The sequence below is a fragment of the Chionomys nivalis genome, chromosome 9, assembly GCF_950005125.1.
Source record: "Chionomys nivalis chromosome 9, mChiNiv1.1, whole genome shotgun sequence".
In the NCBI taxonomy this organism is placed as follows: Eukaryota; Metazoa; Chordata; class Mammalia; order Rodentia; family Cricetidae; genus Chionomys; species Chionomys nivalis.
The window spans coordinates 10,285,920-10,427,774 of record NC_080094.1 but is presented as its reverse complement, the minus strand read 5'-3'; the positions used below and the strand labels follow the sequence as shown (position 1 = coordinate 10,427,774).

At 48.1% G+C, this 141,855-nt stretch overlaps 5 protein-coding genes across 9 annotated transcripts; 1 reads left to right on the top strand and 4 right to left on the bottom strand.

Moving 5' to 3' along the window:
* Positions 1–21,805: 21,805 nt before the first annotated feature.
* Adnp (activity dependent neuroprotector homeobox) lies at positions 21,806–48,490 on the bottom strand. Of its 2 annotated transcripts, XM_057781180.1 has the most exons (5): positions 47,948–48,490; positions 45,978–46,152; positions 30,573–30,685; positions 28,917–29,009; positions 21,806–26,419 (listed from the first exon to the last, which is right to left on the bottom strand). In XM_057781180.1, the coding sequence occupies exons 3-5, from the start codon at positions 30,678–30,680 to the stop codon at positions 23,309–23,311; spliced, it is 3,312 nt and encodes a 1,103-aa protein (XP_057637163.1). In that variant the 5' UTR covers positions 30,681–30,685; positions 45,978–46,152; positions 47,948–48,490; the 3' UTR covers positions 21,806–23,308. The 2 variants fall into 2 exon arrangements, with proteins under 2 accessions (XP_057637163.1, XP_057637162.1); XM_057781179.1 differs by lacking the exon at positions 45,978–46,152 and having other exon boundaries at positions 21,807–26,419.
* A 3,001-nt stretch (positions 48,491–51,491) lies between these two features.
* Dpm1 (dolichyl-phosphate mannosyltransferase subunit 1, catalytic) lies at positions 51,492–71,333 on the bottom strand. 4 transcript variants are annotated; one of them, XM_057780537.1, is made up of 9 exons: positions 70,697–71,318; positions 67,313–67,412; positions 64,510–64,543; positions 61,491–61,567; positions 61,245–61,270; positions 58,030–58,125; positions 54,439–54,507; positions 52,382–52,496; positions 51,492–51,655 (listed from the first exon to the last, which is right to left on the bottom strand). In XM_057780537.1, exons 1-9 carry the CDS (start codon positions 71,221–71,223, stop codon positions 51,551–51,553), a joined length of 1,149 nt encoding a protein of 382 aa, XP_057636520.1. In that variant the 5' UTR covers positions 71,224–71,318; the 3' UTR covers positions 51,492–51,550. The 4 variants fall into 4 exon arrangements, 3 of the variants coding, with proteins under 3 accessions (XP_057636520.1, XP_057636522.1, XP_057636523.1); XM_057780539.1 differs by having other exon boundaries at positions 70,879–71,123; XM_057780540.1 differs by lacking the exon at positions 70,697–71,318 and adding an exon at positions 70,593–70,690.
* Mocs3 (molybdenum cofactor synthesis 3) lies at positions 71,190–73,871 on the top strand. Its single transcript, XM_057780536.1, has one exon. It carries the CDS (start codon positions 71,323–71,325, stop codon positions 72,697–72,699), a length of 1,377 nt encoding a protein of 458 aa, XP_057636519.1. The 5' UTR covers positions 71,190–71,322; the 3' UTR covers positions 72,700–73,871.
* Positions 73,872–96,073: 22,202 nt separating this feature from the next.
* On the bottom strand, positions 96,074–116,207 carry Kcng1 (potassium voltage-gated channel modifier subfamily G member 1). Its single transcript, XM_057780808.1, has 3 exons — positions 115,987–116,207; positions 101,322–102,121; positions 96,074–99,301 (listed from the first exon to the last, which is right to left on the bottom strand). Exons 2-3 carry the CDS (start codon positions 102,093–102,095, stop codon positions 98,531–98,533), a joined length of 1,545 nt encoding a protein of 514 aa, XP_057636791.1. The 5' UTR covers positions 102,096–102,121; positions 115,987–116,207; the 3' UTR covers positions 96,074–98,530.
* LOC130882105 (40S ribosomal protein S26-like) lies at positions 102,473–102,784 on the bottom strand. The gene has a single exon (XM_057782030.1). The coding sequence runs from the start codon at positions 102,782–102,784 to the stop codon at positions 102,473–102,475; it is 312 nt and encodes a 103-aa protein (XP_057638013.1).
* Positions 116,208–141,855: the final 25,648 nt, after the last annotated feature.

Sequence of the window (141,855 nt, the reverse complement as noted above, 5' to 3'; positions counted from 1 at the left end):
GGACTTGGGCCTGGGCCGAGCACCGCAGCTCCCCAGCCTCCATTCCGTCCCTTCCATGTCCATGTCTGGCTATCCTTTGCCAGTGTGCACCCTGCTGCAGAGGCCCTGAGCAGCACATCCCTTGGGTGTATTCTGGGGACTTTCAGGAGGAGCCCTGGTGGCAGTGGTCCGTCTGTGCTTCAGGAGAAAGGGAGGCCACAGGGAAGAAGGAGGTTGCTGGTATGTTCCTGGCATGACTCTGCCCAGGTGGCCTGCTGCTGCTCCCGGTGTCTGGTCAGCACCTCCTGTGAGTGAGGCCTTCCTACTGACAGAGCCAAGCCTCTTAACAGCTGAGAAATGTCCCAGAGCGGTTCCTCCTGAGGCGCCTTGTAAATTACAGCTTGAAGCCTGCCCAAACCAAACCCTGCAACTGTGATTCCGTCTAAGTGTTCTCATTCATTTTAATTCTAAAAACGCGACAACATAAAACTACACACCTGTCCTGTTCACGAGCTAATGATGGCGTTTAAACCGAGCATGAGCTCTGGGGCTGTAACAGTAATGAAATTAGCAGCATTCTCTGAGTGCTGCCTTCTAAGCACCTTGCGGTTGAGTGGGGATCATACTCCGTGAGGCAGGTGCCTTCGGCAGCCCTGGCTGAGAACAGAGACGGAGGTTGGTAACTGGGCCAGAGTCACACAGCTAGAGAGAGGGCCACTGGGCTGGTGAGATGGTTAAGTGGGTAAAGGTGCTTGTCACCATGTCTGCGTGCCACCATGTCTGTCTGCTCGCTGTTTGATCCCGGTGGGGCCACATGGCGAACACAAGAACTGACTGAAATTGTTCCCTGAACACACACACACTCACCAAACACACACATACACAAACACCACACACACACCCCACCCACATACACTCCCCACACCCCACACACATTCACATCCCCCCACACACACCATGCACACCACACACACACACGAAGGAGACAGCTACTACGTGGGGATCTTGGTAGTGGGACACCGTTCACTGAGGTGGATGAAGAGACCCCACTCGTGGTGCTAACCGCTCCGTGGGCGGGTGCCAGAGTGCAGATCTGAAGTCCTTTGCGCCTGGAGTCTTCATTCCCGCCCTCATTCCGTGAGCCACACAGAATGGTTTGGGGGGATGGTGGGTGCCTCTGAGGCAGCCCCAGCAACATCCTCTACACACCAGCTCCCCATCTCAGCTTCTAATGACAGCATCCATAGTGGAAGGTGGCTACCCTCTCTGCCACACACCCTGAGTTCTACAATTCCCTCAGTCCTGCCTTCCCCAGCCGCTGGGCCAAGCTTAACTTTTTCATTCCCAGATATTCATTCATCCATTCGTTCACAAGCCAGGGGAATTTTTTCAGTCCTTGTGGTGCAGGGTGGGGGTGGCCTTTGCTAAGACAGCTGCCGGCCCAGAGTCAGGAGTTTTGTGCTGGGGGGGGTGGGGGGGGGCAAGAACCATGGAGAGGGACAAAGGTCTGGAGGCAGAGTGGTGTCTGGGAGACAGGTCCTCGGGAAGAGTCAAAGAAGGGACAGGGGCTCTGGGAAAGAGAAAGGAGCTGGCTTTGGTAACTGTGAGACCCTGTCCTAAGGGTGTCCGAGGTGAGAGGAGGAGGAGGTTTGAGCTAGGTGGACTGGGAACATGAAGGTGGCCTGGATACAGCTGCAGAAAGTTTTGGATTTGCATGCAGTTTGTAGGGGGGCTGGGAACCCGAGTGAAGTAACTAATGGATGAATCCCATCCAGCTCTCAGAAGGCTGATGCAGGAAGATTACAAGTTCAAGGCTAGCCTGGGCTAAGTAGTGGGTTGTAGGTCAGCTTGATTTAACTAGCAAACCTGATCCCTGCAGCAAATGCAGCGCACCAGGCTGTCCTTACCCTGCATGCTCATCGAATCCGCCAGTCCTTTTACTTACTTATTTATTTATTTATTTATTTATTTGTTTATTTATTTATTTATTTATTTATTTATGAGTGCCTCTGGCCTTGACCTCTGCCTCCACCTCCCACCCATGGGTCAACCCCCAGGTAGTCTGCTTCGTGTCTCCAGTAGCTGTACCAGGTTTTGGTCTTTCAAGACAGGGCCTCATGTAGCCCAGACTAGCCTTAGGTTCCCTGTGCCCTTGAGAATGACCTTAAAGTCTTACCTTCGTGCCTCCACCTCCCTAGCGCTGGGATCCCACGCCGCCCTATTTGGTTCGCTTTTTAACCACCCTAGTCAAGATGCTCAGAGGGAACCCCAAGACAACCTTCTAGACTCCCCTTGCCTTCCTCCACTCTTTGCAACACCCATCGGCCCTCCATTTGCAGAATGTCACCATTTCAAACTGTTCTATAAATGGATCCCACAGCCTGGCATCTGCTGGGACCGGCTTTTTGTCTCGGCCGATCTCCCTGGAGATTCTCCCAAGATGCTGTGCGAGTTCAGTCGGGTGGACGTTTGCAGGCAGAGTAAACAAGACTGACTGGGGGCAGGCGCTGTCAGGTGGGGTTCTGAAGGTGGAACGCTGGGCCCTCCTGTAGGCCACGGAGAGGGTGGATGACATCACCATTTACCTCCCAAGTGCAGGGAATGAGAGAGGATCAGAGCATGACTGCTGAGGCCTTGCAGACGGCCTTCTCACTGGGGACAAAGCCATGAGGTGGTGGAGACAAACCAGGGCTTGTAGTGGGAGGGGCTGGGTGCCTGGGGAGTCAAGGGGACTTGGAGTATTTCCTGAACCTCTTTTCTTTCTTAATTTATTTGTATTCTATGTGCATTGGTGTTTTGCCTGCATTTATGTCTGTGTGGTGTGAGGGTGTCAGATCTTGGAGTTACAGACAGTTGCCATATAGGGGCTGGAATTTTTTTTTTTTCCGACACAATGTTTCTCTGTAGCTTTGGTGCCTGTCCTGGAACTAGCCCTTGTAGGCCAGGCTGGCCTCAAACTCACAGAAAGCTGCCTGTCTCTGCCTCCTGAGTGCTGGGATTAAAGGTGTGCGCCACCACTGCCCGGCAGGTGCTGGAAATTGAACCCAGGCCTGGATATAGTGGGGAGGGCCTTGGTCGTTCCTCAGAGCAATGTGCCCTCTCTGGGGATTGATGGGGGGGTAGAGTTGGGGTAAAGTTGGAGGGAATGGGAGGAGGGGAGGAAATGGGAACTGGGATTGACATGTAAAATGAAAAAAAAGATAGTTTTCTTTTTTAAAAAAATAAAATAAATTAAAAGAAAAAAGAAAAGCAGCCAGTGCTCTGAACCGCTGAGCCATCTCTCCAGCCCCATGGACCCTTTTTCTCGATTCTTCCTCTCTTTGCAGTCACAGAACACTGGGGCCCAGGACTTGTCTCCAGGTGGAAGAAGGGACGGGAAGCCAGGACCTTGTGCATCCCGGCCAGCCTCACCTTCCAGAACAGGCACGGCAGACTCCTGTCTCTCAATCTACCAGACTAATAAAGCAACAGACCTTAGAGAAATGGAAACCTCATGCTGAGAGAAGAAAAAAGCCTGCCACAAGAGAGATGTGTCTCTCGGAAAGAGATTTCACACAGGTTCAGGGAATGATGGGGCTGAAACCCAGACACCAACAGGCCAGTGGAGGATGGGCCACAGCTGGGCTGAGAGCCCACCTCCGCTCAGACTGCCTAGCTATGCGAATCCCTGACTTCTCTTCAAACTTTGATCTTACTTCAGAAACAGTGGATTTATTTGGGGGCCTTTGCTGGATCTCTTTGTCCCTCTTCCCAGCGTGGCCACATTAAATAAATCTTTTCTACTTTCCATTTTAAATACGGTTCTTTAAATTGGCTTAGTGAGGCCGGGCGGTGGCACACACCTTTAATTCCAGGGAGGCAGAGGCAGGTGGGTCTCTGAGTTCGAGGCCAGCCTGGTCTACAAGAGCCAGTTCCAGGACAGCTAGGATTGTTACACAGAGAAACCCTGTCTAGAAAAACAAATTGTCTTAGTGAGGACAGGTAGCTGGACCTGACTTAGGGCACAAGTTGTGATCCCCAAGTTGAATTTCACACTGCTAAGCCACAGGAGTCTTGATACCTGGCTGTCCCTGTGCCCAGGGTGTGGTGGCCAGTGTTCTGAAGATCTTCAGGGTGTCTAGGAACTTTCCAGAACTTCCTGATGAGATGGTACCTTCTGTGCAGGCTGCTGGGGTCAGTGCTTAGGGAACCTCAGTGGCCTTCCTGTGGCTGCAGGGCAAGAGTGTTCCCAGGCAGGCTCTGAGGTTCATGATGAATAGGAAGGGACCTGCCTAGAGCCGTCACGGAGTTTAGAAAGTTTGGCGGGCCAGTCAGAGACACCAGTGCTCCAAGCCAGACAGCCGGGTGTGGTCCCAAAGGAAGGACAGGCCCAGAGCACAGAAAAACCCAATTTTTGTTGTTGTTTGGTTTCATTTGTTGCTGTTGTTGTTTCTCCCCCCCCCCCCAAGATCTCTTTATGTGCCCTGGCTGTCCTATGTCAACCACCATCCTGGAAAAGAGATCTGCCTGCCTCTGCTTCCTGAGTGCTGGAATTAAAGGTAAATGCCACCATGAAGGAAGGGCCCAGGAAGAGGCCAGTTTGAATTCCAGCCCAGCCGTGTGGTCCCAGCTTTCCCAAGCTGTCTCACTTATTAAAAGCATGTCTGTGTTGCAGTTCCTAGTTCCGGGACACTGTGTACCTATAGCAGACACCATGGGATGTGACTGCAGTCGCTTCCCACACCCTTGGGGCTCAGGGCAGGTACTAGGAGCATACAGTACCGCACCGGCCTCCAGCCAGCAAACTCAACAGCCTCAGGGAATAGCCATGGCCACCTCAAGACCCACAGGCTCCACAGAGCCTGCAGACAAGCTAGTCAGGTAGAGAGACTGAGGCATGCTGGATAGACAGACATACTGAACAGAGTTGCTGATCTGCTCCCTGCACCCCACAGGAGTACAGGCCTGGTGTGCTCTCTCAGGTAGCTGAGATCTGGACCTCTGTTTTGTCTTCCTGTATGACCTGGCGCTAGCCTTGAACTTACTATGTAGCCAGCTCACACTGATTTGAAACTTTCTCCTGCTTCTGAGTGTGAGGACGACAGGCATGTGGCACCTAAGTGCTGGTATGACAGGCATGTGGCACCGTGTTCTCTCAGCTTGAGCTTCTGAATGGAGATTGGCACTGGATTATTATCTGTTATGTCGCTAAAAATGACTTTGAACTCCTGATCTTCCTGCCTCCACTTTGAGTGCAGGGACCACAGGGGGTATCGCACGATGCAGACCAGAGGCTGTGAGGGCATAGTCTCCAAGTGCCGAGGGGACCTCTGGGCCCTTGAGAGAGTTCATCCCAACCCCATGGGGCTGCTCCAGGGCTGCCCCGACACTACGGCCAGGCGGGGCTGGAATCAGATGCCAGCTCCACCAGTTGAGTCAGTGCGGTTCTGGCCCAGAGATGCCCCCAGGCCTCGTGTTCCTCTGTTGCAGAGGGAGATGAAGCTTGCCCGTCTCTCCCACAACTGATATTTCTCCCCACCCACACCAGACCAGAATGGCATCACCCTGCAATGGGCTGAGCCCTCCCCCATCAATCACTAATTAACAGAATGCCCCACAGATTTTCATACGGCTGGATCTTATGAAGGTGTTTCCTCAATCAAGGTACCCTCCTCTCAGAGGACGCTAGCTTGTGTCACGTTGACATAAAACTAGCCCACATAGCCGGGCAGTGGTGACACATGCCTTTAATCCCAGCACTTGGGAGGCAGAGGCAGATGGATCTCTGGGAGTTTGAGGTCAACCTGGTCTACAGAGTGAGTTCCAGGACAGGCTCCAAAGTTACACAGAGAAACCCTGTCTTGAAAAAGCAAAACACACAAAAAACCAAAAAACAAAACAAAAAAACCCAAGTCAGCACACCTATTTTTTCTAAAGATTTCTTTTACTTTATGTGTATGAATGTGTTGCCTGCATGTATTGCATGTATGTATGCACACTGTGTGTGCCTGATACTTGAGGAGAAGAGGCTGTCGCATCCCTTAGACCTGGAGTTACAGGTGATTGTGAGCCACCATGCAGGTGCTGAGAACCCAACTGGGTCCTCTGCAAGAGCAGTAACTGCTCCAACCCTCCAACCCATCTCTCCAGCCTGTTTTTTTTTTTTGTTTTTGTTTTTGTTTTTTTTTTTAAATAAATTTTTAGAATTAAAGCATTTTTTTTGCTATGGCCACGCTGTGTTCCATGGGCTGTCACTGACTCCCCTATTAACTGTAGTACCTACTGTCAGTTAGGGTGTTGTTATCCAGGAACCCTCGGTGGGAGCAGCCCCCCACAGTGAAGGGAGGTGGATGGGTATTGCTGCCTTCCCTGGGGCCACTTCTGCTCCAGGACACCACATTGCTGTCCAGCATTAGTTAATTGTGTTAGAAACAAAACAGGTCTTTGCCTCCTCCGGCTTCTGGTGGCGTCGTCGTCTCTGAACTTGGCTGGAGCTCGCCACTGTGCGGAGGAGTGGAGCTTGCAAGTTTTGTACAGTGCTCCTTCAGGACTTCTCTGGCCTTTTCCTCCTGGCTAGATAAGGAAGGCGGAAGAGAAAGGTGCCCTGGCCCTGATCACAGTCAGGGACTTGTTCCCGTGGGTGGTGGGTGGCTGAGGAGCTGTTTTCTGGGTTATCCTTCCCACCACCTTTCTCTCTCTGCTTCGCAGAAGCCAGTCTCTGAGTGCTTGAAGAAGCAGGACAGTCAGGCGTTGGGAACTGTTGGACTCTTGAATGTTTGTTTTGTTTTGGGAATGAAACTTAGGGCCCTGTGTATGCATAGTTCTCTACCACTGAGCCGTACCTCCAGCCCTGGCTTTCAGGGCATGGGATCTCTGTAGCTCAGGCTGCTTCTAAACCTGTGATCCTCCTGCCTCTGCCCCCTGAGAGCTGAGATTTGTTATTGGGTCTTTGGGATTTTTGTTTTGTTTTGTTTTCCCAGACAAGGTTTCTCTATATAACATTCCTGGCTGTCCTGGAACTAGCTCTTGTAGATCTCTCGAACTCACAGAGATCTGCTTGTCTCTGCCTCCTGAGTGCTGGGATTAAAGGTGTGCACCACTGCCCAGCAAATCTTTTGAGTTTTGAGATTAATTTTTATTCACACACATGGTGTGTGTGTGTGTGCACCCGAGCATGCACACATTGTGTCCATGTGCAACACAGTGCTTGTGTGGAGGTCAGAGGACAATTTCAAGGAGTCCGTTCTCATTTTTCTGCCTTTCTGTGGGTTCTAGGGACCAGGCTCAGGTCATCAGGGTTGCCCGGCCAATGCATTACCTATTGAGTTGTTTTGCAGGTCCAGAAGAGTCTCACTGCTGGAGGCCAAGTGCCCTGCCTGTGCCGTGACACCTGTGTGGCCTTGGTGACTCATTACGACAAGAGTCCTGGCAGTAATCCAGTCAGACTGGACAGAACCCCACTAAGTGGCTCAACCAGCTATGTTTTGTTTTTCCACCTGTAGCAAAAAGGCCTGAAGTGGCCAGTTGAGTTGTTTGGGTTTCTTAAGGAAACAGCCAGGGACATATACTCCTGGTTGTTCTGTTCTCTGTAGTGTGTGATGTTTGTCCTCTTGGTCTCAAGGTGGCTGCAGCACCTCCAATATCACTACCGTACTCCAAAGCAGACTTGTTAAGTTCGATGGTACTACCCTCATCTCCTCATCTGCACAGGATGAAATTGAGGCTTGCAGGCTGTGAGCCTCTATCTGAAGGAGGGCTCGGAGGCTGAGGTATAATGTATCCAATTTGGAGTCAGTATAGTTATTGTCTGATAGTGGGGTGGGCTTCTCTCAGGCTCCCTGGTTCAGGGTGCCTGGCGACCTGGGGGGCAATGAGATTGGATCCTGGTGTTTGGCACTCCAGCTCTTGTGAGTGGAACTCAACTCCTGGGAATTGATCCAGGGGCTGTGGGTAGGAGGCTAGGCCCAGGGACTGACCCTGTGATCTCAGAGCCAGGCCAATGAGAGGGTTTCAAGGTTGAGGATGCTGGCATTGACCTGGGCTTCCTGCCTCATCTCGCTGAGTCAGAATACATGGGACCGCAATGGCTAAGCTAGGGCCTCTGAGCAGATTACATTCAGGCCCAAGACCAGTTGGCAAGACAGCCTACCCCTCATGTCTGGCAGCGGTGCCTGGTACCCACAATGCAATGCTCTCTTGTCTGGAAGCTGGGTGAGGGTGTGGCCATCTGTTCAGGAGGGCAAAACTCTGGGACCAAGTCTGGCCCAGAACTGTTCTTGTAAATAAAGTTTTATAGGGACACTGCCATGCCTTTTAGAGACAGGACCTCACTATGTAGCCCAGGTTGGCCTCAAATTCATAATCCTCAGGTTCTTGAGTGCTAGGATTACAGGCATATGCTCTCATGCCGGCTCCAGCTGGGCCTGTGTTTATGGATTGACTAAGGCAGCTTTGGGATCACAAGGGCAGAGTTCAGTGGTTGGGACGGCAACCACATTGCCCACAAGGCTTAGCATACGGACCGTCTGGCCCTTTGCAGACAGAGCTGCTGGCCCCGGCCTGCACAGAAAGCAGCTGTGATCAGGATTGTGGGCGGGGCTTCTCAAGAGTGAGCTGGGCTAGAAGAGCTGGGGAAGATTTGGGGGGGGGGAAGCAAAGGCCCTGTGGTCCGGGCTTGATCTATTAGTACAGGTTCAGAAACTCCTATCCCTTCAGTGTCTGAGGCTGGCTTGTCACACCGTCGGACAGCCATTTGGGGGCCTTTGTGAGAAAAGGAGCTGCTTGGTGGTACAGTCCTCAGAAGCCAGGGGGCGGGGGAATGTGGGGAGGTGAGGGTGGGGTGGGGAATGTTGGGGGTGCTTCTGAACCTCTGTCAGAGGGCAACTGCCTCAGATAGGCCTTTTTGGGTCTGTGGCCCTAGCAGATCAGATCATATGATTTTCTAAGAGAAGCCAACTTGCAGTTGGGTTTCTGGGAAATCTGGTTTTTATCCATTGGCAATTAATTGCATTTTTATGAAGTCACGGAGGGAGCAGACAAAGAAATGCCTGGTTTGCAGGCTTCTGGAGGTAGGGAACTTGGGGGTGGGGTGGGGTGGAGAAAGAATGGCGTATAGGCCAGGGCTGAGCCCCCCGGGTGCAGCAACAGCAGGCTGGCCAAGGCCCCAGTGCTGGGCAGGATGGTGTCAGGTTTCTAGTCTTGACCTAGCCCACCCCTGAGGAGTGGAGCAATTCTGCCTGGGAGTCTGGGGTGGGGGTGGGGAGCCAGAGCCCAAAGCCTTCCGCAGTCAACCTGTAGTCCCCTCTGGGGAACTCAGGGCTCGAGGTGTGGCTTTGTGACTCTGTCCTCCAGGAGCCTGACAGGTGGGTGACAGGCAGGAGCTCAACACCAGACTCGTGGTTAGGGCTTCCCTCGGTGAGGTCGCACTTGCCAGGCCTGAAGAGGGTGATTGCACCCCGACGGTGGCTGAGGCAATTTGTAGCGTCCTGGACCTGTCTGCTTCTCCTGCGGAGCTGGCTTTTACGTAAGCTTTCGCATCCAGGGGGATTTCCTACAGCCTCAGGCGGGAGTCTGAGACTCAAGTGACAGCAGATTCAGGGCAACTTGGCTGAAGCAAAGACATTCCGTGGCTCCCAAACAGGAAAACTTCCAACGCGGGGCAGAATTGGGTCTTGAACTCCAAAAGCGATACCTGGCCACTGTCTTGCCCATGGCCTCACTCTGTGTCCCTGGGTGCTGCGTTCGTGGCCAGGCCCTGGGTGGCGACACTCCTGCAAACTCTGGGAGAGTAACTCAGTGACCAGCTGAGTAACCAAAGGTAGCTTCTCATTGGACCTGACTGGTCACGTGCTCATCTGACCCAGTAGCTGTGGGCGAGGGAAGGCTCTGCTGCTGGAGAGTTTGGGATGCCATCCCGGAAGCGGAAGTGTACAGACCATGACAACTCTCGGCCTGCATCTTCTGCAGGAGGGCGTTTGGGGCCGAAGAGGACATGGCAAAGACCTTTGGTTGCTCCAATGCAGCTTCTCCAACTACTTAGAATGGAGATCACTCTAGTATGATCCCCAAGATGGTGCCGGGGCGCTGCTTCCGGTGGAATGGAGCTACATCAGCCTCCACAGCCTTTTTTAGTGTCCAGGGTGGAGACCCTTTTGGAAAAAGAAAGCCAGCCTGGTTGGAGGGACTTGTTTCTGGGGAGATCCTCCTTCTTAAACTCACAAGCTCCAGAGTGTAGCATTTGGTGGTGATGAAGCGCCCCTCCCCCAATCCTTCTTTTCCTGCCTTCCTGAAGCCAGCGATGGCGTTGCTTCCCATTACCAGGAAAAGCCTGATGCCACCCTGCCGAACCAGCTCATAAGACCTGGAGCAGGACCCTGGCACGAGCTACCAGGGCCTCCCATGGCTGCTTCTGAGGTCCAGCCAAGTTAGGTCCAACTCCCTTTTCTCTTGGAAGTCTGTCTCCCTGTTGGTGGAACCATTTCTGGAGGGAACAAGGGACCCAGGAGTAGTGGCTGGTGGTACTGGCCTATTGCCAGTGTCCGGGAGTGGGAGACTGGAGCGTCAGCATTTCAAAGCCAGCTTCAGCTAGGGAGTCCAGACCAGCCCTGGATACATGAGACCGTTTCAGCCCACCCCAGCCCTTAAAGGGATCAAGGTGTTCCCCGTACAGGTCCTCTGGAACTGGGACACTGACTCTGGCCTGGCCCTGGCACTCATATTCTGCTGGAGACCACCAACCAGCCAGGCAAGAGGTGCCTGGTGGGAAATCTCCCTTCCCGAAGTTACAGTCAGCTAAGGCCGAAACTGGCTGTGTGGGACTTCAGGGGTTCCAGTTTTGAAAAGCACGAGGGTGGCAGTCTTGAGCACAGTAGGTCCCTGGGCACAGACGCTGTAAACACCACTGGCCATCATGCACATGGATGCGAGTGTATGCACACACACCGAGGTCTTCAGGCCTGGCCTGGAATGCAAGCAGCAGCAGGAGACTCACATTGTCTCTCCAGGTCCTTCTCAGTCAGACTTGGGGTACTGGTCCTGACCAACACCTTCAGAGTCTTTTGCTGTGGTATGGTCCCCACGTTGGTGGCCTCAGCTCTGGATGTGTTGGCGAATGGCTCTGGATCCTGGAACACACTGAGATTCTCCGGTGGTGGTGGTGGTGGTGGTGGTGGTGGTGGTGGTGGTGGTGGTGGTGGTGGTGGTGGTGGTGGTGGTGGTGGAGTAACTCCTGGCACCGGAGCAAGTGGATCCCAATTGTGACATGACATCTTGGCTTTTGTCATTCCAGGAGCCAGCAGGACCAGCACCCCTGACTTGTGGGCTGCCCCAGCCATACAGGACAAAAGGCTATTTTCCTTTGGGTGCCTGGGAGGCAAAGCCTGAAGTCCCCTGACTGTTAGCACTCAGGGTAGGGTGTGAAGTAATTGCATAGGAGTTGCTGGGTTCTCTTCTCTGCATGCTTGCTCCTCGAGGGCTAGGAAGCAGCCATGGGACCTGACAGAGAAACAAGGCATGAATTAGCCTGCAAAGGCCTTTTCTGTCAGTCACCAGGGCCTGGAGTGAGGGCTGTTACAGGCAGACCTCTGCCTGACCCTGTCCCTTGAGTCACCCCAATAAAGGTGTCAAGATGTCCCTTGGGATCCAGATGGCAACCGTGCAGGCAAAACTTTCCTTTTTCCTGTATTAGTGTTTCTCGGAGGCCACCCATCCTGGCCAGGGCAGACTGGGTCTTCACGGACCTCTGTCCCAAGGTTCTGGCCTCTCTTCTGCAGATGGGCTTCTAGTTCTTACCCTTGCCCTCCAGGTTCCCCTACAAAGCTTCCACCTGGGCTAGACACCTGGAAATGCACTTAGAGGTCCGAATGCTCACACATCTGCCGTGTCATGAGACAGGGTCTTACTGGGTAGCTCTGGCTGACCTGGAACTCACTGTGTAGACCAGCCTGGCTTCAAACTTATAGATGCCTGCCTGCCTGCAGTAGGCCTTTGTGCTGTAACTAAAGGTGTGCACCTCCGTGTCTGACTGATGCTTCATTTTCTTTATGGGTGTTTTGCCTGTAATTCTGTGCATCATGCACTTGCTTGGTGTCCATGGAGGCCAAAAAATGTCACCAGATCCCCTGGGACTAGAGTAGCAAACAGTTATGAGCCTCCATATGGGCAGGGAATCGAACCCAAGGCTTCTGGAGGAGTAGCCAGTGCTGCTAACCACTCAGCCACCTCTCCAGTCTGTGTGTACATTCTTTTTTCTTTCTGTGTATGGGTGCTTTACTTACATGTATGTCTGTGCACTATGTGTGTGCCTGGTGCCAGAAGAGGTCAGAAAAGGGCACTGGTGGTGCAACCTTTAATCCCAGCACTCGGGAGGCAGAGACAGGCAGATCTTTGTGAGTTCAAGACCAGCCTGGTCTATAGAGCTAGTTCTAGAACAGGCTCCTAAAAAGCTACAGAGAAACCCTGTTTTGTTAAGGTCTTTTTTTTTTTTTTTGTTTTGTTTTTTGTTTTTTCGAGACAGGGTTTCTCTGTGGCTTTGGAGCCTGTCCTGGAACTAGCTCTTGTAGACCAGGCTGGCCTCGAACTCCCAGAGATCCGCCTGCCTCTGCCTCCCGAGTGCTGGGATTAAAGGCGTGCGCCACCACCGCCCGGCGAGAAACCCTGTTTTGAAAAACAAAACAAAAACAACATGCAGGAAGCTGGAGAGATGGCTCAGAGGTTAAGAGCACTGATTGCTCTTCCAGAGGACCCGGGTTCAATTCCTAGCACCCACATGTATAGCTCACAACACCACCCCTACCAGACATACATATAGGCAAAACATCAATGTACGTAAGATATAAAATTAATTTTAAAAAAATGCACATGCAGACCAAGTGGTGGCACACAACTTTAACCCCAGCACTCAGGAGACAGAGGCAGCATATCTATAAATTCGAGGCTAGCCTGTTCTACAAAGACAGAAAGTTCTCTGTGAGTTCAAGGCCACCTTGGATTACACAAAATTGATCCAGTCTCAAGGAGAATCATAGCTCACACAAAGATGATCCCAGCTCTTGGGATCCCATGCCTTTAATCTCAGGTCTAGGGAGGTGAGGACAGGAGCGAGATGGCTGAGTGGAGAGAGGAATATTATAAGGTGGGAAGAGACAGTAGCTCAGTTCAGTCTGAGGAAAGGATCAACCTTTCGGTCTGAGCATTGGTAGAGATAAGAACTCTAGTGGCTGGCTGCTCTGCTTCTCTGATCTTTCAGGTTTTGCCACTAATATCTGACTCTGAGTTTTTATTATTAAGAACAATTAGAATTCGTGATACACTTGGTTCTTAATTATACTGTTCTGTTCCTGTTCCTATTGTTTTGGAGATAGGTTCTTATTCTGTAGACCAGGCTACCTAGAAGTCACAGAGATCAACCCGCCTATTTCTCCTGAGAGCTGGGAGATTAAAGACACGTGCCAACCATGCAGGGCCTAAATTGTACTGTAAATGTTGGGAGCTGGAAAGTTGGCCCAGCTGTGTTTTTATCTTTTTATTTATTCATCTATTTTATGTATATAAGTGCTCGATCTTCATGCACACCAGAAGAATGAATTTAACTCCTTTACAGAAGGTTGTAAGCCACCATGTGGTTGCTGGGAATTGAACTTAGAACCTCTGGAAGAAGAGTTCAGTATTCTTAGCTGAGCCATCTCTCCAGCCCTCAGCTGTTGTTCTTGCATGCAGAAGATGTGGGTTCCATTTACAGAATTCACGATTGCTCACAACTATCTGTAACTTCTTTCAGGAGACCCTACACCCTCTTCTGACCTCTGTGGGCACCAGACACACTCATGGTGCACAGATATACATGCAGGCAAAACACTCATAAACACAAAATCAGATTCAACCCCTCCCTCTTTTAGACAAAGTTTCTCTGTGTAGGTCTGGCTGTCCCAGAACTTGCTCTATAGACTAGGCTGGCCTTGAACTCAAGAGATGCGCCTGCTTCTGCCTCCTAAGTGCTGGGATTAAAGGTGTGCACCACCGAGTGGCTAAATATTTTTAAAAGTAATAAACTTGAAATAGTGCTGATTTTGGCTATCAGGAGCCTGGCAGATGGGACTCTTGAGTTTGAGATGTTTGGTCTATACATTAAGATTTAGGCCAGTTAGGGCTACACAGTGAGTCTATCTCAAAATAAATAAATAAATGAAAGGTTACTGGCAGGAGAGATGGTTCAGCAGTTAGGCGTTTCCACTTGCCACTGCTCTTACAGGGACCTTAGTTTGATTCCCAGCACCCATGTCCTGTAGCTCCCAGCTGTTTGAAGCTTCATGGGATCCAATGCCATGTTGTTACAGACTTTTCCTGGGGAGATCCAATACACATCTACTCACCCCAGAAAGGGAGCCCTCCACAGACCAAAGGAACAGTTCCACCAATGCCTGATTGTTGAACCAATGACTTTTATTGGGGGTAATAGGGTTATTTACAGGAGCAGAAATGACAGAGACAGCCACATCACCAAGGTCCACCCCAGCACAGGTGACAGCTTATGAGGGGGAACCTGGAGCACACTGCACAGCCCACAGGCAGTGCCACAAGTTGCAGAGTGTCCTTTCCAGGTGCCTCAGTTGGTCTGATCATCCTCTTTCAGGTAGGTGGGCTGGTCTCAAGAATTTTCACTGTAGCTTGGCTGGTCGGAGAGTGACTCTCAGCAGTCTTTATTGCTTGCTTCTGGGAGGGACCGCCTACTGAATCTGGTCAGTTTCAGGTACTTCCTAAAGCTATTGAGCTGTTTTGTCTACTGCACAAAATGTCCCAATCTGGGAAGAAACTGCTACATATCACACTTGACATAGTTTTAAAAAATAAACCTTTATTTTTACTTTCATTTGCTATTATATTGTGTGTGCATGTGTGCCATAGCTTGAGTAGAGAGGGAAGAGGAGCATTTGTGCTAGTCAATCCTCTCCTTCTACCAGAGGCTCTGGAGAGTGAACTTAGATGGTCAGGTCTGTGGCAAACACTGTTACCTGCTTGAGTCATCTCTCTGACCCCCAAAAAATGTTAATCATATTCAACACTAATGTTAGAAAGGTTTAACTGAATATGTAAACAGCATTTTACATAAAAAATTAGAAAAATGGACAAAGGATATAAGCAGGCATTCCACAGAAGTAGACACTAATTAAGGGACTTGACCATAGTGACTCTAAGAAGCCTCTCCATTTTGATCCTTTGTTCCTCAGTGAGAGTGTGGGTGTGCATGTGCCATGGAGCATGTGGTGGTCCGAGGACAACCCTGGGTGTGAGCCCTCACCTTCTGCCTTGTCTAAAACAGGGGCTTTCATTGCTGCTGTTTGCCAGGGTATGTGGACCATGAACCGGATTCTCCGGCTTCCACTTCCCCTCTCACTTAGGAGCCCTAAGTTTATGATGTGTACTATGACACCTGGCATTACATGATCCAGGGGAGTCCTCACTCTACCCATGGAGCCATCCTTAGTCGTCCTGGTTTTCTGATTTTTTTTTTTTTTTTTAGGTTGGGTCTCACTATGTACCTCTAGCTGGCCTGGAACTCATGTAGTCCTGACTGACTTGAACTCAGAAATCTGCCTGCCTGCCTGAAATCACTGATGGACCAGGAATGCTCAGTGGTTGGGCACTTGCCTCTAACTTCTGTCAATAGCTTTTAGGTTGAGATGATTAAATTGTCTGATGGCCTTGCTGATGAATTTTGGTCAGTCACATCCTGTTCCCTGAAGACACCATTTTTTAAAAAAGTTTATTTATTTTTTTTGATTTTTCAAGACAGGGTTTCTCTGTCTAACAGTTCTGTCTTGGAACTAGATCTTGTAGACCAGGTTGTCCCTGAACTCATAGCCATCTGCCTTCCTCTGTGCTGAGTGCTGGGATTAAAGGCATGCAACACTACCACTTGGTGATGGACACCATTCTTGTGGACAACTGGCAGTGTCTGTCAGAATGAGGACTGTGTGGAATTCCACCTCTAGGAACCCAGCTCACAGATGTTACAAAGAAATGCCAGTTGAGTATGGTTACTCCTACCTGATCCCAGCTACTTGAGGGGCTGAGGCAGGATGATTTTGATTTTAAAGCCAGCTACACAGTGAATTCTAGGCCAGACCTGGCTGCACAGTAAGACCTTAAAACAGGAACAAAAGATAGCCTGGGCTACACAGTGCAACTGTCTCAGTAAAGTCAAAGGCAGTGGAAGAGCACTTGACTAGTCTGTTCTGTTCAAGGCTCTGGATTTATCTTTAGAATTCAAGCATCATAGTAAAGATTTTCCATTGTGCATTAAATAGCAAAAGCAAGACAGAACCCAAATGTTTTTTTCTGAGACAGCTTCATGTAGGCCTGGTTGGCCTCAGACTCACTATATAGCAAAGAATGGCCTTGGGATATCTGACCCTTCCTCCTCCTCTTGACTGCCAGGATGACATCCAGTTCACTTGGTGTTGGGGATGGAACAGAGCTTCCTGCATGCCTAGAAAGTGCCCTACCGGCTGAGCCACATCCAAGTGTTCCCCAAGGGGAATGTTCCTGTCCTGGTCCACAGGGTTAGGTGCTATAGAGTGGAGAAGATAGATCAGGAGTCCTTATGAGCTGATACAAAAATATTTTCAAGATATGAAAAGGTAGCCGGGCGGTGGTGGCGCACGCCTTTAATCCCAGCACTCGGGAGGCAGAGGCAGGCGGATCTCTGTGAGTTTGAGACCAGCCTGGTCTACAAAGAGCTAGTTCCAGGACAGGCTCCAAAGCCACAGAGAAAACCTGTCTCGAAAAAACCAAAAAAAAAAAAAAAAAATCAAAAAAAAAAAAAAAAAGATATGAAAAGGTAGTATATAGGCAAACTGAGCAAGCATAGGAAGGAGAGGCTCTCAGGATAAAACTCAGTAGTTCTGTAGAGTTCTTTTCATTACTTTCTCCTTCCCTTTTTGATATTTTGCTGTGTTTTCCTATTCAAAAACCAATTTCACTCACCTAATCAAAAGTTCCTATTCAAAGATATCTGCCTGCAGATCAGTGGTGGCACAAGTCTTTAATCTCAGTACTTGGGAGGCAGAGGCGGGCAGATCTCTGTCAGTTCAAAGTCAGCCTGCTCTATAGAGGGAGTTCCAGGACAGCCAGGGCAACACAGATAAACCACATCTCAAAAAAACAAAAAAACATAAGAATCTGCCAACAACCCCACCCCCCACCAGGATAGCCCACATAACATGCGTGTCTATAGGGCTGGGGAGATGGCTCAGCAGCTGAATGCTTGTTGTTCTTCCAGAGGACAAGGGTCCCTTCCCAGCACCCACACTGGTCAACTCACACCTACCTCTAACTCCAGCTCCAGGGTATCTGGGACTCTAATGACTTGATTTCTGTGGGCACCTGCACAGGGGGCACATTCATATTAAGAAACAGAATATCTACACTCCAGGTACTTGGCAGTTATTAAGCATGCATATGTGGGTGCTGGGAATTGAACTCTGGTCCTCTGGAAGAGCAGCAAGCACTCTTACAGTGCTGAGCCATCTCTAAAACCCTATGTGTGTTTAGAAGGACAACTGTTGCCGGGCGGTGGTGGCGCACGCCTTTAATCCCAGCACTCGGGAGGCAGAGGCAGGCGGATCTCTGGGAGTTCGAGGCCAGTCTGGTCTACAAGAGCTAGTTCCGGGACAGGCACCAAAGCTACAGAGAAACCCTGTCTCGAAAAAACAAAAAACATGCCGGGCGGTGGTGGCGCACGCCTTTAATCCCAGCACTCGGGAGGCAGAGGCAGGCGGATCTCTGTGAGTTCGAGACCAGCCTGGTCTACAGAGCTAGTTCCAGGACAGGCTCCAAAGCCACAGAGAAACCCTGTCTCGAAAAACAAAAAAAAAAAAAAAAAAACAAAAACAAAAAAAAAAAAAAAAAACAAAAAAAAAAAGGACAACTGTCCAGATCCTCCAGTCTTCCTGCACCTGCCTGACCCCAGTGGGTGCAGGATTTGGCATCCTTACCACTAAGGCGTTTACTCCAAGAAAACTGGTGAAGAGACACTTGGGCAGTCTCTGGTGTGGGATCTGCATACATGCACTCTCCAATTCTAGCTGTTGGCACTCTGGCTGGCACCTGTTGCACTCCAACCTATCCCAGTGCGGAGGGACCTAGAGCAGCCACAAGGTTGCCCAGCATGTGCCGCTCAGGAGACCTACTTCCAGCTGGCAAGGGACTACAGAAGACACAAGACTATAGAGTATAGCATCCCCATCATCTCTTATATCTTTGACGGAGCTGGCTCAAACTTGTTTCTGATTTGAATCAACAGATTCCACCTCAGCCCCAGGGTAGGGACCTAACAAATGGCAGTCAGGATGTTCTGTCCACTGTGCTTACTGGTAGTGGCTCTTGGCTTCTAGGCTAACTCATTCCACCAGGCAATGAGTCAATTCAGGTATTTTGCTCAATACTTGCCCCTTCTTAGGATAGTGCTGGAGATGCACCTAACAAACAGGCGTCTGCCTAGAATGAAGGCAGGGCACTTAAGACCCTGAGCTATTGGTGATGGCAGTCCCCCGACACAGTCAACTGCTGTCTCCTTGAGCATGAGCTGAGCTAGTTCCCTGTAGGGAGGGTCCTGGGTATCTCAGAGATCTAGGGGTCAGAAAGATGGCTGTGGGTAAAGGCACTTGCTGAGTAAGCCTAGTGACCTGAGTTTGATCCCTGGAGTCCAGGAAAAGAACTGACACCAGTCATCCTCTGACCTCAAGTATGTCAATGAGGTAACCTGGGTCACCACTGCTAAGGAAGCCAACTTAATAGGAAAGGGGCTGGAGCATTAGAGCCCTTCACCTTGCAATTCGTCTCTAGTGCCACCTACCACACCAGAGTTCAACTGCTAAGTAGAATCAAGGAGAAAAACTTCAAATGGGACTATAAGCCCTAGACCCTACTTTGATTTTCCTTTATAGCATTTTTCCCCCTCAAATGAGATTAAGTCTGGGTATCCCTGGGCTTCAACTTAAGAGACCTACCTCTACCTTCTCTGTGCTCAGAGCCAGTACACACTGGGGAGATGGCGCAGCAAGCATAGTACTTGCCTAGCATGCAGAAATGCTGGGCTCCATCTCCAGAAATCTGCATGGTGGTTGGTGCATGTTTGTCATTCTAGCATCTGGGAAGTGCAGGCAAAGGATCAGAAGTTGAAGATCATCCTCAGTTACAAAGCAAGGTAAAGGCCAGGGTGTAGTGTTAAGACATTTTCTCTTGCCGGGCAGTGGTGGCGCACGCCTTTAATCCCAGCACTCGGGAGGCAGAGGCAGGCGGATCTCTGTGAGTTCGAGACCAGCCTGGTCTAGAAGAGCTAGTTCCAGGACAGGCTCCAAAGCCACAGAGAAACCCTGTCTCGAAAAACCAAAAAAAAAAAAAAAAAAAAAAAAAAGACCTTGACTCTTTCCTAAAAAAAGGCATGGATATTGGGGACAACTGAGGAGCTTGTCTTCTATGACTGAACCCTAGGTTTAGTCCTTGCCCCCAAACCAGAAAAGGGGTGTGGCTTCAAACAGGAGGCAGGAAGTTCAGAGAGAGGGAGTCCCAGCCAGGGAAACCTTTCTTCAGGCAAGCCCAAGGCTGCAGGGTGTGGCTGAGATTAGGAGTCTTGGGGATTTGTGGGTTGTTTTCCCTTGTCTGAACCTTGCCATAAAGCCCTGGCCTGGCCTCCCTTCCGAGGAGTATTATTCTCTTTTTGTCAGGAGGAGCAGAGTGGGCTAGCCTTGGGGGGTGCTCCCCAAACTTCCAGCTTTTAGGACTCCACCCCACCCCTGCTCACTACTGGAGGCAGTCAGGGTGGACCTTCTCCAGAAACTGACACGGGATGCCAGCCTGCAGCTGGATGTGCAGCCAGAGCAGCAGGCACATCTTGGAGGCTGCCCCAAGGACACGGCTGTCACACTGGGCTTAGCAGCCAGAACACTGGAAATGCCCTTTATTTCCAGCTACTTTATTAGGTCCCAAAAGGAAACCAGTCTACTGGGGCATACATTTTTTTTCCCTCCTAAGACCTAAGGGTACACAAGATAGTAAACTGTAAACTTGTATAAATGGTCTCACACCTGAAGGTCCGGATGCTGCACTGGAGAGGGGGAAGGTCGTATGAAGGCAATATCCAAATGGTGATGGTGTCTTTTTCTGTCTTTGCTTGAAGAACTTTGGAAGTGCAACCTAAGGATTCCCAGGGGGAGTACTCTGACCACCTTTACTTCCGGTCATTCCCAACAGAGCCCTGAAACCACACTACAGTAAACTTGAGTCAAGTAGTCAGATGCTTAGTGGCAAATCTTGAGGATAGAACTGGGTAACATTTGAAGCCAGATTCCCTGCAGCCATGGAGAGATGCTGTTAGATGCAGGGCCAATTGCTAGCTGCCATGCTGGAATGTTGTCTCAGGCAATCTTCACCCATTATGTCATCTTTGGGGTTTTCCAGATCTTTCACACCTTGTATTAAACCAGGCTTCCAGGTGGTACTAGCTCTGAACAGCAGGTTAGAAAGTCACAATGGATGGAACCAAACACTGCTCAATATGATCCTCTGTGAAGTTCAGTCAACATTAAGAAGAGATTTTTCATCATCTCACGCTAAGGGCAGAGAGCCACTTGGAGATTTTTGGGCCCCATTTTGGCAGTGAGGTAGAAGCAGAGGAAGGACTTGTGAGAGTGATCACTTGATGAGTAGCCAGAATACTCAATTCTTCAAATGGTTCAGCTGGTGAATTCCCCATCTTTACATACTTGACTCTCACCATGCCAACAGTAAGCACTGAGATCAAATGACCATACTTAGGCAAGTGACCCTGACCCCTTCTACTTGTATTTCAGATTAACAGTTGCGACGAACTGATAGGAGATGCAGAGAGGGAGAGAAACAGCGGTCTCCTGCAACTGTGAACTAATACTTACAGTCACAGAATTACATGCGCAAAAAGGCAAGGACCCCTGGGACTAAAATTTCTTAGAAAAATCTATAGAATCTTTAAGCTTAGAGTTCTAGGTGGTTTCTAAAGTGCAAAGTGGCAGCCTGTGTGGTGAAGGTGAGTGACTGTCAGATTCCACCGAAAGCAAGGAGTGATGGGGTTCTTTCAAAATGGCTTTTATTGAGACACATTCAGAGCTTCGGCACCATTTCCATCTGGGAACCCATTTCCATTGCGATGGCTAAACCCTTTTTGGTGCTGGAGGTCTCACACCCATCCATCCACTTGGCAAGGCAGCACCAGAACTCAGCTATGATGTCCAGACAGGACAAGCCCGACCTCACTTCCATGCTACTTGCAACCATCTCATTAGTGTTCGTTGCACATTTTAGGCTAAATTTCCAGAAGTGGGAGGTGGCTTAAATACCAGCTGATGTTTCTGATTGGGTGTCTGTAGCATGTAGTGATGAAGATAATACTCCCTGAACCATAGTCGTTGCACACATTCATAATGTATCCTGGCAAGACTGATTTCAGAAAGCTCGTGCTAGAATTGTACATTTCCTCTACTAAAAGCTTTTCTTGGAAAGAGGTTCAGGAGTCCTGGAAGGTAGCCTGAGTTCTCTAAGGCAATGTTGCTGAGAGATGGCTGACCTACCCCAGTATGGAGAAAAGTTCTACCCTAAATGCTAGGCCACTTCTGCCTCCTTACTGCATTCTGAATTTAGCCTGTTCTTGGAATTCCCTTCAGTGCCAGTGCCCCCAAATGTGTGCTCTCCAGTCTTTTTTGTTTTGTTTTTTTCGAGACAGGGTTTCTCTGTGGTTTTGGAGCCTGTCTTGGAACTAGCTCTTGTAGACCAGGCTGGTCTCGAACTCACAGAGATCTGCCTGCCTCTGCCTCCCAAGTGCTGGGATTAAAGGCGTGCGCCACCACAGCCCGGCTTTCCAGTCTTTCTTTTCAGGGTAAAATGGCCAAAGGACTCCAGAGGCAAAGCAGTTGTCTGTTTGGTACAACTGTTGCCTAAGGCCGGAATGAATGGTATGCAGGGAAGAAAGACCACCAGAGGCCAACATATTTATATCTGTCACCATCGACATTTACATAGCCCCAAGTTTTGCTCCTTATCAAAGGGGAACAGAAAACCTCAAGGATGTTTACCTTTCCAGCAAAAGGAAACATACACACGCATGAAAACAATTTGTAGCTGGTACCTGGAGAGAAAGCATGCTTTAGGCAAATGACAGATCATGGTTTCCCACAAGTTTTCTTCGTAAGCGTGGCTTCCATCTCTACTCAGGGTGCTGGGGCATCAAACAGCGTAAGATGTAATGGACACACAGGGCTGTCTTGTGTAATAAAAGCAAATATTTACATTAAGCACAATACAGCAATTTATTTAGATGCTTAAAATGAATACAAAGGGAAATAAAGACCACAAAATCATACATACTACAACAGTGTGTCATATATTAGATGGCATAAATGAATACACCCAGAGGTGCTCAACTAAAGAGGAAACTAAATATCCCAAATGTAGCACTCAACCGTGCTTGCTGCTCTGACACAACACTCTTACAGATCTAAAAGGTGTCAAAATTAGTAGCTGTAAAATCAATTCTTGCATGTTATTTTAGCTTAAAAGGTCTCAGAAAGAGATCTGAAATACCAGTTTTGACAACTGTAATGTCAAGGATACTCAGAACAAGAAAAAAAATCCTATAATACAGGAGAGTCCAGATATATATCTTATGTGGCTGGCCTCTGTTGCAAGATTGTACAAGGTTATGTGCAAAAACTATGTCTGTCCAAAGATCCATACTATCGCAGGGTCAAGCTTCTGCTAGGTAAACTAGATATAGCATTTATCACACAGCAAGGGCAACACTAAAAACCAATCTATGACGGGCACACAGTAACAGTGTCATAAGCATCACTTGAGGTCTAAAAGACTGTACAAATATACATTTCAACTATTCAGAATGAATACATGAAAAAAGGTCCATGTTCCTACTAGACACACTGGACTGGTAGCATGTATGCCCGCCCTGCACTACTATGTGATCAGGGTAAGGCCTTCCCAGGATATCCAACCAAACATCTTACCAAGGGAAAGAAATGCTGGAAAAGCAAACAATGAACTGCTTTTCCCCGTGAGCATTCATGAGCCGCCAGCTTATTGGTTTTTCACACTTCATTACTGAATCTACCAGAGAAGGGTCTGAAGCAAGATCAACCAATCACATGTCATAGACATAGAAATAACCACTGGGACTGTAGTGGTCATATGTCCCCAACAGCCTGACCGACCAGTCCTTGCAAGGCAGTGCCAGTTAAAAGACAACTCTGCAATCAGAACAGAGGTCCAAGATGCAACATGGCCCATGTGCTGGGGTGTGCCAGGCCCCTCAGGCTTGCTGGCTGCTCAGTTTTACTCCAGTTAAGCTGCCATGCATGGGATCAGCAACTCCGTCAGTCATGCTGTCAAACTGCTCCCCATCCTCACTGTCAATTGTGCTATTCTGCCACTCAATCTGTGGGTTTGGTAAGCGCTCTGCATTCTCAGATGCATTTTCCCACTGTGACTGGTCCTTGGACCAAAACCCTTCAACTTTTCCATAGGAACTATTCTTCCATTTCAACTGCTCTGTGTCATCTTGCACCGTAGCCTTTTTTTTGGCAGCTGGCTTACTGCTCCTTGCATCTTCACTCTGGGAAGACTCATCAGACCAGGTTCCTGGTTTCATCTCACATGTGTTATCCTCAAAGTCAGAGATCTGTTGGGAACCAGGCCCACTCTCGGATGGTGAAGCACCATCTTTCCACTCAACTACATCATCTTGGTCTACCTCACTGTCAGAGGCATCATGCATTAGTTTGGTTGGTTCCTCAGTCAAATGGATAGTTTCATATTTTGAACCATCCTCCTCCTCTTTTTGGTCTAGCTTCTCAGATTCCAAAGCATCCTCAGGAATGACCTTCGGTACATGCTCCTCTGGATTATCACTAGGAATTTTAGGCTCAACTTCAAAGACAGGGTCAAAAGGGCTGTGGCTTCCATTGGATTCTTCTTCTAAATGCTCAAAACTATCTGAGAAGCTGTCGTCTTCCTTCCCAAGGCTGAGCTTTTTGTCAGCAGTCTTACTAGCATTGACTCTTGAGTCCTTCTCGTCATGATTTTCAAACAGCCACTCAGCATCAAAGTCCATCTCGTGTTTGACTTTATTTAATTCTTTCATGTTAAATCCCAGCAGCACACCGGGCTTGTACTTCTCACAGTCACGAACACACTTCTTTCTCTTGTTACTGAAATGGGAAGCAATGTCACTCTTCCACAGCCACAGACTGGCGGCTAACTTCTCAATTTCTCTCCTGGTGGGATAGGGCTGTTTGTTGAAGTATTTTGTGAGGAAGCTTTTCCTAGCTTCGTAAGAATCATCTTCATGACCCTTGGGGTCTAAAGCTAAAACAACAGGCTCTTCAGGCTTCTCTTCAAAGCAGCTGGGAGAATCACTGTCATCCTCCAGCTTTCGCTTTTTTAGCAGAGGAAACTCCACCTGTTCATAGGTGCGCTTCACAGGAGCCAGGCCTGGAGATTGATTGAGCCGAGAAGGTGCGTTTGTTTTGTCCTGGCCATTCTGGGTTTTTCCAACACCCCTGCAGTGGACTAGATGCAGGGTGATGGTTGAGGCTGTCATGTTGCTAGTATACACACCAAGGCAATGGATACATTTATAGGTTAGCTTTTTCTCAACTGGATGAACTGTCTGAATAACTTGGTGTCTTTCTCGTAAATGATGTGCAAGTGCATCCGATATTGGTCCTTTTAGGATTGAAAAGCAAAGAGGGCAAAGGGTTTTCCCAACATCTTTTTTATAGGGCACTGCAGCTTGAGGTGAACTTTTAACAGGGACGTCTGCTTTTTCCTGAACTTTTGGCTGTGGCTTTGGAGGAACTGGGGCATTATTTTGGGCATGGTAAGCAACTGATTCGGCTGGGGCATCCCTCAGGTTGTATGTGGTCACCAGAAGATGGATGTTGGTGTGACTCCCCTGTTGCAATGTCAAATCAAAGCTCAAAGTAGAATCGGTTTTAGGTCCCATCTCTTCATCAATGTGAACCATTCGCATGTGTGCTGCCATCTTTTCCACATCATTGAAGGTTGAGCGGCAATACGGACAAGACAGACCATGAATTAACATATGGTTGAGCAGGGTATCTGTGGGCAAATAGCGATTACAGTAGAGGCATTTGCTAGTAAAATTGTGTATTTTCATAATATAGTTAGCTACTGCTGGGACTTTCTCAGCTTTATGCTCCTTTTCAAAGTGAACACTATATACATTCTCAGGGAAAAGCTCGTTACAGATTGTACATATTTTCCACTTCTGAGTAGCACAATGGTTGCTTGGAGGAGGGCCTGTGGCTGCTGGTGGAGGTTTAGAACCGGATTGACCTAATACTCTAGAAGCCTGTGACTGAGACACAGAAGGAGACTTCACCTGGCCCGGGGGTAGAGAGGTGGTACTGGCAGTCTGCAAGGAGTACCTGGCCGCTGCTGGGGGCCTCTGCTCAGCACCAAGCCCATACGACCTCCCATTTCCACTTGGAAGTAGCTGTTTCACAGACTGAGACTGCTGAGGGATGGAAACTGGAGCATTGCCACCTAGACCCAGTCTCACTGACTGGCCAACACCATAGCTCTGGCCTACAGATTTGACTCCATAGTTGTTTTGCTGCAGGTGAACATTGGACATCATATTGACTCCTGCTGAGTTTAAGTTAGGCTTTGGTATTGACAATCGATTCACCATCTGCTGTGATGGCAAAGACCGGACATTTCCAGAAGCAAGGGAACTGATTCTTGGTGGCAGTCCCATGCCCTTTTTCTCTTGAGGTTTGGGAGCAATCAGCATCAAGGGTTTGGCCCGGGGAACTACAACATTTGTGTGCCCAATCATGGCAGTGACCTGATAGCCTATCCGTTCATGGTCCTCAATGACATGCTGTACCAAAGCTTCGTAGGACTTGGGCATGAAAAGGCATCGCTTGCAGTGGATGTTACACTCTTCTCGGGCATTTGCACCCAGGGGGACAGCACCATTGAGTGATTTTTCTCCTGCCTTTGCTATGTACGGTGCTGCTACATGCTGAAAATGTTCCCTGTAGATGTGCTTCCTGACAATCTCATATAGAGGGTCTCGGTAAGTGCACTTCTTGCAGTAATACACGGCTTGCTCTACACTGTCAGCCTGCTTGGGTTTAAGGCCATCGTTTTTGTTTTTATCTTTGAAAGTGCTGAGGCTGCTACTCGGTGCGCTGGAGTTTGGAGCATGAAATATTTTAATGTGTGTTTCCAAAGTCTTTTTATCTGCATTGAAGGTACAGTAAGGGCAATTAAGGAGAATCCTATTTTCAAAGTCTTCACTATGAACATTCCGGAAATGACTTTTGTAGGCAGAGAAGAATTTTGAGGAAAACGGACAAGCACTGCAGCAAAAAGGTTTTGTCCGATAGTCCTAAAAAATAAACGAAACAAAACAAAATAGAAACCAGAATGAGAAGGCCACTTGAGGCAGGTATTTATAAGTTTTAGGCACCTCCCCCTAGGCATTCCCAGAAATTCTTCAAGGCAATGATTTTTAGAGGTTTCTCCTGCCAGAAAACTAGAAAGAGAAACTCAAAAACTCAGGTGCATTTTGAACCAAATACCTTTATTTGTGTCCCTGTGTAAATTAAAACTCAGTGCTAAGTTCTTGTCAATCCTCTAAAAATGGCTAGTCATATTTGCTGGCTGGTTTTGGAGAGATGTCAAAGGCAATAAAAAAACAAAACAAAACAGGTTTCAAGAAAAAATATTTTATAGCTAAAAACAACCAGTATAAAAACCACGTAAACCCCTCATTTTGTGGTCCAGTAATCTGCTCAGGCTTCAGACATGGGAACTCATAGGTCCATATACCTTTATAAGCAACACAGGTATACTTTTCTCTTTCCCACCATCCAACAATTTTCATTAAAAACAAAACAAAAAAACCAACAAAAAATCTCTACAGTTTCTTCTCCAATCTAAAGCACAGTGAATTTAGACTTCAGTGTGGATCAAAAGGCTCCAGACTGGAAACACTGGCCTCTTTCTACTTCTTCTCTGGCAGAGCAGCTTCAAAAAGGCCAATAAGGGCTGGAGAGACAGTTCAGTGGTTAAGAGCACTGGTTGCTTTCACAGGGGATCTGGGCTTGATTCCCAGCAACTACAAGGTGGTTCATGCAGTTTCATGGTGTTCTCTTCTGATCCCTGAGGGCAGCAGGCATGTACACAACACACAAATACACATTAAAGAAGACACACACCAAAACTTTTTTTCCCTTCAAAAATGCCAATGAAAAAAATCAGATTATGGTGGTATATGCTTTTCATACCAGCACTGGAGAGGCAGAGAGACAAGTAGATCTTTGAGTTCGAGGCCAGCCTGGTCAGGACAGTGCCAGGACAGCCAGGGATACAAAGAGAAAACTCTCTATTAAAAAAACACCAATCAACCAACAAATAAATGGCCAATGAATTAATTAGCAGCTGCTTTAATTCAGCTAAGAAGTTATCTGGAGACTGTCTTATAGACAGACGGCAGAGTGTTCAGAAGCCATGGTGTACTACAGAGCACACTGACATTAGGGATCAGTTTTCAGAATTAAGACGTCAAATAGGTAAATATATACATGATAAGCAGTCATCTTTTCTTGTGTGTGTGTCATGAACTGTTTTGAACCAAAAGGAGTTTCTCTGCGCTCTTTCAAAGCTCCTCAGCTGATGTAGTGGTGTATGTCTTTAATCCCAGTCCTAAAGGCAGAGACAGTATAGCCCAGGTTAGAGAGACCCTGCCCTCAAAACCAAACATCATCTAGGAAGGCCTTCTCTTAAGAATGCTTCTCAGCAGCTCTCTGTAGGGCATTAAGTAGAGTTCAAAAGCACAATGTACAGAACTAGAAAGGGAATTCACATCCACTTTTCTCCATGGACAGAAGTACCATTTACAATACATATTTTCTTTCTTTCTTTCTTTCTTTCTTTCTTTCTTTCTTTCTTTCTTTCTTTCTTTCTTTTTTTTTTTTTTTTTTTTGAGACAGGGTTTCTCTGTGGTTTTTGGAGCCTGTCCTGGAACTAGCTCTTGTAGACCAGGCTGGTCTCGAACTCACAGAGATCCGCCTGTCTCTGCCTCCCGAGTGCTGGGATTAAAGGCGTGCGCCACCACCGCCCGGCTCTTTCTTTCTTTTTTTTGTTTGAAACAGGGTTTCTCTGTATAACAGTTCTGTCTGTCCTGGAGCTCACTCTGTATACCAAGCCAAGCTCACAGAGAACTGCCTGCCTCTGCCTCCTGAGTGCTGGGATTAAAGTTGTGTGCCATCTCCGCCTGCCCTATTATCACATCTTAATTATGGACACACCGGCATCAGTAACTATCCTGAATGCAAAGGTACAAAAAATATCCTGTCACTGCCATTCTAGGGGATCACCCACTACACCATCTTCTAAAGGTTAGGTGTCATCAGAGGGATAAGTGTAAACAGAAGGCTGAGTGTAACCCAGCGGCACTGCCAAATGCTTCTAATCCTAGTACTCAGGAGGCAGAGGCAGGCGGCTATCTAAATCAGAGGCCAGCCTAGTCTACAGAGTGAGTTCCAGGGCAGTTAGGGCTACAAAGAAAAGTTGTCTCAAACAACAATGAAACAAACAAAAACATTGATCTTGACTTTTCTCTAGGAAGCAAGGGCAGCAACAGAGACAGGATAGCAGGGAATGCTCCAACTACTGAGCTCCAGCCTTGGTTCCAACTTTAGAAATTTAAGAAACAAATTTCTGTTCATTCTTTTAGCTTGAAGTTTCTGTCCAGCAACAAGTGATGCCTCAGGGGCCTCATACTCAGGAAAATGGGATGCCCACACTACTATTCATTTTCTAGGGTAGGCCACTGCCCGGTCAGAGCTCAAGTGGGAAATGGACAGTCCTAGGTGACTTACCTGATTTTTTGTAAGTGAAGGGTCCCACAGTCCTACATCCTCCCATGTAGTGTTTTTCAAATAAAAGTCATTAGGTTCAAACTGTTTAAAATCCTAGAAAAACAGTGAGAGAAATTTAAAAAAAAAAACATAGTGGTATCAAGCCCAACCTGACTTGACACCTAAATTCTACCTCTTTAACCAGGCACAGGAGGGTCAACCACTGAGAACTAATGCAGGGGGGCTCAGGCTCAGCAAATGCGAAAGGCACATGGCCAGGATTCCAGAGGAACTGCCCAAGTGCAGATGGGAAGGCTCTAGCCCTACAGCAGCTCCATTAACCACAAAACTCACCAGCCACAACACTGGGTGGAGGAGGGGCGTGTGCTAATAGCTCTGGAAGAGCAAGAGTCTAGCTTGGCAACACAAACAAACAAGCAAATCAATAAATAAATAAATGGAAGGAAGGGTGGATCTAGAAGAAAATTCAGATTTTTAAACCAAGAAAGTAAGCAACATGCCGTTCAATTTACACTCTAATGTGAAATCTCCCCATGACTAAGAAGAAAGCAGCGTGAATGGTTCACAGCTGTTGGTAGAAAGTTAAACACGTGCAAACTTCAGAGTACCAATTAGCTCTAGTGGGAGGAGCAAACCCGGTACAGGATAGGAAAGATACTTGACTATTTGCATATTTATTTGGAAAGGTTTCACCCACCCCCAAGTACAGGTCCATGTGCCTCTGAAGAGTTACTTCCACCCTGGAACAAATCACTAGAAGCCCATTTTTGAAAAGCTTTGGTTTCCAGGATACACCCCTGACTACTCTGAGTGGGATTCAGGAGAAGAGACCTTGTTCATGAATGAAATGTCTATTAATTCTACCCGACCCGTGTCCTTAGCAGTTGTTCCATGCCAAGCATTGTGCTGGGCAGTGGGATAAATGGCTAAGCAAGGCCACTTTAGTCTGGCCAGTAGAAACCTAAACTGTGGGGGGAAATTGCTTTAAACGTTTCAGTTGGAGGTTGGGTCCAACTACCTGTAAGATCTGTAGCAAGGTGATCTGGACAAGGAGGAGACGACTCTGTCTATCCCATAGGGCTTGAAAAAAAGCTCAGAATAAAAAGGCTAGGGAACAGTCTGTAAAGGCCAAACTGCTACACAAGGGCAAGATAAGTCTTTGATGGGCCAGAAGGCTGACAAACGCCAAATCCTAAGGAAAGAGATGACAAAACACCTAGACAACCGTGCCTCAACAGTCAGGTCAATGGAAACAACCCAGGCTTATGAGAAGGAAAACAGGCTCTGCAGTCCCCAATGCCTCTTCCCTAACTATGAGCCTGAAATCACTGCTTCCAATCCCCATTTCATAGACTGGAGATAAGAATTCCTAGAGTCCCCCGAGGTTATTTCAAGGACCAAGTTCATATATAGTTTTAAAGCACCTCTTGCACTGTCTGTGTTTATTTCCCACGCTGTAACTGTTTTTGCCTCAGGATGCAAAGATGAACACACTTTCAGGAAAGGGAGTAAGCTCTACTAAATAAGAAGGTTTTGGTGAAGCTGAAAGTGCAGTTAGATTCACCCTCACACCTAACAGTGAACATCTTGCCCATGGACACAGTAACGGATCAGAAGCTGAGTCACATTAAAATTTAAAAATGGCATGCTACTTACTTCTATATGTTCTTTACAGTATTCCAACCCAATGTCACTAAGTATTTTTTTCACAGTTTTCCGGGCTTTTCTTAAACTGCCAAGATTGTTGACAGGAAGTTGGAACATAGTTTCTATTGGAAAAAAAAATTTAAGTCAAAGTCAAAACATGAACAACTTGTCAAAGTTACTAATTCCACTGATGACAGGATCCCAAACCCTGGCTCTTCAGGTGAGAAGCTGTACTCATCTAGTTTATGGAGCACTTAAAGCAGGCAGGCAGGCAAAAGTGAGTGCTTGTCAGCCTTTCCTATCTTGTTAGAGGACATTTTTACCACGAATCTAGGCGCACAAGTCTGATTAGGTTTTAACAACCCTTTAAGAGATGAATTTGAAGTTGGAGAATTAAACAGCATCAGTTAGCTATCTCAAGTCAAATCAAGTGTTTCTCCTTGTGATGTTGGACCTACAAACCTAGAAAGCCACTCAGAACACCACAGCGTCACAGTACTGCACAGCGCTGAAGGGAAGATTTTGCTTTCTGAAACGTCAAGGTAACAACACTCTCACAAAAGCAACATGACATTCAATGACTCTATCTCCTCAAATCGAAGTTCCAAATGATGCTGTGATCTGCTCCTTAAGTGTCAACACACCTGGGCAAAGGGCTCACATGGGCCATGGCCGAGATATTAGATGGGGGAAGCCATGCTGCGGCTTCAGAGCACATGGTGACTGCTGTAGGCTTTCTGGAATCTCTTAAAAAACAAAATGCTTGTTGAGTGAGTGTCTGTGTGTGAAGCATGTAAGGAAATCAAAAAGTTGCTCGACTGTTCTAAACACAAAAGCAGAAAGAAATGGAGATTCATTTTCCAAGTTTCTTAAAAACAAAAAGTACTTGTGTTTTAGAAAACTGAATTAGTACAATTTGAGGTGAGATTTTTATAAGTCTCTGAGAATATGATCTTAACTGTTTAAATAGTCTAAATTCAACATAATTTTTCAGAATAAAGTAGCTTTAAGACCAAAGTCAGCAAAAAAACAAACAAACAACAACAACAAAAAACAAAACCACACCAAAGCACCAGTGGTTGGGATTTCACAAATCTCAGTTTTCTAACTATAACCATCACCTTTACCGGCCGCAACCCTGAACCCGGGGATGTTCGCGTAAACAAGTCCCAGACACTCTAGTATAAAGTACCAAAGCTTGCTGGGTCTCCCAACATTAAAACAGTCACTGAAAAGCAGCATCCCCAGCCTCATCATTCTCCAGATGAACTCCTGTAAGTTGAAGACCAGGACTAGAGTGAGCAGTCCTTCCCCAGAAGGGCACCAATTACCATTTGTTTCTCCTTCACACTCCCTAAGCCTTATACCAACTCAAGGATCAAGGTTTCAAAGAAAATACTAGTCCATGTGAATTACTACACATGACATGAAAAAAGACTCAAAGTTCCCCTATGTTTTTTCCTCAGGCCACTATCTTTAAGTACTTAAGGGTCAGGCTGGGCTAGGCGATAACACATTGGCAACCCCAATTCCAGCACTGAGATGGATAAGGCTTGAGGACCATGAAGTAGAAACCACCTATACCCTAAATGAAACAAGTCGGGCATAGTGACACCTTGACCAAAAATAAAAACAAAATAGTAACAAAAAAAGGAATAAGTTCAAATCAGTAGTTGGCTCCAGAATTTATTCATGCTACCCATCTTTTTGTTTAAAAATGTGTAAGAAGGACACCCCAAGTCTCAACACCTTTTTGAACTAGAAACCTCAACAAGGAGACTGCATTTTGAAAACAGAGAAAAAACAAAATCCCTACAGTACATACAGAGGGGCAGAGTGGTGGTATACTCTCTCCCAATCCATCAATGGCCCCCAAGCCCTGCTCAGCCTTTCGGTATGTTATGCTGGCAGGGTCTAACAGGTCCTTACCAAGGAGACCCTTCTTTCAGCACAAGGCACTAAAAGGGCAAATTGTCCAACCTAATAGAACTGCACTCTTGTTCATCTATCACTTCCAGGACACCTCAACTTTGCAGGTCATGCTGCTGGGAGCACACAGTAGACCCTCAGGCAGCAGGTTTTACACAATGCTTTGTTGTTCAGCCTCAGTTGGAACAACTCCTGCCACAAATAATGTCTTGTCAGTCAGGACTCAGGTGAGCAACATCTCTGCAGTACACAAAGCTGTTAATGTGCTCAAAAACTGGGTGTGCTGGAAAGCAGAGAGGGAAATGCCTGAGGCAGCAGTCTCCTCACTGTGCCCACATCTCTTTCTAGACATATGAGCAAATATGCTTAAGCTTTGTTGCCACCCAAGTCTTTGCAGAATCAACAGGCAGTGGAACACAGAAAAGAAGTGAATTAATCAAAGGAAAAATGGGATTGATGAGAACTTTGTCAAAACATCCAGTAATGTCCCGACAACCCAAATTAAAACACTATATAAATTTAATTGCTAAATTCTATAATAATTTTGGGGGCAGACCAGTTACTTCAGTTGGTTAGAACATGGTGCTAATAAAGTAATTTTGGGAATGCTCAATGCGAGTCTTAGTCACAGCCATGTACTAACCGGAAGAGATGCACTGAATAGGCTGACCTCCAGCTCACAGACCCTGCTTGCCTCTGGGGTGCTGAACTAAAGGCATGTGCCACCTTTCTCAGCTCACATCAATTTCTGAGAATGACTTAAATTTATTTTGAATGAATGAGTCACACCCCTTTCTCAATCTCACCTACACCTGAAGAGGAGGGCAGGAACACCACAGTTTAGCCCAGGTCAAACTCCTACTTTTTTTGTTTTATTAGAAAGCAAGAGTCTAATGGCTGCAATGAAAATCTGAGATTCACCTTGGCCCTAAGGCTATATATAATTAAAACCATGTAAATAATATAGTATGCCTGATCTTCTCTGCCCTCCCCCCCTCCCAGATTATCAAAAGCAATTACTTCAAACGCCAAGAGGGTAAAGAAAAGACAGCCCAGCTGTAGACCAACCCTGTACAGGGACAAAGACCATAATCCATTATCTGTACTGGGCAATAGCAGGACCTATGAACTGAGAGACTAATTAATTACAGCTTCTACCTGGAGAAGGACCCAACAACAGTGGCAGTTTAGCTCAAGGAAAGGTCTGCAGACCCAAGTGGAATGAGAAGCACTAGTAGGGACTGTCTAAATCAGGGTCCCTGCAGAGCCACCAAGTCAGGATGGCACCAATGACCCTTATTTTTAGAACTACAGAAGATCAAACAACAAAAACAAAATGACAGAATATAGACAGGCTGGCAACTCTAGAGTAAAGCAGCTGTACAGTGTCCAGGAAGCCAAGGATTTAATTCCCTGCATAACAAAAAACCAACCCACAAACAACTCCATCAAGTAAAACAAACAGAAAGAAGGAACTTTTACAACCAGGTGGAAACATTTTGACCCTCAATCAACCAGTCCAGGTTACACCGAAGCTACTGGGTGGATGCGAAAAGTGTGCCCTTAAAGCCATCTTGTTTCAATATGCAGTTAAAAAAAAATGTACTTCTGTATATGGGTGGTTTTGTCTGCATGTACATTTACATACCAAAAGAGAGAACTGAATCCCAAGGGACTACCATGTGGGTGCTGGGAATTGAACTCAGGACCTCTGGAAACAGGGCTTTTAAGCGCTGAGCCTTCCCTCCAACCCCCTCAATACGCACTCTTACTTGATGTTTCTAGACCTCTGAGTATCCAGGCTAACTGAACACACTCCAGTTCCAACAGTAAATATAACAGCCAACTAACCATTCCCCACTGTAGTCTCTCTCTCACTCACCTTCCTATCTTAGTCATAGGGACCTAACACTTCTCTATATAATAATTTACTCCACAATTGGTGGCGAGGCATATTCATAATCCCAGCACTTGGAGCAAGCATTCAAGGCTAGCTTAAGCTAAATACATCAAGCGAGAGGTTATGAGAGAGGCAATCTCAAAACAAAAACAACAATAACAAAAAACATGGTCACATGGGTGAGATGGTTCACTTGCTGTGCAAGCCTGTGGACCCAAGTTTGATCCCTAGAACCAATGAGAGAACCCACTCCTGAGATCTGTACTCTAATTTTCACAGATATACTTCACTTACACTAAAGAAAATACTAAAACTATTCTAGGATCTGCATCTGAAGCAATGAACACATACCCTATTTTTTTTTTCAAGATTTATGTGTTTTGCATGCATGCATGTCTGTTTGAGGATGTTGGATTCCCTGGAGGCAGAGTTACAGGTAGTCTGTAAGCTGCCACCTGGGTTTTGGGAACAGAACTCATGTCCTCTGGAAGAACAGCCAGTGCTCTTAATTGCTGAGCCATCACTCCAGTCCCCATACTTTACTTCCTACTATTCTTACGTTTGAATTAAAATACCAGTAAGGCTCATATATTTGCACTTACCTTGTTTTTTTTTTTTTTTTTTTTTTTTTTTTTTTTGGTTTTTCGAGACAGGGTTTCTCTGTGGTTTGGAGCCTGTCCTGGAACTAGCTCTTGTAGACCAGGCTGGTCTCGAACTCACAGAGATCTGCCTGCCTCTGCCTCCCAAGTGCTGGGATTAAAGGCGTGCACCACCACCGCCCGGCTCTGCACTTACCTTGTATAGGGTCCTTCTTCATAGTCCTGGCTGTCCTTGAACTCAAGAGACCCACCTGCCTCTGCCTCCCCAGTGCCAGGTTAAAAGGCATGTGCCATTATACTGTATTTGTATCTTTTTTTTTCTTTGTAAATAAACCTTTGCTAGAGTATTTCACATCTAGCAAGCCACCCTATCAAAAGGCTCCTTTCAGTCTGGAAGCGATCACCTACCACTGGGAAGCAGTTCACCCTTTCCTGTCAGCATGGAGAGAGCCCTTCAGGCGCTCCCACAGAAGCTGCTCTAACATCTTTCCCTCTTATCCTCCCTCTCTACAACAACCACTAGTGACTGATTCTGGCCACCCAGGGGCAGAATGTTCTTTATTAGATAAAACTGCAACAAGACAGATTAAATAGAGTTCAGGAGCTAGAGAGACGGCTCAAGGTTGCTTTCAAAGAGAACCCAGGTGGGGTTACCAACACCCACACAGCAGTTCACAACTGTTTGTAACCCCAGTTCTAGGGGATCTGATGCCCTTTTAGGGTTTCTGAGGCCACCAGGTACAATATAGTGCAGATACGCAAGCAAAATGTTCACAAACACAAATTAAAAAATGTGAAGGCCGGGCGGTGGTGGCGCACGCCTTTAATCCCAGCACTCGGGAGGCAGAGGCAGGCGGATCTCTGTGAGTTCGAGGCCAGCCTGGTCTACAAGAGCTAGTTCCAGGACAGGCACCAAAGCTACAGAGAAACCCTGTCTCGAAAAACCAAAAAAAAAAAAAAAAAAAAAAAAAAAAAAGTGAAGAAAAATTTAGGTCTAGGGCTAGCCAGTTTAAAAAAAATACTTGCATGGCAATTTGAGTTCAATCCTTGGAACCCACATGATGGAAAAAGACAGAACTCACTCTTACAGTCAATTCTCTGACCTCCACACATGCGTCATGGCACCCCCCAATAAACAAATGTATTTAAGCCTGTGATGACATAAATGTACCGTTTTCAGAACCACTGTTAGACATGAAACTTTCAAATAAAAGACATTTCCTTCTTCTTACCTCTCCCACCTAACTGATCAACCTTGTCACCTCCTCAGTCTTCAAGTCATTCCTCAATAGATTCGTCGATTCCCCTGGTTGGCCCCATGTGAATTGCTTACTCTGGATGTAACAAATGCAGGTGACAGAGAGTGACACTAATTCTAGACATTACTTTAAATTAATGCTCCTAAAATAGCTATGTTTGGCAAAAGCCACTTCTCACATTTACAGGTAAATAGGAGAGAAAATACCACACCTGAGGTGCTGTGCCAGAAACACCACTGCCACAGCTGCACCAGTCCTAAACCCAGGAGTTCAATCAAGAATTTGCACACATCTAAGGTCAGCTAGATGATCCCATAACATCCAAAAGAGAACAAGCACACACCTGAGGACAAGGCATGCTCTCACATCAGCTAGGATGCTAATGGCTACTAAGTAAATGACACTGAAGGTTCTTTTCCTTAAAAAAAAAAAAAAAAAAGTTAACTTGTGTATGTAGGACACACATGGGCAGGTCAGAGAATGGCTTTTAAGAGTGGGTCTCAGGAATGAGCCATCTTGAAGAAATCTTTCTATTCAATTCATAACGCTATTGTTTCAGAAACAGAAAATGGTATCCCTGACAGCTTTTCTTTTCTTCAGTGCTAGCTGAAATCCAGTGACTTACACTCTACCACTGAGCGTTACACCCTCTCCCCAAGCACGTGACAACTTTTCAAAAACCAAGTGCCTTCTATCACTCTAAACTACTGAACTGTATGCTATAACTGAGAAAGCTGTTACCAAAGCAAAACCCCAAAATATAAAGTAAAATTCTTACATCATTCAAAGGCATGACAACACAATATAGAATCTTTTAGATTTTTGTGCACATTAATTAAATTTTCCTTAATCCCAGCACTCGGGAGGCAGAGACAGGCGGATCTCTTGTGAGTTCGAGGCCAGCCTGGTCTACAAGAGCTAGTTCCAGGACAGGCTCCAAAGCCACAGAGAAACCCTGTCTCGAAAAACCAAAAACAACAAAAAAATTAAAATTTCCTTTTTGTGTTAAGAGACTAGACCCATATTATTGCATAGGCTACCCCAATAATGTTTTCCCTTTTATAATCTATTTGGGAGAGCATGCCTGTAATCCTAGCACTTGAAGAGTAAAGGCAAGAATTTCAGTTCAAGTCCATCCTGGACTACATCTGACCTGGTCTCAAAAGACAAGAAATAATCTAGTACCAGAAATGGGTCAGCAGTTAACTATACTTGCTGTTCTTGCAGAAGACAAGGCTTCAGTTTCTAGCACCCACACTGAGTGGCTCACAATCACCTGTAATTCTACTTCCACAGGCAACTGGACAACTTCTAGTGGCTTCCCTGGACATTACTGCACGCATGTGGCACACATACAAACACATTAAAAAAAAAAAGGCTGGCATTGAGATGGTCAGTGGTAAAGAGGTAACGGCTGCTTTTCCAGAGGTTCCAGAGTTCAATTCCCAGCAGCTACAAGGTGGCTCACAAGCATCTATAATAGGATCTGATGCCCTCTTCGGTCACACAGGCATACATGCAAATAGAGCACTCACTCATATACTTAAAATACATAAACATTTAAAAGCAAAACAATTCAAGGCCAACATCAACAACAACATATGTATGCATAGCCCCGGCTGGCTTCCTATGCACAGAGATCTACCTTCTTTTGCCTTCCGAGTGCTGGGATTAGAAACTTGTGCCAACACACAAAGCCTGAAGGAGATAATTTTTTTTTTTTTTTTAAGATAGGGATTCTCTGTGTAGCTCAGGTTGTCCTGCAATTCACCCTGTAGACCAGGGAGATAATTTTAAACAGTAGTCGGTGTTCAAAAACCAGGGGAATCACTGACGGCTCTTAGTCAAAAAAAGGTGATTACTGTACACCGGTTAGGATTTTCTGGAATAGGATGAGTCTCTAGAGCAAGATCCTGGATACAATCTAGAAGGGAGATCTTGGCATGTATACAGAGCACTCTAGACACTGTTAGTGAGTTATTTTGCGGAAATAAAGCAAATGGAATCTGTCTGGATGGCCCCAAAACTTTTAAATACAAATTGGCTCCACTTTTAGACACCAAGAGCAATGCAGAGTATCATCAATGAAGGTCTTAATGCCCTCTGCCTCAGAAGACAGATTACAAGTTTGATCATGCTTTTGTTTGGCAAAATTGAGCATGTGAATTCACACAGACAACCCTCAGAAATATCCCATGTGTTGAATTTAAATTTCACTCTTCATTTCTTTCTAGTAGTTTCAGGAGTTTAACTTCAATAGAAGGGAAAAGTGAAACGGGAGCATTCTCAAGTGCACAAACCCTCACAACTGCTGCATACCAAGAAACTACCCAATGATAAACTACTTAGCGATAACCTGCTCCTCACATCAACAGCTATCAAAATTACAATGACACTGTTTTAGCAGTTTTCATTTTAGATGATCACCATGGGTGATTTTAAACATTCAATTTTTTCGTTGTTACTTCCTAATTATAATTTTGCTACTGTTATGAATTGTAAGGTAAATATCTGGTATGTGACCCCTTATGGGGTTGAGACCCACAGGTTGAGAACAGCTACCTAAGATATAAGACACCATTTTCTTATTCAAGACAAATACCATCCATTAAAAGACATTCTTGACATCCCTGCCACCTATTATTAGTGGCTGCTACAAAGCAGGAGCTCAAGAAACGGACCAAATGAACAAGGCCTTGCCCGCTCAAGGCTCACAGACAGGACACCCACAAACACCAACAGCAAAAGAAGTGCTAGTCAGAAACATCTTCACAAGTAGCAGCTGCTGATGGAGCCTGCCTCCAAGCTAGTGAGCATGGCCATGGTGCCAGAGGCAGGGAAGCCAAGTCCTAGCAAGTCCTACACTGAGTTTGAATGACCACCCTGCAAAGGCAAAGTTGGAAAAGTGGGTTGATGATTAGATAGGGACCATGAATGTGAGGTTACAGTCTGGTGCCAGGTCTACTTACAGGAAAGAGAAAGCCACACACACCAACACACTAACATGGGTTTTTGTGTAATTAAACCTAGACAAGTCAGGCAAGGACGAAGTTATATTCCCGATACTCAAGAAGTGACATTTTAAAGGCACTTTAATATTTTCAGTCTGGTTGTCTGTGATACCAGAATTAGATGACTTGAGAACCACTCAAGGCATTGTTAAGACCATTGGACTCACTCGTCTCTCAAAGGTCTGTGAAGTTACCAGTGTATTAAGTGTGAGGTAAGACAGTGAGGGCGCAGCAAAAGAAGGGCACAGAACTATTTCAGGTGCAACTTATAGCAAAATTTTTTTGTCTCTTTTGGTGGAACAGTTGTGTTCACAGACCAAAACATACCTGGTTTGATATATAGACGTCATTGTCAAACTTCTTGAGAGATAGGGTTGTTAATAAAGCTGCTATTTGCTAGAAAAGATGGTAAAATGCAGAGAGTGACTGAAAATCTACTCAGGAGCCAAACAGATCTGTGTGTTGAGTCCCTTGCTCTGTCACATACTAGCCCTGTGACTCTAAAAATGCCACTTAGCCTTTAGAAGTCTATTTCCTAAAGTGATATGACAGGGCTGGATAGAGTGATCTAAGCTCTTGCAGGACTCAAATTTGGTTCCCAGTACTTATGGAACCAGATGTGGTTTTCTAGACTCTACAGGCACCCACAGAAATGTAGCACATGCTCACAGATATACAGACAAACACATTAAAAGTAAATCTAAATCTTTGCCCAGTGTGGTGGTGTACAGCTTCATTCCAGCAGTTAGGAGAAAGAGGCAAGTGGATCTTTGAGTTTGAAGCCAGCCAAGACTATACAGTTGAGACCCAGCATCAAAAGAAAAACACACACAATCCCACTGTTCAAATGTCAGGATTAAGCCAGGCCAAAACAGGTCTCATTATTTCCTCAAGTGAGATCAGATACTTTGAAAATTTTAATAACCTTGTAGAAAGCCTAGGCTATTGTATTCCTGAGAATCAGCTGTAGTTGCCACAGTAACTTCTCTCCGTAGACAGTATAATATGCACCTGTACTCACAGACACACTTCAGTATTTTTTGGCAATAATTTAGGCAGACTTATTTGAATCATTCATGTTAGCACATTCTTTTTTTTTTTAAAAAAATATTTATTTATTCTGTATACAATATTCTGTCTGCATGTATTCCTGCAGGCCAGAAGAGGGCACCAGACCTCATTACAGATGGCTGTGAGCCACCATGTGGTTGCCGGGAATTGAACTCAGGACCTTTGGAAGAGCAGGTGATGCTCTTAACCACTGAGCCATCTCTCCAGCCCTAGCACATTCTTAATATCCAGTGGTACTTCAAATGCTTATCTAACGGAACTTTTGCACACACTTCACACCTAAATAAGTACTTTTAAGATTCATATTCCCAAGGAACAAAGTGAAACAGAGACAATGTGAAAGGTGAGAAACAAGGTCTTCCCTTAGCCCCTCATCAATTTAAGAACTATTATTTTATTTGAAAAGATGACATCTAAGTGAAATCATCTTTAAAAAGAAAACCTGGATGAGGACGCACATTAAGAGATGTGCCTAGATTTAGTGCATGATAGGGAAGGTGCCCCAACCCATCTCATTATAAACATGACTGTACAAGGCAGGGACATATCAAGAGTAGTCAGATGCTTGTGAAGAGCTCCACAGGCTTAGAGGCACTTCCTTGTCAGTATAGTGACAATCTGCTTTAAGAGGAACCTGAAAAAGAACAATCTGAAAACCTCAGTTGACCTATGCACAGCAAGTGTCAGGAGAGTAAAGCATCCTTGTATCTCAATGCTGTGTGACTAAGTTATTTTAATACTCTTAGTTTATCTATCAAAACCACTCAAGGAATAACTTTTCACAGCAATGAGAAATTATTTTCTGTCATGCTATCAAGCTGCTTTTCTAAACCACCCCTCAGAGTCAAGGCATGTTTTTGAGACAGGATTTTGCACTTGTCAGGCTGGTCTTTAACTTCTCATGTAGCTGAAGACTAGTAACTTCCCATCCTCCTGCCCCTACTTCCTGGGTATCAAGAGTACAGGAAAGCCATGTATTACACACAGGGATTCTGCAGTGCTAGCAATACAAGGCAGTCCCCCCCCCCCCAAAAAAAAAACCTATTGGAATGTAGCAGTTCTTACCACTTGCTGGGGCAACCAGAGGCTTTTCATTTGCCTTTTGCGCCTGCTGTTTTTAATGATTTGGGACACTTTTTGCACCACAGCATAGCTCACCTTTCACAGGAGTAAGAACTCTACCTACTCAGAATTCACAACTGCAATTTAAAATTTAAATAGAAGCTGAACAGCACCACATGTAAGGTTTTCCTGGTTTATTGTTTCAAGAGACCAATCACAAAGCTCTCCAGTCAGCAGCTCCTACCAAAGAGAACATTACAGACTCCCACAGGAAGCACAGGCTCAGTAGAGTTTGGAAGGAAAGGACAAAAGCTGCGATTCTAAGCAAAGTCGCTCAGCAGAGTGAAAGCAGGAACCAGACAACCCAAAGAGTTGGGGGGAAGCAGCAGGACCTAAGCAAGCTCCCCTTTCAGACCTTGGCCAGGTTAACTCCAGAAGCACTACTGCTACCCACACACCTCACACCCAGATTCTCGCCAGGATGTGACCTGGTTAATCAGAACCCATGCAGGCCCATGGGTGTAAGTAGACAGCAGCCAACAAGCCAACAGCTTACAGAAGCATCTAGTGTCCCAAGCACTGGCTGGAAAGATGGCTCAGAGTTATGGCTCCTCTAGGACCCAAGTTGAATCCCCACCACCCACAGTTCACAACTACCTGTAACTCCAGCTTTAGGGGATCCAACATCCTCCTTCCAACTTCCACAGGCATCAGGCATATACACACACGGTTCAGACATGTACAGACAAAACACTCAGACACATAAAATAAAATAAAAAAATCCAATAAATAAATAGCCTTAAAGTGTTCCAAGCACAGACCTGGACATCTGACAGAGCCCGTGGCCCACTATATTGCTGCACATAGTAGAACTTTGATTCTCTACTTAAAAAACAAAGTGTTCAAAGAATGGTTTTTTAAACACTAGAAATCCAAACTGATAAAACACTTACATTCCACTTTTCTTTTTACTTATTTTTAATTGTGTATTCATGTGTATCTGTGTGGGGGTGAGGGCATAAACCGATGGAGACCAGAAGGTGGATACTCCGGAGCTGGAGTTACAGGTGGTTCTGAGGCCCATGACAAGGGTGCTGAGAACTCTGGTTCTCTATAGGAGGACATATCCTTAACCACTGAACCATCTCTCCAGCCCTAATCTTACTTATACTCTAAAATTGAGTAATGGGTCCCTATCCCTACCAAAGGCTACCAGCCATGTCACATGAGAATTGACACTTAACTCCCACCAGGAGTCAATTACAAATCTATACCCTAGCCTAAAGAGAAAGTATCATGATGTATAGAGATTCAGCCTTCCTTCAAAAGCTATTTTCCGAAGTCTTATGCACTCTTCTTATTTCCCAAACACAGTTCTGGGTCATTGTGATCTTCCCAAGTTCCGGGATTGCTCTACCAACTAACTGTCTTGGAAGGGAAAGATGAGCAACACTAAGGAAACATGGGAGTGAGTACCTCTCAAATGGCAAAGGACTATGATCACACGTGGAGACGAAGGAACCTGAATAGTAAAGTACTCATCTTACACTTTTCACTGACAAGATGACGACTGTGGCTCACATTCTGTCTGAGTCCACCCTTCCCACCCCACACATCCTCTGCACAATCAAGTTGATGCAGCCACCACTAATTTTAGGAAGCAGGCTAATACATTAGAATCTTTCCTTACAATGGGAGAGAATATAGTCTCACTAAACTGGAAGATAGAAAGGCAGGTAGGTCGTGAAAAGGGCAGGTGGGAGGAGCACTAAAACACTCAAAACCAACAATGCCAACCCTCTATCTGAACAAGATAAGTAAACAAAAGCCCATGGCCACAAAGCCTGAGCAAGATTTGGATGGCTTATTTAAGTGGGAGTTTCCACAAAAAGATAGGAAATGCCAATTTGCAAACAAGTCAATAACCCTACTGAAGTATCCATTTGGTTAGCTAGCATTAGCTTATACTAACTTCATAAACCACACTTCCATACTGACAACATGAAAAACAATACAAACATCAGCGAGGGATGTGACATTAGCTGCAGGGGCAACAGCACAAGTCCTTACAAAACCTAGGGAAAAGTCTTCCAAGTTTATGTAATAGCAACAAAATGTCAAATTCTTTCAGTCTCACTAAAATTATCCACATTAGGGAGCAACTTTCCTCCTACATGTCTTCTGGGCAAGCCAAAGTCTTATTGAAAAGTATTTTAGCTTCCAAAAAGTACAAGAGGCTTTATGACATGCATGTTTTGACTTGAACAAGTAGCTTACTGTAAAACAGTCAAGGACACTATGGGGAAAACAACAAATGAGCTTCTAGTATTAAAAAATTAAAGTTTCAATTTTTCTTTATGTCATGTTAAGAATTACCAGAAACCACATTTCTAATACTTAAATATACTTTATTTGTATTGAGCACGACAATCATTCTCAACTCTTAAAAAAATTCCAACTGTTTTTTTAGCTGGGTAAGAACACATTCATATACACCCAATTAATGAACTCAAAATGCTAGGGCTTCAACTACAATAACGCAAAAAAGACACACCAAAAAGACATCACTTAAATTTGTCAAGTTTTTCATTCTTTTAACTACCAAATAGTAGCTTCTACTTTTTCATTTAAAATAGACCAGCTATTTCTCAAGTTATAACTTCTCACAACTGAATTTGTATTGTAGACATCAACATTTAGATAATCAGCCACCATAATTCTCAATATTTTTGTGTTTTAAAGACTGAATACTTTTTAACAGTTATTTAAGAGATTTGCTACAAAGAAGTTAACAAGTTTCATCTGTGGTATACTGTATACATCTACACTTTCAGTAATTAAACTTACTGGTCAATTACTTTTAAGCTTTTGTGGAAACAAAATCTGTTCAACATTGTCAATTTTTTTTTTCTGACTTTGGTTTAAGGAGAAAAAGGAATCTAAACAAAAATGAGCCCATGTGGGTGTTTTATAAAATCAACCAATGACTTCAACAACCCTACTGACTGCATTTCCTATGCAAGGTCTTGAGAAACAAGATTTAAAATCTGGTTATTTTCAACACCTAACAGAAAAAAATCAAGATAAGAGAGTTCAACAGAATCCTCACTTTCCCTTTCCTACTCTAGTCAACAGAAGCTGTTCAGAACATCCTTAGTTCATAGACTATAAATCTCAGCTTTCACTGGGCTAGAGATGGCTCAGCTCTTAAGCGCACTGCTGCTGTTAGAGGACCAAGTTCAATTCCCAGCACCCACACAGCAGCTTACAACCATCAGTAACTCCAGTTCCAGGGGAATCCACTGCTCTCTTCTGGTCTCCACAGGCACTGCATGCACACAATGCACATAAATACAAAACACACACCTAAAAACAAATTTCCACTTTCAAACTCAAACAGTGCCAGCCCTCCCCCCTTTTCATGTCAAACCCAGTTAACTGCTCAAACTGAAGAGCACACACATTCTCACAGCTCACAAGGTTCTCTGAAGGAAAAATGACCACCACAAGGATACTGGCTAGCACTATATTTCACTTATTAGAAAACAAAATCACATCCGCAAACTTGTCTTCAAACATATATTCAAACTTTATTATTCATTTTAAGAATTAAGTAACTAGGGCTGGAGAGATGGCTCAGCAAGGTTAAGAGTATTGGTTGTTCTTTTAAAGAACCCCGGTCCAATTCCCAGCAGCACCCACAATAGCAGTTTACAATTGTCTGTAACTCCAGATCCAGGGGGATCTGACATCCTCACACAGGAACAAACTCAATGTACATAAAAAATAATTCCTTAAAAAAACAAAAACGTAGCTATCAAATAGTAGCTTACAGGTCAAAATGACATGCCTAACAAATACTAATACAGTATGTCAAGATGCCTAACAAGCCTATTTGTACTTATGTTGGATCCCATAAACACGAAAAATGAGTGAATGAATATAGTGTGAATCCGATGCAGTCTCAGAACAATACTGGCAGCAAGGTACCTCCTTTCACTCAGCAAAATGTTACCTGCTGGCAACTAACAAAAAAAAAAAAAAATCACTTTCAGGAACTAAATGGTTAACTATATATCATATATATCCATTTGGAATCCCATAAATTTATCTTGGCATGTCTATGTAGGAGGTTTGTACCAGTAGAATAAAGTAGCCACAGGTGTATCAACACCACTGTCAAAAGTCCCAAGCAAGAACAAGTTGCATGGAAATCAGATCAAGTCCAGGGCTCCTACCAGACTGTCTCCATCTCTACCCATGATCCATTCTTCCCATTCCCTTTGAATCAAGTAATTAAGGCTTTCAGAAGCTTAACAAGTCTTGAGTTTAGCTACTTAAAACTCTATGTCCAATAGTGCAGAAAGCAAATGATTATAATGCCACCATCAAGTTAAAATTTCCTCTTAAAAGAGCTGTATTTCTTAAATGTTCAGAATCTACTACTGCAACTAGCTCTAAGTGGTTCCTTGAGGAACGTGCCTAAGCTGAAATTTTGGAAGTGTAGGTTTGGTGGTGACCAAGGAGGAAGTCTCTGGCTTCCCAGATGCTGCACTCCCCACCCTCCAAAATGATATACCCACCGGTGTGAATTGACAATGTAGTCCAAAGAGCAAAGCGGGGAACGGAGTCCAGATCCTCAAAATGGCAGTACAGGGAATAACCACTAGGCCACCTATCAGTTCAGTACAAAAAGTGCAACCCTGTGCATCACGATGTAAAAGTTGGGGCCTAGGTTTCGTACTGTGCATCTTACACCTATGGAAATAACAACAGGAGTAAAATCTACAGAAATCCACACACCCTAAAAAAGTGGGTGTGCACCAAGACTGGTGTCAACACTTGCAAAGGCAGTTGGCTTCTGAGATAATATACTGCTGGAAGGCAACAAAAATTTGCAATCAACTCTACTAAGTTGGACAATGAAGAACTCAATAGGGACCTGATGTTTACCAACAAAACCTTGCAAATCATGACACCCATCTCTCATGGCTATGAAAATCACCACTCCCAAAAAACCTCTCAAGAATGACTTTTCACTCTCAAAAGAGTTGGAGAGATTTGGACTGACCAGTGATACTTCAAGCCCATTACTTGCAGATTTTAAACAACCCCCTTTACCATCTGGCCTAGAAAAGAGAAGTCGACACATTCCAACCTTAAGGTGAAAGGATTCTTGAGAAAGGGAACCTTTGACCTAAGGATGTGCACCAAGATGACTGATCAGCAACCAAAAAAAGTTTGAGGGTGAATAGTTTGGAAAGAGTAAAAAAGAACTTTCCAAACGTTGAAGTGACTTTCTTCAAGAAAATCTCTCTTTAGACTTAATCCTTCGCCATGTTGCTGTCAGCTCAACTAAGTGCAAGTCTTGCTGGGCCCATTTTCGCGTGGTCTGTAGAAGGCGCTGTTAAGCACATCCTGTTCTAGTTCTGGGGCCCTTCCCCCCCTCTGCAGCCTTACCCAGTGCAGAGAATGCGCCCCCTACTGACTCCAACACTCACTGCCTTTAACCGACTTGGCTGCGGTGCATTTTGGGTGGGGGCTGATATTTTCTTCATGGCCATAAACCAGAAGCAACAATGCAGATTTATAAAGAAACTGCACAAAGCTATCCAAGAGACACCCCCTCACACACACCATTTTGAAGGTTCAAGATACAGGCACAAGAAACATCAGGGATGGGAACTGGGCGTCTGGGGCTGGACAGCATTAAAATGGCTAACACAGGAAACAGTCTGGTTCTTTTCCCCTCCTAAGCCTTTGTCTGTGAAATGGGGTTATGACAAGAACTGTCCAGAGGAACTAGTGGCTGAAGAGCACTGAGAAGATACTTGGGGTGTGTGGCAGGGAGCGAGGCTAAAATGGGTATTAGACTCCAGAGCCCGATCTTAGACAGAAGAGGAAGAGAAGCAATCGCGCCTTTTCTACCAGACAGGCATCCAGGTTGGGGGGTGGGGGGAGAGAAGGGTAGGCAGCCCAGAGGAAAGAGGAGGCGATTAAGAGGGTGCTCAAAGAACTACTCCCCATTCATTGCATTCGACAAACATCTTTTCGCGGCTTTCTGGATTTCCATTTTCTGACTGCAAAGTTGAGGCTCAGAAAAGCTCTAAAGAGGCAGTGCTGACCAGGAGGCCGAGATTGAGAGCAGGACTGGTGAAGGACTGTGGTTGGCAAGATGGGAGGGAAGCTGGCATGTTATTGGGGTGGCAAAGACTCTCACTCCGTGCCATGCACTCCCCGCCCCCCGGGCCTTTCCCCTCCCCCCAAGCCTAGGGTGGGCAGACCTGGCAGAAGGCAGGTTCCGGGGGCTGGGGGCGTGCGTGGGGGGGAAGGGGATTAGTTCTGGGGGGGACGAGAGAGCGGGGTACTGCTGGGGGCGGGGTGCGGGAAGATGCCACCAGCCGCAAAAGCCTCGGGCGGCCGGTGGCCTCGCGGGGCGGAGAAGGGGGTCGGGCTGCAGGAGGGCAGAGGCCGGTCCAGAGCGGTGTGTGCGCGCGGAGTACAATGACCGCGCCCGGGGCCGGAGGCTGGCAGGGCAGGGCCACGGGCTTACCTTGGCTCGGCCTCGAGGCGTGCGCGGGGCCGGCGTGCTCCGGGGCCCGGCGGCGGGCGGGCGGCGGCACGGCGATGGCGGCGAGGACGCGCCCGGGGCCTCGTCGCGCGCGGGCTCCGGCTCGAGCCGCGGCCGCGGCTGCTGCCGGGGGGCGCGGCGGGCGCAGCAGAGCGGCGGGCGGCGACGCGGGCAGTGCAGACAAAGGAGGGGCGGAGGGCGGCCGAGGGCGTGGGGCCGCGGCTTCACCGTCGCGGGCGGGCGGCGATAGCCGCGCGGCTCCTCGGCGGCGGGGACCGAGAGAGGGAGCTGTGTCTGAGGAGACGCCAAATCCCCCCGAGCGCGGCGCGGAGGGGGAGGGGGCCAAGATGGCGGCGGCCGGGGGGCGGGCGCTCAGCTCATGGGTCCCGGCGGCGGCGGCGGGTAGACCGGGCCGGTGGTGGTGGCGGCTGCGGCGGGCGGGGGAGGGGGCTGGTCCCGCGTCTCCCCTCAGCAGACAATACAAGCGCTTCGGAGCGAGTCCCCGAACCTGCCCTAGCCAAAATGGCGGCCGAGAAAGAGCGGAAGTGACGTAAGAACCTCATTAGCATAAGAGGACTCATTGTCCAGCTTAGCGGGGGGGGGGCGGTGGGAGCCAGCGCCCCCTGCACGGGGACCCCCCAGCGACTGCACTCTGGCCCTCTGCTGCGCGGACCCCTACTTCTCTTGTGGGCGGGTGCCTTCAGCACCCCAGCCTCGCCTGGGGAGATTATATAATCCCCACTGAGGGGGCGCTCTCGCGAGAACTTGGAGGATTTGCCATTGACCCACTAGGAGGCGCCGTGGATAATGGCCGCATTGCGCTCTTGGGTGCCTTCCTCTGGCCGCAGCGCCGCCGGCGGAGGCAGAAGCAGTGGGCCGCAGCACAATCAGTCAGGTGGCTGTGCTGGGGATCCCTGCGCGGGCCCATCTGGGCCTGGACTACATCTGGAGGGAGGGTGCGCGGGCAGCCCCGAAGCTCCACGTGCTCACAGAGCATGCTCTCACAGGCTGAGAGGCAAGGCGAAGGGTTGAGCCCCAGCCTTAAACGAGGTGTGATGCCCTCGTGCTTCATACATTCTCTTGAGATGACATAGCTCTGGGGTCGTCAACTCTTCCAGTGGACTGGTGTGGGATAATAAATAGATGGACGGGGCTCAAGATATTCTTCCAAGTGATCAGATGGCCATTTCTTGACTTAAAAGAGTTGAGGCCATTGGATTGGCAATGCCTAAGGATGGAAAGTTCTGGCGCTCACCCTTTGTAGTCATAGTTCTCCTACAATTTGGGCATACATGAACTGTTGACTTTGTCTCTTTGGATCTGTCCCAACCAACACACCATGTTAACGTCAACATCCGTAAGTCCACTTTAAATGAACAGTAATTACCCTAGTGTAAACGCTCTGAAAAGTAGTAAGTGAAGTTGTGAAGGACTGGCCACACCCACTTTTTTCCCTATAGGTGGGCTCCACACTTCTTTAAATTACAAATATGGAAGAGCCTGACAAACTAGATACAGCTCAGGGTCTAAGAGTTTGGTTAGGAAGTAGAACAAACCTTCATGCGAAACTATTATTTTCTGCAGGTATTACAATATATATTTAAAAGCATCAATGCCTCAAAGGAAAACAAGGGATAGAAGTTGTTTAAAAGGGGTGGGGCAAGGCCTTTCATCAAAGGCCTAGAGCTCTGGAACCTACACAATGTAGAAGACAGGCAAAGGGAATATGAAATAGGCAAAGTACATTGTGCTCTAGCTTTCCTTAGACCCTCAGATTTCCTATGGTGCCAACACCAGTATGAAGAGCATCTGGATTTCATCACTGTCTTTGAAGCACAAAAGGTGCTGGATTCAGATGGAGGGGTTAAAAAAAAAAAAAGACGTCACCAGAATTAGTACAAAAATGCAGTTTAAAAATTAGGCAGCATTCTCCTCTAAATGGTGTTCACTGCTCAAACATGCTCAGTCAGACTCCAGCAGTGACAGAATGATTGTGAAGCTAAGAACTGAGACACCGAAGAAGACCAAAGTTCTCTGCTGCAATGAGGTGTGTGGTAGCAACGCTGTCTCTACAGTGACTGATGTGGCTACTTAACTTCTGCTCCATGTACCTGACATTGAATATTTAATGATAGGTTCAAGAGAACAGATAGATTCCTCCGCACTTAAAAACAATTGGAGGGCATTATAATCTTATGACTTTGGCTTAAAAAAATTTTAACTGGACACTAATAAGTTTTCTAGTTATTAGGGATGAAGAAGTAATTTCCCCATGGATATTCAACAGGTTTTGGCAAAAGGGAACACAGTAGTGGCCTTAATTGGAATTTGTGCTATGAGTCCAGCTATGGGACTACTTGGGATACTTTAATACTCAAAATAAGATTTGAATCAATATTCATTCCTGTTACAATCACCCAGAAAGAGGGAAATGAACATTAAGACTTTCAATTTCTTTAGCAGCCAAAGTAAGGTGGGAAAACAGATATCCAGATTGTGTCTAAGTCATGATACACACCCATAATCCCACCACTCAAGAGGTGAGGGCAAGAGGACCAGTAATTCAAAACCAGTCAACTACAGAGGAAGTTGGAAGTCAGCTTGGGAACTATGGTACCTGGACTCTGTTCACTAAATGTGATTATCAAGTAACCTAGAGGCAGATTTCTTGCAAGGGACAGGCAATCTATCTCCTGTATTTATTCAAAACCTAAATCATGTTACATGACCTGAAACTATGCTACAGATAGAAATTCACTGACTTTTAAGGGTTAGAAAAGGTTGATAATAGAGTACTTGCCCCAGTTGCATGGAGCAACTTATCCTTCGTTTTAACAAGTAGAACATTTTTCTGGATGAAGAAAAATAGTATACATTTGTGTTATGGTGGCAAGTTTGTTGAGGTATTGAAATAATGTAAAAACAAGCATTTTGAGATAAAACAAGATAAAATGTTCTTTCCAACAGAAGTTAGTGCTCAAAAGGAAAAAACAGAACAGTAGCTCTGAGCCAACTGCTGCCAAGCTCTTTTCCACCTCACAATGTACACTTTGCAGTTTGCTTTCAGTGGACAAGCATTCTCACCAGGCTAAGTCTGTGTGCAGACAGCACTACTTTATCTGGTTCAGAAATCTGAGATGTACTTTAAGGTCAGAGATTTTATTTTATTTTTTCCAGTTCATACATAAACTGCCTATAAATGTAATAACCTTCCCTTTCTAGCACCAAGGTAGAAAGAGCACCAACCTAGTTTTACAGAGTATTTCATTTCTTTTTCATAGAAACTCCGAACAAACATATCTGATGAAAGCAGCAACATTTTTTTACACAAAACCTATATACATTTATTTATAGGTCTTAATACAGCACAATGTACATGAAAATTGAGAACACTGCTCATTAAACCAATAGCTTTAAATTTTAATTTAAAACATATAAAATGGAGTTTCTCCAGAGAAATGATCCGTAGGAAATGCACCTTACCTTTGGCTCATGTGTTAAAAGAACATTGATAAAAATCAATGACTTGGACTTCTCTTTCTTTTAATTGAAATGAACACAGAACTTATAAGTGAATAGTTTCTTTTATGTCGTAGCAAAGAGAGTCAATAATCCTTTCAGGAAAGAGACTATTTCATTTCCTCCCAACTTGGATTCACCATAAACTCGATCCACAAATGATATTGGAACCTGGTTAAAAAAATACACATACATTAAAGTCAGTCTTCAAGTGATGACATCACCAATTAGGGTTACAGCATTACAAGAGCAAAGCCTCAACCCACAGCACCAGTGTGACATGGACACTGATAGTCGTAGTTCTTCAAGTAACTGACCTTTAGCATATTCATTATCTAAAACTAAGCCATCTAACCCAAATCTATAGTTGTTTGAGAAGCACTGATTCCCCAATGTGATGTTTGTCCATTCAAATGTCAGGTTGTACTTCCAGAAAAACCACACTTAAAAAAAAAAAAAAAAACGACTTCACTTTAACGATCACGATAGAGTTAAATTACAAATTTCCTAATGTTCATCAGGAAGAGACATTCTGGGAGGGGCTGTTTTTCTTGCTATGAGTAAGAGTTTGGAATTAGATATGGGGTTGTCTCTAATAACTCAGCACCTAGCCTGAAACCTTGCCTCCAGCTGGTGCTCTGTAACTCTGGACATTTACTAAAAAGAAAAGCAGCAAGGAGCTCATACTGCCAAGTTAACTATTCTGAAGGAGGAGGTACAAGAAACCACACCTTGGTATAAATCGCAGTAGGTCAGACACACCCATCTGAATGTTCACGTTGTAGTATATGGACACTCCAAATAACCAGAAGTCTAAGACATGGACAACTCAGCACTAGGAAAGCTGTGCTTTTGTAAACCTGTTTCTGGGGAGTAGGACATAGAACAGTCACTCACCTCACCGATGGTGTAATTCAACTGTCTTGCTCGAACGATCATCTCCATCTGAAAGACATATCCTTTGGAGACACATTTTTCTATTAATTTCTGTAGAACTTCTTTTCGGTATAATCTGTAAGAAAACAGAATATTTATAAACATATGGACATGTTCCTGTCATCCAGATCCTGAACTTTCACAACTCACTGGTGTCTATAATCTAAAACTCAGTAGTCCCTGCTACATAGACAAGTTCTCAGAGTTTGTGATCATGTGTCTTGGGCAAGAATTACCTGCTAAGAGCCTGGAATACTTTTGGGAAAATGAGTTATTTGTAGCAAAAATAATAAAACCCCAGAGACAGATATTGGGGTTCAACCTGAAGAACAGAAAAGCAAAGCAGCCAAACCACTAGAGAGACCTTTTAACTTTACCAAATCTTCAGACCAAAGGGGTGAGAGCTTGTCTCCACTAATCCTCAAACTCCATACTCCACTGACTTCCTATCTTTTCCCCTTCATATTCCTCTCTCTGCCTAGCCATATCATTCCTGTCTCTACCTCCCTTGTGCTGGAATTAAAGGCGTGGGATCCCAAGTGCTGGAATCACTTTTGGGTGAGCTCTGTTTCTCTTTTAGACAGATTCAATCTTGTGTAGCGCAGGGTAGCCTTGAACTAACCGAGATCTGTCTGCCTCTGCCTACCCGAGTCCTGAGATTAAAGGTGTGTGCCACCACTCCCTGGCCTGTATGATTGACCAGTGTGGCTGCTTTGTCCTCTGATCTTCAGGCAAGCCTTACCTATTAAAACACAAATATACCACTATAGTTCTTAATGTCCTTTTGAGATTTATACTATCAGAAATTATGAAATATGGTAAATTAGTCACCCCATACACAAGTACCGGTACTTTTGAAATTACTTTTGAAGTGGACATGCCTGAATGGCAGAACTGAGAGATGAAGTTATGACATGTACCAAGGTGATGAGCAGCCCAGCAGTTAGCAGGCTTGACTACATGGGTTAAGGTCCTGAGGACAATGAGGTAGCCCTAGGAAAAGCAGCTAATACTATAGGTGAGCTAGGTTAGACTAGGCATCACAGGATGGAGGCCAGCCTGCAGACACCTGAGAACAATCGAGGTCACAACATTTGCTGTATGCAAATCCCTTAGATCAAGCACATCTTGACATTCAAGCAAGTGGCTCACTCAGTTTATAAAGTAAGATGGGAAGACACGTGGGGAATAGAATCCAAGCAGCAGGAGGCGTCAGTCTTTAGAAGGGGTTTTATTTATTTAAAACTGTAGGCAGGAGGGCTACAACTTCTTTTTAGATTTTAAGTCTCTCTCATGTGCACACACATACACACTGAAGTGACAATTTGGCATAGCTATATTCTCTAAAGATCAATGGAAGAAAGTCACTTAGATACCAACTCTTCCTCCAGTCTTACCCTAGGCTCCTGTATCTTTTAGATTTTAGGATAAAACAGACTACACAGACTCATTTATAGAAAAGCAGGAATGGTAAGGGCTGCAGGCTTTTCTGCAAAGGATGCTGTGGTTGGGATATGCACATGCTGTTCTCCAGAGCGCACCAGTAATAGCCATGCTTCCAATGGGCAGCCAAGCCCAGCACTGAGGCCAAAGCCCTAGATTTGACTTGGAAAGCAGGAGTCTAACACACTGCCTTTAACAAGGTTCTCTGGAGTTCCAGTCTGCCGACCAGTCACTGTGGAAGGAAAGCTCTTTTTTGGGGGTGTGGGATGTTGAGACAGGGTCTCTCTATGTAGCCCTGGCTGTCCTGCAATTTACTATGTAAACCAGGCTGGCCTCAATCTCTGAGAGTCTCCTGCATACTGGGATTAACATGCTCAGCTGGGAAAGCAGTTCTCCTAACAGCTTTTCTTTCTTTTTTTTTTTTTTTGGTTTTCAAGGCAGGGTTTCTCTGTGTAGCCCTGGCTGTTCTTAAACTCACAGAGGTCTGCTGGGATTAAAAGTATGTGTGACCACTGCCTGGCCTCTTAATGCAAGGAATCAAAGGAAAATTTCTAGATATAGAAGAAATACTGTACCTGAAGCTTCCTGTTAAGTCTGACGCTCCTGGTCTCAGCAAAACCTGAGTTATAAAATTGGCCCCACGGCTGCCAAAAGAATCAGATTTTCATTATTAATATATTTAGCAACAAGAGAAACAATGTCACAAATGCTAGTCATTAATAAATGTGATATCAGTTTCACACAAAAGTTAATTCTCTAAAACAGTGCAATGAGAATGAGATCTGACACTTTTCAGGAAAGAGTAGGATTTTTACCTTTGTAAGTAAGAAAGTAAGATAGAGAAGAAACCTGAAAGTGACTGCCCTGCCTTCAGGGGGGAGATTGCTTACCAGCATAAATACAGAAAGGCCTGGGCTCCATTCCCAGCACTGCATGGACAGTGGTGGTAATGACTGCCTGGGTTACAAGAGACACCGAGTCTCTCTTTCTTACACACACACACACACACACACACACACACACACACACACACACACACAACATAACTCATTCCCTACCCCAAATCAAACTTTAGATAGGAAGAAAAATAAGTCATTTAAACCCATAAATGCTTTGACAAGAAAGATTTGATAAAGTTTGCGGGTAGAAAAAGATAAAAGTTTCATAAGAAGTGTCTTTTTCAGATTTCAGCAGAGACTAACTTTACACCTAGCATGGTGGTTCAAGTCTACAATGGTAGTGGCTCAGGAAGCTAAAGCAGAAGGATCACAAACTCTGAAGAAAAATAGCATAAAAGCGGGATGGGAGGTGGGGTGTGCTCCAGGTAGTATCTGGATACCATACATTGTACTCTGATACACTACACACTGACTTAAACTGAAAATGTATTCTCCTGGTTTTTGGAGAGAAATTAAAAAAGCAAGGTGCTGGAAAAGTGGGTGGGGTGGTGCTAATTCCATCAAAGGGGTCATCCCATTAGCTTCCAAACTAATCAGCTCCCAAAGACTCCAAAACACTGGGGTGGGGGTGGAGGGTCTCATTTAACATAGGAATTTGTAGGTAGCAAACACTCAATCCACAAGAATGGCTCTAGACTAACAGACCCCACTGCTATATTAGCATTTCAAATGGTGCGGAGAAACCCTATCTCAAAAAACCCAAACCAAGTAAACAAACACACCCACACCGTAATGTTAGAGACAGCAGCTGGGATGATGGATACCAATGAACATTTTTCCAGTTTCCAGTTGCATCTAAAATCTGTGATACTATTCCAAGACACAGTGCCCCCCCTCTAAAACAGAAGCTTTAGAGAGCTTATGTTTCACTGTTGTGGTACTTTATTTTTTGTTGTTTTTTGAGACAGGGTTTCTCTGTGGCTTTGGAGCCTGTCCTGGAACTAGCTCTGTGGACCAGGCTGGTCTCGAACTCACAGAGATCCGCCTGCTGTGGTACTTTAAATGAGAATGAAGTTGTGGTATTTAAAAGAGAATGACCCCACAGATCTATACATTTGAAGACTAGGTTCCTAGTTGATAGAACTGTTCAGGAAGGATTAGGAGGTGTGGCCTTGCTGGAGAAGGGTGTCACTAGGGGTGGGCTTTGATGTTTCAAAAGCTCATGTCAGTCTGTCTTGTTCTTTCTGCTCCAACTTGCCTGCCTGCAGGCCTGCCTGTTGCCATGCTTCCTGCCATGATGATCATTAGCTGTCAGCAAGCCTTCAGTTAAATGCCTTCCTTTATAATTTGTTATGCTAATGGTGTCTCTTCACAGCAATAGAATACTACTGAAGACAGAAGTGTCTGTCTGTATTACTGTGTAAGATTATTTTTGGTTTGGGCTTTTTGTTTTGTGTAAGAAAAGGTCTTTTACTCAGGCTAGTCCTGCCCATACTTCAGTGTCTGGATTATAGAAATGGGTTGTTACATGTAGTTGATATGCTAGGGACTTCCAGGGCTTCCTATATATTAGGTGATCATCTCCAGCCCCAAACAATGTTTCTATTTTGTTTTATTTTCTATTTATTTAAGACAGAATCCTGTTATGCTGCCCAAGTTGGTCCCAAAAGCCTGTGTTTAAGTCATCCTCCTGCTTCGCCTCTGAATATGGGGGGGGGGGATGACACACACAACAGGCACCTGGCACACTGCCCAGTGATGGTGGATTTTTAATGAACGAGTGGAATCCTTGTATGACCTTGAATTAGAATGTTTTGATTAAAATGTGTTAAGTCACTCAGTCTGTGTTTGAATTCATTATGGACCACACTAAGGAGACCAAGAGCCTATACAGTACAGACAGTTAACTACTATCATCAGATGCAACTAAATGCCATGACTAAAAGGGGTACTCATGATTAGACTTCCCAAATTTGAATTAAAAGGTGAATGAATGAATGACCAAGTTCAAAATGCCTTTAGAGATTAATATAACTCATTTTCAGCCTCAGCTGAGCCTGCCTCCAACCTCTGGAGACTCCCAGTCATATAGTCTGTAGAATGGGTTTGAGAAGGCCAGAGTAGCAGTGTGTGTTCCTCTCCTTCTAAGATTTTAGTGTTTAGCAGTATTGAAAACTACTACTTATCCAATCTCTTTATTTCACAGAAGATTAAGTCTCTTAAATGTTTTAAATGACTACCCCAAGATTCCACAAGTGAGGTGAACTAATCTTCAATTAGATGAGGCAGTGACAGAAGATATTACTGGTAGGTACAACTCTCTCCTTCTTATCACCCTGACCGAGTAGGGTACACTAGGTATCTAAGTTTCTTATGGGTTTTCACACCAAGAGCCAGACTATTATTCCCCTATTTGTTTATAGAAACACTGATCTACTGCTTGGAGCCCTAGCAGTAGATGAAGGGCATGGAGAAATGGCTCAGGCAGAAAAGTGCCGGCCTCAAATGCTTAAGACACCAACCAGTGGGATCCTCAGAATCCTCACTGAAAGACAGGCAGAAACCCTATCTCAAAATAAAGGTGGAAGGTGCCTGACACCTAAACACCTGTGTTGCACATATCCCTGACCTGTCTAAAACACACACACACACACACAGAAGTAGCCATCAGAACTGAGATGTCCCAGCCAACCAACAGCACCAACTGCCTGGTGCTATCTTAACCAACCCTGTGTTGAAAGTTGAAGGAAGCGAGCTGCAGGTGCAAGGCCAGGGGAAGGTAGTGGAGGGGCTGCCAGCCAGCCCATGGAATCCTAATCAACTTGGAGATGGGTTGTCAGACAGTTTCAGAAAAGTAGAATGCTGGCTATACGATGAGCAAACTTTTAAAAAGGCAAATATACAAGGTAACACAATATTGAGAAACATAATTTTAATCAAGATCTGTCTGACTTAAAAGCTGCTATCATCAAGTGCTGGGTTTACTAAACACAGTTATTCCCAAACTGTATTATACAAAACTGCAGACCAGGGCTATCAAGGGTTCTAGTAATAGTGCTGATTTCTCCCCAAACAATCAAAGAAAAAACTCTTAGCAAAGAAAAAACTGTAGGTAAGACCTTATCTGGGAAGTTTTGTCAGCAGTCATAGCCTGATCCTACAAACCCACCAAAGGCCCTGACTGTGGTGACCCGATCCTAGTATTCCATCCATTTCATAGTTTCCCTGTAGAGAAATCACGTAGCATGCACACATACACACATGTACCTGATTAGCTTTCTTTTCAAATCCCAGCCATAAACACCCCCATTTCCTTTGTAGCGAGTTCCAGAGACAATATCAAAATTACCCTCCTTTTGTTTCCTGTGGGGAAAAAAGTTAACTCAGATAAAGTTCTTAGGCTTTCACCAGGCATCTTCACAAACCTCACAATCACGTTTTAAGGGAAGCAGAGGCAAAGCACGAAGTCAAGCAGACATCCCAACTGTCCAAAATGAGTCTTTCAAATCTAAACTATCTTGAATTTTACTAAAAAAATTTTTTAAAGTTTTTTGAGACAGGGTCTCTCTGTGTAGCCCTGCCTGCCCTGGAACTTGCTCTATAGATCAAGCTGGCCTTGAACTCAGAGAGATCCACCTGCCTCCCAAGTGCTGGAATTAAATGTGTGTGCTAACATTGACTGGTGAGTTTTATTAAAAATTTTAAAAAGTTTTATGTGTATTGGCATTCTGCCTGCCTGCATGTCAGCATACCATGTCTGGCCAGAAGAAGGAGCTGGGTCTCCTGGAACTGGAGTTACAGACTGGTAGTAAGCTGCCACATGGGTGTTGGGAATTGAACTCGGTCTTCAGGAAAAGCAGCCAGTGTTTGTGACCAGTAAGCCATCTCTCCAGTCTCTTTATTTTTCTTATACTGGAGCATGAGCCCAGGGATTTATTTTTTTTTAAAATATTTATTTATTTATTATGTATACAATATTCTGTCTGTGTGTATGCCTGCAATCTAGAAGATGGCACCAGACCCCATTACAGAGGGTTGTGAGCCACCATGTGGTTGCTGGGGATTGAACTCAGGACCTTTGGAAGAGCAGGCAACGCTCTTAACTGCTGAACCATCTCTCCAGCCCGTGAGCCCAGGGATTCTATCTGCTGACTGCACCACATGCTGGCTCCAAGCCCTTCTCCACTGTCCAGGCCTCTTCTGCAGGAAAGGCCAGGAACCTCCAGGTTGTTGTTCCTTATACAAAACAACAAGACATCCATTTTCCCACTAAGAGTTTTGTTGTAATCATTAACTTAGAATCCAAATATGTATCAGCATAAATCAATAAAAACCCTTCTAATTCTTAGACCAGGACAAATAACACTAATAATAATAAAAACAAGGGCTCATTATATAGTCTAGGCTGGCCTTGAATTCATAGCACTTTTGCGGACAATGCTGAGATTACAGACGTTGCAGGTGTGCCTAGTACTTCACACTCTCCACTCCCTCTCCCGTGTGCTGAGACAAGGTCCATGTAACCCTGGTTGTCCTAGAATATTACGTTGACTAGGCTGGCATTGAACAACAATTATCAGCTTGCTTCTGCCTCCCTAGTGCTGGGATTAAAGGCTTGTGCCACTATGCCTAGCAAGCCACTCTTTTTTTTTTTTTTTAAGACAAGGTTTCTCTGTAGTTTTGGTGCCTGTCCTGGAACTAGCTTTTGTTGACCAGGCTGACCACAAACTCACAGAGATTCGCTTGCCTCCCGAGTGCTGGGATTAAAGGCGTGCACCACCATCGCCAGGCAAGCCCACTTATTTTTAACACTTGCAAAAATAATCCAATTCAGCTCAGATACTGGTTGTTTTTTATTACCTTGATAGAAGCTAGAGTCATTAGAGAAAAGGAAACCTCAACTAAGAAAATGCTTCCATCTCAGACTGGTCTGTGAACAAGCCAATTGGGTATTTCATGACTGATGATTGCTGAGGAAGGGCCTAGCCTGCTGTGGCTGGTAACATCCCTGGGCAGTAGTTTTGGGGTACATAAGAAAGCAGGCTAAAAGGTTAGTTATACAGTGTTCCTCTATGGCTTCTGTTTCAGTTCCTGCCCTGACTTTTCTCAGTGATGGAATGTGACCTGGGATGCAAGATGAAATAAATCCTGTTGTCAGGAGTGTTTTGGTACCGCCAGCTCCCTAATAATTTGGCTCAGGCTTGCTCCCAACTAGCTCTCTAAGTTAAATTAACATGTTTCTATTAATATACATTCTGTCACGTGGCTCTTTACCACTCCTCCATTTTATATGTCTGACTTCCTGTGTCTTACTGGCAAAATTCCTGAGCCTAGATTCATCCCCTCCCCTCCTCAGTTCCTCTCTTCCCCGGAAATCCCTCATAACCTCTCCTGCCTAGCTATTGGCCATTCAGCTTTTCGGTAAACAAACCACAGTGACACATCTTCACATAGTATAATAAAAAATTCTGAAACAAGACCCTCTACTCCCTAAGTTTCTTCTGGTCATGGTGTTTATCATAATATAAACCTGACTAGGACAGGGACGGTTTTCACTGTCCCTCACCTCAACAGAATCACAACCAGTAATGCCCAAATAAAATTTCTTTAAAATAATCAGCATGCTTAGACTTTCAAATGGAATACACTAAAACGGCTAAGACAAAGCTCACGCATCTTGACATATTCCCACATTACTTCCTAGAGAGGCTCTGTCTATGACTCACCTCCTTCAGCAGCACCGCACATATCCGGCTTATCATTTTACTGGTTCTTTAAAAGCCTCCACCTCTGACAGACTTAACCGGTGACAGGCACCTTCACGATCACAACAGGATGGACTTCTCTCATGCTTTACTGGCCACATGGAAATTGTTTCCTTTAATTCCCTCTTTTAAGCTGTGGCTGCTGACTGACAACGTAGTGAGGGATTACACTGTGGAATCAAGATGCCTAGAATCCTGGCAACTCCTGGACAAATCCTATGGTTTATGGTCTTTGACTATAATAAGTCAAGCCTAATTCTAGACAACAAGGACTTCATCTTTTCCATGTCCTGAAAGAAAAGAGAATAGAGCCACCCACTGATGGTTCCTAACGGCTCCTAACATAGGTCATTTAGTCACAGGCCTGTATTTATGAGTTTCAAATCTCTATAGTTAAGTTTTGATAGAAAAGTTAAAGTGGCATGTATATTTTAAATGAACAAACTGAATTTTCAATTTCTAGTATTAGAAATATTAGAAACAAGGCTGAAAAGATAGCTCAGCAGTTAAGAGCAGTCAGTGGCTGTTCTTCCAGAGACTCTGAGTTCAATTCTTAGCAACCACATGGTGGCGTACAGCCATCTGTAATAGGATGCCCTCCTCTGCTATGCAGGGTGCTCATGTAGAGCACTCGCATGTAAAATATAAATTTAAAAAAAGGGCTGTTTCCCCCCACACACACCAAAAAAAAAAAAAAATACTAGAAACAGTACCTACCTGATAAATTCAGGAATAAATTTGGGCTGAAATTTGGAAAGAATAAACAGTAAGTCAGCGACATATGACAAGTCTCATAAATACCTAATCAAGAAAGGCAAACTAGGTGCGGTAGTGCATACCTATAATCTTAGCATTCAACAGATAAAGCAGGGGAATCCCCGCACCCTTCAGACTAGTCTAGATGACATAGTAAGGCCAGCTCAACACAGAATAAAACAAAACAGAGAGGTAAAGGCCACTTACATGGTGTGAGAGGTCAGCATCCATAATGATGACATAGTTTCCTGTGGCATGTTTTATTCCATGAATATAGGCAGTTCCTAAAAATGAAAGTAGTTAGACCCATTAACAAAAATAACCAGAAGGACCTGGAGAGCTGGCTTAGTGGTTAAGAGCATTGGCTGCTCTTCCAGAAGACCTGGTTCTAGTCTCAGCACTGGTATGGCAGCTCACAACCACTGTAACTCCAGCTTCAGTGGATCTGCTGCTCTGTTCTGGCCTCTGCAGACAATTCATGCACATGAGCATAAACATACATAGAGGCAAAATACTTAAAACAAAAACCCAACCATTCCTATATTTAAAATTAGCAAAAAAAAAGAGAAAAGTTTTAATACAAAAGTCTCTCTTTTTTTTTTTTTGGAGGAGGGTCTAGGTGGGGGTTTCACTTCTTAAACTCAAGAGATCCTTCTGCCTCAGTCTTAAGCTGCTAAGAGCCACCATGCCAAGCTTCCAAAGTTTCAGATTATATAAACAAATCATTATATGTTTATGCTCCCTGTCGCCCCACCCAAAAATAACCCCCAAACACAAAACCTTCTTGCTAACGCTTTAGTGTCTTCTTGAGACAGAGGCCAGGTTTCTCAGAGTTCCATATGTACACATCAGCTTCTAGCCATGCCATCTTATCTATTTCTTAAACCTCAAATATATTCCAATGACCCCCCCCCCACACACACACACACTTCCTGACCCTCTAACAAGCTACTGTGCAGTAAATAGCACCAGGTGTCAGACTATACCACTCATGCCCAGGGAAGGCTCTGAATTCCTGTGACTACAAGGCACACTGGCTGTATAGCCCTACCTCAATCTTTCACTACTCTGCCCCCACCTTCCCGTTGCTCTAGGCATTACCTTCTGGTCCCAGTTTCATTTCCCAGCCAGTTTCCCTCCTGTTCTTCCCTCCACTCCAAGTCAGGTTCCAAAGGGGCTGTCTACTGAAGGTCAACTGCAATCTGTCAGGTATACTAGGACCCCCTGAGAGCACGTGGCCAGGGGCCCAGCTATCTTATTTTGCCATATCTGTGTAGAGTCTCCCATTCAGGGCTTGCCTGACTAGCTATGTTGGGATGACTGGGAACTCCTGCACTCTTTATCCCGAGCACTATCACAATCCACAGCAGTCCAGTTTCAATGACTGATACCAGCAGAGCATTTCAAAATGAGAGACTTCTTGACTTTTTTTTTTTTTTGAGACAGGGTCTCACACTATGTTGTCTGGAATTTGTTATGTAGACCAGGCTGGTCTCAAACCCATAAATATTCCACCACCTGCATCTACTTCCCGAGGGCTGAGATTAAAGACATGCACCACCAAACGTGGTTAGGGAGGTTTTTCAATGTCCCAACTACTGAAAACTGACATGTTTGAGGTGACAGAAATGCCAAGTTCCTTATCTGATCCTTGTACCCTGTACACAGAAGCTAGCGTCACAGTGTGGACAGTTACTAGAGATCAATGAAAGCAGAAACAAGTTCTAAAGACAAAACATCACAAACATCTCATTTAGAGCGCTGAGCTTTCCTAACAACTCCGATGACAACATTGACTCTAATGTTTTCACTGATTGTTCAAAAACTCTGGCTTTTTTGGTGGCATTTTCCAGATCATTTCAATCTCAGAGAATCTGTGGACTTAGAAGCTCAAGCATTTGATGCTGCTAGCAAGTTCATTCTTCAGGACAGAAACCTTTTCTTTTCTCTTATCCATGTGTGTTTGAAGTATGCATGCTTTCCCTCTTTGTGGGAATGAGGTATGCATGTGTAAGCATGTAGAGATCCGAAGTCATACTCAATCCTTCTTTTACCTCATTTATTAATGCAGGGTCTCTCAATCAAATTCAGAGCTCACCGATATGGCTAGTCTCACTCCTTGTTCTGGGGTTGAATTACATATAGGTGAGTCACCATGTACACTCAGAATTTCTGGAGATCTGAACTCTGGCCCTCATGTACGGGCAAGTACTTTCTTTAACTATGGAGCCATGTCCCCAACCTCAGGATAACAGCTTCCTCTGTTAAGGACTATGAATTGAAGGCATTTCAAGTTTCCTCTCAGAACCACTGGGCTCATTTGAAATACTTTAGAACAATGAGCGGTTTTCAAACCATGTGGGTCTCAACCATTTTGGGGATCAAATGACCCTTTCAACAAGGGTTTAGTATCAGATATCCTGCATATCAAATATTTACATTACAATTAGTAACAGTAGAAAAATTAGTTATAAAGTAGCAAAGAAATAATTTTATGGTTGGGTTCGCCATAACATGAGCAACTGTATTAAAGGGTCAAAGCATTAGGAAGATTTGAGAATTACTGCTCTAGAATGTTCTGTTTAAGGTGAAAACTTTTTCATTCTTAGAAATAATCACCTTTTAGACTTACAATTTAAAGACTTTGCAAAGTATATACTGATCCCAGATGTACACCCTCAGACACATTCCCGGGCTCTTCCTTTATCTAGGCTACATTATACAGAACCCCACTTCCTAGATTCTTGTCCCTTGTGTTCCAGAGTTTTGGGAGGACAAGTAAAGAGTGCCAGGAGAAACCAGGAACATCTAAGTAATCCCCTCTGCATGGCATCTAGCGTCAGCTGAGCAGCTCCACACCCACCTTTGCCCTCCCCACATTCTGTTCCCTCCCTCTAAACTAACCAGGTTTCTGAGTCCTACCCCTCTGCACCCTCCAGCCTCCTGCCCACTCCAGCCCCTCACTAGCCAGCTTTAAATCAGGCTTCTGAACAATGTTTTCCTTGTTAACTAGAACCCCTGTACTAAATATCTGATTTGGACAGAATCACAATGGCTTATGTTTTGCTGAGTCGGTCCTGATTGATACAGGCAACCCAAGTGAAACCAGTAGGATGTTGTGGAGATCACTCAAGGCTGACTGTACTAGAGTCTTTTTCCAAACTGGGAAAACAGCGGCAAATATGACTAGGGCAGGTAACAGGAAAAGGTTAAAGCCCCTACCTACCGAGGCCCAGCTTTTTCTCCCGTGGTCTTAGGAGCTGCAAGAAAAAGAAACAACATATCAACACAAAAAGACAAAAATATTTAAAATTTTTTTACTCCTATAAATGCATACTCAAGACTATAGTTTCAAGGATCATTTCTTAAGTTTGTTACTATAAGTGCAAACTCATTCAAAAAGATTAGTTGACATTATTAGACCTTGAAGCAGAGTATATTCAATATTTTTGCCCAAAGTTAAAAAGGCGTTTAGGGGCTGGTGATGAAGCCTACTATCACGGAGACCCTAACCCTCCTCAGCACTGTGTAGACTACAGTGTAACACCAGCAATCGCTCTGCTCAGCACTGTGTAGACTACAGTGTAACACCAGCAATCGCTCTGCTCAGCACTGTATAAACTATGGTGTAACATCAGCAGTGCCAGTGTTTGGGAGGCAAGAGTTCAAGCTCAGAAAGGCTGAGCCAACCCAGACATTAGGATGTCTGTATCTAACAACAAAGCAAGAAAGTAGCCATCACACCAGCTAGTTCAACAGTGTCTCTGCAGCTCTTTTCTGTCTTCTGTATTCCTTTACTCCATCTTCTTCCTCTTCCATGCAGCTGCCAAGACTTACAGTTTACCCACCCTGAAGTCTTCTTTTTAAACCTTAAAAAAACTGTCCTCAAACTTAAAACAAACAAAACTCTAAAACAACAAAAACAAATAGTCATAAAATAATGAACATGTTAGTTATAGTTGTAAGGTTTAGACCTGCAATTCCAGCATCTGGGAAGCTGAAGCAGGAGAATTGCAATTAGTTTCAGGCCAGCCTGGGCCCTGAGGGGGGCAGGAGGAGAAAGGAGGACTGTCTGGCTATCCAGGGAAACAATGATTATAAATGCAAATTTTCTCCTTGTGTTTTGTTTATTGTTGAGACAGCTTCTGACTATGTACCTTTGGCTTGCCTGAAACTTGCTGTGTAGATCAGGTTGGTTGTGAACTCAGAGATCCACTTGCCTCTGCCTTTTTCTTGAGTGTTGGGATTAAAACAGTATACCACTACATCCAGAAAGGTATGTGTTGAGGCCACCATGGACAACTTAGTGGTAAGACTCTTGTCTAGAGATTTGGGGATACAGCTAAATGGTAGAACAGAGCATCTGCCTAGCATGTGTGAGGCCCTATGCTCAATTTCCCAGTACCACAGGGAAAAAGCTCGAGTTTTCCTATGTTGAGCAACTACCATTTCTTAAAAGACAAGTATCCAGAGAGTCTCCAGAGACTTATGTTTCTCTGACAATGGTTCTCAATCTTGAAAAGGGACAATGTTGTCCCCAAGGGGACATGTAACAATATCACATGCATTTTAGGTTGCCAAAAAGGGAGGGAAGTTGCTACTGGCATTGCTGTGGGATAATGGTATTGTATCCTGTGAAAATTTGTCACTTGTATTTGTTTAATAAAATGTTGATTGGCCAGTAGCTAGACAGGAAGTATAGGTGGGATGACCAAAACAGGAGAATTCTGGGAAGAGGAAAGGCTCAGTCTGCAGTCCGTCACCCAGATGCAAAGGAAGCAAGATGAGAATGCCTGATAAAATGTACCAAACCATGTGGCTAACACAGACAAGAATTATGGGCTAATTAAAGATGTAAGACTTAGTTAATAAGATGCCTCAGCTACTAGGCCAACCAGTTTATAATTAACGTAGGCCTCTGAGTGTTTCTTTGGGACCAGGTGGGACAGAAACCTCTGTCAACATAGCATCTTGTGGGTAGAGGCCAGAGATGCCACTAAACATCTACAATGAACAAGGCAGGTTCCCACAGCAAATCATTTAGCAATGTGCGCAAACCAAGAGACCCTGGACTGCAATGAACTGCAAACACAAATGACACTGCACAGCTAACACCAAAACATGTTTTATAAATCTGTATTCAACTGTGTGCTTTTGGTCCAAGCTATCCAAAGTACAATTCACAAATAAAACAATTCACAGCAACTGTTAGTGAAGCCACAGCTACACCGTATCTTTCTTTGCAGGTGTACATGTGTGTTTGCATGCTGGGGTTAGAGGAACTTCTGAGTTGCCTGATGTGGGTACTAAGATCTGAACTCAGGTCCTTACAGAAGAGCAAGAGCTTTCCTCCAGCCCACACACCCCTCTCTCACCCTCATACTTAAAATCTATAGTAAGAATATCTTCTACAAATTAAGTTTAGAACACCTTTTAATAATTATATTAAGAATATCTTCTAGTAAGATCTAACTCTGTTTTAAAAAAAAAATACCAAATTCATGAAGCCACTATAAACTTGCCTCTGTGTCTGCCCAAGTCGCTCCTTCAGGAGGACAGGCCTATGGTGGAGTGAGAATGTCAAGCCTGGAAGTTTGAGATTCTGGAAGTATTCCTCCCAATCACTTTATAGGAAGAAATGTAACTGCCTCAAGCCCTGAAGTCACTCCTGTCTCTCTGCCAACAATCACCTTTCTTACCTACAATTTCCGAGCTGCAGGCAGCACTGTGTACAAAGCATATGCAGGCCCAGAGAAGGGAGTGAACAAGACAGAAACCCAAGAACTATTTCCTGATCAGCTCTATAACATACCCAACACAGTATCTTATTTCAATATTATAAGAAAATTTATCTTTAGAATCTATCATAAAGCCAGAGGTCAAGCCCACTTTTTTGTTGTAAAATTACCACTAGTCCACATATCAGATACATAATTTTGATCTCAAAAGGGTCTGCTGCCTCTCTTCTTTCCAGACTTTGCTCCTTACCACCCTTCCCCCACAGAGAAAGGAAAGGGTCTGTGACTTACAATTCTGTCTGGCCCATAGATCTTTTCCAGTTGTTCAGCAACTTCTCTTGTCCCATCTGGGCTTCCATCATCTATGATTATAATTTCATAGTTGATCGCACTAAAATAAAATTTAAATTTATATTAATGTTGGGCGATAATCTCTCAATTTTTAAGTTAAAGTCAGGAGAGTCAGGATATTCAAGGTCATTTCAGCTCTAGTGATTTTCACAGACAGCCTGCAATACCAGAGATCCTATTTCAAAATAAACAAAGTAAAACAATACTTTAAATGATACTAGCAAATTTACATTAAAAAAATCTGGAATTTATCTGACTTAATTTTACATTTATTTATTTATTTATTTTGGTTTTTCAAGATAGGGTTTCTTTGTGTAGCCCTGGCTGTCCTGGACTAGGCTATCCTGCAACTTAAGAGATCCACCTGCCTCTGCCTCCAGAGTGCTGGAATTAAAGGTATGAGACACCACTGACTGGCTGTCACTCTTAAATTTACTTTCCATTATATTCACAGAATAGTTTCTACTCTAAAAACCAATAAACATTTGTTGTCTGGAGGATAAATCCTACCTGATGTACACATAATCACCATTACCCACCCACCCCCTTTTATAAGGCATAAAGGGGAAGGAAAAGGAAGCAACACCTTCCTCTTGCCCCTGTTTGGTTGGAAATCAAAGGAAACAACAGACTGTTAAAGGTTGTGAAAGTTAGTTTTGGCAAACTTGGCAGGAAAGAAACAAAACCTCAAAGTCAAGAACAGGTACAACAGGGACTGGGGAGATGGCTTGGTGGGTAACAGTACTTGTTATACAAGCAACAGGACCTGAATTTAGATCCCCAGCAGCTACAAGAATGGGTATAACTAAGCATTCCTGTAACTCCAGCACTGGAGGTGGGTGGGAGGTTGAAACCCTCCAAATAAGAAAAGTTCTAAGCCAAGAGAGACCCTGTTTCAAACAATTCAAAGTGGAGATTGAAAGAGAAAGGCAGCAGGTGCTCTCTGCTCTGCCAACTGTGTACACACCCAGCCCACAACACACACAAGAGTAGGGACCCTGACCACAGCAAAAAAGATGTTGATTTTGGAAAAAGGTGCGTCACAAAGTGAAGCCTTTTTTTGTTTGTTTTTTGGTTTCTCTGTATAGCTTTGGAACCTAGCCTGGAAATCAGGCTGGCCTTGAACTCAGAGATCCACCTGCCTCTGCCTTGATGCCACCAATGCCCTGTTTTCTGTTTGTCTGGAGTGCTGTGATAAAGCATGCCCACCACTGTCTACTATGAAGTCATTCTTTTTTTTTTTTTTTTTTTTGGTTTTTCGAGACAGGGTTTCTCTGTGGTTTTGGAGCCTGTCCTGGAACTAGCTCTTGTAGACCAGGCTGGTCTCGAACTCACAGAGATCCGCCTGCCTCTGCCTCCCAAGTGCTGGGATTAAAGGCGTGTGCCACCACTGCCCGGCTGAAGTCATTCTTAAGCAAAATTTCTCCCTTCCTGATTTCAAACAAGCCAGAGGGTCAGGTAAATGAAAAAACCAGAACTACATCTGAGATGTAGCTATTCCTATTAAACCTCATTTTGATTGCAGAACATCCACTTCATTGGCAGATTTCCATTCTCTAGCACAATTGACTCCCAAGCCACAAAAAAAAAAAAAAAAAAAGATACCCCAGAACTTTTGAAGCAGAGGCATTCCAGCCCAGACCTAGGTTACAATGTAATGAAAGGGAGCAGGGAACTGCAGTGGGGAGGTACAGAGTGTTGGACACATAAATTAAACAGGGCAAAAATACCGTAAAATCAGCATACAAAGTCAAAGCATATTAAAATGTTTCGGTTAAAATCTCTAATTTGGAAAAAGCTGGCAGAACCAATTTAAAAAATAAAACCTAACGAAAAAAATATCTATTACCCATGGAAGGGCCACTATATGCAAAGTGATTTTTATTCAGATATAATCAAAAGAGCACTCCTAAGCCTGACCAGTGGTGGTAGCAAGCCTTTAATCCCAGCACTTGAGAGGCAGAGGCAGGTAGATCTCCAAGTTTGAGGTCAGCCTAGTTTATAAGAATGAGTTTCGCCGGGCGGCGGTGGCGCACGCCTTTAATCCCAGCACTTGGGAGGCAGAGGCAGGTGGATCTCTGTGAGTTAGAGACCAGCCTGGTCTACAAGAGCTAGTTCCAGGACAGGCTCCAAAAACCACAGAGAAACCCTGTCTCGAAAAACCAAAAAAAAAAAAAGAATGAGTTTCAGGGCAGCCAGCGCTACAAAAAGGAAACCCTGTCTTGAAACACCAAAACCTAAAACAAAACAAAAACAACAGCAACTCCAAATAGACAAACAACATAACAACATCAAGCCCAGCAATCCTGGCCATGAGTGGTGGTGCACCCTTCAGGCCCATCCAGCATTTTGGGAGGCAGGCTGTTGTGAGTTCCAGGCCAGACAAGACTATGCAGTTCTGAGATCTTGTCTCAAACAAACAAGGCTGTCTATGGTTTTTGCCAATCAGTATGGTGAGTTTGGGCTTTCTGTAAAGAGAAACTACGCATCAAGCATTTTGTTTTGTTTTTCTGAGACAGGGGCTGCTAATGTAGCCCTAGCTGAACCTGAATTTGCTACATACATTCTGTCTGCCTCTGCCTCCTTTGCAGCACCCAGCTTGGCATTTTTTTCTGACTGCTAGACAACATGGGCACAGCGTCCTCGTTTGTCTTTAAAAAGCAAAGGCCAACGAAAAAACAAAAAGCTCCGTAAACAACCTGTATTCTCTGACAAGACTAGTCTAAATAAACAGCGCTCTGCTACGGCATCCTACCTAACTTGCAAAATCACGTTTGTGTACGTTGATAGGAAAAGATCGCCCCAAATTACCATAGCATCATGACACTCATCTGCCCATCAAACAACTGTCTCCGTACTGCTCTCAGGAGGCATTTTATTTAGTTTACTTAGGAGACCTTTATAAAAAATTGCGTAACACTTCCAATGTCAAAATTCCCGTTTCTAAGGGACAGGAATGGGCTCAGTAGAACACTGCCTAGCACTGAGCAAGGCTCAAACACACAAACTAACAAGACCCAGTTCCTAATGTCGGTGCCACAACAGCGCTGGGCGAGGGTGCTCTCTGCCTGCTCATCAGCACTTCCCTGACAGCGCAAACATCAAGCTTACGTAAGCGCTCGGCCCCGGGGGTGCGGGTGAGAGCGCCGGCTCGGGACGCCCGGCTCTGGCGGCCGATCGTGAGCGCCTGGAGAGGGATGAGGTCAGGTTTCAGCCTCACCCCCGAAGTAAAAGCCGAGCCAGTCCTTTCACGAGAAAGGCGGGGGTGGGGGAGCGGAGGCCACAGCGAGCCGTCATTAGTGAAACGCAGATCTCGCCAGAGACCTGAGCGGGAAGGAGAGACGCACGGGAGACAGCCGCGGGGCTGTCCGCCATGGCTTTCGTCGCTGGGAAAAGCCTCGAGCAGGCTCGGGCGGGAGCCGAGGCCGGGCCTCAGTGGGTCCCCTCGCGCGGCCAACCGCCGCCGCGCAGCCCGCGGCCGGCAGCGCGCGAGAAGCTTCTTCTACCTCTCGGAGAAGCTCTTCACCAGCAGCCACACGATGAGCGGCAGGTTCTCGCGCTCGTTGTAGGTAGGCAGAAGGACCGAATACTTGTCCTGTCGCGAGGATCGGGCCTGCGGCGGCCGCTGAGACACAGCACCACGGCGACTCGCCCCCGTGGAGGCCATGACGGGTCTGCGCGAAGCACCGGAAGCGGAAGTGCGTCACCCGGCGTGGAGCGTACCAAATTCCGGGGCCCGAGGGAGTCTTGGCTCTCCTAGGCCTCAATGTGGTTCCCTGGGAAGACTTCGATTCTGCGACTGTTTCAAGTCGCCTCCGAAGGTGTCCTCCGGAAACACCCGTTCGTTTCATTTCCTCAGGCTCTAGGAAGCGCCTTAGTCTTCCCCGTCGCTAAGAGATGGGTAACAGGAAGCGGAAGTCACTTCCAGGCTACTTCCGGAAGAGACTGTCATGGCCGCCCAGGAGGACGTAGCGGCGTTACAGGATGAAATTGCCCGGCGCGAGGAAGAGCTGGCTTCGCTGAAGCGGAGGCTGACTGCAGCCCTGGCGTCTGCGCCGGAGCCCGAGCTTCCGGTCCCGTTGCCGCCGCTGCTGCCCAAGGCCGAGCTGTCGCGGGCCGAGATCCTCCGCTACAGCCGGCAGCTGCTGCTGCCGGAGCTGGGCGTGCGCGGTCAGCTGCGCCTGGCGTCGGCTTCGGTGCTGGTGGTGGGCTGCGGCGGGCTGGGCTGCCCGCTGGCGCAGTACCTGGCGGCGGCCGGCGTGGGCCGCCTGGGGCTCGTGGACCACGACGTGGTGGAGACGAGCAACCTGGCGCGCCAGGTGCTGCACGATGAGGCGCGGGCCGGCCAGGCCAAGGCTCGCTCGGCGGCCGCCGCGCTGCGCCGCCTCAACCCGGCCGTGGAGTGCGTGGTGTACGCGCGCGCGCTCAGCGAGGCCTGGGCGCTCGAGCTGGTCCGCGCCTACGACGTGGTGGCCGACTGCTCGGACAACGTGCCCACGCGCTACCTGGTGAACGACGCGTGCGTGCTGGCCGGCCGGCCGCTGGTGTCGGCCAGCGCGCTGCGCTTCGAGGGCCAGCTGACCGTCTACCACTGCGACGGCGGGCCCTGCTACCGCTGCGTCTTCCCGCGGCCGCCCCCGGCCGAGACGGTGACCAACTGCGCCGACGGCGGCGTCCTCGGCGTGGTGCCCGGCGTGCTGGGCTGCGTGCAGGCGCTCGAGGTGCTCAAGATCGCCGCCGGGCTCGGGCCATCCTACAGCGGCAGCCTGCTGCTCTTCGACGGCCTCGGCGGCCACTTCCGCCAAATCCGGCTGCGGCGTCGCCGGCCCGACTGCGCCGTGTGCGGGCAGCAGCCCACCGTGACCCGCCTGCAGGACTACGAGGCCTTCTGCGGCTCCTCGGCCACCGACAAGTGCCGGGTCTTGAAGCTCCTGGGCCCCGAGGAACGGATTTCCGTGACCGATTACAAGCGGCTTCTGGATTCCGGAGCACCCCACGTGTTGCTGGACGTCCGGCCTCAAGTGGAGGTGGACATCTGTCGTCTGCCGCACGCCCTCCACATCCCTTTGAATAAGCTGGACCAGAGGGATGCCGACAGCCTGAAGCTCTTAGGGGATGCCCTCCGGGAAGGGAAGCGGAACTCGGAGGAAGGGGCTGCTCTCTCTGTGTATGTGATTTGCAAACTGGGGAACGACTCCCAAAAAGCCGTGAGGGTCCTGCAGACCTTAAAGGCAGTGCCAGAGCTAGACTCTTTAACCGTTCAGGATATTGTAGGGGGACTCATGGCCTGGGCCGCCAAAATTGATGAGTCGTTTCCACGGTACTGAGGGAGCCGCGTGCAGATCACATGGATGGTTGTGGTACCTCGAGGATGTAGGGAAGAGCCAGGATCCACGGCCTCTGAACAAATAGACTCTTGCCAGGAGGTTTTTGAGGAAGCAGGCTAAAATTGTTTGAGAGCTGCCTTGTGTCTGGGGCCCTTGTATAGTGTGCCTTCAGCATATAGCATGGGATGTGACCGGGTTTTTGTTTCTGCTCTGTTGCAATCACAATGCGCTCTGGACCATCCATTTTATACCTGGAATTAGGACGCAGTTTTACTTCCTCTGAGTCTAATTGGATTACTCACAGATGTTACACTTGCATTCAGCCCACTAAGATATTCTTTGGGAGGCTGGAGAAGTGACTTAGTACTGGCTGCCCCCTCCCATAGGGGATCACTCGTGTGCTGGGTCACAACTGTCTGTAGCTCCAGTCCCATGAGGTCAGATGTCTCCTTCCCTCTTCCAGCACCAGGCAGGATCTTGGTGCATAGGCAGGCATACACGCAGGCAAAACCACTCATAACGTTTTAAAATCAAAAAAAAAGTTTGAAAAAGATATTTGAGTCTTCTAATTAAAATGATACGATATACACTGTAGACATAGATAACTACGGATTGTTTCCATTATCTGGAAATTGGTCATTCTAAAACCTGCTATGAGTATCAAAGTGCAATCTTGATAGCAAAATAAAGGAAACTGATTTGTGGACCATCAGCTTCCCTTAGAAGTTGCTAGCATTTTTCTTATACTTAGCTTCTGTGTCCACCTTAATGGCATACACATGAGACATTTGCTTAACTGCATTGTGGTTGTCCTGCTTTGGAATCTTCTAGTCCAAGTTCCAGCCTTTTTTTCCTACCCCTTTTTCTGCTTTAATTTGGAATTTATATGTAGGTGTTTTTATGTTTGTTTCCAGGATAAACAGTTTCACTACGCCTGTTGGTGCAGGTCAGTCTGCCCAGCTACTCTAGAGGCTGCAGCAGGAGGATCACAAGTTCAAGGCCTATCTGAGTGTGTCCAAGGTCAGCCTGGGCAACTTAGTGAGACCTGTCTCAAAATAAAAAGTAAAAAGGGGGTAAGAGTCAGTGGTAGCAGGCCGAAGAGTTTGGGCTTCATTTCCAGTACCACAAATTGGATGAGCTGGCAGACAGTCCACACTACTTCCAGCGTGTATAACCAGGTCAGTGGTTTTTTTTTTTTTTTTTTTTTTTTGGTTTTTCGAGACAGGGTTTCTCTGTAGCTTTGGAGCCTGTCCTGGAACTAGCTCTTTAGACCAGGCTGGTCTCGAACTCACAGAGATCCGCCTGCCTCTGCCTCCCGAGTGCTGGGATTAAAGGCGTGCGCCACCATCGCCCGGCTCCAGGTCAGTGTTTTTAAAGACAGGGTTTTCCTGTGTAGCTCTGACTGTCCAGCCCTCAGTAGACCAGGCTGGCCTTGAACTCAGCCACTTGCCTCTGCCTCCCAAGTGCTGGGATTAAAGTCATGCACCACCACTGCCCAGTTTCTCTGGCATTTTCTGGCATTTTTTTTTTTTTTTAAGGATAAAAACACTATAGCTAGAAAAAGCCCTCTGCAGGCCAGAGTCACCTCTTTGAAAGCAGTGATAGTCTCCCCCCCCCCCTTTAAATATGAAAGGGATTAGTAAGAGTCAAAGCTAGGCCTGGCTTTACTTTTGGCTGTGAGACACTGTGTCACACCAGGTACCCTGAACGGCATGGTGGGCTGGAGCAGGTGTCTCATAACTTCTCCCAGTTACTATGCACCTGCATGTCTTTGTTTTGGAGTCCTTTATTTACTTTTGACACAGGGCCTTGTTTGCTGTCCAGGCTGGCAAGTGTGTGCCTCCATGTCAGACTTCTCTGCTATTTTGATGAACTGGTTGGTGATGGCAAGTAATTTTTTATTTTAAAGACGTATTTGTAGGTAGGAGAACTGGCTCAGCAGTTAGGAACACTTTCTGCTCTCCCAGAGGTCCTGAGTTCAATTCCCAGCACCTACATGGTGTCTCACAACCATCTATAATGGGATCTGATGCCCTCTTCTGGCCTGCAGATGTACATGCAGCCAGAGCGCCCATAGACATAAAATACACAAGTATAAGCAGATCTCCTTTAAAAAATTAAGTGTTTGTAACTGCCTGGTAGACTAATCAGATTTAAAGTGAAGGAATGGGAGAGTCACAAAGGTAGATTTGGAAGTTTGCACTTGGGGTGTTTTAGGCCAAATTAAATCCATAAATTATTTCCTGGCAGCAGCAGGAGAGAAGAACCAAATGTGTTAGGTTTAAATCTACTGGAGCCTTGTGGTGGTGGCGCATGCCTTTAATCTCAGCACTTAAGAGGCAGAAGCAGGGAGATCTCTGAGTGGCCAGCCTGGTCTACTGGGTGAGTTCCAGCACAGCTAGGACTACACAGAGAGACCCTGTCTCAAAAAACAAAGCAAAAACCTACTGGAAAGTGGGGTCTGGAGAGATGGCTCAGCAGGCAAAGGACCCAAGTTCAGTTCCCAACACTCACATGGTGGCTTGCAACTGCCTGTAACTCCAGTTCCAGGGGATTCAACGGTTTATGTTGGCTTCCATGACGACTGCATAAATGTGTGCAGATATGTATGTAGGCAAACACTCATACAAATAAGGTAAACCTAAAAAAATAAAAAGAGGAAGAAATCAGCTTCTTCTTGTAGTTGGAATCTGAATGTTGACAAATTAGCCTGCAGAGGAGAAGCCTTTTTTTAAGGATGGGCAAGTGCTGGTGTGGACACAGACAGGCATGGGCCTCCATCCTGGACACGTCCAGCAGGCATCACACCGGAGAAGGTACAGAAAGCACACCAGTTGAAGACCACACACAGAAACATTCCCTGGGAATTGAACCCAGAGCTTAATGTAACTAGGCAAGCCTTCTTTCACTGAGTCCTTTTTCAAAATTGTGGTATTCCAAGCTATGGTTTCACTAAGTTGCCCAAGCTTTTCACAAGTTGAGCACACTTGTCACTAGCTCCCTCTTAGACAAAGGAACTTGGGGATTCAGGAGTCCCTTTCCCCTCCCAAACCTCTCCCCTTTCCCAAGGAGACAGCATAGGCAGTGAACCTGTAGGGGCAGCCACAGGCTCACTCTCCAGACAGGGTCTCACTATGTAGCTCTGGCTGGCCTGGAACTTTGTATGTAGACCAGCCTGGCCTTGAGCTAACAGAGATCTGCCTGCCTCTGCCTCCCAGTACTGGAATTAAAAGATGTGTCATCATGCCCAACTAACAGGTTCTTTATTATGTAATTCACGCTCCAAGGTGGAGCCACACTCATTAAGATGCATCAGACCCTTCAGACTTACTACTCTGATTATTAGGTCTTCACTTTAAGTGTCCAGGGTCAATAACTTCTCCCTGGGCTCCTGTGTGGTCATAGCTAATCAGACTCTGAAATGGCCACTGAACCCCTGGGATTTACAGATGGGCCAACAGCTGAATGGGTCAGGGTTAATGCGAAGTGAACTGGACAGAAATTAGCTTACATCTGGGGACTGCCACTCAGTTTAGCTGCCATGACATATGTATGACAGGCCACAGGAGAGGCCCACAGACTACATGTCCATACCTGCTGCTCCACAGGCAAGAGGGCTTTGGAAGAATGTTCTTGAAGCCTAGGGACAGTGAGCAAATGGGTAGAACTGCTTTTGCCTTTGGACTCTGGTTGTCCTTCCTTATTAGACTCAGCTTCCATGCAGCTTCCCTAAAGGTTTCCACCACCTTCTATTCCCTAGCAGCGGACTCCAAAGTAATCAAGGCAGACACACTTTTTGCTCTCCCAGAGCTCTAGGCACTGTAGAAGAGAGTGAGTCCTTAAATACCAGGGACAGGGCTGGGCAGTGGTGGTGCATGCCTTTAATCTCAGCACTTGGGAGACAGGCAAGAGGATCACTATGAGTTGGAGGCCAGCCTGATCTACAGAGCGAGTTCCAGGACGGCCATAGCTGTACAGAGAAACCCTGCCTTGAAACTGTCCCCACGACAAAAACAAAACAAAACTCCAAAAACCAAATCAGGGACAGGGTTGCAACCAGTAGCATAACAGGAAGGGTCCCTGCTTAAGGATTTCATTGCCAGCTAACGAATCACACAAGGATGTGCGATTTAGATGCTTATCGCTAAGCCTGATGACACAAATTCAGTGTGGGGTTCAGTAACCTCAAACTTGCACCAAAGATAGGAAATATTTCATGGTCGGGCCACCAGGCCCTTATGTGCCAGGGCCTGTGACTCCACACAAGGGCACAGTGGGAACTGCACACCATAGACATTCTGAGAGTCACAGTTGGGAGGTGCCTACTGGCATTGAGGGGAGAGAGGAAGGGCTCTGACGGTAGCACTCCACACTGCCCAATACGTAGTGTGAGTAGCATGCACAGGTCAACTGTTTTGAGACGAGAATTTTGCTTTTAATTTTTTCTTTGTTTTAATTATGTGTGTATAGTTTTTGCTGTTGAGGCCAGAGGCATTGGATCCCCTGGAGCTAGGGTTGGAGATGGGATGGATGTGAACCACTTCTGGCTGGGTGCTGGGAACCAAGTGAAAAAGACACTAAATCAGGTGGACTAAGGTGAAAATGTCCCCTTTATAATGGATTCGGGTTTGGTACCCACCTAGGCTTGGCCAGCCTTGCTAGAGCATTGTGTCCCACTTCCTCTTGAGTTTGTCATCCCAGCATGTGGGCCTCTGAGTGCAGCACCCTCCCCTCCCATAGGCAAAGAAGGCAACATCAGCCCTCCCCGCTGAGGGGTCTTGTGCAGGTTGTGTATGTGTGTATGTGTGTGATCTTGAGAAACCTTTCCCCAGCAGTGTTCTCCATCGGGACTGCAAAGGCCAGAGACCAGGGTCTTCCAAGTCCTGTCACTGGGCAGCATCCAGCCAGTGACCAGAGCATTAGGTTACTGTACAGTTCCCACCTCTTAGGGTTGTTAGAGACACCCCAGGATCCCTTGTTATGTTTCCGATAGACAATGCTGGCACACATAAATAACCTGCCTCGAAGTTTTCATTTCGGGCTAGTGGGATGGCTCAGCAGGTAAAGGTGTTTGTTACCAAGCTGACAACCTGAGTTCAATCTCTAGGACCCACAAGATGGAAGGAAAGAACTGACTCCCACAAGCTGTCCTCTGACCTCTACACACAGTGGCATGAGAATGCTTTCACGTGCATTGGCACGGACACAGACATAACGCATATGTAAATAAATGAGACCAGAGAGGTGGCTGTTCTTCGAGAGGTCCTGAGTTCAATTCCCAGCACCAACATGGCAGCTCTCAACTGTCAATAGCTAGTTCCTTGGGGTCCAATGGCTTCTGGTGTGCAGGCAGAAAACCCATACACATAAATACATAAATAAATCCTAGCCGGGCGGTGGTGGGGCACGCCTTTAATCCCAGCACTCGGGAGGCAGAGGCAGGCGGATCTCTGTGAGTTCGAGGCCAGCCTGGTCTACAAGAGCTAGTTCCAGGACAGGCTCCAAAACCACAGAGAAACCCTGTCTCGAACCCCCCCCCCCAAAAAAAATCCTAAAATAAATTAACAAATGTAAACAACATTATGATTGTCTCCACTGACTTCCAGTGAGTCTGACAGATGTCCAGATGGGAGACCACTGCTTTAAGAAAGCACCTTCTCTAAAATAAAATTAAAAAAAATGCAAAAAAAAAAAAAAAAGAAAGCACCTTCTCTTCTAAAGTCAAGGCAGGGACCTGAAGGCAGGCCTGCTTGCCATTTCATACAGTATTACCTTTGGCCAAGGAACTCACTTTCCAGCCAGAGAAGGAAAACAAGGACCATGAAGGATGCTTCTTGTGCTCAACTGGCTTTCTCATGCAGCTCAGGATACCTGCCCAGGGGATGGTGCAGCCCACGGGATGGTCTTGGCCCTCCTATACTAAGGAACAATTAAGACAATTCCCAGAAGACATGTGCACAGGGTGGACTGATCGTGGCCGTCCCCAGACTGAGGCTCTCCTCTCAGGCTGCTCTAGGCTGTATCAACGAAGGGAATAGAATGAGTAGGGAGTAGGGGTCCTAGGAGGCGCCTTCTTGCTCTTTGGTTCTCAACCCTTAGGTACGGCTACCAAACCTGTGGACACCCCGAGGGTAATAGTGACTCAGACTAGCCTTGACCCTGCTGCCCTGAACCTCAATATATGCCAAGTTTCGTTTTTGTCTATTATTTGTCTTGAGACAGGATCTCACTACGTAGGCCAGGCTGGCCTGGAACTCACAGAGACTGGCCTGGCATTGCTTTCCCAGCTGGGGTTAAAGGCCCGTGCAAGCATTCCAGGCTTATTTGTGTGATGTTTATTGGTATCTGTGCATGTATGTGCACATGTGTAGTGTCTTTGAGTGTGCATGTGGAGGCCAGAGTTCCATGCCAGGAGGCCTCTACACTCTCCATTCTTATTTCTTTGAGACAAAATCTCTCTCTCTCTCTCTTTCTCTTTCCCTCCCTCCCTCCCTCCCTCCCTCCCTCCCTCCCTCCCTCCCTCCCTCCCTCCCTCCCTCCCTCCCTCCCTCCCGCTTGTTGATTCGACTGGACTGACTGGCCAATGAACTCTAGAGATCTGCCTGTCTCTTCCTTTTCAGCCCCGGGGTTATAGATACCCACAGCAGCGACAACTTTTTACAAGGTTGCTGTGATCTTAACTCAAGTCCTCATGCTTGGCCAACAGGCACTTTCCTCGCAGAGCCACCTCCCTAGACCCTTGTTTTGGCTTCTTTGAAACAATGTCACACTGTATAGCCCAGGATGCTCTGGAACTCACAATGTAACCCAGCCTGGCCTCAAGGTTGCAAAATTCCTGCTGTCTCAGCACCCGGAGCACTGGAATTGACTGGTGTGCCCACCATGTTAGACCATGTTTCTTGTACCTCCTGAAGTGACTCAGCTCTGGGCTGGAGAAGCATGCACTCATCAAGACAAAGGCTTCTCAGTTTTCTGTTTTGAAAATGAATTGCCTGTTATTTTTCCCACTTCAGTTTACACTGAGCTTTGTTGTTCTGTTGCTCTTCAGAGGTTTGGGAATGAGATTAAATAAACTCCCATAGGAAAAACCAGCAATAGATCCAGGTTCCAATAGGAAGTCTTTTTTTTTTTTTTTTTTTTTTTTTTGGTTTTTCGAGATAGGGTTTCTCTGTGGCTTTGGAGCCTGTCCTGGAACTAGCTCTTGTAGACCAGGCTGGTCTCGAACTCACAGAGATCCGCCTACCTCTGCCTCCCAAGTGCTGGGATTAAAGGCGTGTGCCACCACCGCCCGGCCTCAATAGGAAGTCTTTATCATAGTCCCTGGGTCAAGTTCATGTCCAAGGGCTGCCTTGTACTTTGAAAGTGCAAGTGCATTGAAGTCCCAAAGGGTAAAAGGCTGAGCACAAATGCCCTTGCCCTGTGAGTTCTAAGATAAAAGCAGCTGGAGTCCAGATTCATCTTCCCTAGCTGATTATCCTGTCCAGTCCTGATGGTATGGGGTCACGGTGCCAGGCAGAGGGGAAATCTCACAGCAGCAGCCCAGGCTGACTCTCTCAAAGAACAGCGTCAGCATCTTAAAGGGCAAGCAAGCCTACGGGACCTCCAAAGGGTGAAAGAATGGAAGTAAGCACAATCAAGGCTGCCTCCCTGCCCATCGTACTACCCAAGGACACCTCCTCCAGCCAGGAGCACAATCAAGGCCGCCTCCCTGCCCATCGTACTACCCAAGGGCGCCTCCTCCAGCCACGAGCAGGAGCCTGAGCAAAACCGTGCTTTCACCACCTGCTTCTTGTAGAAGCCAGACCCACAGTCAGCGTTGTTAAGACAGCAGAAAGCCAGGTATGGGGCCCACACCTGCGACCCACAAAGGCAGGGAGATGACTGCAAGTCCCAGGCCAGCCAAATAGCCAAACTGTGTCAAAAACCCAAAACATGGAGCTGGGGAAGATGGCCCAGTTTGGTGAAGCGCTTGTCTTGCGCAAGAGCCTGAGTTTGATTCCCAGAACACAGATTAAAAATAAAGGCAGGTGTGGTGGTGGAGGTTTGTGTGTTTGGTTTTTCAAGACAGGGTTGCTCTGTGCAACAATCCTAGCTGTCCTGGAACTCGCTCTTGAAGACCAGGCTGGCCTCAAACATCCACCTGCCTCTGCCTCTTGAGTGCTGGGATTAAAGGTGTGTGCCACCACTGGGTGGTGGTGTGTATTTGTAATTCAAGTGCAGGGAGCCAGATCCCTTGGGCTCACTGGTCAACTAAATTCATCTACTTGGCAAAATCCAGGTCAGTAAAAGACCCTGCTTAAAAAAAAAAAAAAAAAAAAAAAAAAAGAGGAGGAGGAAAGGAAGGAAGGAAGGGAAAAATAAAACCTAAGGAAATGTTGATGGCTCTTGAGGAATGATACTTGAGGCTGTCCTCTGGCTTGTGCACATGAGTGTGCATGCTCAAACACACACATGTACATACACACTGATGTGCACACACTCATGAACACATGAAATAACAAACATGAGAACATACGACAACAGAAGGAAATAACACTGTCCCCAGCTGTCTTCGTTAGGGTTTCCATTGCTGTGAAGAGACACCATGACCAGGGCGACTCTCATAAAGGAAAACATTTAACTGTAGTGTTTCACGTACAGTTTCTGAGGTTCAGTCCATTATCATCATGGTGGAGAGCATGACAGGGTGCAGGCAGACATGGTGCTGGAGAAGGAGCTGCCACATGTTGATATGCTGGCAACAGGAAGTAGTCTGTCTGCTGTGAAACAGTTTGTACACTGTATGTATGTGTTACTCTCATTGGTTAATAAAGAGCTGATTGGCTGATGGCTAGGCAGGACAAGGTTAGGCATGAGAACCAGGTTAAGAGAATGCTGGGAAGAAGGGCAGAGTCGGGAGCCATTGGGCTATGGAGGGCCCTTTTGGCATCACCAGGACCCGGATGAAGTGGATGGATATGTCCTCAGATGCCTCCTCCCATGGCTGCTTCCTCCTGCCCACACGGGAGCCATGTCAGCTTGGTCACCGTCTGCCTCCTCCATTGGTTAGTTATTCTTCTCATTGTGTGACCAAATACCTGAAGAAGCAGCTTAAGGGAGGAATGGTTTAACTTTTTTCTTTCTTTTTTTAAATATCTGTTTTATGTATGAGTGTTTTGCCTACATGTATATATGCATGTGGGTATGTGTATGGTGCCAGTGGAGATCAGAAGAGGACATCAAATTCCTTGGAACTGGAGTTACCGATGGTTGTGAGAGAGTGCTCTTAACTGCTGAGCCATCTCTTCAGCCCCACGGAGGATTTATTCTGACTGACAGTTTGAAAGAGTACAGTCCATGGAGGTGGGCAAGGCACACCTGCAGGAGCACGAGGCATCTGGTCACATGGTATCTGCTCTCAGGAAGCAGAGAGCTGATAGGAAGTGGGCTGGAGATGAGTCAACTGTTAATAGTGCTTATTGCTCTTGCAGAGCCACAGAGTGGCTGTAACTCCAGTTCCAGTGATGTGGGCTGTCCTTCTGTGCATGTGTTGTTTTAACTGGTAGATGAATACAGCTGTTTTGGCCAATGGCTTAGTAGAGTAAAGCCGGGGAAATCCAAAGAGAGAGAGAGAGAGAGAGAGAGAGAGAGAGAGAGAGAGAGAGAGAGAGAGAGAGAGAGTAGGCAGAGTTGAGGAGACTCCATGTGGCTGCCAAAGGAGAAAGACTCTAGAACCTTACCCATAAGCTACAGCCTTGTATATATATTAATAGAAATGGGCTAATTTAAGATGTAAGAGCTAGCTAAAAATATGCCCGAGTCATTGGTCAAAGAGTATTGCAATTTATATAGTTTTTGTGTGATTATTCAGGTCTGGGTGGCTGGAAAACAAAAGAACAATCAGGTTTCCGCTTGCATTGAGGAGCTCCAGTGTCTTCTTCTGGCCTCTGAGGATACCAGGCATGCACACAATGCACACATACTCATAGTGCACACATACACAGAGTACACACATACACACAGTGCACACATACACACAGCGCACACATACTCATAGTGCACACAGACACACAGTGCACACATACACATAGTGCACACATACAGTGTTCACATATACAGTACACACATACACACAGTGCATACATACTCACAGTGTACACATACACAGTGCATACATACACACAGTGCACACATACTCATAGTGCACACATACACACAGTATACACATACACAGTATACATACACACAGTACACACATACACACAGTACACACATACTCATAGTGCACACATACACACAGTACAAACTGGGTTGTTTGAACAACTTCAGTGGGTTCTTGGATATAGGGGCTGACTCCACCTACCTGGTGGCCCTGGAGCCTAGGGACTGATCTTACCTACCTGGTGGCCCTGGGGTCTAGGGACTGATCTTACATACCTGGTGACCCTGGGGTCTAGGGACTGACATTACCTACCTGGTGGCCCTGGGGTCTAGGGCTTATAATCGTTGACTGATGACTCTGGAATGATGGTGACTTTAGGGAGGTGGACAATGGGAACCCACAAAGGATGTGGTTGTGGTGTGGGCTCCAGGATGGTTTGCACGGGAAACGCCAACTCCCATTGAGTTGGCTTCTGTCTGCACTGCCTGGCTAACCTCTCTGAGTCTGCAAGGTCCCAAGATCTCAAAGATGAAAACTGTGAAAAATACATAGAGGCTGAGGCAGGAGGATCACAAGTTTAATGACTGCCTGGCCTACAAGTGGGTTCAAGGCCAGCCTGATCAAGAATTGAGACCCTGTCTCAAAATAAAAATATCAAAAGGGGCTTGGTGAGATGGTGCAGAAGAGGCTTTCTGCCAGGCCTGGCCACCTGAGTTCAATCTCCAGGGTACACACGGCATGGGGGAACCGACTGTCACAAGCTGTGCTCTGACTTTAACACAGGTGTAACAATCACATACACACAGCCGGTTGTGGTAGCTTCAATCCCAGCACTCAGGAGGCAGTGGCAAGTGGATGTCTGTGAGTTCAAGGCTAGCCTGGTCTACAGACTGAGTTCCAGGACATCCAGGGCTACACAGTGAGACCCTGTCTCAAAAAATTGAAATGAGCCCCCAAAACAACAGCTTGTTTGTTTTGCCCACTGGTGATCCCAACACTAGGGAGGCACTGGCAGAGGCGGGGGGTAGAGACTTTACTGCAAAACAAAGAAACAGAGGTTGCTCCCTTCAGTTTCCCAAGGAAAAACAAGGCTACAAATGCTGGGTCACAGACATTCTCTGTGGCAGCTCTGCTCCAGCTGCTTCAGACCCCAAACTGGGCCTCAGTTTCCCCCAGTTTTATCCCCAGTTTTTCGGAGCACAATCTTTCTTTGCCGTCGGGACTCATATACGCCAAGTCTCCTGGTGAGTGCCACCTTGATGCCGTGGATGCCCCAAGGCTTCTTCCTGGGGTCACTAGGTCTGAGGGGCTCCACCTGTCACTGCCATTCACTTCATTCACCGTCAGGAAAAGCTGACACTTGTGGGTGACAGTGGCTCTCACATCCCTTGGCACCAAACTCTCTTGTCATCTTAATACTGTAGAAATGGTGCCCACTGTAGCCAGGAGCATCGGGTGAGAGGGGGTGATGGCAAATGCTTTCTGTAGGTGTCAAAGCCACCAAGCCACCTCCAGGCAAGGCACAAGACGAGGGAACGTAAGAGACACATGTCTGGGCAGCTGTCGAGGGGACAATTCCTGCTCAGGAAGACTGGCAGATTCAGGGCGACTTTGGGCGGTCTAACAGACTTCACCCTTTGTGGTCTCCCTCCTCATTTGCTGTGGCAGTTTCTGAAGGAGCTAGGCAGGCAGCAGCTGTGGTCAGAAGCCTAGGAGTGTCCTGAATCAGGTGGGTGGGGGGCTGGCAGGAGCCTGGTCACTGTGTATCTATCCTATGCCAATGTGCCCAGGGTGTACCCCACCATTTCTAAAGTAGCTCACCTGCTTTCCCTCGAATCTCATCTGGGCACAGTTTCTGCCTGTCCAGCACTTGGAGACCAAGATTGAACTTAAGGCCTTGTCTATATTAGGCAAGTGCTCCACCGCTTACCACACATCCCAACTTCAAGCCCAAAGATATGCTTTATTTATTTATTTATTTGAGTTTTTTTTTTTAAATTTTATGTTTGGATATTTTGCTTGCATGTATATCTGTGTACCATGTTTATACCTGGTGCCAGCAGAGGGCAGAAGAAATAATTGTGTCCTCTGGGACTGGAGGTACAGATGGTTGTGAGCCACTATGTGGGTGCTGGGAAATGAACCTACATCCTTTGCGAGAACAACCAGTGCTCATAACTACTGAGCTATGTCTCTGGCCCTCTACTTTTCTGAGACAGGATCTTCCTGTGGCCCAGGTCGGCCTTGAATTTGATGTGTAGTTGAAGACAACTGTCAACTCCCCATCTTCTACTTGCTCGTGCTGGCCTGCGGTATCATATCATCCCTCCTTAAAAAGGGATATTTGAAAAGATAAACTCTGCCATGAGGTGTGAGAGTGACGGTCAAGTTGGATGCAGAGAGAGTTGGGGCTGGTTTTCTGCTGGGTACCAGGTATGAAACAGTAAACAAGGAAGAAGCAAATGGAGCAAGGAAGGGCAGGGTGGGCAGATTGGTAGCATCTGTTGTCAGGGGTGACAGCCTCCAGAGGTGATATTCGAAGAACTGTCTGGGCATGGAGAAGCATCAGGCTGCTGTGGGATGTTTTATTCTTTTGACTAACTTAAGGGGCCCGCCACCCAGCTCCCAAATAAATCACACACGAATGCTTATTCTTGGTTATGAATGCCTGGCCTTAGTTGGGCTTGTTTCTTGCCAGTTTGTCTTATTTTAAATTATCCCGACTGCGTTTTGCCTCTGGGTTTTATCGTTCTCTATGTCTTCTGTATACCTTTCTTTACTTCTTTCTCTGTGGCTTGTTGTGTAGCTGGGTGGCTGGCCCCTGATATCTTTCCTCTCCTTGTCTTCTTGTTCCTCGTTCCTTATTCTCCCAGATTTCTCCTTCTGTTTTTCCTCTCTGCCTGCCAGCCCCGCCTACTCTTGCTCCTGCCTCGCTATTGGCCGTTCAGCTCTTTATTAGGACCATCAGGTGTTTTAGACAGACACAGTAACACAGCCTCACAGAGGTAAACAAACGCAGCATAAACAAAAGTCACACACCTGAAAATAATATCCCCCAACTTTGAGCCCCTGCAGAGCTATGAAAGCTTGCACAGGTCCTAGTTTGGGGGCTAACTTCTAAGTGGAGGTAGGAACAGGTTAGAAGGAAGCCAACAGTGGATGTAGAATGCTCGTGAGTGATGGCCCAACTGTCCCCTGCCCATGCAGAAGGACACACACACACAAAAACCCACAGGAAATAAAGAGCTGCAGAGAGGACATCTCCCAGATGTGCAAGTGTGTGTACACTTAAACTGGGTGTGGTGTGCACACCTGGAATTGCAGTATAGGGACGTGGGGGCAGGAAGATCAGAAGTCCAAGGTCACTGCTCCAACTTGTAGTGAGTTTTAGGCTAGTCTGGACTACATGAGATGCTCTCTGAAGAATAGAAACAAGCCAGGTGGTGGTGGTGCATGCCTTTAATCTCAGCACTCAGGAGGCAGAGACAGGAAAATCTTTGAGGCCAGCCTGGTCTACAGAGAGTCCCAGGGCTGCACAGAGAAACCCTGTTGCAAGCCAAACCAAACCAAACCAAACCAAACCAAACCAGCCTCTATGCTTTTAAGGCAGTGTGTGGAATCTTGGCTATTTACATCCTGATCCGAGTTGTAACTTTGAAAACAACCAGTAGGTGGCAGTAAAGTGCAAGGAATGAACTTGTCTCAATGGCTCGGCAGGGAAAGCCAGTGAACTTCAGACTAGTCCTTGTCCAGGTCCATTAGTATATATGCGCTAAAGAGAGGGGCACAGGAACATGCATGTAAATCAAAATAGATCACAGAAGATGTTTTAGTTTGGGTTTCTAGTGCTGCGACAAAACACCATGACCGTAAAGCAATTGGGGAGGAAAGGGTTTATTTAGCTTATACTTCCACATCACAGTCCTTCACTGAAGGAAGTCAGGACAGGAACTCAAACAGGGCAGGCACTTGGAGGCTGGAACTGATGTAGAGGCCATGGAGGGGGCTGCTGATTGACTTGCTTCCCATGGCTTGCTCAGCCTGCTTTCTTATAAAATCCAGGACCACCAGACCAGGGATGCACTACCCACTATGAGATGGACCCTCCTCCATCAATCACTAATTAAGAAAATGCCCTACAGGCTTGCCTATGGCCTGATATTATGGAGGTATTTTCTTTTCTTTTTCTTTTTTTAGTTTATTTTTGTTTTATGTACATTGGTGTTTTGCTTCCATGGTTGTTTTTGTGAGGCCGTCAGAAGCCCTGGAACTGGAGTTACAGACAGGTGTGAACCACCATGTGGGTGCTAGCAATTGAACTAAGGACCTCTGGAAGACAGTGCTTTTAACTGCTGAGTCATCTCTCCAGTCCCAGGAGGCATGTCTTAATTAAGGTTCTCTCCTCTCAGATGACTTTAGCTTGTGTCAAGTTGACATAAAACTAGCCAGCACAGCAGCCTGAGGTATATTCACAAGCAAAACCCACCCTCTTTCTGGGATTCTATAAACCAGGGCAAGCACATGTAGTGGCATTTCATTTGTGTTTTAATAAATAAAGCTTGCCTGAAGATCAGAGAGTAAAACAGCCCCACTGGTCAGCCTTACAAACCAGGCAGCAATGACACGCACCTTTAATCCCAGCAGCCATGTTAACTTGCCATAGAAACCAGGCAGTAGTGCAAGCCCTTAACCCCAGAACTAGAGAGGATTATCAGACGGGAGGACACAGCTCTCGGCCTCATTCTGAGATTCCTGGAGGCAGGCTGTCCATTTTCAGACTGAGGTTGAGGTAAGAGCCAGTGACTGGCTGCTTTGCTTTTCTGGTTTTCAGGTTGAACCCCAATTTCTGTCTCTGCGTTTTTGTTAATCGTGCTACAAGCACCAGGAGGCAGAAGAAAGGAGAAACTTTGGATAGGGTCAAGCACCATGGGATCTCATGTACCTGTACTTCCCACTCTGGGGAAGAGTCAGAGGTAGGGAGGGGTGTTTTTCTATTCTAAGAAGGACCACATCAGCTGGACGCCTTTAATCCCAACACTCGGGAGGCAGAGGCAGATGGATCTCTGTGAGTTTGAGGCCAGCCTGGTCTACAAGAGCTAGTTCCAAGACAGGCTCCAAAGCTACAGAGAAGCCCTGCCTCGAACCACCCCCCCCCCCAAAAAAAAAAGAGAAGAAGAAGAAGAAGAAGAAGAAGAAGAAGAAGAAGAAGAAGAAGAAGAAGAAGAAGAAGAAGAAGAAGAAGAACCACATCCCAGAAGCCACACAGACAGGACCACAGCCGAAACAAGTGTACTGAACCTGGGGGTTGCTGAGAGGCTGTTGAGACTCAGCTGTACCTGTGGCTGCTGGTGGCAGACACTTGATTTTGTTATTGTTTTGGACAGATCTCAGAATGGCTAGGAACTAACTATGTAGCCCAGGCTGGCCTCAAACTCTCAGCAATTCTCCTGCCTCAGCTTCATGAGTGCTGGGAATCTAGACACATGCCACCATGGGCAGAAATCTCCTCTTCCTCTTTGACGGTCTCTATTCTCTTCCCTCTCTGTTTTTTTCCCCCCTCACTCTCCCTGTTCTTTTTGTCTTGTAGTGAGCAGCTTTGCTCGCCCCTCCCCACCCCTGCTGCCTTTCTGGCCATGGCTTTACAACAGGCTCTAGGTGACAGGCCAAGTAACATAGATGGAAACTTCTGAAATCATGACCGAGAGAGAACTTTCCTCCTCCAGGCTGATCTTTTGAGGGGTTTGGTCGTGAGAAGCCGACTCACATGGTGAGGAAGAGCACTCCAAACTGGGACTGTGTACCTAGTGGTCTGGCCAGAAGAGACCCCCCTCAGCCTCAGCGATGGCTTCCTGTTTCTAATTGCCTGACTCCAAGCACTCAGGAGCTGGCTCTAACCTGTGCTGGTCTCCGCTTTGAACCAGGCATGATGGTTGTACCTGGAGAGCCGGGTGTCCTCGCCTGCTTTCTGTTGTTATAAAATTCCCCGAGGCTGGGTCTTACATCATGAAAAGAAATGATTTGACTCAGAGTTCTAGAGGTTCAGGGCATGGTGGCAGCGCGTGCTGTGCCCAGGGGAGAGCCCCTTGGCTAGGCCACATCTTGGTGAGTGGTTGGCATTATGCTGGTGGTTGTATGTGGAAGAGAGGGGGATCACGTGTGAGGAGGTCAGAGGGGGGTGGGACCGGCCTGCTCTTTCTAACAGTTCACTCTCCTTGGATAAGAATGGGGTCTCATGAGAACTGCTGTCATCCCTGCCAAGGGAAGATTCCATGACCTATACCCTCCTTTTAGATCCTGTTGCTTCCCAACACGGCTGCTCTGGAAATCCCGCTTCCTGTCCATCAGTCCTTGGGGAATAAGCAGCATCCAGACAGCATTCTCTACCCCAGGAGAAGTGACCTTTGGGGACTGCACTGCTTAGGCACCCTGCTTTGGTTCTGCTGGGTCTGTGAAGGGGGAAGGGCAGCCACAGAGGGGACTAATGGCTTTCTTCCGGTTCTCTCCTTGTTCCTGGGCACAACGGTTTTCTTTCCTTCCTGCCAGGCAGGCGTGTGAGTCAGTTAAAGTCTTCATTCTGATCCAGGAGAATTCCTTTAAATACCAGGCCTTTACGCTTAGTGCAATACCAACCTCTCTCCACAGAGGGCAACAGAAAGACACTGTGGGCTCTACGGGGGTTTTATCCCTTACCTGCTTTCTGACCGCAGCTCCGGGCTCTCTGCCATTGGCTCAGGGCTGGGCAGGCAGTGTCCAGACACAGCAAATTCCGGGGATTATATATGTAGCAGTTATCTTAGTTCTTGGGCTTTCCTGTCGGAGTTTGTCTTGAGAAGATGAGAGTCTGGGCCTGTGGCAACCACGTTGTCACCATGGAGGGGAGAGTCTGGAGCGGGCAGCAATCACCACGGGGAATGTTAGAGTGAGATGAATATAAGAGGAACTATACAATAGAAAGGACTCCGCAGGGCATAGTGCGGCCTGCCCATGTGAGGCTGGCATGGCCCTGGTCTTTACAATCGTATGAACTTAAAGCTGGCTTCTCTTCCAGTTACCTCCCTCCTAGAGCAGTTTTAGTCGGTTTTGGATACTCGGGGACACAGTGGTCCTTCCTAGATGGTGATTTTGGAAAGGATCTCTACTTTTTCAGATGCTTTTCCTGTGCATCTCACGAACTTTCCCTCATGCTCCCACTTGGTCCTTGGTGGGAAGAGGATCAATACCGCTCTTCCTTATTTTTTTTTGGGGAGTCAGGATCTCATTAGCCCAGGATGGCCCCAAACCTGCCACCTCAACCTCTTGATTCCTAGGATTACAAACACACCTTACCCACTACCTCCAGTTTACGCAACGCTGGGAATTAAACCTAGAACTTCATGCATACTAGGTAAGGACTCTGCCAACCAAACTACAGATCTAGCCAATTATCCCTTGTTTTCCAAATGAGAAAAAAACAGTGCTCAGAGGAGTTAAGAAGCGAGCTCAAGGCCACCTAGCTCGTGAGTGACAGGCAGAGGGCCACCCAGCCCTTCATACCACCGTGCTTTGCCTCACACAGGAGAGACAGTCAAGACTCCATGTCTCCTGGGGTCAGAAGGGAGCATCTTGGAAGGAGACCCAAAGCTGGACTCTGACTGTCACCGCGGGGGAAGGAGGATGCAACCTGGAGGCTGAGCAAAGGAGGCAAAGCAGCTTGTCTTTTAAGTGCTAATGAAAAGCTCTCCGGCTGCTTTGCCAAGTCTGCTATTGAGGTGCGAACATGCTATTGGCAATTAGCAGCTGGGGTGCAGGCAGATGGAGCATGTGTGAAAGCCTTCAGGGTGCCATGAAAGCTCAGCTGAAGCAGAACTCCTCCCCCTCCCCGCCTGCCTGCTGGTAGTTGACCAGAGCCAGACCTTCTGCTGTGGCTGTCTGCTCCTTGAGGACAGCTCAGAATGGTGGTGAGGAGCCAGGCGGTGGTGGCGCACGCCTTTAATCCCAGCACTTGGGAGGCAGAGGCAGGCGGATCTCTGGGAGTTCAAGGCCAGCCTGGGCTACAAAGGGAGTTCCAGGACAGGCTCCAAAGCTACAGAGAAACCCTGTCTTGAAAAACCAAAAAAAAAAAAAAAAAAAAAAAGAATGGTGGTGAGGCTGGGCAGTGGTGGTACATGCCTTTAATCCCAGCACTTGGGAGGCAGAGGCAGGCGGATCTCTGTGAGTTCGAGGCCAGCCTTGTCTACAAAGTGAGTTCCAGGACAGGCTCCAAAACCACAGAGAAACCCTGTCTCGAAAAACCAAAAAAAAAAAAAAAAAAAAGAACTGGACTTCATCTGAGCGTGGTGGCTCTTGACTGAGGCAGGAGGATCAGGAGTTCAAGGCTTGTTTTACCAACATAGCAACTTCAAGCTTACGAGAGAGCCAGTTAGAAAACAATACCAATCAACTGAACAAACAGAAAACCCAAAGGAAACAAAACAAAACAACCCCCAAGGATCACGTGCTGTGCTGGTAGCACTTCCCTTGTTCGTTAGTCTCGTCTGTCTGTGAAAGGAATCAGCCTACTTGCTGGTGCGCCTCTGTAGGGAGAGACACCAAACCCACTCTCCTGGTTTCCCTGCTACCTTGCTGGTGTGAGTGTGAGGAAGTAAACCCTGATGAACTGCTTGGGAGACTCTGTGGGTCCTGGGCACACTGGAGTGGGGGGGTCTCCCTCCGAGGCAGAAACTGAAGGTACCAAGCCATTCCTGAGTGAGCACCGTGGTGATGTGGTGATGTGGTTTATCTGTGGTCTCCTCCCGGGAACCCAGAGCAGAGTTGGCATCCCAAAATCAGCTCCACCTCTGCACCAAGCCTGGGACTCATGAATGTTTGTCTCACTGTGGGCTGCCCTGATGGGATGTGCAGGCACCCCCTGGCATCTCTTGGTACAGAGGCCTTCTCTCCTGTGGAGATGGAGAGATGAGGCTCTTGAGAACACATTGTTAGAAGCCCTGGTTCCTTCTCTTCCTTTTTGTTTTAAATCGAAAAAATTTTAAGATATTTTATCTGCATATGAGTGTTTTGCCTGCATGCTTGTATATGTATCAGAAGGTGTTGGATGCCCTGGAATGAATGGTGAGGCACCATGTGGGTGCTGGGGACAGAACTCAACTCCCCTGAGCCCGCTTTCCAGCTCCTAATTTTATTTGTGAAACAGGGTCTCACTTTGTAGCCCTGGCTAGCCTGGGACTCACTACATAGATCAGGTTGGCCTTGAACTCACAGAGGTGTTGGCCCCTAGCCTAGTCACTGGCAGCATCAATCCCCTAGGTGCCTGGGACATATCCAAGGCAGAGAGGAGGCAGAAAGCCTCATCTTTCCACACGGTGTCCCCAGTGGTCCTAAGTGGCTTTCTCTGAGTGGCCACAGGATCATATGTCTTTCTGGTGTCTCCTTTGTGAGGGCAGATGGTCTTACCTCAGCTGGTGCAACCCCCGAACTGACCTGGGATGGACAGGTGGGACTGTTGAGGGACAGAGGGGAGCAGCATCCAGTGAGCAGCAATGTCACAGTCACTGTTCGGCCAGTACAAGCGACAGTGGCCACCCCAGTCTGTCTGTCCCTGCTTCTGTTAGAACCTCGTCCAGGGGACGCATCGCTCTGCAGCAGGGCCACTCCATCACTGTCCCAGCCTGCACTTCTATGACAACGCTGCTGTTGTGCTGGGGACTGGGCGGGTAGGGCCACTCAGGGTGTTGGGGGGAGTCTACTTCTGGTGCCCCCCTCCACTTTATTTCTCTGTGAAATGAAAGCCCTCTCTGGGAGCTCTGCAGGGGACAGGCAGACCACCAGCTGAGGCCAGAGCCTGGCTGCATTCTCACGGGTCTCCCTCCCCTGGAATTCTGTCCCTGGGTGCCTTGGTGGGGGGTCACCACCCCATGTGTGTCATTCCCTTAAACTACCGAATCGAGATGCTTCCTACTGTGTTCTCTCTCTAGCCTGACTTGTCACTGAGGACAGGCGTTCCTCTCTGGGCCCTGTGTACGTGCTGTGTGTGACACAGTCCGAGCTGCAAAGACACCTGACCTCCGGAGCCAGTCCCCTCCTCTCCTCTCCTCTCCTTTTTTTTTTTCTTTTAAGCAAGGCTAGTTGGTGACTTTAAATCTATTTCCAGCCAAGCCCGGACATTTACTTGTCATTTAGGTAAACACTGTGTTCTTTTTTGAAAAGCAAGTTAGGAACTTGGGGGGACACGAGCCCCGCAACATCTGCTCATCCATTTTGACTGGCTATAAAAGGCAGCTGAAGAACAGTGACCCTCGTGGGGTGGAATTCGTCTCCAAGCAGAATCCCCGGGTGACTTGGGAGAGGTTGTTTGCTCAGGTATCCAGCCAGTGCTTTTGGGCCTGGCTCTGGTCCACACAGGGTGCTTCTGGGAAACTCCCTGTCTTCAAGGGGTTGAGCATCAAGGAGGACGGAAGGGTCACAAATAAACAACTGTGTAATATCTTATTTGGTAGCATGACTTTTTTAGAGATGGTTAGGGAGGTGTTTAAAATCCAGGCTTAAGCCGGGCCTGGTCATATAGGCCCATAATCCTAGTGTCACTGGAGGCTGAGGCAGGGGAATCGCAAGTTCAAGGCCCACTTGGACTTTGTGAGACTGTCTGAAGAGGAACGGAAGTGAAGCTCAGGGTAGAGCCTCCGTCTAGTGTGTGTGAGGCCATGGGCTCTGCCATGAAATGTACGAGTACGGGCATGTGAGGACAGCGTGTCAGCCTGCCATGCATGTCATAGGTAGAGAGCGTGTCACTGGAGAGTGGCATGTTCCTCCAGGGGAGGGACACAGAGAGATGCCAGCGGTTAGGAGGCCCAGTCAGGGGCTTTCCCTGTAGTGTCTGTGTGAGGACCAGATGAGGAAGGGCAGGTGGGCAGATGTGGAACTGACTTGCTTGAGGAATCTCAGCAGTCTCTGGGCCAGAGGGACTGTCCCTAACCACCTGGTGCCTGGTTCTAATGCACATGGCACAGGAACTGTGTGCTGGGTGGCTACCCCACCCAGGAAGTGGTTGGGTCAGGGTTCTGGAGGTGGATTTGAAGATGACCGTCTCTGGGGGCTGAGGTCCAGGAAGTGGCGGCTGCGCTTGGTCTTTGATGACTAGAGAAGCAGTTGGTGTAACCAAAATGGAAGAAATGCCCAGAGACAGGATGTGTGTGTGTGTGTGTGTGTGTGTAAGTGTAACACAGGCATGGGCAGGAGTGCCCAGAGATGGGGTGTGTGCATGTGTGTGTGTGTGTGTGTCACAGGCAGGGGCGGGAGTGCCCAGAGATGGGATGTGTGTGTGTGTGTGTGTGTGTGTAAGTGTAACACAGGCATGGGCAGGAGTGCCCAGAGATGGGGTGTGTGCATGTGTGTGTGTATGTGTGTCACAGGCAGGGGCGGGAGTGCCCAGAGATGGGGTGTGTGTGTGTGTGTGTGTCACAGGCAGGGGCGGGCGCGCCAAGCAGGGCTGGGCTCTGAGCAGATGTGAGAGACCTGACAGGTCCCTGGGTTGCAGGGCTGAGGACAGGAAAGAGGAAACAGGGAGGCCGGGGAGGTGGTGCCTGCAACACCTCAGCTGGGAGGTGATGGGTGGACCTGGGAGAGGGTGACAGAAGCAGACAGGACACCTGACGAGGCAAGAGGAAGATAGTGAGAAATGGGGGCAGCATGCAGAGGGTGCTAGGCCTTTTTGCAGGAGAAAGTCAGGGGCCAGGGCCTGATGCCTGTATAAGGTGGCGCCTGAGGAGGCCCAGCAGTGTGTGTGTGTGTGTGTGTATATGGTGTCTGCCCTCAGCCCTCTTCTAGGCTGGTGAAATGACCCCCACCCTTCTCCCGGCTTGAATTGCTGTTGTCTGTATTTCTTGCCACCTCCTCTGTGACTCCTTCTCTGAACACACATCTAAAAATACTTTTTTGAGGCATTAAAACTAAATCCTGGGGCCTCAGGAATGCTGTGTCCCTGAGATACTACCCCAACCCTCTTTGCACTTTGTGATAGAATCTTACAGAGTGTTCCCAGGTTGGTCTTGGAGGTGCTCCTGGAGCCCAGGCAGGCACTGGATAGAAAACGCCTCCATTCCAACCTCTGGAAGTCAGGGTTACAGACTACACAAATCACTTGACTACACATAAGGGGCTGTGTTCTGCCTTCCCCAACCCTAGCACTCTGCGAAGTCACCAGCATCACCAACGGTCAGCTTCTTTTCTGCCAAGTTAGCATATTGACAATTTCTCTTCCTATCACCGTGTGAACCTCACAAAGGCCAGGCCTCGGTTCCTAGTGTGGACTGCATAGAGGTGCTGCTCCGCTGATCCTTCTAGAAGGATGTGGACAGATGCTGTGCCCTCATGGAGTCAGGCTCTGGCTACATAACAGTGTCTCACCTGGGTACATCAGGGCATCAGGACAGGATGGGAGCAAGTGAGGGGGCGGTAAGGTCACCAGGTCACACCAGACCAATGCATTTCTCACCGGGTCTGACCGCAGCTGCCTTGCAGTCCCAGGCCCATGGACAGTGTGTCCCTGGCTAAGAGGACAAAATGCCTGGCCTCTATTCCAGAATAGTTTGTCTCTTAGTTCGGGCCTGAGTTCTCTTTGTGATAACTGGTGGAATCTGGAGCTTCTCACCCTCAGGTAAGGTCCTGGATGGTGGCCAATCTATGCATCAGCTTTCCACACCAGGGCAGAGCTGAATCTGCAAGGTGAGACCTCGGCCAAAGACCCTCAGCTTCTCCACAGACTCCCGGCCCTGTCCTCAGTTTGAGGGTCCCCCTCCCGAACAAGTGGGCATTTCTCTCCTCACTCCGACTCGAGAAGGCCCCCTTTACACCCTGCTCCGTGCATTCCTAGACATTTCTCACAGCCATCTTTGAGGGGGGAAGGGCACCCCACCACTCTGGGGTGCTGCCCTGAAGCAGCTGGGCTGGGACGCCTGCAGGGTCAGGAAAGGTGATGCTAACTAGGAAACCATTCTTTGCAGGTCTGAGCAGGTGACAGAGGAGCTTTGAGGGGGGCCCTCGGGGTTTGAATGGTGTTTCCACTCTGCCTATTTATGGACATGCTATGTGGAGATGGCTGTGTCTCCCCATGAGAAAAGGAGGTGTGTTGGAGGGAGAGGGTACTCCAGGGACCCAGGCTCCAGTGTTAAAAATAAACTCAGTGACAGATAGCTTTCCATTGCTATGACAAAACACCAGATGACAGCGGCTTGAAGGAGGGAAGGTTTACTTTGGTTTCTGGTTTCAGTCCATGGTCATTCGGCTCCATTGTTTCTGGCCCACTTCGAGGTACAGCAGCATCCCAATAGGGGAACGTTGGTCAAACTCTGCTGCTCCCCTCACTGTAGCCGGAAGCAGAGAGAAACCAAGAGGAAGTCATCTGGGGCGACACACCCCTGATGATCTACTTCCTCCAACCAGGCCCCACCGCCTCTAAATTTCTATCGTTTCCACTGAAGCTGTGGATTTATCATGGGTTGAGCCATTGGTGGGGTCAGAGCCCTCGTGACACCATTACCAGAGGTCCCACCTCTGTCTGCACGGGGAACCAAGTCTTTGACGTGTGAGCTTCTGGGTGACATTTCAGATGAGATCAGGCACATTTGGGGTGGTATGGCTCTAGACAGTGGGGGACATTTTGGATCTAAGCTGTAATGGATACATTTTCCATATCTGTTCCTTTTGGCTGTTTCCCCTTTGTTTTGCTTTTCAAAAATGTTTTCTGAACACCTCTTAGGTGCTGCCCCTGCACGAGGTCCTGGAAGGCAGCAGGGAACCGCTTTAGAGTTCCTGCCAATACACACTGAGCTGGTCCTGCAGGACATGAACCAGAGCTCGGAGCCGAGAATGAGTTTTACCTGGTAGAGATTGAGCAGACAAGGGAGAAAGCGGGGAAGCTGCAGGCTACAGGGGTGGGTGCTCAGGAAGGAGTTAGCCACACAGTGTTCTGTAGGGAGGGCATTCCAGCAGATGGCTCTGCAGGTGTGAAGGCCCACAATGAGATAGGGCGGGCTGGGTATGCCTGAAGGGAGGGTGGAGGGACCTGTGGAATGTCCAGACAGGTGTGGAGGTGTGGGAGGGGTCGGTAGGCTGTCTGGACAGGTGTGGAGGTGTGGGAGTGGCCAGTGGGTTGTCTGGACAGGTGTGGAGGTGTGGGGGGGCAGGGGACTATTCAGACAGATGTGGAGGTGTGGGAGTGGCTGGTGGGCTGTCTGGACAGGTGTGGAGGTGTGGGAGAAGCTGGAGGCCGTGGCAGCAGGCAGGGATTTGAGCTGCACAGCCCACAGTCAGAATCAGTCATGTTTCAAAGCGCAATTTCTGCTGCTGAACAGAGAGAAGGCAGCTGGAATGTGGGATAAAGCAGTCAGGGAAGTTTTTGCACTGGTGAGGCTGGGGGCTAGTGTGTGTGGCCTGTGTGCACATGTGTCCGTGTGTGCACATATGTTTGTATATGTGCATGTGTGTGTGACATCCCCTCAATACCAGGTACCCAGCACTCAGACACAGTGAGCCGAGATGGAGTCAGTCATCTAGCCTGGCACGGGGTCCCTCTTGGTGCAGAAACTATACTTCTCGACACCATGGAGTGGCTCCCTTTGAGGGCACCGAGGAGGTTTCCTGCACACTCCCCAGACTTCCCGGGGCCACGCCTGCTGGAAGCACGGCCACTGTGGGTTTAGACTGAGGCTCGGGTAGGGGGATGAAGTGCTTGGGAGTTTTTTTGTTTGTAATATTAAAATAAATCAGAGTAGGCTAAAATATCACTTCTTTTAAGCCATAAAACGAAGTGATTTGGGGCGGTGGTGGCGCACGCCTTTAATCCCAGCACTCGGGAGGCAGAGGCAGGCGGATCTCTGTGAGTTCGAGACCAGCCTGGTCTACAAGAGCTAGTTCCAGGACAGGCTCCAAACCCACAGAGAAACCCTGTCTCGAAAAACCAAAAAAAAAAAAAAAAAAAAAAAAAAAACGAAGTGATTTCATCCTTAAAGTCGGCAGAGTTGAGTGGCTTATGGTGCCCCACTCTGTACTGGCACGAGGGGAGTCTGAAAAGAGGGCTGGCTCTCAAGGACACAGGGCGGAGGTGAGCAGAAAGAGGATGAAGGACAGGCTCGGGAGTCAGGAGCAGCAGGAGCCTGAGACCGCACTCGTGGTGTCCCCCAAAGGTCTGTCTGTCCCCTTTTCTCCATCCTACCAGTGTCTCACCACCCCCAAGACCCCAGCAGCATGGTCTTTGCACTTCTGGTACCCCACTGCTGGCTTCACGTAGAGACACAGCTCCTTCCCTGAGAGCCCTAATGGAAGGCTTTTCCTTTTCAGTGGACACGCATTGAAGTCATGTGCGGCTGCCTGCTGTCTGGATGTTTCTCTGGGCAGTCCCCTGTGTGTGCAGGTTTTGCTGGGCGTGTTCTTTACATCTGGAAGGAGCCAGTTGGCTCCCGAGGGAGAGAAACAGATGCGAGACTGGGGGAGGGGGCGAGGTGCAGGCTTCGGCTAACTTCCCTTTCACTTCTGGGCTCACAGGGAGGGCAAGGACTCTGGGTGATGTGGCACAGATCCTTCTTGTGGCATGGCTCGTTCGGGTCAGTCCCAGGCCAGGGCTGGACTTGAAGCATGAAAGTCCTTCTCCAGGCTTCAGTAGTGATGGTGGTTGCATGAAGCCGCAGCTGGCAGGCAGGGCGGGGATGTTCTCTTGCCTCAGTTGTTATCCCTGGTGTCTGAAGAGGCACTTCCAAACAAGATGTCACTGTCCTGAGACATGCCACTGAGCTGCGACTTGGTTTTCATGAGGTACTGGGCCCTGCGGATCAGCACCCTTTCCTGTTCTTGCTTGAGCTCCAGGTAAGAGCGGGAGAAAGTATGGAAGATGGAGGTGACAGGGAAGGCCATGAGCAGGATCCCGCTGAGGATGCTGCTCAGAGCCACCACCTGGCCAGGTGTGCTCCTAGGTACCATGTCTCCGTAGCCCACAGTTGTCATGGTGATGACGGCCCACCAGTAGCAGGCAGGGATGCTGGTGAATTCGGGGCTGTCTGCCATCTCGTTCTCAATGACATAGAGCAGTGGGGCAAAGAGAGCAATGGCAACGCACAGGAAAAGGAGCAGAAGCCCAAACTCGCGCGTGCAGCGACGGGCCGTGAGCCCCAGCGTCTGCAGCCCCAGTGAGTGTCGAGCCAGGCGCATCACGTAGAGGATGCGCAGTGCCCGCAGTACGCGAAGCACCAGCCCAACCTTGTCCAGGTAGCTGTTCCCGGTGCTTGGCTTGCGGCGGCTGGAGGCAGCGCCATCCACCAGCAGCGTGACATAGTATGGCAGGATGGCCACCAGGTCGATGAGGGTCAGTGGGCTCCGCAGGAAGGTGAACTTGCTGGGTGCCTGGATGAACCGCAACAGGAACTCAAGGGAGAACCAGCCGACGCACACCGACTCCACGATGAAGACGTTATGACACATCTGGGAACACTGGCCCTGGGGAGACACAGGGCAGGGTCACACCAGCAAGCCAGCAGGGAAGGAAGCTCTGGCCTGGATTGGACACCCTCTCCTGCCTCTCCACGCCACCAGGCCCTGGGACATGGCTCTAGCTGTCGATCTTGATCTCCAGACAGATTCCTTTGCAGCTGCTACCCTGGTTCCTGTCTTCTGGGCCTTTCTCTTTCCTCAGTTTAGGTAATCCCACCTGCCCAGTGGCTGGTGCTCCCTGGTCTTGTATAAGTTTCCTTCCTCCTCCTCTCCCTTTCTTCCTCTCTCCCTCCCTCCTCCTCTTCTTCCCTCCCTCCTTTCTTCCCCCTCACCCTTTCTTCCTCCTTCCTTTTTCTTCTTCCTTCTTCCCTCCCTCCTTCCCTCCCTCCTCCTCCTTCTTTTTTTCGAGACAGGGATTTTCTGTATAACAGCCATGGCTGTTCTGTCATCTACTTTGTAGACCATGCTGGCTTCGAATTCACAGAGCTCCACCTGCCTCTGCCTCTCAGTGCTGGGATTAAAGGCGTGTGCCACCATTGCCGGCCCTTCCTTCTTTCTTTTTGTTAGTCTTTCTTTCTACTTCAGAATATTGATTCAGGACACAGATGCTGCAGTCCATGAAACTCAGGCAGCCTGACCTTCTAGCACACAGCTCCCCAGAGGTTGGATCCCTGGAAAGCTACAGATGTTCTAGCCGGCGACTTTCTGAAGGGTCTCGATCATGGCCAGGTTCTCACAGGATCTTTGTAGTCTGTCTTTCTGCAAATGTACCCCAGCCTGGGAATGTGATCTGACCCCAGGGACTCTGATGTCTCAAGTCTCTGGGGGTGGGAATCCCTCCTGCTCCGGGAAGCCTTCCTGGAGTGCACCCCACCTGAGTAGCCCCAGGTATGTATAGGAGGCCTCTCATACAGCCCCCTTGTGGTGATACTTTATTTGTATTTTAATAAATGAAGCTTGCCTGAAGATCAGAGTGCAAAGCTAAGCCACTAGAGTACAAGGAGTGGTGGCACACACCTTTAATCCCAGGACACGGGAGACAGGGGTAAATGGGTCTCTGTGAGTTCAAGGCTACCCTGGGCTATACAAGATCGATCCAGAAACAGATCCAATTTATCGCCCAAATGCCTATACAATGTGTACCTTGTTCCTTCATGTGTGGGGCAGGAGTCACAGCTCAAAGGCCCAGGGGTCTTACAGATAAGGAGACTCACTAGGGGACCACTCCCGTGTACCCAGCTCTCACCAAAGACATCTCTCTCTCATCTCTAAGAAAAGCCTAGCGCACATTTTTATATGGAGAACATCGTACTTCTGAAGATTTCAACCAAGTCCAGTTTGGGGAGGTGCAGTGTAGGGCAGTCATGGACTTCTGTGGGGTTATCCTGGGTCCTCGACTGGGGGTTCATGAACGCAGACTTAGCAAACTGCTCTGCCTGCCCCAATGTGCTCATCTGCTGTGGGTGTGAGAACTCGTCCCCTGCAGGGTGATAGGAAGACCTGCGGGAAGGTAAAATGGAGGCAGAGGGCAGAGATTTGCCCTCCTCCTGGCTCCCATGGCTTTTAGGAGCATGTAGCCTGTGTCAGGTTGGGAGTCTGTGCAGCTTCTTACTGTGCATAGAGACATGCTAACCCAGTGGGAACATGCACATATACACAGACCTACGGATAAAAATTGTTTTCATGGCTAAGGAAAAGTGCTTGGGATATTACTATAGAAGGGAGAGAGGGAGGGGGAAGAGGGGACTTAGGTCAGCTCAGAGGTGGGCATATGGGGGCCTTGCTCGCTCCCTCACGCAATCTGCAGAAGAGGCTGAGGGTCTCCTCTTTGCTGGGTTTGGGTCTAGATCTTGCAGGATGGGAGAGTAGGGGACATAGGACACTGATTCCTTTTGTCATAATTGCTGACTCGAGGAGGGAGGCAGAGAAGACAGATGCAAACACAGCCACACATTATGATGCCAGGAACCACCGAGGCTCAGTACAGTGAGGGAAGGCGGCCCAGGGAAGTCACAGAATGTCTTACCTGCTCTTCCTCCTCCCGCAGGCTGGGCAGGGTGCTGACAGACAGGTTGACAGCGGTGACGGTGACGAACAGAACAGACAGGCAGGCAAACACCTTGCCAGGCAGCCCTGAGTGTGGCCTCTCCACCATGTCCCGCAGCCTCCTCATACAGCGGCCCAGGCGGCCCTCCCCGGTGGATGGCCCCTCAGTGTCTTGGTCCTCGCTGTCCAGCGGCTCGTCCTCGTCCTCCCTCTCCATCATCTCCGCGAACTCCTCTATTTTCTGCAGGTATCGGCGCTTGCAGCAGCCATCCAGGTGGTCCTCGGCGATGCCCCAGTACAGCAGCTCCTCCTGGAAGGACAGGGCGCACATCTCCCGCAGCAGCCGCAGCTTGCCAGCCCGCAGGAAGGTGAGGATGGTGCCGAAGGCCCCCGGGTTGCGGTCAAAGAAGAACTCGTTGCAGGTCACGTCGTAGTCATCACACACGCTCAGGATGTCGTCGAAGTTGGTGCAGGCTTTAAGCTGGCCCAGCCGTGTCAGTGGGAACTCATCCAGCGTGGTCCAAGGTAGGGAGTACTTGATGCCACCCACGTTGATGATGATCTGTCGCCTGCGGTCCCCGAGTGAGCTGCCCTGATGCAGATCATCCTGCGGTCGCAACCGCTGGGCCCTGCGGTAGAAGACGCCCTTGATGGCCTGGCGCTGAGGGAAAAAGGCAGGGTGGAAGGAGGTGTCTGAGGCGCAGCTCAGGGCGCTGTAGTCATAGTCCGAGTTATCTCCCGGTAACAGGGTCATTTTGGGGTTTTACATCCCTCTTGGGCCTGGGGAGGGAAAGAGAGATCCTTGGTGAACTCTGAGTTTTAGCTGAGTCCCTCACTGACTGGATTCTAAAGACACTTGCAGGGCTGGAGAGATGGCTCAGAAGTTAAGAGCCCTAGCTGTTCTGCCAGAGGTCCTGAGTTCAATTCCCAGCACCCATATGGTGGCTCACAACCATCCATAATGAGACCTGGTACCCTCTTCTGGCCTACAGGCATACATGCAGACAGAATTCTGTATACATAATAAATAAATAAATCTTTTTTTTTTTTTAAAGTTTAAGTCCCATTTTATTTTTCCAAGGTGTTTTCTTCTATCTTTATGAAGCCACTTTACATGGGCTTTGGTGGAGGTCATGGGGAAGCACCAGCAGGTCTAAACCATGGTGGGGGTGTTTGGTCCTTCCGAGCTTCCCGAGATCGATTCCTGACTACCTTCCTATGAATAGCACAGCTCACACAGTAATGCAGCTTGACATAGAGTTTGGGGCGCACATAAGCTTCGGATATGTCCCTGACGGCAGCCACCTCTATGATGTTCCGAATGACGAACTTCTTAATGGCCTTGTCCTTGGGCAGGCAGTGGGCGCAGTTAGTGCAGCGAATTGGCTGTACATGGCCGTGGCCCTTTTTGGCATGACCATTGTTTCTCTTTTTTTTGGTCATCTTGGAGCCAAGTCCCAAAAGAGCAATAAATAAATCTTAAAAAAAATAAAGACACTTCCTTGGTCTGGGTCCCAAAGGCCACAAGTTGAAACCCTTGACTTTTTTTTTTTTTTTAGAATATGTAAAAGCCGGGCGGTGGTGGCGCACACCTTTAATCCCAGCACTTGGGAGGCAGAGGCAGGCGGATCTCTGTGAGTTCGAGGCCAGTCTGGTCTACAAAGGGAGTTCCAGGACAGGCTCCAAAACCACAGAGAAACCCTGTCTCGAAAAACCAAAAAAAAAAAAAAAAGAATATGTAAATATGTATTTTTAATTTTATTTAAAAAACGCTACTGTGGAGATTTTTTTGTTTCCTTCTTTTTTTCTTTCTTTGAGACAGGGTTTCTCTGTGTAACTCTGGCTGTCCTGGAGTTTGCTCTGTAGATCAGAGTGGCCTCAAACTCACAAAGTTCCATCTGCCTCTGCCTTCTGAGTGCTGGGACTAAAGGTGTGTATCACCACTGCTTGGCTGCTACTGTGGGCTTTAAATATTTTTATTTATGTGTATGTGTCTGCACCTACTTATCTATATGAATCACATGTGTGCAGTACCTAAGGAGGCCAGAAGAGGGCATTAGGTTCCTTAGAAATGGAGTTAGAGGTGGTCGCAAATTGCTTTGTGGGTGTTGAGAATTGAATCTTGGTCCTCTGCAAGAGAAACCAGTGCTCTTAATCACTGAGCTACCTCTCTAACCCCCCATGTATATTATATATAATATACTTATATCAAAAAAACCTATTTTTGTGTGTGGTGGCGGGTGTGTGTACGTGTGTGATGGCGGGTGTGTGTACGTGTGTGAATGTGTGTGTAAGCCAGAGGACAGCTTGGTGGTTGGTTCTCTCCGTCCACTTTCATATGGGCTCTGGGGAGGGAACTCCGTCACCAGACTTGATCCACAAGCCGTTACCTGCTGAGCCATTTCTCCAGCCTGAGACTCTGACTTCTTGGTGTTGGGAATTGGAGACAGGGGCTCTGAGGTAACTGGGATTCATGAGGACCAGAGTGGTCCTGGGGCTGGGTTAGTGTTTAGTGTGTGAGGTGGTGGAGATATGCCCAGGGGCATGCTGGGTAGGCAACTCTGCCAGCATAGCATGCATCCCTAGCCCAGCTAACATTGAACAGATTGGCCCAGCTGAGGACAATTGGGCAGGGGCCAGTCACTCAGGTGGAGCTAACTTCATCCTACTGGGACATGTGGCAATGTCTGAGGTAGCTTTGGCTGATATGTCGGGGAGTTCTAGCTTTCAGTAGAGGGGCCAGTGAGGCAGCTAACTCAACAGCCTACAGTGCCCATGACAGCTCTGCCAGCCTTCTGGGCTGAGAATATCCTTCGTGCTGAGTAGAAAAGTTCTGGGATCGGGGTGACAGATTTTGCAGCCAGACAGCCAGGTAAGTGACTTACCTGTGAAATGAATTTAATCTGTGACCCACTCCAGGGGATCAGGAAGGGCTAAGTGCCTGGCAAGGGCCAGGGGCTCAGTACTGACTGGTTATTGTTAGTGTTTATCTCAACGCCTTGTATGGCTTCCACAAACAGGCAGCAGGTACATGAGAGGCAATGGACAAAGAATGTCTGATTACCAAAACAAGGCCTGGTTTGCTTCTCTGTTGGCAAGTGTCACCTTCAGGACTCCAGAAGAGGACAGGAGAGAGCCAACACTGGCTTCTCCAGGAAGCCTTTGGTACTTCAGAATAAATTTGGCCCAGTTTAGTGTGTGTATGTGTGTGAGAGCGCAAGCGCGCACACGCGAGTGTGCGCATGCCCTCATGTGCGTGCATGCTAAGGCCAGAGAGGACATCAGGTGTCCCCCTCCATGGCTCTCTACCCTGTTGCCTGGAGGAAGGATCTTTCAGTGAACCAGAAGCTTGCTGGCTGCTTCAGCTCAGCTGTCTGGCCAGTGAACACCTGTGATCTGTTTTTTCCATCCCCCAGTGCTTGGGCTGCAGGCACATTCATCTACGCCTCTTTTTACAGGGGAAGTGGGATTTGAACTTAGGTCCTCATGCATAGTCATGTTTTTCTTTTTAAAATACATTTTGTGTGAGTGTGTGTGTGTGTGCTGCATGCGCACACAAGTGTGGACTGTGCATGTATGCATGCACACATGTACAGATGCATATACCATAATGTGAAGGTGTGTATACATATTGTGGAGATCAGAGGTCAACCTTGGGTGTCTTTTCTTAGGAGCCATCCACCTTTCTTTCTTTTCTTTTCTTTTTTTTTCTTTTCTTTTCTTTTCTTTTCTTTCTTTTTTTTGGAGATGGGTTCTCACTGGGATGGGAGATGTATTTGCTGTTTCTAAGTCAGGCTAGCTGGCCAGCCCCGGGGTCTGGCTGCCTCCATCCTTCTGTGCTGGGATTACAATCACATGCCACCCATGTCTGGTTTATTACTCAGTGCTGGGGACTGAACTTGGATCCTCACGCTAGAGTGCCAAGTGCTTTACTCACTGAACCATCTTCTTAGCCCCACTGCGTATCCAGTTTTATGATTATCTGCAAGCAAGCTTGTATCCTTCTGGAGCAAGCTTGTATCCTTCTGGTGCCCTCTGCTGGGGGGGGGGAGGTACCACGCCTGACTCATCCCTGGACCCCGCCCCCGCCCCCCCCAGCGGTGTAAAGGATCCCAGACCCACTCGCTAGAGGAGAGCATTTACTGTGTGGATAAGTGTTGGGAGCTGTGAACCCCAGATCCTGAATTTCTTGTAAACAACTTGTTTTCCTCTGCTCTGAGACAGCCTGCAGCTGCTCTGAGCATGAGACCCTCAGGAGTTCCTGATGGCAGGGGAATGATTTCTGGTGGGTTTGGCTGGGGCATGACTATCCCTATATAAGCTGCCCCTGGACACAATAAAGGGGGCATTTCTGTTTCAAGGATGACCCGTGTCTCTGTATGTCTTTGTGTGTTTCAATCTCCAGCCCTTTGCCAGGTTCAGGAACTGAATGGTAGCACATAGAGCGCAGACGGGCGTGGTGCACTACAGATAAAGCAACAGCGTGCGCCAGTATTAGGAAACACAGGTCAGAACAGCAGCAATTACGAACTCCTTCCTAGCTTCAGAGTGAAGGGTCTGCACCCAGGGAATGAGACGGTTCGCCGTCTTCAGCTCGGGGGCTCAGTTCGGCTCATGAACACTTCTGATAATCGAGAAACTTCATGTACTGTGTATTCATGACCTGAATTCCAGGTGAGGCACAGCTGTGCCTTTTGGGCCGGCTCTAGTCTACTGCAGCCCCAGCCGCTCCCCACAGTCCTTACGCCTGCTCTAACTCCGCTCCCATTTCTTTCCTGCAATATAGGCATTTGAGACCTGGGGTCACCCAAAAGACCTTTTTAGAACTAAACACATAGGAAAGAAGCAAAGGTTTCGTATTTTGCCCCCTTCCAGTCTCACTACATAGCCCAGGTTGGCCCCTCTCCAGGCTCACTATGTAGCCCAGGTTGGCCTCTCTCCCAATCTTACTACATAGCCTAGAGTATCCTCAGAATTGTGATCCTCCTGCCTCAGTCTCAGGAGTGCTGGAATTATAGGTCTCCACTATAATGCTTAGGGAATACTTGGCTTTTTAAGATCACCATCCATAGCTGGGTTTGTTAGCGCATGTCTGGGAGGTTGAAACAGGAGGATTACTGAGTTGAAGGCCAGAATGGGCTATGCAGTGAAACGCTGTTCTTTTGTTTTTTTTTTTTTTTTTTACATTTATTGAACATGAATGGGTGTTTTGTCTGCATGTATGTCTACACTGCAAGTGTGTAGTGCCCACAAAGGAGTTGGAATAATGAACTGTCTGTGAGCCACCATCTGGGTGCTAGAGATTGAACCTGGGTCCCCTGGAAGACCAGCCAGTGCTCTTAAGAGCTGAACCATCTCTCTAGCCCTAGAGACACATTTTGTTTTGTTGTTGTTGATTTTCAAGACAGGGTTTCTCTATGTAGCCTTAGCTGTCCTGAGATTTGCTTTATAGACGAGACTGGTTCTGAATTAAAAAAAAAAATCCGCCTGCCTCTGCTTCCTGAGTACTGGAATTAAATGCATGTACCACCACTTGTGGCATACATATATATATATAATTTTACATGTTTGAGTGTATTGCCTGCATGCATGCACATGAGTGCCTGGTATCGGCAGAGGTGTGAGATCCCCTAGAACTGGAGTTACAGATGGTTGTGAACTGCCATGTGGATACTGGGAATTGAACCCAGGCTCTCTGAAAGAGCAGCCAGTACTTTTAACTGCTGAGCCACCTCTCCAGTCCATAGAGACACCGTCTTAACAAACAAAAGCAAACAGCTCAGGATGTTGCTCAGTTGGTAGAGAGCCTGCCTAGCATGAAGGAAGCCCAGGGTTAGCCCAGCACTGAAGAAACTGGGCAAGTTGGCGTACCCCGATAACCCGGCACTTGGGAGGTGGAGGAAGGATAGTTGTATGTTTAAGATTGTTCTTCACTAATATGAACTGAAGTTCCTAAAAGGAGAGAAAAAAGACAGAGACAGAAACAGAGGAGCAGGGGAGGCTTACCTGTGCTAAATATTCTATGAGGCGAAATGACTGAACTTGGAAGATGATGGATCGTTAAAATGTTGCAGACCAGAACCAAATGATCTTGGGTTATTTTTAGTCCCTTTGAAAGCCATCCATTGCCCACAGCTGTGTCTGTCTAATCTCCTTGTGACTGTCGAGCCCTTAGAATACCTTTCTACCAGACCACTCAGTTTGTTGTGACCCACCTACCTGTGGCTTCCACTGCTGTACTCGGCAAATACTTTGATTTATCATTGGTAAATCATTTGACAATAACTTGGCAAATCATTTGGTAAAAATTATCATAGGTAAATATTTGATTTCTCTGTCCTGTAACTAATAAGATCTCACCAACCGTTTCCATAGTGGAACATGATATTTAGGGAAACATCAATCTGTTATACTGGGCTGTGACCACTAAGATTTGGCTTCAGAACAAACTGTCTCTTTTTCCTTTTGGAGACAAGAGCAGTGTTTTTGTTTGTTTGTTTGTTTGTTTGTTATTTTTAAAGACAGGGGTTCTCTGTGTAGCCCCAGCTGTCCTGGAACATACTCTGTAGACCAGGCTGGCCTCAAACTCACATAGATCTGCTTGCCTCTGCCTCCCGAGTGCTGGGATTAAAGGCGTGTGCGCCACCACTGCTCAGAAGGAGAAGTGCTTTTGCACTACTACATAGCAAAATAGAGGCTAGCCCTAGCTACAGGAGGACCAAATCAAACCATTGCTCCTTCCAGTCCCTGAAGGAAGCAAGTGGTGCCGGTGGAGGCGATCATTTCCAATATCGGAGAATCATGGGGACAGGATGCTTAGGGACCTCCCTCCCCTGCAAGGGTGCACAGCAGGAACCCAAGCAGGGAGGGTGCTCACTTCAAGGTGCCTCATTTCCGGAAGTTTCTTCTCAGGGCCTTAGCCCCACCCCCCTCCCTCATCTTTGGGGAAGGCTGCAGCTTCACAGACGGGGTTTTGGGAAACTAGGTTACACCTATTTGAAGGCAAATGCCTGCCTTTTAGAGCGGCTGGGAGCTTTTCACTTTTCCTAAGTTGGAACCCATGTCCTCGGGCTAAGCCTGTCGGGATCCCTCAGAGGCGTGGGAACAATCCCTTTTAAGTTTCAATATTGCCATGATTCTCAGCTCTGGCACTTTATTGTGCCGCCAAGAGGAAAGCCGTGTTCTACTTGGCTAGAACAGCCTGGAAGCAGAGCTTCCTCCGAGGCTCATTCACGAGCCCTCTTCTCTCGAGGAGTGCCGCTTGCGCTCCCCCTTTCCCTTGGGCAGAGGCTCCCCATTTGCATCTCCTGGGGTCCCCTGATCACAGTGGGATTCTCACATGGAGTTGTCCCAAGAGGCTATTTGGACCAGAGGGTGGCCGGTGAGTGCTGGAGATACGGTCTCCTCCAAGTTAGGAGCTCACTGGGAGGAGAGTCAAAGCACTGAGCAGCTGAAGGAGGAATTGAGAACACTTTTCCCAGGCTGCGGTTCTACAGATACCAAATCTGATGGGCACAGGAGGATAGCTGGCATTTCTAGACTTCAGAGTTAAGCGCATTCCTCAAACAGGCTCACAGGCAGCTTCCTGCACACAAATGCTGCTTCCTCCAGCCCAATCTCTCTCCAAGGGTCAGGTCTGTCCTTTCACTGAGTTAGGCCGCCTGCAAGGACTGTGTGTGTATGTGTGTGTGTGTATGTGTGTGTGTGTGTATGTGTGTGTGTGTGTATGTGTGTGTGTGTATGTGTGTGTGTGTGTGTGTGTGTGTGTGAGGGACTGCTGGCTGGAAAAGGGGCTGCGAAGGAGTCATGCGTTCCTTCTTGAACATTCCCATATATTAGATGCTATGCTGGGTCCGTGGATACATCAGAGAGCAACCCAGATCCTGCCTCTGTCCTCATTCAGCTGATAGTGCCCAGAAGAACACAGTTCCCACATATGTGCACCAGTGACTTCAGGATACAGTGACTGACGTGTTGAGTGGGAACAGGGTGATGGTGGGGGGTGACTATGGGGTGGTGACATTGTCTGGAGGAGTGGGGGATTCTCAGAGGAGGGGACACAGGGCAGGGCCTTGTGCAGGTGAAGCAGTCAGTCTTAGCATTCCTGGGGTTGGTTACTTTGGGTGGAGGGAACAGCCAGGGTTGGATGGTCAAGAGTGAAGGGCAGGTCGGGAGGTTGGGCAGAGAAGGGGCAGGGAGGCGGGAGATGTATTTGGAGGTCAGCAGGTTCAGGTATAGAGGCTGTGTGCATTGCAGAGAACTGCTTAAGTTTATTCTATGTGAAGCGGGGCTTTGTGGGCAGGGTCAGGGGTAGACTTGGTGGCAAGAGGCTACAAATGGGAAGAGCAAGGTTAGCAAAAGTGGAGGGGACTGGCATGGCTTCAGTGGGCTTGGAGGCAGAGTAGGCAGAACTTACTGAGGGGTGGGGCCCCAGGGAAGGGACAAGAGAGGAGGGTGATCGCAGAGGAGACATTTACAGAGGCGACCGGTAGGTGGCGCTGAGACAGGCGTGAATGACAACAAACTGGCAGGGAAGATGGACAGGACAGGATATGACTTAAGCGTAGGAGACAGTAGAATGCAGTATCTCACAGGCAGGTGTCAGAGTACCAGCGCAGACCTGACTAGTGTGTGCTCTGACGAGTGTGTGAACTGACCTGGGTACAGTACCCAGAGCCCAGCACCCTATTGAAGTGGCCCCCATATCAGACCCAGAGGTCAGTGCAGACAGACGTTACAGGAGTCATATGAGAGTCACCCCAGGCACACACATTCAGTTCCTGTACCTGGTGAGCACTCCACAGCCAGGAGTGCCTGAGGCTGTAGATGAGGAAGGCCGCTAAGGGTACTAACCTGTAGGCTACCAGTGGCTTTGGGGACAGAGGGGGAGTTGGGAGCCATGAGTGCAGGCTGCCACCAGAAATGAAGACATGCAAGTTAAGTATTTTCTGAATGACCAGAAAGGGACACGGTCTTGCACCCCCCAGTTTTAGTCATCTGATTCCCCTTTAAACACATGTTTTCCACAGCCAGAAGGCTATCAGTGTGGATTATCTCAAACCATTCAGTTCGAGGCATTACGAATATAAAATAGCCAAGTGTTGTGGAGTATGCCTTTAATCCCAGCATTCAGGGGGCAGAGGCAGGCAGATCTCTGTGAATTTAAGGCTAGCGTAGTGAGTTCTAGGTCAGCCAGGACTATGTAGTAAGACCTCATCAAAGAACAGGAGACAGAGGAAGAGGAGAGGGAGAAGGAAGGGGAGGAGTGGGAGGAGGTAATAAATACAGGAGATGTGACTGAGTCTGGGTTGGGCCTCCCTCTCAGGGAGCCAATCAGATGATTTGCTTACTCGGGGTTGGGGTGAGAGCAGAGGGGAGTCCGTTAGTTTGGAAACAGGCTGGTTGCTCTATGACCTCGGACTTCTGCATCTATAAGATGGAGATACGAACAGTTCCTGCTCACTTGAATTACGGTGAAGCCATGACATGAGTGATGTGATTGGCCAGTACCTGGTCACCTGCCGTTTCAGTCTTAGCTCTGAGAAGTGTCTGCCACCCACCTTTGCCCACCAGCCAAGGGCGTCTCCCCTGAACTGACCTGCCAGGATCTGAACTCCATAGCCCAGGGCTGGAGGGAGAGGTGTCTAGCGAGCCTTCAGGGGAGGCCGGCCATCCTTCACTGCTAAGGACACTAAGGAATGCTGCTCCCTTGTGGCTCGAGAACCCTGCTCCGGCGTCCGTCCATTTCCCAGTTCTGGGGCCACAGAAGTGAAGGGAGACACTGACAATAAATTATCCACCTTTGAATCTTTGGGGGATCTGCTTCATGGAAATCTGACCTCAGGGATGAACAAGACACAAGAATGTCACCCCTTTACTTGTGGCAGTGGGAAGTTTCCAGGGTCCATCCGGAAGGGACCGGTTTGGCGAGTCTTGGTGGAGGACAGAAGAGGCAATGAGTGTGGTCTGGGCAGGATCGGAGGCACAGCTGGGTCTTTAAAACGTAAACCGAGCGTGAGAAAAACAGCAGAAGTTTGCAGCATTGGGCTATTTATGTGCATGAACACATTACGTCGACTAGGACTCAAACACAGAAGGATCTGTGTATTACATGGTGGTGCCTGGAGGGAGAGGGAAGGAGACCAAGCCTGGGGATTGCAAGGGAGGAGAAATAGGGAGTAGAAGATGGCCCAGCACTGGTCAAGGAGGAAGCATGCTCAGAGGAGAGCAGGTGGGTCCCACGACAGCCAAAAAGCACAAGCCGCATAAAGCTCCCAGCTCAGGAATGGTCTTGGGTGCTCCACAGGGACAACAGAACATGGTGTCCCTCCAAGATTCCCTCGGCCCTGGAACCAGCCTGTCTGGCTGCCTCAGCAACAGCCATTATGTTAAAGTTCCAGAGAGAAGCGGGAGGGAGGGCTCCATACATGCAGGGCTGCAAGGAGCCTCGGACACCTAAGGCTTCACTGCAGAAGTGGAGACTGCCCCTCCCCTTTCTGTCTGTCAGTCACCTCCCTTCAGGATGCCTCCAACCTGCCTCCAGGAGTCCGAAGACCCACGGCAAGCCCGAGGCTGTTTCTTGTCCTTCCTCCTGGAAGAAAAATAGCACTCTGGGAGCGGTGAGCTGACCGAGGGCCAGCAAGTGTTTCCGAAGATAAACATTCATTCAGAGGGAGACTTCTAAGTAGCACTAGGCCCACCATGGGCTCAGGGCGTGAGCTCAAGGGGTGGGGCCTGGATCTGGGGAGGGAGTAGTGGCAATGGACAAAATGGCTAATGATGGCCACGGCTCCGTGAAGGACCCAGCACTCAAGCCAGAGCCGCCTCCTGCCCCTTGAATGAGAGCAATAGCGTCATGCAGAGTGGCTCTGAGGGCCGGTGAGTGGAGGTTTCTGTAGCCTTCACCTGATCTCCCATCCTACCGTCATCTCACGAAAGGGTTCCATAAACTGCTGTGTGTTGATTCTGATCCCTAAGATCCCTCCTGGGGCCATTCCAGAAGCTGCTGGTCTGTCCTCTGCTTTTTTAGCTCATCCCTTCTGAGGAACTCTTGGCAGTTTTTTTTAAAGGTAGGTGCAGAGTGCTAAACCTCACCTGTCCCTAAACGGTGACACACTAGACTTCTCTCCACATAACACTCACTAGGCACCAAGGTGTGATGCCGGGGCCCTAACTTCAGGCGCTTGCATTCTGTCCTAAAAGGCAAGATGGGGGAACTGAGGCTCAGTGAAGTAAGCACACACGACTGGCAGTGAGGGATAGCAATGGTCGGTGGGGCTATAGTCCAGGCACCTTGGATCCCTGCATCCTTATGGGGACTGGGATGAATGTCATTTCCACCCGCTGCCGGAGGCCAGGGACTGGACCTCACCTCTGTTTCTAGAGGGTGAGTTGTGGAAGGGTCTGGGGGATAGGGAGAAGCAGGTGACCAGAGGCTGAGAATGGCACTCATCTTAGCATTTATACTGGATCAGGGCAGAGGACCAACAGAATCCCTGTTTTTATTGAGTTCTGGGTCACCACTGTGGCCTCCAGAGATGTGACCATGACTGCAGGGGTTACAGTGAGGCTGGGTCATTAGCGAGGAGTGTAGGAGACCTCTAGGAGCTGGAGAAAGTACAGGGGAGTGTATTCTCCCCGGAAGACGCATTACTTTTACTCAGAGAGACACACTTTTTAAATCTTCCCCAAACTCTTTGCTGTTCAGCGTTAACATATGAAAGCAGAAGCCTAACACAGACCCCTGGGCAAACTTCTAGAAGTTAGGGTATTTGTTTAAGCTCCTGGTGTCTTGGCTTCTGGACTGTGAGTGGGGACTTGAGGCGCTGTTCCATCTCTTCCTTGGCTCTCCCATGAGCCTCATCTGTCAGGATTAGGGCTCCTGGCTGGGCTGACTCAGGGGCTGGTCATGCTGCCTTCACCCCCAATTAAACCATTAATTATAATAGATCCAGCTATTAGCCTGCCCTGGGCCTTGCACGCTGCCCCCCTCCCCTCAGCAATGCTGAGTGTCTTTGACACTTGCCATCCATCCTCTGTCCCCACAGACCTCAGCTTTGCATCTTGGTGGTGGGGGAGGTGTTCAAAGTCCCTGGGGGATTACAGGATGGGAGGTGGGTTCCTTTCTTCATTCCTCACCTGAACCACAAGGCAAAGCTGGTTTTCCCAGAATCAAGCGAGCAGACTGTCTGTTTAGCCACCTGGCTTGGCTCCTGGTGCACACCTGTCTTCTCCCAGGAGCTTTATAGAACTGGGGCTAGGACACTTTTCCGTTAGCCTCTTCGTGTGTGTGCGTGTGTGTGTGTGTGTGCGCGCGCGCACCCAGGGGATAATCTTGGGTGTTGTTTCTGTCACTGTCCATTTGTTTTTGAGTCAGGGCCTCTCTCTGGACTGGCAGACAACTGAGCCTCGGAGACCATCTGTTATTGGTCCCTGCCTCCTCAGCCTGGGGAACCTAAGCCCATTTTTGTTGTCTCTGTTCTTGATTCTGCTTCTGGAGATCAAATTCAGGTCCTCTGCCTTACCTACCGACCTAGCCGTCTTTTATCTTTGTTTCTTTGTGGTTAGAAATTGGGAAACATGGGCTAAAATAGAGGAGTGATGGGACCTGGGGAAGAGCCAGACAGAAAGCTGCTTTCAGGGCTCAGTAGGGGGAGGGCGTGTTGTGCCTGTCCTCTGGGGCAGGTGCAGGCCTGAGATGAAGTAACTTTAGGTATAGTTCAGATCCTGTGGCAGATTTACATGCTGACCCTGTTCCTTAAGGACAGTCTGCCAGGTAAACAGACCAGGGCTTCCCACAGCCTCCTTCATCCACGTCTGTTTTTTTTTAATTAATTCTATTTAGGTCATATTATCATCCGCCATTTCTTCGGGGGTGTGTGTGGAGGGAAGGGGTTCCTTTCTGAGTTTAGGCAACCAACCTAAAGTGGATTCTTGGAGAAGGGCAGTCCCTGTGAGGCCCTGGTGTTCAGGAAACATCTCTGCTTTCTGTCCCCTGGGGCAGGTGGCTCACCCCTTGCCAGAGTCCAGCAGCTTAGCCAGTACAGAGAACTCAATGTGGTTCCCAGGTCTGCCTCATCAGGCTGCAGGGTACTCAAAGCCTGGGTCCTCCATGTCTGGGCAAAGGCTCAGGGTGTCTTGTTTTCGGTGTGCTGGTCCTCTGTAGGTTTGGATTGTGTCCCACGGCAGACATTTTTCCACTGGAATGAGTTGGCTCAGAGCTGGGCTGGTAAGAGCAATCCCCTGGGGCTATGCCTCCATGCCTGGCTTGGCTTCCCTCCCCCTCCACCCAGCAGGTGCCTTGGCGAAGCCACAAAAGCTTAAAGACCCACAGGTAGAAGCACCACCACGTGCTCACCCCACTGCCTTAATCTCCAGGGGCACCCCTTAACCTGGAGGTGTATTTACTGATGAGACATCCTACAGTGATTCATAGAGTGTGGTCACAGGTGTGTGTGTGTGTGTGTGTGTGGTGGGGGTGTCAAACAGACCCCAGTGAATAGTAACCCAGATTTACAGAGACACTTCCTTCTCCAGCGAATCAGACCAGTACCTGCCCCCACCTCTCACCTTCCTCTGCACTTAGCTCAGGTGTCACTGAAGGGGGTGAATATGCCTTTGCCTCCCACCTATCGCCCACTTGGGGAACTCTGGTGCCTGGCATCCTTTAAGCACATCCGAATTGCAAGTGGTTAAGAAAATGTGTATTGAACGGATGGCTTAGCTCATGAACCCCATCACTAGGAGGCTGTGTTCACCTAACATTAGATAAACCTTCTTGACCCTCATCACCGCCCCCCACCCTCCACCACTAAGAACGAATGCATTGTGCACCAACTGTGCATCCATACACATGGCTGCTGCTGCTGGCTACCCTTGCAGGCTGTGAACTTCCAAGGCAGGGCCTGAGTCTCAATCTCTACCTAAACCCAAGGAGGGCTGCTCCTATCTTGTCCCGTCTCCATCTTGGTCATTGTTCAAGACAGGCTTGCTGAAAAAAACATGAATGAATGAACACCGCGTACTTGCTGTAGTGAGTTGCCCACAGTAGGTGCCCAACCAATTTTCGTACAACTCAGGGAATGAGCGCATTTGTCTCTTTTCCGTTCACACCCAAAAGCAAAGCTGGGCCACTCAGGCACGGGTACCCTGAGGCTAAGGAGACCCTTCACTTCCCTACTAGATGCTGAGGCCCACGACCATTAAACTGTCCCCAGGGCCTTGCCATGGAACAAGGACGGACCAAGTAGGCAGTCCATAAACCCTCGCTGAGTTCATAATTAATGAATGACTTAATGAGGCCCACTGGTGGGGGTGCTGCATCCCGTGCCTACAGACAGTGAACCAGCAAATGAAAGACGACCCTGCATCCGAACTCTCCCGGGGGATCCCAAGAACCCGGCATGCAAAGTCAGGATGCTCTCCGGTGCCCCGCCAGAGAGCGCACTTTGTGTCCCGGAGACCCTTCGAGAGGATCCAGGGCTGGACCAAACCGCGGCCGCGTGGGCGCATCCCTCACCGCCCAGGGGCCTCTCCCGGGATCCTAGGCATCCGCAGAAGGTACCCGGGCCGCGGCCACGTGCAGAGCCCGGAGTGCCGCTTGCAGGAACAGGATCCCGCCAGAGAGCAGCCCGCGAAGTTCCCACCTTAAGTTCCGTCGCGGCGTCCCCGCCTTGGAGCTGGCCCGGCCGTAGCTCGGTCCCCCAGTGCAGCAATGCCGGAGTGAGGATGCGAGAGGGGGGCAGCAGGCGGCGCGTAGCGCCCGCTTGATCTCCCGGGGCTGCTGGCAAACTTTAGCCCTGGGGCCGCTAGACTGCAGGATCGGACCCCAGGCTGTCCCGCCTCTGCCTCCTGGTGTCCGCTGGGTTGCGAGTGCGCCGGCAACGCGGCAAAGCAGCCGCTGAGGGAGGTGGAGGGGCAGGAGGCGGGACGGAGGGAGGGGACTGTGCACGGGGCGGAGAGAGGGGCGGGCGGCGAGGGGGTGGGTATGAAGCCACCGCGGGACCCCTCCGGCGTGGAGATGCCATGCTCTTTGGTCGGGCCTGGAGCCCTCTTGGGTGCCGGGTCCTGGTGGAACACAGCGTCGCCCTCTCTTCATCTTGGTCTCCCCCTTCTCCTGCGCCCCTCAGGCCCTTGCCTGCCCGTGGTGGCCTTTATGTCCCCGCGCTCCTCCTCCTGAGGCTCCTGGCCCGTGGCGCAGTCACCTCTCCAGCCGCGCATTTTCACGGTGATCGTGGGACGTTCGTGCCTCCCTTTCACCCTGAGCTCAGTGACTGCCAGGACTTGAGTCTCATTCGGCACGCGAGTCTTTATCGTGGGGATGCCACGCGCTCTGTCTTGTCTCGTCAAAGGTCCAAGCGCACACGAGGCCGTGGACCTCTCCCCACACTGCCGCAGGCGCTGCGGGTGTCATGTCTGGAGGGTACTTCATGCCTGGCAGCCCGAGAACCCCATGCTGCACTCTACCTAAACACCACCTTCCAGCGGACCACACCAGCCATACCACGTGCCTTCTCCACTGGTAACCTTGGGACCTTCCTGCCCCTGTGACCCCGGGGCCTGCACCATCTTTGCAGTGTCACCATAGCTAAAGAATGGGTCTCTTGTGCCCCCAGAGTGACCCTATGCTCTAGTTGCCCACTGTCCCAGGTGGACTCTGGCGTTGGGACCTGGACCTGCTGTCTCCGGGTCCTGTACTCGGTAGCCTGGGGAGGGTAGGGTGGACCCCGGAGGTCTCTGAGTTGGTGGAAGTTCCACCAGGTATTGGGGTTAGGTGGGAGAGCTGTCTGAGAGGAGAGAGAGCCTCTTGCATAGCGGGCTCCTGAGGCTCTTGATTGGTACTGTCCTTTCTCCTCTGCCAGGGAAGCAGGAGGGACACAGAGACCAGGCTCAGGAGTGGGGCTCCTAGTCTTTCTGGGGCTTGGCCCTAGGGCATAAGCTTTGGGTTCACTCAGAGGGTGTGGAGACAGATTGCAGAGTCAGAGAGTGAGCCAAGGACCTGCCCCGAGAACTCCCCAGCTTCTGCAGAGGCCACACCAGCAGAGACAGAGCTGGGGATTGCGGGAATAGGGAGAGGTCCAGGGAGGGAAGACTACAGATGGGACAAAGACGGGGCTCTCGAGGAGGGGCCAGAACACTGGGCCATGAGCAGAGAAGATTTGCAGAGACCCTACTCAGGCATAAAGCGAAGGTTTCTGTTTGCAGAGACCTGGAGGCAGTATGCTGGAGGGATTAACGAGGCCAGCATAAAGTTTCCCTGGCTGTATGGACCCTGGTGGCAGTGGTCCTGGGTCCCATGTTGAGAGCATGACTCTACCAGGTGTTCAGCAAGGAGCGTCTTTAAGGAGAGGTGCTGTATCGGGCCCCTGCCTTCTTGAGTAGAAAAACCCGTGCTTCCGTTTTTCTTGCTTTCCTCTGAGCCTCAGGCTCCACCAGAGCAATGACTGTGCTGTCTGTCTTCCTTCCGACTGGCAGCTTCCACACTGCTGGACTGAACAGTAGCTTCTTCAGGGATTGTGGGAGGACACAGGACTGTCCTGTGACAGCGGAATCGGTCACCACAGCAAGTCAGCTGCTGTCCCGATGGAGGACCACAGGACCAGGATGTGAGTAGTTCTCAAAGCCTCCCTGTGGTCGGAGTCCTCCGGAGACTTCTTCAAAATCAGTATACTCTGCTTGCGACCCTTCTATCAAGTTCCCTGGTCTGAGATTTTGACGACTTCAGTCCAGCCCATCCCTGCCTTTCCTTAGAGCTCACCAGAAATACTTAGATGGGCTGTGAGGCTCAAGCCACCTCCTTTATGCTTAGGATCAGGGGCCCTCACGGCCACCTCTGAAGGAGGAGGGATTTTGCCTGTGGAGTGGGCCTGTCAGGACACCAGGCACCTGGATCTGGTGCTGGGGTGACTTGCAGAGAAGACCCGGAACAGCAGGGGCAGACTCCCTCCTTCCCTGTCACCCCCACCTCCACCTAGTCTCAGACCCAGGCTGTTCTCAGGGGTGAATTTATGATTTTTATCCCCGCTGTGCTTCACCGGGTCCATGAAATCCTCCTAAATCCTTTTAAGGAATCCCTCTCTGCAGTCCCTCCTTCCTGCGGAGCCTTCCAGATCCTCTACTCTCCCTACTTCCATCACCCTCCTAAGAAGCATCACTGCCCAAGCTGTCCTGCGGAGAAGGATGCTGCTGCTGCTGCTGCGGCCGCCGCTGCTGCTGCTGCCGCCGCCGCTGCTGCTGCCACTGCTGCTGCTGCTGGAGAAGGCTTTCTGGAGAGATGAGGGCCAGCAGGCTTGCTGAGCTTGGTGTGACCTGCAGGGAACAGGCACACACTTGATCTGCAGACGGCTATGGCACACATCCCCGTCATATTTGTCTCTCCTGGGTTAAGTTTTAGTAATTCTGAAATTGATTGCCAACATTTAAAAGACCGAGGTTTCATATGACATTTTTTTTTCTTTTCTTTTCTTTTTTTTTTCGAGACAGGGTTTCTCTGTGGCTTTGGAGCCTGTCCTGGAACTAGCTCTTATAGACCAGGCTGGTCTCGAACTCACAGAGATTCACCTGCCTCTGCCTCCCAAGTGCTGGGATTAAAGGCGTGCGCCACCACTGCCCGGCGACATTTTTTTTCTTTTGAAAAGCCGGCAGATCTGGTGAGCATTCTTTGTTGTTTTTATTCATTGGAGAAAGGGCTTCTTGTGACTCAAGCTGGTCCTGAACTTGCTATGTAGCTAAGGATGACCTCGAACTTCGGGTCCTTCTGTCATCCCCCTCCAAGTGCTGGATCACATTGTTTTTAAATTTTAATTAAAAAATGACTATTGAGACGGGGTTTCTTGAAGGCCAGGCTGACCTTGAACTTGATACACGTCTGAGGATGAACTTGAACTCTTGGCCCTCTTGCCTCCCTAGCCAGCATCTTTAAGGAAGCAATACCAGTGTGGTTTGTTTCTCAGCCTACATTTAAGTTACTGCCCCGCCTCCAGGAGCCAGAGCTGGTATAGGTCATCTTGGCAGATCTAGAGTCCTATGGTAGATGGCAAAGCCAGAGCTGAAGCCAGGCCAAACTGACCCCCCAAACCTTAACTCACACTGAAAACCAAACAGCACTCCCCTCCAGGCTCGGAACATGTGTGAGCGCTGCCTCAGAGCGTGCCTTAAAAGGTTGCTGCTGTCAGCGGGTTAAGAATGTTTTCCTTCTTAGCCACTAGCCACTGTCAGCAGTCACCAAGTCTGGGCTGTTTTCCCAAGGCAGCAAGGGTTATCTACAGCTGTCTGAAGTTCTTATCTGTCCTCTGCCTGAGATGAAAAGGCTTAGATTATTACACTTGTGAGTTCTAAGAGGCTAGAGCCCAAGACCCCGAAGGTCTTATTTGGGAACGTGAGGGGTGCAGCTTGCCGTAAGGGAAGGACCATCTGCTGAGGCGAGCCGGTGAGAAGGACAAGGTTCCTTTCTCTCTGGGAGACTCTGTCCTCTGGACACTCTGTCCCCTTTCTATGCTTCTGATTCTTGACAGCCCTGTTCCTCAACCCTAAGTCATCATCCCACAGATTTCCTTTGTCACCTTGAGACCTCCTCATGCAGGCCAGGTGTAGGTGCGGGCAGTGTGTGAGGATATGTCCCTCAAGGACATGCCTTTACTTAGTTATTGAAATCTTGACATTTAGCCCATCATGGATTATTTTCGACATTAATTTTGATATTTTAAAGTATTGTATCGGGCTGGATAGTGGTGGCACACACCTTTAATCTCAGCACTCAGGAGGCAGAGGCAGGCAGATCTCTGAGTTTGAGGCCAACCTGGTCTACAGAGTGAGTTCCAGGACAGCCGGGGCTACACAGAGAAATCCTGCCTTGGAAAAACAAACAAATGAAAAATTGTATCGAGATGTTATTGATTCTCCTTAATGAGTTCTTTCAAAGAGACTACAAGGTTACTTTTCCTCATTGCTTCATCCCAGCTCTAGCCTGGAGTCTTCATTTTTTCCCCCTGAGCCCTGGCTGGCTTGGAGCTTCCTACCTAGACCAGCCTGCCCTGGAGCTCACAGAGATCTGTCTGCTTCAGCCTCTGAAGTGCTGGGATTAAGGTGGGTACCACCACGCCTAGGCCACCTTTCATACACACACACACACACACACACACGTATATACATATATATATGTATATATATGTATATACGTGTGTATGTATGTATGGCTTATGGGTCAGGAGCACTGGCTGCTCTGGCAGAGGACTGGGTTCAGTTCCCAGCACCCACATGGTGACTTACAACCAGTTATAATTCCAGTTTCAGGAAATCTGATGCCTTCTTCAGGCCTTGACAGGTGCGGCATGCATACGGCGCCCAGGCAAAACACCAATACACATAAAAATAAATCTTTAAAAAATTATTTTTCTTAAATCTTAAAATATTTATGTGTCTGTATGTATATTCATACACATGCAGTTGCCCACAACGGCCAGAAGAGGGCATCAGATCCCCTGGAGCTGGAATTACAGGCAATTGTGAGCTCCGTGTTTGTGGGTTCTGGGAAACAAGAGCACCCGAGCCATCTCCCTAGTCCCTGCATGGGTTCCTTGAAAGGAACTCTATCTATATCCAGGTATGACAGTCAGGCCTTTAATCCCTGCACTGGGTATTCTGGGGCAGGAGGATCTCTGTGAGCTGGAGGCCATCCTGGTCTACATAGGGAGTTCCAGGACTACCTAGAGACACCTTCTCCCCAAAACTGAGACAAGCAAACAAGCAAGCAAGGCTGGGCTGGATGCAGGAGAATAAGTTTAGATCTAGTCTGTGCTCTCACACACAGCTCCCAATGGCACTGTTAACCTTGAACTCTGGTTCTAGAATGATTCAAGAGGCCCTCTATAACTCTGACAGACACACTAAGTCTTTCTCTGGGCACTGTTGACCATAGGCGGGGCAACTAAACGAGGAGAATTCTGGGAAGAGGAAAGGCAGAGATGCAGCCACCACCCAGAAGCAGAGGAAGCAAGATGAGGATGCCTTACTGAGAAAAGGTACCGAGCTATATATATGGCTAAATATAGACAATAATTATGGGTTAATGTGGAGGCCCAAAAATGTGAGCCTATTTCCACCTTGTGTGAAGGTCAGAGAGTTTCAGCTTGCTCAAAGTTGTTGCCATTCCACCCTGACCAAAGGTCAGAGAGTTGGAACGTACTTCTATACCTTCGGGGTTATTGTCTACCTCAAACAAAGGTCCCACCCAGATTGAGAGCAGAGAGTTCGTCTCTCTCAAGGTTATTGTCAACAGGTGTGGCTAGTATCCAGCCCTTGTATTTCAGGAATAGAAAAGTAGATATGTTTCTATCTCAAACAAAAGTCAAAGGATCCAACTAAGGGTCCAGTTCTCTTAAGGAGATAACATTGGATTCCACCCAGGGAGTGGTTTGCCTACAGAATATTTTAGTTTAGAGTGTGAGCATTACTTGTCTTGTTCTAGCAACAGAATGTTTAACTAAAAATGTAGCCCTCAACCTTCAACTGGTATTTCCTTGTATAATGTTAATGCATTTTTAAAAATCTTACTCCTGCCTTTTGGGGTCAGGGGTATTTTAAGCAAATAGAAATTAGACACAATATTCACTGGAACTCTCTCATGATACTATCCTATGTTTTCTGTTTTATTATTTTCACTCATTTCTTCATACTCTTACTAACTTTTCTAACCCCCGTTCCCCTACCCTGGTAAGTGATATCTTTATCGAAGCTGGTCTCCAACAGGTTACTTCAAGTTGTAAGAGCTAGTTAATAAAAAGCCTGAGCTACCAGACCAAACAGATTTTAATTTATATAAGTGTCTGTGTGCTTCTTTGGGACTGAACGGCTGAGGGACCAAGCAGGACAGAAACTTCCATCTATAGCTGACCCCAGCCATTTAGGGATGTCACTTGTATTTTTTTCCTGGCACCCCAGCTGTTCATTTCCTTCTCTTGGCAGCACAGTTTGAGAGGTGTGGGATGATCCCACTCTTCATCCCTTAGTTTCTCTCATGGGATCATCTGACAGACACCCCCTAGGGACCTCTATCATGGCAAGAACTGAGTCCTATCTTGACCACATCTGTAGCCCCAAGGGGCACCGACATGTGACCGTGGGAGCCCAGATGGCCCCAAAGGATCCTGTGCTAAGTGTGGTCTGCGTGGTGGGTGGCTTGGAGGTGAGACGTGATGTTCTAGAGCCCTGTGACAGGTGAGCCTTTCTAGTGCTGACTGCAGATGCCATCAGCCAGTGGCCCTCCTAACAGAATCCTCCTCCAAAGAGTGCTGCTGTATGTTTGGGAACCCTCCCTCAGAAGCTGTCTGAGAGCTCTCCGCTTCCCTGAGTCCCCTCCTGGGGTTATGATTTCTGTCTGACAACCCCACTCCTGAAGCCCACGTCCTCCTCAGCTTTCCTCCCCAGCACCAGCCCTCGGGGCTCCACCTGCCTGGCCCGAGTCCGCCACCAGCAGGTGTTTTAGGATGCTTTGGTATGATCTGCCCAGAGTGTTAGCTCGCTGGGAGGTTGTGGTCCTCAGTAACACACGGAGGGAGAGAGACTTAATCAGACTAGATTTTTGACATACAGGCTCTGGAGGGACTGCCTCGGAAAAGTCACTGATAATGATTAGACACTGGTGGCATTTAAGATAGGGAGACCAGTCTACATTGTTGAACAAGTGATGTCCTGTGTAGGGGGTGGGGGAGGAGGGAGTGCCTGGAGAACTGTTACGATGATGGACAGGAAGGTCGGACATGAGGGTGCTTGCTTTGAACCTGTTCTGTACAGTCTTAGTGAACTCAGGTGGGTGTTTCATCTCAGTTGACTCTATGTGGTCTGTCTTTCCATGCAGAGATAACCCTAAGTAACTGGAATACAGAGTGGTACTTTACAGAAGAAAGACCTAAGCCTGAGTCCCATCTACTTGAGAGTCTGAGGCAGGAGGACCACTTGAGCCTAGGAGTTCCAGGTCAACCTGTGCTACCTCATGGAACCTTGTTTCAAAACCCAACAGGGATAGAGAGATGGCTCAGAGGTCAAGAGCACTGGCTGTTCTTATAGAGGACCTGGATTCGATTCCCAGCATCCATATGACAGCTCACAACCAGAGATCTAATTCCTTCTTCTGGCCTCCATAGGCACTGCACACACGCTGTGCACAGACACACATGTTGGCAAAACACCTACACACATAAAACAAAATTAAAAAATAAAGAAATCTTGCAAAGAAGCAAACAATAAAAATCGAAAACAAACAAACAAACAAACAAAAAAACGAGAGAGCTGACGGGTACCCTTCGTTCTGAGACATACACTGTTTTTAGATTTGTTTATTTTTGTGTTCCCGTGGGTGTGCTCGGGTATGTGTGTGCCACAGTGTGCTTGTGAGGTCACAGGACAACTTCAAGACTCAGTTCTCTCCTTGTGCTGTGTGGGTCCCGAGGATTGAACTCAGGTCATCAGGCTTGGTAGCAAGCAACTACCCGTCAAGTCATTTCACCGAACCTCTTCTAAGGTTTTTAAATCTCTGACCCCACAAGGAAGCTTTTATTGTTCTCCTTATCTTCTGAACAGGGTAGGGGCCTCGGGTTATTGTCAGGATGGCGAAGCTAGACACACAGTTGTGGTTGCCAGGCGGGCGGAAGGACCTGGGTGTACACGTTCCTCTCCCCCACCCCTGAACTCGAGGAGAGCTGCCCTCTCCTTTACTTTATTCCAGAGCCACCATCTCTCTTCCTCCCCTGTGGAGGAGAGGCCTGAGGCTCTCCTTCCTCAATTCAGGATTGAAGTCGGTGAGCAGTCAGTAAGGAGCAGGCATATGAGGCAGGGGACTGCCAGCTGGGAGTGGGGGGCACAGGAAGACAGCAGGTCCTTCCCACAGGGGCGACGAGGTGACAGAGGTGCAACCCCTCTGGGCCCAGGCACCGGCTCTGCGCCCAGGTCCCTGCATCCGAGGTCAGCTCCCCGGTGCCATCCCGAACATTCCGTTTGCTGCAGTGGAAGATTTTCCTTCCCTCCGTTCCTCTGCATTGTTTCTGGGCTCGGTTCCCTCTTACTTCATTTCCATCTCAAAGCCCGAGTTCACCTCCTCAGTGGCTGACGGGCCCATTTATTTCTGAGGCCACAGTGGCGGAGGGCAGCTGACAGCAGAGTGAGCGAGCGAGCAAGCAAGCTCTCTGGGCGCCTGCCACCTTGCTTTGTTCCCGCAGACGGGAGGGAGACACAGAACATCTTTATCTGGCACTCACAAGGCTGCCAGGGCATCAGAGCCTCTGCTCTCATCCGCTTGGCTGGACTTGAGTTTTGTGGCCTGGGTTTCCCACCCCCACCCCTGGGGATTGTTTCCTGGGCTCTGTTTCTTAGCGATTGGGCCTGTCAAAATCCCGCCCCCCTCCCAGATGCCATAGTTGGACCAGCTTCTAGGTCGACTGGCAGAGGCAGAGATGATAGGTCCCAGGTGTTAGAGCAGTTTTCTTTTCTTTTCTTTTTTTTTTTTTTTTTGGTTTTTCGAGACAGGGTTTCTCTGTGGTTTTGGAGCCTGTCCTGGAACTAGCTCTTGTAGACCAGGCTGGTCTCGAACTCACAGAGATCCGCCTGCCTCTGCCTCCCGAGTGCTGGGATTAAAGGCGTGCGCCACCACCGCCCGGCTAGCAGTTTTCGTTTTTAGAACTTCAGAAAGCCAAGCACCACAGACCTGCTCCCTCCACTTCAACCTCTGGAATGTTTGCCAGTACTGTTCGACGGTTCTCTTGCCTCTCCTCCTGGGCTTTTGGTTGGAATGCTCCCCTTTTAAAGATGTCACTCCAGATCCCCCCCACCCCACCCCGTGCCTGACCCCCACTTTCTCATTGTGTTGAGTAGCATTTGCTGAGCTTGGTCTCGCTGTGCCTTGTACATCACTCTGTATGTAACCTGTCCCACCAGCTCCCAAATACTGACATGGAGACTTTTTGTTAATTATGAAAGATTGGCCTATAGCTTAGGCTTGTTCCTAACTCTTATAACTTAAATTAATCCATTTATAGTAATCTATATCCTGCCCTGTTATTCATGGCTGTTACTTCTCTTCCTGCACATCCTCCTTGCTCTGTGTCTCCTGGACGCCTCGATCCTCTCTTCCTCTTCCTTTCTCTCAATCCCTGGAAGTTCCGCTTATACCTCCTGCCTAGCTATTGACCGACCAACTTTTTATTACGTCAACCACAGCCAGACATCTTTACACGGTGTACAAAGATTCTGTAACATCTGAACACATAGACGACAAACTGTGCTGTTCCTGACTTCTTCCCACTTGCTATACCAGCTCACCTGGGGCTCATGGCCCCCCCTGACTCCATACTCTTAAGATTCTACACTGTGCTTACCCTCAGTGAAGTTCACCAGTCTTCCTGCTGTTTGTCAGCCTGGTTGAACGCATGCTCACGCATAGCTCACGCCCAGTTCAGACTCACAGTATTACATCATTCCAGAAGCTCCCCTGTGCCCCTTTCCATGAGTTCTGAAACCCCCTTCCCTGGCCAGACTGCCCTGCGGCAGGTATAGTTCACTTTCTTCCTCTGCACATCGACTTTGCCTCTTCCCAGCGTCTCTGCAATGTGAAAACTTCTGAATGTGCTTTTTGGTGTCTGACTTCATTTGCTCGCTGTGAAATTCAAGGCTCAGTATTCACCTTGTCACACAAGTCAGTGGTCCATCCTTTGCTTTGCTGAGTAGTATTCCAAGGATGGGATTGTTTCTTGGTCCCTCTCCTGTGGATAGATATTGGGGACCTTTGCCGTGAGGGCCACTGTGACAGAGCCACCATGAACAACCCTTTACCAGTGTTCTGTGGACATAGGCATTCATCTTGTTGAGAAAACTCTGGGAGTGGATCTGCTGTCCGCAGTCACAATGCCACAGTAGCTCCTGTTCTAAAGTCTGTTTGTATCCGTGACAGTTGAGTGCTTGCCTCCCAGAAACAAAGGCTTCAGTCATGTGCAACAATAGGTGTGAAGCTGGTGCACATCACGGAAGGATGCGTGCTGAACACATGACCGTGTGGAAGCCCACAGTTTTAGATCTTGAGTAAAAGTCAGAGAGTTCAAACCTATTCTTGCTCCTCAAGGATGGACAACAGGATGTTTGACTTAGGGTGTGATACCAGGTGTTTTGAACTGTAAGGAGGTAATTACGCTTGCTTGTTCTTTGTAGCACAGAAGTCTGGTGCCCGCCCCTTTTGATTGGAGTTTATAAGAATGGTGAATAATAAACTTGGGACTTTTTTTTTTTTTTTTTTACAGTATCACCGGAAGCCTTCCCAACTCTATCTTTTGTCTCTTGTCTATTCTTTCCTCAATGCACACTTACCTTCTCAGGAACTAACAGACCAGTCTGGACCTGACAAAGGGAATCTCCTTTGGATTTGACTAGGAAATAGTCCTCCACAGGACTCTTGTTTCTCTGTCTTGTGAACCACAGCACAGCTCCTTTGTTCTAGATTGTATTTCATTGCTGTTAGTGTCATCATCATCATCATCATCATCATCATCATCATCATCATCATCATGAGACAGGGTTTCATTTTGTAGCCTTAGCTTGCCTGAAGCTGACTGTGTAGACCAGGTTGCTCTCAAACTCACAGGGATCCACCTGCCCCTGTTCCAGTGGCTGGGTTTAAGGCGTGTACTACCACTCAGCGCCATCTTAGGGGGTGTTCTGTGGTGAATGTCCTGGAAGGTGAGAACATGTTTCTTTCCACAGCAAAGAGCAGCTGCAGTTGCTGTTCTTCGTGAATGATTTGGGGCCCTGGGGATTAGTCAGACTACAGAAGGAAGGAAATCCTCACCATGTCACAGATTAGACGAATGAACCTGCATGAATGCTGAGGACATTCTGCTAAAGGGATGTGGGGGTGACTTGGTTGGTAAAGTTACCTAAGTTTGTTCCCCAGAACCCACATTAAACAAAAACAGAAGCCAGGCGTGGTTGCTTGTTATTGTAATTCCAGCTCTCGGGAGGCAGAGACAGGCAGAGCCCTGCCCGGCCTAACCTACTTCGTGAGTTCTAGGTCAGTGAGAGACCCTGTATTTCATTTTTTTTTTCACTCTTTAAGAATTTAATACAGCATACTTTGACCACATTCATCCTGCCGACTCCTCCCAGATCCAGCTTTTCTACGTGCCCCTCCCTTACCTCCTAACCTGGAGCTTTCTTTCTCTTCTCCCCTCTCCCTCTAAATCAATTCTAGTTTGTGTTGCCTGGCTACATACACTTGGGACCAGGGTCTACCCTGATGTCTGGTCCACCCACCAGGCATCTTATGACAAAAGAAAACTGGCCCCACCTCCCCATAGCTACTAAATGCTAATTGCTCCTCAGGTGGGGTGGGATTCTGTGCTCACCTCCCCACTCCACAGTGGGATCCTGTGCTCACCTCCCAACTCCACTGTGGGATCCTGCGCTCACCTCCCCACTCCACAGTGGGATTCTGTGCTCACCTCCCTACCCCACAGTGGGATTCTGTGCTCACCTCCCCACTCCATTGTGGGATCCTGCGCTCACCTCCCCACTCCACAGTGGGATTCTGTGCTCACCTCCCCACTCCACAGTGGGATTCTGTGCTCACCTCCCCACTCCACTGTGGGATCCTGCGCTCACCTCCCCACTCCACAGTGGGATTCTGTGCTCACCTCCCTACCCCACAGTGGGATTCTGTGCTCACCTCCCCACTCCATTGTGGGATCCTGCGCTCACCTCCCCACTCCACAGTGGGATTCTGTGCTCACCTCCCCACTCCACAGTGGGATTCTGTGCTCACCTCCCCACTCCACAGTGGGATTCTGCGCTCACCTCCCCACTCCACTGTGGGATTCTGTGCTCACCTGCCACTCCACAGTGAGATTTTGTCTGTCCATCTTGAGCTTGAGCAGGTCCTATGCGTGCTGTCACAATTGCTGTGAGTTCGTAGGTACAGCTACCCTGTCACGTTATCCTCCGCCTCTGCCTCTTACGGTCTTCCCTTTCCTCTTCCTTGAAGGTCCCTGAACCTCGTAGGAGGCCAGTGTTTGCACACAGGACTGATCTCAGCCTCAGCAGCTTCCAGGATGATGAGCTCCTCCTCCCAGTTGCATCCGGGGTCTAGTATGGTGCTGGGAACTTAAAAGCTCAGTCGCTGTTGGCAGAGTGACTAAGCCTGGTAACGCAGGCCTGTCTGTTATCCTAGCTGCTTGGGAGGCTGGGGCAGGAGGGATTGCAAGTTCAAGACCAACCTGGGCAACATCTTGAGACTTTCTGAGATGAAAAAATACCAGAGAGGCCAATGTATGAATACTTTCCATTGCTGTGATAAGATATTACGGCCTAAAGGAGATTAGGGGGAAAGGGATTTATTTCTGTTTACAGCTCAAGATTGATACAGTCCATCATGACAGGTAGTGGGGTGTGTGGGTGGCTGGGCAGTCAGAACAGGAAGTGGGGTGAGGCTATAAAATCCCAAACCCACCTCAGATGTGTACTTCCTCCAGCAAGGCTCTGCCTCCTAAAGCCTTTATAACCTCCCCAGTGTCACCAGCTGGGGACCAAGTATTCAAATACATGAGCCTGTGAGCCTACAGAGGACATTTTTATTTAAACCACTAGAGCTGGGGCTGTATCTCAGTGGTAGAGAACTTGCCTAGTCATGCAAGAGGCCCTGGGTTCAATCTCCACCAATGCAAAGATAATAGAGATGTAGAATGAATGGGTGAATGCTGACCCCCCACTGTCCTGACCCTCACTGTCCTGATCCCCACTGTCCTGACCCCCACTGTCCTGACCCTCACTGTCCTGATCCCCACTGTCCTGACCCCCACTGTCCTGACCCCCACCGTCCTGACCTCCACCGTCCTGACCCCCACTGTCCTGACCCCCACTGTCCTGACCCCCCACTGTCCTGACCCCCACTGTCCTGACCCCCCACTGTCCTGACCCCTCCACTGTCCTGATCCCCCACTGTCTTGACCCCCCACTGTCCTGACCCCCCACTGTCCTGACCCCCACTGTCCTGACCCCCACTGTCCTGACCCCCACTGTCCTGATCCCCCATTGTCCTGACCCCCCCACTGTCCTGACCCCCACTGTCTTGACCCCCCACTGTCCTGACCCCCCCACTGTCCTGACCCCCACTGTCTTGACCCCCCACTGTCCTGACCCCTCACTGTCCTGACCCCCACTGTCCTGACCCCCCACTGTTCTGACCCCTCACTGTCCTGACCCCCCCACTGTCCTGACCCCCCCACTGTCCTGACCCCCACTGTCTTGACCCCCCACTGTCCTGACCCCTCACTGTCCTGACCCCCACTGTCCTGACCCCCCACTGTTCTGACCCCTCACTGTCCTGATCCCTGGGAGCCAGGAGGGCAGAACTTGAGCATATCTCGAGTTGTTGACAAGAGGTTGCACAGAGGTTCATTTCATGCTCCAGGCAGCCCTGGTGGTAACCGATTACCACCCTGTGTGTGACCCTAGGAGACCTGTAGCTGTGGCAAAGAGCCTTGAGGAGGGGTCTGCAGGGGGTGGGTATGGCGGCCGGGGTCTTTCACGCCTGGCCCCTTCAGCGTCCAGCGTAGCTGACGTCCGACCTCCTCCTCGCCCAGGGTGAGTCTCTAGCAATTGGCACACTGGCTTTTCATCCCATCCTCATCGTGTCAACTGCATCCTTCGCTGCCTTCTGGATCTTCCATTTATTGCCAAGCGCTTCCTTTTGAAGTAAGAAAAAATCATGAAAGCAGTAATCTTATCAGTTCCTCCTTTCATTTCGGCAGAGACAAATTTAGTTCTCTTCCACGCAGCGTGGAGCCCGCTGACTTAGTGGGGAAGAATCTCAATGTGGGGACCCAGGACACTGGGATGTCGTCTCCGTGGCTCTGTAGCACATCAGGCTACCTCTGCAGCCACTACAACTGCTCATACTGTTAGACCCCCTGTGTGCGAGTGGTTTGTTGGCTCACAGACTGATTGACTGACATACTTTGTCCTCAGTGGTCAAGTGTGTGGCTTTCTTTTTTTTTTCTCGGGGACTGGTAAGCACAGTTTTTTGAGGGAAAGAAAAACGTGAGCTGTCGGCGCTGGTAGTAGTCTGTGTGCTCACTGACCTCTCCACAGCTTTGGAAGTCTTCACTGATCATTTACTGTGAGCCAAGCCTCCTGGATTTGGGGGATGTGGCTTGAGCGACCGTTTTGTTCCTCCGCGGGTCCCAGAACTCAGCTCTAGCTGGGATGAGGCTTGGACCCCAGAATTCCTCTGGTGCCAATCTGCCCTCTTCACCTCTTCCTGAAGGGTAGAGCCAGGGGTGGAGGGTGGGGAGCAGGCAGGCTGTGGGCTCCTGAGAAGAAGAGTGTGAAGGAACTATGGCCTTCCCCTGAAGAGCTGCCCCTGGTGGCTGTCCTTCGCCAAGGTTTTCTTGGTCTCAGACTCCTGAGTCCCTTCTCCATCTGAGACCTGGAACCTTGGCCTCCTGTGTGACTGTGACATCTAGTGACCATAATTTTGGTACAAAGGGTTTGAGGTTACAAGGCAGCCATTGTTTCCAGGTCTTTCCTGAGGACAGACTTAGGCATATACGAATGAGACAGAGTCTCACTGTGTAACTCTGGATAGCTTGGAACTCATGACATAGGCCAGGCTGGCCTCGAACTCAGAGATCCACCTTCCTTTGTTCTGGGATTAAAAGTGTGAACTACCAGGCCTGACAGGAATACAGATTTTTAATAAATGCATAAAATTAACCACGGTTTCATACTGTAAATTCAGAGCCACAGGGTATCGTTTTGCCTCATTCCTTCTACACTGTCTTTTTTCCGTTTCATTAACAAATACTTAATTGCTCAGCTTCTTTGTACACACACACACACAGACACACACACGAGTGCATGCATGCACACACAACCACACACCTTAGAAACAGAATCTTGCTGTGGACACAGGTGGTGGTGATATAAACTGATGACATGACCATGGTATGGTTGAGGGGAAGGTTTTTATTGTCGGTAACGAGAAAGAGAGAGTCAGAGGCATCTGGAAGAGTCCAGAGCAGGGAGCGAAGAAAGTAGACTGGACATGGTCAGCAGACTGGACGAGGCCCAGGCTGTCTGCAAGAGGGGAGAGAATGGGGGGAATAGAGAATAGAGAAGACAGTGAGAGAAGCCATAGTGCAGACACAAAGAGATAGAGATAGATGATAGATAGGTAGAGATAGATGATCGATAGATAGAGATAGATGATAGATATAGATGATAGACAGATAGACGATAGACGATAAATAGATAGAGATTATATATATTATATTATATATATACATATATAGACCTCACCTATTGTCTCACTTGACGCTCATTTTTTAAACATGGCTTTTCATGTGTGTGCTGTGTATGCCTTGGGTATTAGGAATTGACCCTAGGACCTCCTTCCAGCTAAACACATGCTCTGCTACTGACCTCTATCCACAGCCCTCTTTTACTTTGGACGTTGAGATAGACTTTGACTCATTTGCTCAAGCTGGCCTTCAGTTCGCTCTGTAGCCCAGGCTAGCCTTGAAATTATGATCCTTCTGCCTCACCTTTCCAAGAAGCTGGGATGACAGCTCGGAGACACCAGGCCCAGGTTGAGACATTGCTTTTAAGCAGTTTAACTTCTTTTTTTTTTTTAAAGATTTATTTATTTATTATGTATACAACATTCTGCCTCGATGTATGACCGCACGCCAGAGGAGGGCGCCAGATCTCAGTACAGATGGTTGTGAGCCACCATGTGGTTGCTGGGAATTGAACTCAGGACCTCTGGAAGAGCAGTCAATGCTCTTAACCTCTTAACCTCCAGCCCCGCAGTTTAACTTCTTTCAAGCGTGTGTGAGTGTTTGCATGGTTTCTGCACGGCTGAACGGTGGCCTTCATCACCCAGAGGGCGCTCTCTGATGCACCAGAGTCCGGGATCTTGATTTGGGGAGGCCATCCTCACTGATCTGATCTTTATCAAACTGAAGTTGTTCCCTCAAGGCCCAGGTCAGGACTTCTCCTCTCCTTCCCAGGGAGCTGCTTCTCTACCTCAGTAGTTTTGCTTGTCCTCGTCCTCTCTTGTTAATTTTCCTGGTCCCCAGACAATGAACCTGGGAGGTAGTGGCCCAGAGTGACTTGAATGGCCATTGAGTCTCTAGTTCTCTGAATTAAACTTCACTGCACTGGAATCCGCCCCCGCCCCCCCCCCCCCAATATCACCAAACACATTCTTGATAGAGGGAGTCAGGAAGGTCAGAGCCTGAAAGAAACTGTGTAGAACTGGAGGCACAACACGGGAGGATAGCTCACAGCTGCCTCTAGGGATGGAGGAACAGCTACAAGTCAAGGAATATGGGTGCCTCCCAGATCGTGTGAAAGCTGGTGGGGGGTTGGTTCCCTCGCTGAGCCTCCAGAAGGGCTGGGCCGGCATGCTTCTTCTCAATCTGGATTTACAATGCTTCCATTGGTGATTTTCCCGCTTCAGGACGGAGTCGAAGGGTCCCCACACTGCATCTGCTTGCTCACTAGTCTGTGATAGAACAGGCTTTGTAGTGAATGACATTGTCTAGCTGTGGCTAATGTGGTCTCAGCCTGTTTAAAGTGATCTAGCAGATTCTTTTCCGATCACCACGCAAAAGCCCATGACAGAAGCAATTTAAGAGTGGTGGCATACACCTTTAATTCCAGCACTCAGGAGGCAGAGACAGAGCTCTGTGAGTTTGAGGCCAGCCTGGTCTACAAGTCAAGTTCCAGTATGGCCAGAACTATACAGAGAAACCCTGCCTCAAAAAAAAAAAAAAAAAAAAAAAAAAAAACAAACAAAGGGGGAAAAACGAGGGTTAGCTCAGGCTAACCCACCATTGACAGCAGGAGAATGTCTGAGTCCTCTCATTTCTTGGCCAATCAGGAAGTGGGGAGCCAGGGCAGAAAGCAGAGGCTAATTCAACCTTCAAGCATCCCCCACCCTCATCCCAGTGACACATTTTTGCCAGCTCAGCCTCAGGTCTCAAGAGTTACAAAACCCCTGAAACAGTGCCACTTGCTAGGGACCAAGTGTTCAGATACATGAGGCTGTGAGAGCATTTCATGTTAGACCGTGGCAGGCAGGCGGGGCGTGGCTTGTGGCTGATACTCACTTGAGTGGGGTAGATGTTTCTGTTGCTATGAACTGGATTAATTGGAGAGAAAATGGCAGATCTTACGGTAAGCGCCTTCTATTGATTGATTATTTCCTCAATTATCCAGCGAATCTGTATTAGTGCCTGCCGTGATGAGGTACTGGAAATGGAGATGGGTTTCAGAGGAATTCAATTAAAAGGAAATAATACCCATGGCAGTTTCCACAAAGTTCCATCAAAATTCTCCTAGGGCAATTTGCAAACTTCAGCTTTCTGCATTTTGTCTTGTCCTGACTTTTCTGGCCCCATGCCTGAGCAGCAACCTAAAGGTTTGTTTCTTAAACCAGCTTTTGTTTTAACAGGTTTACTACAAAAAGAATCCTAGGGCTGGAGAGATGGCTCAGCAGCTAAGAGCACTTGTGACTCTTAACTTTGGTTTGGTTCCCAGCGCCCGTGTTGGTCAGACCACAGCTGCCTGCAACTCCAGCTCCAGGGGCCATGATGCTCTCTTCTGGCCTCTGTGGGCAACTACATGTGTGTATGTACATCCCAGCACACATGTGTACGTACATCCCAATACACGTGTGTACGTACATCCCATTACACGTGTGTACGTACATCCCACCACACATGTGTATGCACATCCCATTACACATGTGTATGTACATCCTACCACCCATGTGTACGTACATCCCATTACACGTATGTACATCCCATTACATGTATGTACGTACACCCCATTACATGTATGTACATCCCATTACACATATGTATGTACATTCCACCACACATGTGTATGCACATCCTACCACCCATGTGTATGTACATCCCATTACACATGTGTATGTACATCCTACCACCCGTGTGTACGTACATCCCATTACACGTTTATATGTACATCCCACCACACCCATACACATAGTTAAAAATAAACTTTTTCCTTTCTCTGAGATAAGCCCTCACTATGCAACTCTGGTGTCCTGGAACTTGCTAGGTGGAGTAGGCTGGCCTTGAACTCACAGAGATTTGTTTGCCAGAGTACCAGGATTAAAGGTCTCTACATAACAAAAGAAAAATAAATACTAAAAAAACAAAAGGAGTTTGGTGGGCGGTAGTGGCAGATGCTTTAAATTCCAGCACTCATGAGGCAGAGGCAGGTGAATCTCTGTGAGTTCGAGGTCAGCCTGGTCTACAAGAGCTAGTTCCAGGACAGCCAGAGCTGTTACACAGAAAAAGCCCTGTCTCAAAAACAAAACAAACAAGAAGAAGTGTGATGTGGATTGTGTTAAATGATAAGTTGGTGAGCGTGTGCCAGTCTTCCATGGCTGTGGCAAATACCTGAGAGGGACAGGCTGGGGAAGGGTACTTTCTGCTCAGGCTTTCAGTCCATGGTGGGCTGACTCATGACAAAGGAAAACTCCCATAGCAGGCAGGGTGTGGTGTGACGGAGCGGAGTCACCACCTCAGGGCAGCTGGAAGGGAACAGGTTCAGGGGCTGAACAGGAGCTCGCTCACAAGAACACACTCCTGGATGACCTGCTCCTTAGAAAAGCCCTACCTCCCAGCCTTACCGTCAGATTACAAGTGCACCCAAGACTAACCCCATAGATTGGGTCAGAACCTCAAGATGCAGTGACTGGACCTACCAGCTGGAAGAAAAGTCATTCAGGGGACACCTGGTGTCAAGTCATCCCATGTGGTCTAAACAAGTTAGCCAAAGTAGAGTCATCTAAGGGAGATTGCAAGGCCACTTCCTCTGGATGGAAATACACCCTCTGGAGTTGGGAGATAAACTCCCCTGCTGGTTTGCCAAGCTAGATGTGGGGAGAATTGTTTGGTTTTTGATCTGTCATTGGTGCCGTTGTACATTTCTGTCTTTGTCACTGTTCCGTTGCTGTGAAGAGACACCATGTCCGCGGCAACTGTTACAAAAGAGAGCATTTAATCGGGGACTCGCTTACATTTTCAGAGATTTAGTTCATTATCACCATGGCAGAAGCAGACGGGCTGGGTGCTGGGACATTACCTTTGAGAGCAGGGAGAGAGAGAGAGAGGCAGACAGACAGAGAGACAGACACAGAGAGACAGAGAAAGACAGAGAGAGATAGACACACTTAGACAGAGAGACATACAGAATCTGGGCTTGGCCAGGGCTTTTGAAACCTTAAGGCCCACCATCCTTGACACTCCTCCTCCAACAAGACCACACCTCCGTTCCACTAACTGGGGGACAACATCCAACTGAGGCTGTGGGGTCATTCTCATTCAAATCCCCTCATAAGCCAGAGTCACCCTAGTCCCTTAAGATAGTTAACCGTTGTCCTGGTAAACTTCGCTGTCACTGGCATACTGGGAAAGAGGGGACCTTAACTGAAGATTAGCCTCCATCAGACTGGCTTATAGCCCTGTCTGTGAGGTATTTCTTTATAGCTAATTGTTTTATGAGGTCTCAGTCCAAGGTGGGCGGTGCCATCCCCAGGCAGGTGGTCCTGGGCTGAATAAGGAAGGTAGCTGAGCAAGCCAGGCTGAGCAAACCAGTATGCAGTGTTCCTTTCTCATCTCTGCTTCAATTCCTGCCTCCAGGTTCCTGCCTTGGCTTCCCCTCCAGGGTGAACTATAACCTGTAAGATGAAATAATGTCTTCCCTTTCCCTAGTCGCTTTTGGTCATGGTGTTTATCCCAGCAAACTGGAACAAACTGGAAGGATGAGAAAGCCTTCATGTTTAAAAGCCCCTTCAGCCCCACCACTGAAGCTCTGACTCTCGACAGAGAAGTTAGACATAAATAATGTGATTATTATCCTCCACCACCCCCAGCAGCTCAGCGTACTTACTGGAAAATTCATTTGAAATGTAGTGTAGGCTTCTGCTTTGCAATTTTCCCTCTTTATTAACTCCTCTGTCAAAAATCCCCAGGATACTTCATTGTGGCTCTCGGAACCAATCACGCTTTTCAATGCTAATTCACTCTGCACTCTTGAATTCTTATTTATTGAACTTTTGTAGGCTGTGGACTTCCTGAAAAAGAAATGCTACTAACTCAACTTGTCGAGATCCAAAAATATAGAAACAAGACACGCGTGGGCATGTAGGGCAGAGGATAATCTCAACTATTATTCCTCAGGAGCCATTCATCTTGTGCTGGGGACCAGGGTCTCTTGCTGCTCTGTAAGACATTATTAGACTAGCTCATTAGCTGGCCAGGGAGCCCGGGGTTCTGCCCGTTTCTGCCATCCCAGCCCAACTATGGGTTTCTTTCCTTTTGGTAAAATTAAGATATTCATTCATTCATTCATTCATTCATTCATTCATTCATTCAGTGTGGGAGCTGGGAACTGAACAAGCAGCAAGCATATTCTAAACTACCAAGCCCCCTCTCCAGCCTCCCTGGACTTCTTTTTCGGTGGGTTCTTGGGATTGAACTCGGGCCCTCATGCTTGCACGGCAAGTCCTTTACCGGTCTCCTCAAGCCTAAGCTGTTTTTCCTGTTCTAGAAGACATTCTTTATGCTAAAGTTTCCTGCAAAATGCATAGCGAGACTCCAACACTTCAAACCGTTGACAAAAAGTTCACCCTCCCACCCATGTCCAACACACATACGATTTGGGAATCGTATAATGTATAATGCATGTATAATGAAGTGCCCTGGAATAAACCTGAGCCCAAATTGCTCAGGTTGTTGGAGGATATCAGCTTTACATGGTTTTGTGATCGGCAGATGAAGCCGTGGTAGGAGGCAGGAGCTGTTGAAGGGAACCCACCCACACCCTCAGTGCCAGCGTCCAAGGGAAAGAGTTTGCAATGCGGCAGAACTGGGTCCAGGCTGGAGACAAAGAGGGTTGAGGGGCCAGTGTGAACCACACGGTCAGGTCCTTTTGTGTGTGGAACGCCAGGCAAGCTGTGAAAGAGAGCAGAGAGCTACAAACCCTTAACTGAGAGGAGTTCACAGTTTGACTATGTGAAGACCTCCCTGCACTCCCTGCAACAAATGTGATTAAAAAGTCAGTAGGAAGGGGATGGAGAGCTGACTCTGGGGCTAAGCACATTCATTGCTCTTGCAAAGGACCCAGGTTCAGTTCCCAGCACCCACATCAGTCAGCCTACCACTGTCTGCAACTCCAGCTTCAGAGAATCTCAGGGAATCTGATGCTTCCGGCCTCTATGCATGCACACACAAAGACATGCACAAGAACATAAACAAATAAAACCCATGAAAATAGCCTTATTCCCTTGGGTCTCCTTCTCTTCACGTGGAAGCAGCCTGCACTCTGGCTGTGTTTGCTACGTTCCTGCAGGCCGGGTGGGCGGCACCTGCTTCTTGAGCTGAGAGGTTCAGACTTTCTTGTGGACAGAATATCTATCTTCCCCTCTGGGGGCTTCTGGTTGAGAAAGAGTACCAGGTCATCTGCTGTGCCAATAGGGACAAGGCTGTGGGAGGTGGAATCTGTTCTTTTTCTCTCTGCTGTGACAGAAATACCTAACTGAAAAGCAGCTTACAGAAGAAAGGGTTTATTTGAGGGTCACAGTTTGAGGCTGTTGTGGTGGGAAACCATGGTGGCAGTGCATCAGGCAGCTGGTCTCATTGCATCCACAGCCAGGAAGGAGAGAGAGTGAGAGAGAAAGAGAGAGAGAGAGAGAGAGAGAGAGAGAGAGAGAGAGAGAGAGAGAGAGACTCTGCTATGGAATGGTCTTTCTGACCGCTGTGAATATGTGCAGCTCTCATTGGTTGATAAATAAAGCTACTTTGGCCTATGGCAAGGCAGGATAGAGTCAGGCAGAAAATCTAAGCAGAGATACAGAGAAGAGGGGTGGAGTCTGGGAGATGTCAGCCTACCACTGAAGAAGCAAGGCATGTAAAAAATGATGTAACAAGCCACGAACTATGTGGTAAAACATAGGTAAAAAAAAATGGGTTAATTTAAATGTAAGAGCTATCTAATAATAAACCTGAGCCATCAGCCAAGCATTTATAAGTAATATTAAGTCTCAGAGTGAGTGGTTATTCAGGATCTGGTGGGCGGGAGAGAAACCTCTGATTACAGTATTCAGTCGGCTCTTTGGCTCTTTCATTTGGATTCAGCCTGGGGCTCCAGTGTCTGGGACGGTGTGGGGTTGATCTTCCCTCCTTCAGGAATCTCTCTGGAAATTCCCTCACAGATACACCCACAGGTGTGTTTACATGGGATTCTAAATCTTATCAAGTAGACAATGGAGATTACCAGCACAGCCTGGTAAGACCCTGAGGGCCGTAGACTGGGTACTCAGACTGCCCCTGGGGCCAGTTTCTGTCTCTGGCCTGGCAGGACCCAGAGAGCCATAGACTGGGCACTCAGACTGCCCCTGGGTTCAGTTTCTGTCTCTGGTCTTTCAGTTGTGTGAGCCTGGGCAGGCTACTAGGTTTGCTGAGCCTTGGTTTCCCATGTGTCAAACGGAACAGTCTTCAAGTGGGGTGGAATCAGCTAAGATACACAACTCTTAGCAGGGCAGTGGGGGACATTTCTAGAAAGGATTTACCAAGTGGGGAGACCTTCTTCATAGTAGGTGGCACCTTCTGGTGGGCCCGGATGCAGAGACCTGAGGGGGAAGCAGCTTGCCTGCCTCACCACCTAGCTTGAGATTGAGTCTACTCTGTGGCCCCCGCTGCTGCCACCACTGTCCTTTGCAGCCACCAGAACCCAGATCCTTCGACTTCCAGCATGGACTGAAGACCAGCAGCTCTCCAGGAATTCAGGCCTTCATTGCCAGGTTGAAACTGCTGAGGGGTCCAGCCTAGTGGCCCAACAATGGCCGCTGGCATGCTAGGTTGTCAGGCTCTCCGGCAAGCCGGCGGCCACTGTTGAGCTGCCCAGTGCCTATGTCAGAATCCTTTTTATAATATATATTCATTCTAAGGGTTCTGCTACCCTACAGCAGTCTGCCCTAAGACCTTCTAAACTTAGGAAAATATCGACGCCAGCAGTGATAGCGGTGGAGGCAGAGAGCGAGCGCTAAGACCAGAAAGATCACCCCAGGGTTTATCCTGCCTGTCCCAGAAGCCAGGCTTTCTCCCAGGAACACCGGTTGTGGGTGTCCCAGAAAGTCAAACTCACAACACTGTGAGTGGTAATCACAGTAATCAATGGTAATGAGGTGCTATGATTAATCTTGGCAGCCTGATTGGATTGGCGGGTGTCTGGAAGATTGGCCGAGTGCATCCTGGGTCAAGAGCAGGGCAGCTCCGAGTCAATCCATGGTTCCTTCTGATTATGGATTCAAGTTTGAATTCCATATTTGTTTATTTTTCTTGAGACAGGCTGACCTCCAACTGTCTAAGTAGTTGAAGATGACCTTGGACTTCTGATCCTCCTGCCTCTGCCTCCTGAATTTTGGGATTACAGGTGGAAACCACCAACTCTGGCTTTCCCCAAATTGTTGAGAGGACAGACGTCTAAACCACAGCAGTCCATCCAGTTAAAGCGAACGTTGTGCCCCAGGAGTGATGGACCGCGGGAGGCTGCCAAGAGCTGGTGCAGATGCAGTGTGCTGTGTGTGTGCTGCGTGCCTAGGAATCTGAGACATAGAAGATGCTAAAGCACTTATTATTATTATTATTATTATTATTATTATCACAAGGTCTCATGTATCCCAGGCTGGCTTTGAACTTGCCGTTTAGCTGAGAATGACCTTGAACTCCTATCCTTTTGCCTCCCTCTTCTGAGTTCTGGGACTAACAGGTGTTAGTGGGGTTGGAACTGAAGCCCAGGGCCTTGAGTATGCTAGGTGAGCACTCTGCCAACTGAGCCACATTCCTTGCCCCTTGTCTGGATCTTGACCTGCAATGATGTGAGCTACCACATACTCCCCCGCCACAAGGGACCCACATCTCTGAAATTATGGACCTAAACAAGCCTTTCTTCTTGTAAGCTATTTCTGTCAGAGACTGGCTCACAGGGGGAGAAAAGTAACCAGTGTGGGCGTGGGTAGCCCATACCTTCTCTGCTGTCCAGGGAGAGAAAGCTAACAAGGGCACCTAGCTTTCTCTCCATTTGTCCTTCCTTCCTTCCTTCCTTCCTTCCTTCCTTCCTTCCTTCCTTCCTTCCTTCCTTCCTTCCTTCCTCCCTTTCTTTTGTGCATGTTTATGAGAATTACATGTTCATGAGTGAATGTGGGTGTCTGGGTGCATCATGTGTATGGCTGTGTGTGCACATGTGTGGCTATGTGTGTATGTGTGTAACTGTGTGTGCATGTGTGTAACTGTGTGTACAAGTCTGTGGGAGTTGACGCGGAAGTCAGAGGTTAACTTTAGTGTCTTTCCTAATTGATCTCCACCTTATTCACTGTGACAAGATCTCTGAATTCAGCCCGAAGCTCACTGGTAGGACCGGTCAGGCTAGTCAGCTCAGGACTCCAGGAATCCCGTCTCTGTCTCCCATGCTGTGGGATTTCAGGTGGGCTACCACATCTTCCTGACAATTACATGGGCTTTAGGGGTCTGAAATCTGATCTCCACACTTGTACTACAAATACCTTATCTACAGAGCCAGCTCCCTAGCCGTTCTTGCTATTATTTCTCTGTACTTTTTTCTGGGATGTGGTCCATGCCAGGGTGGAGGCTGACTTGGCACTAACAACCCTCTGAACAGTGTGTCTCCGCAGAGTTGAGTCTCCCAGTCCTTGGTGGGGTCAAGCCCTCTGAACCCTGCCCTTTGCCTTCTGCAGGAGTTAGAGTCCTGAGAGCATTGCCTGGGCCACAGCCAGGAAGATGAGGTCCTTGGGGCTGTGACGTGAAAGGAACGGCCATATAAAGCACATTACCACAGAGACACCGAGAGCTTGTCAGCAGGCAGTCTCCAGGGAGTTGTGAGGCCTTGGCAGCTTCTCAGAAGACTTGCCAGGGGCATGAACGGAAGCCTGCTCTGTGCTAGAGGTTGAGCCATCTCAGTCACCCCAGGGATCTGCTGCAGCCTGGCTCTGTCCCTGCAGAGAAGGGGGATGGGCCTTAGAGTTGGCACACAAGTCCCTTTGACTTGGGCCACCGTACGGACAGTGAGCTGCAAGTGTCTCAGGGCAGGGGTGGGAGGAGGAGATTTCTGAAATTCAGGGAGGGAAGAACAGAGAAGCTTCCATTGTAAACTGAAGACCCAAGTAGGGACCAGAGCCAGCCTGTGGCCTTAGGTCAGCAGGAGTAGCTCCGAGCAGCCAGCTCTGTCATTGGAAGAGGGGATGAGGCACTGAAGAGCAAATGACTGGGGTGGGAACTGGGTGTAAACTGGTTTTCCTGTCTACTATCCACTGACCCACCCATCTGTCCATCCACCCACATCAATCTACCCATCTATCCGTTCATCTATCTACCCCCTCATTCACCCACCCATCCATCTACTTACCATCTACCTGAACATCCATC

What these genes read in the sequence shown, in the direction of transcription:
- Adnp (XM_057781180.1), bottom strand. Translation starts at nt 30,680, where the DNA reads ATGTTCCAACTTCCTGTCAACAATCTTGGCAGTTTAAGAAAAGCCCGG. An exon ending in ACTGTAAAGAACATATAGAA is followed by an intron (nt 29,010 to 30,572) that starts GTAAGTAGCATG and finishes CTGTTTTTCTAG; the next exon opens with GATTTTAAACAGTTTGAACC. An exon ending in CTTCACTTACAAAAAATCAG is followed by an intron (nt 26,420 to 28,916) that starts GTAAGTCACCTA and finishes TTTATTTTTTAG; the next exon opens with GACTATCGGACAAAACCTTT.
- Dpm1 (XM_057780537.1), bottom strand. Translation starts at nt 71,223, where the DNA reads ATGAAACGAACGGGTGTTTCCGGAGGACACCTTCGGAGGCGACTTGAA. An exon ending in TTTATTCCTGAATTTATCAG is followed by an intron (nt 58,126 to 61,244) that starts GTAGGTACTGTT and finishes TTTTCCCCACAG; the next exon opens with GAAACAAAAGGAGGGTAATT. An exon ending in TGAATTACACCATCGGTGAG is followed by an intron (nt 51,656 to 52,381) that starts GTGAGTGACTGT and finishes TTTTTTAACCAG; the next exon opens with GTTCCAATATCATTTGTGGA.
- Mocs3 (XM_057780536.1), top strand. Translation starts at nt 71,323, where the DNA reads ATGGCCGCCCAGGAGGACGTAGCGGCGTTACAGGATGAAATTGCCCGG.
- Kcng1 (XM_057780808.1), bottom strand. Translation starts at nt 102,095, where the DNA reads ATGACCCTGTTACCGGGAGATAACTCGGACTATGACTACAGCGCCCTG. An exon ending in TGCGGGAGGAGGAAGAGCAG is followed by an intron (nt 99,302 to 101,321) that starts GTAAGACATTCT and finishes GTGTCTCCCCAG; the next exon opens with GGCCAGTGTTCCCAGATGTG.
- LOC130882105 (XM_057782030.1), bottom strand. Translation starts at nt 102,784, where the DNA reads ATGACCAAAAAAAAGAGAAACAATGGTCATGCCAAAAAGGGCCACGGC.